General features: G+C 40.7%; 2 protein-coding genes across 5 annotated transcripts; both read right to left on the bottom strand.

Moving 5' to 3' along the window:
- Positions 1-34,443: 34,443 nt before the first annotated feature.
- LOC136316283 (calcium homeostasis modulator protein 6-like) lies at positions 34,444-36,554 on the bottom strand. The gene is made up of 2 exons (XM_066248250.1): positions 35,952-36,554; positions 34,444-34,986 (listed from the first exon to the last, which is right to left on the bottom strand). The coding sequence occupies exons 1-2, from the start codon at positions 36,477-36,479 to the stop codon at positions 34,564-34,566; spliced, it is 951 nt and encodes a 316-aa protein (XP_066104347.1). The 5' UTR covers positions 36,480-36,554; the 3' UTR covers positions 34,444-34,563.
- A 27,492-nt stretch (positions 36,555-64,046) lies between these two features.
- Positions 64,047-131,833, bottom strand: DSE (dermatan sulfate epimerase). 4 transcript variants are annotated; one of them, XM_066248098.1, is made up of 7 exons: positions 130,554-130,690; positions 109,601-109,690; positions 102,328-102,796; positions 75,656-75,909; positions 71,868-72,107; positions 69,584-69,791; positions 64,048-67,263 (listed from the first exon to the last, which is right to left on the bottom strand). In XM_066248098.1, the coding sequence occupies exons 3-7, from the start codon at positions 102,741-102,743 to the stop codon at positions 65,502-65,504; spliced, it is 2,880 nt and encodes a 959-aa protein (XP_066104195.1). In that variant the 5' UTR covers positions 102,744-102,796; positions 109,601-109,690; positions 130,554-130,690; the 3' UTR covers positions 64,048-65,501. The 4 variants fall into 4 exon arrangements, with proteins under 4 accessions (XP_066104196.1, XP_066104199.1, XP_066104200.1 ...); XM_066248099.1 differs by lacking the exons at positions 109,601-109,690; positions 130,554-130,690 and adding an exon at positions 131,741-131,833 and having other exon boundaries at positions 64,047-67,263; XM_066248102.1 differs by lacking the exon at positions 109,601-109,690 and having other exon boundaries at positions 64,047-67,263; positions 130,554-130,845.
- Between the last annotated feature and the right edge of the window lie 12,346 nt (positions 131,834-144,179).

Here is a 144,179-nt window from a genome sequence, read left to right as displayed (position 1 = left end):
CTCTCTCCCTGCCTTCAAGCCAAATTCACCAGAATTATTTCTACTTCTAAAAGATAGTTACCAGGCATATCATTGAGAATTAGTTCAGTTACAATTAACTTAAAGAACAAATCTTTCCCAAGAGACAACAGGCTGGTCCCTGCATAGAAATATTAATCATGTTAATCAACTACTGGCCTGAAAGAGATGTTGAATTCTTGGCAAAGAGTTGCCTCTTGAGTGATCTAAACTCAAGATCTACTTTTAGGACTCCTTTCCCTCCATGCATTCATTTTTGTTTGACATCCCCATGAGGGGCTCCACCCACCAGGTGTTCAGAAAAGTTTAAAGGGCGATTTTTCACCTCTCAGGAGGGATGAAGCATACCCTGGTTAGACCTGGATCTCTTCCAGACTGTGTGAAATGTCCTAGGAAGCCAAAGATACTCACAGGTAACAGGTTTTAGGGACTGCTGACAGCGAGGCAGGAATTTTTCTCTTTCGGTCAGTTTCTAAGTGTCTCTACAGAAATAAAAATGATGTCTGTGAACATGTTTACAGACTGGGGACACCTTTTGTGCTGCTTTTCCTGGGGTAGTTTTCCAACAGTAGCATTCACCAGCTTTTCACAGGATTCTGTGAACTCTTGAAAAACCTTGCCCAATGGCAAGCAATGCCATTTCTTTTATATTTTGGGGAAAATCTCTTTACACATCTTGGAAATCCATTTCCTCAGTGGTCATTTCTATTTGTATCCCAGGAGCAGCTTCCGGATGCAGAAGTAGCTAGGGCTACATGGTAGCCACAAACTTGCTCCATGCATGGAAGAGCTCCACAGGACCTGCAACCAAATCTCCCTATCTTCCTTGGAGACAGATGAAGTCCTCCTTATGTCTGTGGTCTCAGGTAAGTGCTCCGAGTCAGGATATCATCCTGCTTGTGTTGGCTTGTTGAAGCACAGGGAAACTGAAGGTGATCTGTATTTTCTCTCCAGGCCTATTTGTGTTCAATAGGCTGAGATCTTTTCTACTTTCGGGGGAGCTGGTAGACAGTGTGAGGAGTGGCCCACAGCGGAAGGATCTCATCCACCTTCTGCCCACCACCTTGAATCTTGCTTCACAGGGAAGATTGAGCCAACAGTCATGAGCTCTAGCAAGGTCTTCCCTAAACCTTTAATCCCATTTCCATCTGTGCCACTCTCCACTTCATGTTTCTTGTTTTAGGAGAATGGGAAATCTTGATGCAGTTTGGAGACAACTCTTTCTCTTCTGATCTGGATCCTCACACCCACCTCCTCACAACCTTGCTTTATCAGTCATTCTGTCTCTCCTGTACAGTGGTGCCTTGAGATACGAGTTTAATTCATTCTGTAACCAAGCTCGTAAGTCAGTCAACTCGTATATCAAACAAATTTCTCCCATTTAAAATAACTGAAATAGATTTAATCCATTCCAGCCCTGTGAAACATCCCCAAACCATCCTAAAATATGAAAAAGACATGTTTTTAACTAAGAAACACACATGTATACTTTACCAATGCATAACAAAATATATGAAATAAAAGAAAAAAGTGTTATTTAGTACTGTATTCTTACCTTGGAGACAGATGAGTGTGGCTAACAGAGGTGAATGGCGGAGGAGGAGGGAGGGAGGAAGGGATGCAGGCACTGTAGACACGTAAATTAAAACTGCACTTTCTTAACACTAAATGTAAACTAAAACTATATTTCTTTACTTTAAACAAAACTAAAACTGCACTTTATTTAAAATGAAACCATAAAAACTTAATTGTAAAAAAAAATGCACTTTCTTAACTTTAAACTTAACCTAAGCTTAACATTACGTATTTTTCATTTAATCATCACCTGTTTTTGCCTTTTTGGCTGCACTTTCTGCACTTTCACTTGCAGGACTTTTGAATAAAAATCTATCCAAAGAGGTTTGCTTTTGCCTGCCTTTTAAAATGTTATGGAAATGTGACAAACAAATGTCATTAAAAAGTGCTGAAGATGACCAGTTGAAACTTTTTCTGGGTGTTTCTTTTCAATGAAACTTGAAAGCTTCTCCCACATTGCCAGCATGTCTTTAATTTCACTTGTAAAAATCATTTCCTCCGACTCTACCTCCTCCTCACTACTAATTTCTTGCAGAAGTTCCGTATGTTGCATCACCTGTAGTTGCTTCAACTACTCAGTTGAGAGTTCCTCCTCATGTTTCTTGACGAACTCGTTTACGTCACCTCATCTACCTCCAGACCCATCGACTTTTGAGGGACACAATCTCCTCTAATGCTTCTACCTTGGTTTCAGTCTCTGGTTCAGATCCTTCAAAGTCCCTGTCTGCAACAACATCAGGCCATAACTTTTTCCATGCTGAGTTCAAGGTTCTTCTTGTAACCTCTTGCCATGCCAAGTCCATAATGCGTAAACATATCATGATGTTGTAGTGATCTTTCCAAAACTCTCAAAGGGTTAGAATTGTATTCTCAGTCGACTCAAAGCAGCGGCGAAACAAGCGCTTTGTGTAAAGCTTTTTAAAGTTGGAAATGACCTGCTGATCCATAGGTTGCAAGATTGAAGTCATGTTGGGTGGGAAGTAGAAGACTTTCAGGAATTTGAACTCATTGAGAATGTCATCTTCAAGACCAGGTGGGTGGGCTGGAGCATTATCAAGGATTAGTAATGCTTTCATTGGGAGTTTATTTTCTTGAAGATATTTCTTCACTGCAGGACCAAAGATGAGATTTACCCATTCAATAAAAAACTGCCACGTAACCCATGCCCTAGCATTGGCATGCCACATAACCTGCAGTTTTTCTTTAAGAATCTTGTGAGTCTTAAAGGCTCAAGGATTTTCAGAATGATACACTAGCAGTGGCTTTACTTTACAGTCACCGCATTTGCACACAATGCAAAGGTCAGATGGTCCTCCCTGGGTTTATGGCCTGGCAGCTTCTTCTCCTCTATGGTGATGAAAGTCCTCCGGGGCATTTTTTTCCAAAACAATCCTGTTTCATCACAGTGAACACTTGTTGGGGGATGTAGTCTTTTTTTGTGATTAGCGCAGCAAAACATGCGATGTACTCTTCAGCTGCCTTAACATCAGCACTCGCAGCTTCACCATGCCTCACCATCGAGTGGATGCCAGATCTCTTCTTGAAATTTTCAAGCCAGCTGTGACTTGCCTTAAACGTATCTTCTGCTGCCTCTTTTGAGGTTGATGGTTCCTTCTTCAAGTTGCCATAAATAATACGTGCCTTTTCACATATTACACTCTCCATCACTGTATCTCCTGCAAGCTCTTTCTCTTTCACCCACACCAGCAGAAACTTCTCCATTTCTTCATGGATATTTGTCCTTAATTGGGACAGAATTGTAGTTCCTTTCACTGGATTTGTGCTTTTGATGGCATCCTTTTGTTTAATGATGGTACAAATTGTAGATGTATTGCGGTCGTACAGCCTTGCCAGTTCAATCACTTGTACACCACGCTCATGTTTTTCTATTATTTCTTGCTTTACTTCTATCGACATCATTCTCTTCTTCTCACCACTTTCCTTTACACTCACTTTCTTCGGCCCCATGATAGCACACAAAAAAAGCTAGTAAAAAGTGCAAAAATGATGCAAGAACAAGTACAGTGCACCAGATTCGATTTGATTCTGTGGGTAACACGTGAGAAAGAATGGGATAATGGTGTTGTGCTGCCAATACTGGACCTGTGCGCCAACGTGCCAACTAGCGGCAGCTTCCTGAATCATGTCTCATATCTCAGAATTTTGCTTGGATCTCGAACAAAAAAAAAAGACAGAGTTGCAGCATGTATCTTAAAAAAATCATATGTTGGTCTGCTCGTATCTCAAGGTACCACTGTATTTTCAAATGCCTGCGTTCTTAAAAAGTAAACAGAGTAGGGAGTCTAACTTTGCACTGAGTATCTTAAGTCTGTTTCTTTTTATAGTCAAGTTCCAAAATTCATCTATACACAGAATCACTTCCTGTTGACACTTCAGTCCACCACAGTGAGGCCCCTGCCTCCCTTTTACCCTGAAATTGCTCTGGAGCAAAGACTTCCTGATCAAGTGACACATCCTCTTCTTGGCTTTTCTGTGTCTTGAACACCCCCAACCACTCTATTCTTTTGAAGCTCTCTTGGCTTCAGTGTCAGCAGTTTCTCCTGTCTGTGTCTTTAACTGCAAGTTTAGCTTTACTTGTGCTCTTCTTTCTTTGCTGCCTTTTCAATGGTAAGTTTTTTTCTAGATTCTATTGTTTGCTACTTATATTTTCTCAAGTCTATTCTCCTCCCAGGTGTTGCCATCTACATCTACTGCCTTTACTATTAGCCACATACTGATGACCTCTTTTCTGAGCTCCTGGTGCTGTTTAGATGTTTCAAAGCCACCTCAGTCCCCAAATATTCCAAACTTAGTAGCCTCTTTACTGGCTCTGTTTCCTGGGGGCCCTCACCTCACCCCTCAAGCTGGACACTCAGGGACCACTGCCAGTTCCCTTGATCACTGGCCCCCCTCATAATGCACTTAAAGCACTAGCAATTTAGCTCCTTTGTAATTTCCCATTCTAATGCCTCTTTCTTTGTTATCTAGTGCCTCACAGGTTGTAGTGAAAACTAAGTGACATACCACAAAATTAATGTGCCTAGTACCTGGTAAAAAAATCTTAATTGAATTCAAAACCAAGAAAGCAGCATATCTAGGTGCTTATATTGTTCAGAGTGTATAGAACATTGGGAATTAGAATTTCTTCTTTTAGGTTATTGAAGTCTAGTGACTCACACATGACACCAAAATAGCAAGTTAATAAATACATTCTGCTGGCTGGGAAGATTCAGGCCACTGGGAGGCTCTAGAAATCAGAAGATTGCTTTGACTTTGGAACCCTCAAGTGATCTTTCTTTTTCTCAAGTGACTCTTAATGTAGTTTAAGTTCTGTTGGAAATAGTTGAAGCAAGAACCTGAAATGCAGGAAGTTCTTTTTGTTGTTTTTTGTTTGTTTTTATCGCCCTTCTAGTACACTGATATAACATGCCTTCTCACTACGTTATCTCCCTTTTCTGGGACTTGTGTGTAGAGTAGATGCAAACTATAACTGCAACTTCCATTTCCTCCCTTCTGTAAACTTTTCCTCTCTGCAAGAAAAGGAGCCCCTCTAAACCCAACTTTTATTTTGTTGACTATAAAACTAGGTGAAAGTGTAATAATGAAAGTTCTCTTTGGTACTCTCCGATATGCTGCAAAATTATCTATGACATATTTGTAACACAATGAACTTTGTTGCATTACTCTAACAGAAACCCAACTCTACTCTCTCAAAGACTACAGTAAATGTATTGGTTCATGTAACAGGCAGGCCTTTCTTCTCTTTGGTCCAGTCGTTTTTGTCCTCCCCATCCCCATGTCAGCAGCAATGATTGTGGTCTGGGGAATGCCATGACCTCACTGGCTTATATCTGGATGCCCAGGGGGTAGTTTTAACCTGGAAATGAGCTACTGTGCCCAGGTGATGACTTCCCCTGAAGCAGAGAGTTGCTAAATAAAATGGTGGGCACCTGAACAGAAAAGTCATTCTATCAGAAGGCAAAAGATATAGAAGGCCAACAAATATCCATTACACGACCCTGCCAGGTTGGTTCAGTGGTATAGTGTTGGCCTGGTGTGTGCATGTCCCTGGTGTGATTCCCAGTCAGGACACACAAGAGAAGTGACCATTTGCTTTCCTATCTCTCCCCTTTCTCTTTCTCTTTCTCTCTCTCCCTTCCTCAGTGGCTTGATTGGTTTAAGTGCATCCTTGGGAGCTGAGGATTGCTCAGTGGAGCCTGGGCCTCAGTTGCAAAAAATAGCTCTGTTGCGAGCATTGGCCGCAGACCAGGGTTGCCAGGTGAATCCTGCCCAGGGTGCATGAGGGAGTCTGACTCTCTGTTTCCCCTCCTTTGACTTAGAAAATAAGGGGGGGAAATCTGTTAAAAAAGCATAATTGTCGGGGACCAAAAAGTCAACAGGGTTTATAGAGTTTGGATTTCTGGGGCACAGAGGTGTGGGGAACTGGCTTAAGCTGACAGTCTGTCCAACCCTCCATCTCACTTGCAAAAAGGTAGGCCCTTCCCCACACCTCCATGTTGGCTATGATGCTCGTCTTGGCCCCCCATGTTCGCTAGAAAGACTGGCTTCTTTGTGTATGTTTATGTATTTGTGGAGGTTTTTGCACTTGGTAGAATTTTTGAGTTGCCTTGGAAATTGTTATCAGAAAAGTCATTGATTTACTAATGTCCTACTTTGCTCTATACAATAAAGGAAGATGTGGTTTTGTGGGCATGGCCTGTGGCCATGTTTTTTCTGCTAGGGCGGACTGTTTTCTGCTAGCAGTAACTGCACAGCCCTCTCGACCCCATATTTTATTCTTTAATTCTTTAAGTGTATTTTTCTTAATTCTGCACCGTTCTCGCTCGGGACCTGAAGATACTGGTTGCACAGGTTCACAACACATAATTAAAATAAAAGACGTGGAAGCAGGAATAGAGAAGGAAGAAAAAGAGTTGCAGAAAGACACTTGGTCCTTTATAAACAGGGAGAAGAGGGAACTTTCCAATTATTCATAATAGTCCATTCCAACTGCTAATAAGATCCAGCCTTCTAATAACTAATAGATGAACCAGGAGATCTGAGAAGACAATCAATAAGTGTACAGGCTGCAAAAGGAAGGATTTGTGACTCCTGGTAACATTCCCTCGGTAAAAGGCAGGCCTCCTCAGTGAACAGCTTGGGCAACAATCTGGTGATGCCACTGGAAAGCACTACACCGTCTCTCTACCCTAAACCTTTCCTTCTCTTGAGCTTTTCTAAGATAACAAAGATCTCTGCATCGATGAGGTTTCCAGAGTTTACCCCTGGTCTTCTGTGGAACTGGATTGAAGGTCCTCCCATTGATGTCATAGCAGCCCCAGTGACCCTATTTGGTCCTTAATATCTACTTCAACATCTCTCTGAAGAGACAGCTTCCTGGGCATGGAACAAAAAATTTACCCATAATTTTCCAAAACCCAAAAATGTGGAATTTCAGTGATTACTCATGTCATTTATTCCTTGACATAATTTAGATTTTTATCATGTCCTATCCTCTCAACCAGAAAGAGAGACAGAGGGGGGTGGAGAGATTATTTACCTTAACCAAAATCAGCCACTAGTCAGACCAGCTGAAGCCTCTAGAAGCAGAACTAGGCCTTATCTTCAGGCTCCTGAGTCCAGATCACAGGAGGCAGATTTAACAGTAGGTGCACTGGGTGTGCACCCTGGGCCCTGACTTCTGAAGCACCCTGCAAAACCCTAACTTTACACTTTTTTCTAATGGCACCAAGTTTGTTTCATATGTGCCTTTTTAACATTAATAGCACATAATTTTTTTTTTTTACTTAAAAATATGGCCTGACCAGGCGGTGGTGCAGTGGATAGAGTGTCAGACTGGGATGCGGAGGACCCAGGTTCGAGACCTCGAGGTCACCAGCTTGAACACAGGCTCATCTGGTTTGAGCAAAGTTCACCAGCTTGGACTCAAGGTCGCTGGCTCGAGCAAGGGGTTATTTGGTCTGCTGAAGGCCCACAGTCAAGGCACATATGAGAAAGCAATCAGTGAACAACTAAGGTGTCGCAATGCTCAATGAAAAACTAATGATTGGTGCTTCTCATCTCTCCATTCCTGTTGATAGATATGTGTATTCCAAACTGCCCTCTTGATGTTCTGCTTATCTGTCAGACCTCACCCTTACTGGACTATCGCCCCTGAGACAGAGGAATTTCAAAAAACTGACAAGCCGCCCCAAAAAGGGGCTCTGGACATACCAGGACTTTTGATTCAACACCACATGCTCGAAGCCCCCCAAGGAGGAGCATTCCAGACATACCAGGACTTTTGCCTCAGTATCCCCTCAGGCTCTCCCAAACACTATATAACTCACCCCTAGTCTGTAACTGGCGCTCTTCTCCCCTGAGAAGTGCCCGGCAGGGTTCCTTTCTTCCTTTCAATAAAGCCTGTTACTCTGGTCTTTCGGACTCCCATGGATGCCAACATTTGGTGCCGAAACCCGGGACAGGGTCGACTGGCCGGCAGTCTAACCCTGTCCTGAATCCTTGCTGGACCAGAAAGATAAGGAGTTTCTCCCTTCTCCTTCCCTGGTTGGCCTCCAAATTTCTCTCCAAAACACCCCTTCCTGGAAAGACAGTTTTGATTTCGGACTCCATATCTACGAGTGGTCTGCCTCTACTCCTTTATGGACTTCTACGAAAGTCTAGGCACGCCTAGCCAGGCCACTCTCCTATGTCCCGGAATCTCAGCCTTGGGGTGATGACCTCTTGTCTGAGACTCTCTTTCTAAGGAGATTTCCTCCTCTCAGAACTGTGACTGAAGGCAGGGACGCCCCCTTCTCTCACCAGTCTCCTCTACTGTGGGCTCCTCTCTGTCCAAACCGTCCAGCCAGGCTCCCCTCGGAACATGGGCTCCTCCCAATCTCAGGCCTCAGAGACCATTCCTCTACTCCTTCGGGACTCCTCTACTCCTTTGGGATGCTCACTCTACTCTCTGAGGTTCACAGTTTGGGAGGTTTCTACTCTGAATGGCTAGCTTCTACAGACTTCTTCGAAAGTCTAGGCACCTAGCCAGATTGCCTTCTACTACCATTACAATATCCTAAGAGATCTTGACAATTTCTGCCGCCGGACAGGGAGGGCATCAGAAATTCCTTATGTGCAGGCTTTTCTTCTCCCTTCTCTCCTGTCCTCAATTTCTGTACTGCTTGTTCTACATGCAGGCCATTTTTGGCCAGGGAAACCTCATCTAAAACCTCCGCTCCTAATCTCTCCTTCTTCACGGACTCCCAACTCTCTCCTTCCTGCCTGACACCCAAGGACACCCCTCTCTCGAGACCCCTCTCTGGTCCCTCTGAAAATCTTTTCCACTCGAGTCTCTTCCCTCCAAGAGCCCCCTCCTTTCTCCACTGTGTTTTTTATCCCCTCCCCCCTACTTAGAAGCTGTGGCTCTGGCTGCGGTGCCTGTCTCTTCTCTGATTCCTCCTCCCTCCTTACAAACTGCAGTTCTGTCTGTCTCTTTTCTGACCACTCCTCCCTCCTTACAAACTGTGACCGTGCCTCTTTCCTCCTCGCCTCCTCTCCTTTCCTCAAAGCTCTAAATCTTTTTTGACTCCTGACCATGTGGCGCCACACCAATACTTTAACCTTCTCCTCCTCCTCCTGCAGATTCTGAACCTCCTTCTTTCCATCCAGTTACTCACACTGTCCATCCATCTGCTTTCTCTCTTACTCCCCTCTATGCTGGCAACTCCCTGTCATCTTGAAAAACTTAAAAAAAGTAGAATTGTACATTAAGCTATGTGAGTAAGTAATCTGTCTTGTCTCTTTATTTTTCAGAAAATATCTCTAGTATAATTTTAATTGAAACAAGTAAAGCACGCTCATTTAAATTTCTTAATTCATAATATGTGAAGTCTTTGTTTAATGTGTAACTGTGTCTGTTTCTAAGGCCTTAAACCAATAATTACCCACCTCTTAAACCAGGCTTACACATCCCCATGGACTCTCCCTGCAATACCCCCATCCTTCCTGTTCAAAAACCTTCAGGGGCTTATCGCCTCGTAAAAGTTTTACATCTAATCAATACAGCGATAGTTCCCCTCCATCCAGTAGTCCCTAATCTCTACAGGTCCTAGACCTCAAGAATGTCTTCTTTACCATTCTTTTACACCCTTACTTTTACTTTCTGTTTACCTTTATCCGGACACTAATGCAGCCCAGCAATTTATGTGGACTGTCTTACCCCAGGGGATCAAAAACAGCCCACACCTGTTTGGACAGGCACTAGCTCAGGATTTAGCAGCATGCAATCTCAAAACTAGTACTCTCATACAATATGTAAATAATCTACTCCTCTGCAGCCCCCCCCCCCGCCTGCCTCAAGGAAACACACCGCTGCCTTTCTTAACTTCCTCACTATGAAGTGATATCGTGTCTTCTCTTCTAAGGCTCAAATTTATTCTCAGTCCCTAGTCTATCTAGGCATCGCCTTAACCCCCACCACCTGAAGTCTCACCCTAGATCAAAGTCAGACCCTCCACAGTCTCCAACCACCTACCACCACAAACCAAATCCTTTCTCTCCTCAGTCTAATAGGCTTTTTTAAACACTGGATTCCCAATTTTGCTCTCTTAGTCAAGCCCCTCAGTGAGATCTTCTGAGCTTGGCTTTTAAGGTCTATAATGGCCAAGGAAGTAACATAAAAGGCAAATAAGGCCCAAAAGAAGTCAGGAAATACCAGCTTTTGGTTCCAGCGCCCTAAAGGGCTTCATAGAATTCCATCAGGGCCCTGCTCCAGAGTGGAAAGAAAGGTCATTGAACTGAAGCCTGCCAGGCTTCCCAGCCCCAACAAGGGACACACCTCTGCTGTGGAAAGAGGGACATGAGAAGGTAAGCTGCCCCCTTGCTCCATGGAGGGAGGGTTCAGTCTCTTCTAACCCTGCTCCAGCTACCTGACCTTGCCCAGCATGCTGGGAATTGCCACTGAAGGCCCAAGAACATTGTTCACGAGCCTAAGGTATTTCTTCCAAGTAGAAGATAAACTGATCTCATTTCTTATAAACACAAGGGCCATCTATTATGCCTTGCCTAAATATTTGAATTTTATTTATCCCTCAAAGATCTTTACTGTGGGTATTGACGGTCTGATTTTGTTACTTAATTTTATGTATAGTATCTCCTTTATTCCTCTTATCTCAATGCCCCGTGCCTATTGTAGGTTAGGACATGCTGCTAATTCCAGCTAGCAGCAGTGGTCACTAGGACTTAAACTCTAGCTGCAAAGTATAGAAATGTAATCACCCTTTCCCTAAGTACTTGCAGGATTTACATGTTACTCAGCAAACTATTCAAAGACTGTCCAAGAGGTGCTTCCAGCATTACATCATCCAAAGACTGACTTTCACACGGACAGGTCCACACACCGTAATCCTAACAACTCACTCCCACTGCACCTCTCAACCTACCTCACCCAATCAGGGACTTTCTACTCATATGGGACCAACACCTATATGTGTCTCCTTACTAATTGTACAGAAACCTGTACCCTAACCTATCTCACCCCAAGTATCAACCTAATCCCACCCCATGAGCCTTTTTCAATTCCTAGTACACTACCCGTCAATCTAAGGACCAAACAAGCTATACAGGTAATTTCTCTTCTTGTTGCTTTAGGAAGCCTAGCTTTGTATACATGGACTCAGTGGTTTCACACAAACTGGGCATCTTGACTATTGCCTTTCATTAGTCCACTCACTCTCCTATTTATTTTTCTAACTTTTGGACCCTGCCTCTTACGTCTGTTCACTAGATTTTTACAGAACCATATGCAGACCTTCACCAATCAGAAAATTGTAAAAATTTACCTAACCCTTCACACCAACCCTGAAACCTGCCCTTGTGAAACAGAAAAATCTGAAACCCTATATCAACAAACCTACTGAATCTTATCTTTCAATCCCTATAGAGCCCCTAACCCTAAAGCTCTCCTATATCCCTGAAGAACTAGGAGAATGAATAGCATTCACCTCTAAACGCTTCTCAGTCTTTTTACCCTTCACATAGTAAGGGGACAAGATTGCTGGGTCTTCTTGGCTGAAGAAGAGCCTACAAATGGACATGAAACATTTCTTTTAGCTCAAGCTAACTGCTCTCTCCAGGGCTGCCAGGAAATAATATCTCTAACTTTACCATGGAAGAACTTTCACCCTCTGCTATACAACCCTCCTTACTCTGTATTTCTAATCTTTAAATACTTGCCCCCTTCTTTATCAAGTTCCTACAGGCCCGGATGAGAGAAATCTCTAGGATTACCTGCAGTCAAATGCTCCTACACGCCTATTCCCCAATACCCCAAGGAGAACTTCATGAGGGAAATATCAAATAGGTAGGGATGACAGCAGAAAAAAGCCGCCCCTCAGCCCAAGAAGTTCCTTCCTGAATGTTCTCCAAACCCCCTTCCTTTTAACCACACATATTCAGTCCTTCTAAAAACTTACACCAACATGTTTCCTGTCTCTAAAAATCTCCACATGTCCTCCCCTTCGAGAGGAACCAGACCAGTACATCTCATGAGGCTCATCCAGGAGACCATGTATATCACCATGTCACCCTGTCCACTTGGCACTCACAGCAAGCAACTAACAATTATTACCTTGCAAAATTTTTTACTTCCTCACTCAGGTTTTCGGAGACATCACCTGCTTCAGATCTTACAGCATGGAAATTGATGACCTCCTTAACTGGATGAGGGACTTGGCTTGGCAAGGTTCTTTTCTTGAGTTCTCTCCAGAAGAAGCAATAATTTTCCAATTTTTTTCTCCTTTTTCTCATCACCCCTCACCATATATTATAAAATTAATAACTGCCTTTCTTTTATATGTAACCACAGAGTTGAGAAATGATAGATATGTGTATTTCAAGCTGCCTTCTTGATGTTCCGCTTATCTGTCAGACCTCACCCTTACTGGACTATCGCCCCTGAGACAGAGGAATTCCAAAAAGCTGATAAGCCGCCCCAAGGAGGGGCTCTGGACATACCAGGACTTTTGATTCAACACCCACATGCTTGAAGCCCCCCAAGGAGGAGCATTCTGGACATACCAGGACTTGTGACTCAGTATCCCCTCAGGCTCTCCCAAACACTATATAACTCACCCCTAGTCTGTAACCGGTGCTCTTCTCCCCCAAGAAGTGCCCAGCAGGGTTCCTTTCTTCCTTTCAATAAAGCCTGTTACTCTGGTCTTTCGGACTCCCATGGATTCCAACACCTGTCTGTCTGTCCCTGTCTATCCCTCTCTCTGACTCTCTTATCTCTGTAAAAAAAAAAAAATATATATATATATATATATATGATTAACATGTATTTTTATTTTTCCTGTCTCTCTCTTTTTTAAGAGGCCCAATAAATATATTGTTCTGCACTGGGGACCTCAACCAACTTTTTTTTTTTAAGATTTTATTTATTCACTTTAGAGAAGGGAGGAGAGAGAAGAGGGGAAGGAGCAGGAAGCATCAACTCCCATATATGCCTTCACTGAGCAAGCCTAGGGTTTCAAACCAGTGACCTCAGCATTCCAGGTCGATGCTTTATCCACTGTGCCACCACAAGTCAGGCGGGCCTCAACCAACTTTAATCCGCCTCTGTGAGAGCACTCACAGATTTAACTGATGGTGCCACACTAATTGTAACTTTTACATATAATTTGACTTCTCTGCAAATCCAGTAGATTCTGGACTGCTTTTTATGTTGATGGTCTAGTGAAGATTATTGTTAATTTAATCCAGTACCTATTGAATTTTAAATCCATTCTGATCACAGACAAAATACACTTTATAAGGTTTGTAGAGGATGAAAATGATAGTAAAAATTCTAACTGAACAAGATCTGAGGTTAGAAAGTATTCTCAAAAAAATATCATTTATCTCTCATTGTAGTGACTTCCTGGCCTAATATTTCATGAGAAAAGGAAAGAATTTGGTGAATGCCAGCTATCTGAAAATTAAATAACTTAAATGCTATTTTTAAATGTCTCAGAATTAGCATCAAAATAATTAGCTTTGCCTTGTTAATTATAAATCAAGAGTAGTTTCAGGAGCCTGAAAATATAAGACAAATCAATATATGAGACAAAAATTACAGCCACAGTTTTTTTAAAATATGAAAATTGCTGCAAACAGAAATGCTTCTGTAGAGAATGCAATGTACAGTGTCTAGAAACAATACATAGTGAACTCTATATTGTATTGTTTTGTTTTGTTTTTTCCAATGAGAAGAGATAAATATACTAGCTGTATTGGTGACAGAGTTTTTTGTTTTTTTTTCTGTTACCATTAATAAATGAAATATATAGACGTTTTAGGCTGGACTATGTAATATGTGCAGTCCATTTTCTGTCTTATAGAAGCTATTCATATATAAAATCTTGACATAAGATCTAAAATGTGTGATTTATAAGCAAAAGAAAAAAAAAGCCCTATATCCTACTGTACTGCATTTCAAATTTCTGGCTGATTGATAATCCTTTTAAAGCTCATGCTAGAAAGTGATTCAAAATTTCAGTGGCTGTTTATGTTTAGCTAATATTAATTCCTCAACTGGTCAGCCTGTGGCATTTTGCCTACTAGTCTTCATTTTTTCCATCTGTAGTTTTTCTCATCAAGCTTTTTCAGGAATGTTATTCCTATTTCTGTTATACTGTCCTCTTTAAGTCTGTCTTGCAAGAATGTAACATCAGCAGCCACATGAATCTAGGAGAGGAAAAAAAAGGCCTAAATCATTAAGGTTGAAAAGAAAAAACAACATTTTTCTGTCTCTTTTTACAGCTTTTTTTTTTAAATCCCATAAAGACATGACTTTCCTTATAGAATGACAAAAAAGAGCTTGCTCTGGGGACAAAGGGTCCCTTACTGTGTGTGTCCTTCAGAGATGGTCTAGTGGTGTGTAAGCTCTGGAGTGTGTTTTCAAAGAGATGGGCGGTCCAGGCTAGCCCAACTTGGATGACTCTGAGGCAAGCCCAGAGACATGGACCCAAGCCTAGTTTGGCTCACAGAGGTGAATTATGAATCCATCTCAAGAGGAACACAGATTTTTAACTCAAAGATAGCCTTGACTCAATGTGTCTAGCAAGCAGAACTTCCAAGGAAAAATGAAGTCATAAACCATTCCTCTTCAACCGACTTGCCATTCTGTCCTTGCTAAATAGCATAATCACCTATTCTAACAATACTTAGCAATCACGTATGGTTTTGAGAGTTTTGAAAAAAATATATAGACTAAATAAGTTATTAATATAAAATTAAAGATTGAAATGACAGGCATGAATATTTGATACAGAAGTCTTCCATTCCTCTCTAAATCATAGATTTCCCAGACATTGAAGTAAGCCTTAAGGGCTAACTTTTCTATTCATTAAAACATACTCACTTAAGAGCAGCATGGTATTGCTGACCTACCCTCAATAGAATACCATTCAGCTATTTTAAGTCATTGGGGTAAAGAAAACAAGTAAGTGAAATTGCCTAATAAAAGCAAATAATAAGGGGAAAAGCCAAGGCTTATATTAATTATAACCTTACCTGATTCATCCCTCTCCCACTAAGAATGCTTTGGCCAACCAGCCTGGACTCGTTAAATCATAGACCTTGGTATCTCAAGTTATTTGGCTCACAGAGGGTGCAAAAACCACCCACCTCCCAAAAGAAGGATATAAACTGCATTTTGACATACAGAAGATAAATTCACCTTCACTTTTTTCTTTATAAGATCTTTCCTGTCTTTGTAAAAATTTAACAGAAAATCAAATCAAATAAAAAGGAAAATACACTGAGGCTATTTGGATATTTAGGCCACATGTGGTCTGATGCTCCATGAAGGATGGAGACTTCTTTATCCTATTTCCAACGTTGTTTTATGGTTCATCCCATAAACTCCCAGAACTCGTCCTTTTCCATTTCTTGATTTTCTGTTCTTTGATTGTAGGGCAAGCTTTTAAAATGGTAGGGTAGAAGTGTGGAAGATCCGTGGGACTTCCACGGATCTCTACTGTTTTACTCTTCTGGGTTACATGCCATTATGTCTTTCCTCTAATTATCACAAATAATTAAAAATTATATGCATGCTTCATTACTGGGTAGGTCAGCACATGCCTTGCCTTGGGCTACTGTCTGTTCTCATTATTCTAAATAGCTAAGCTTCTGCAAATATAAGACTGTTGCTTATTACCTCTGCTTAAGTTGCCCTTGGCTCATCAGCCTCTGACAAATTGTCTTCTTCTCCCTCCACTTTCCCAAAGCAGCTTTTACCAAAGCCCTTCCTGACCTTTTGGTCCCTGAATGCTGTGACTATTTTTCAGGTCTTGTTTTTCTTAGCCTCTCCTGTACTTGGTCTTGCTAATCGCTCCTTTTCCTGAAATATACTCTTCCTTTGGTTGCTCCCTCTTGGTATCTTTTACAGCCTTTGGTATTCTCTGTTTAACTTACTTGTTATGGTTTGTTGTTTCTTAGGGTTCCATCTGTGACCCATTTTTTTAATTCTTTGCTCCCTCTACACACTGCTTGAGAGTCCCAGTGCCTATTTGGTCATCTTGCTGTGACTTCCAGAGAGGTATAACAACTGCTTAGTGATATCACTTGTATGTATATAGACACCTCAATCCCAGCAGCTGCATTAGTAACCCCCTCCCTTTTCTCTCCCACCCCCAAATGTACATCTCCTGCTTTTGCTCTCTTGGTTAATAGCACAACTATCCCTATAGGTTTCTCACAAACCTAAAAATAATTCCTGAGTCTTTTTCTAAACTTTGTCCCTTTAGTCAACTGATTACCTAATCTTCAATCTGTTCTACCTCGGTAACGTTGTTGAAATTGGTCTTCTCTGCACTCCTATCATCAGGGCTTACCTGGTTTTTCTTGAGGCTACCTCGATCAACTTCCTAACTACTCTGCCCTCCCTCCAACATGGTCCTCGCCTATACACTTCCAGTTTGTTGACAAAGGAATGAAATTCCTAAAACACCAATTTCAAACTCTCATCCCTCTGTTTATAAACTTGTAATGGGTCTCTGCTTTTTTCAGTACATAAATCATGTTTTCAACTTGTCATATGAATCCCTTTTCTAAAATCAGGCCTCTCCTAATTTAAATAAAAAATTTAAATCTCTTGTCTCATGATAATCTCTCTTTTGATCTACATGTCAGTCATAGTAAATGAATTAAATTCCTTCTTCCTTGAACAAAACATTCTTTTTGTGCCTTAGGACATGCTGTTTCTCCCACTTGGAGCACTACTTCCCCTCCCCTCCTCCTCAAGGCCTTCACCTCCTCTAGTTGCTGTTTATTCTGCAAATGCCAGATCCAAGTTGTCTAGGAAGTCTTCCCTGACCTTCCATCCACCCCAACCCAGGTCCTCCCATAGGCTCTAGTCACACATCTTCACATACCTGATTTCTCTACAGGGCAGAAGATTCTTGAAAGGCAGCAAATGTTACATGGACCTATTATATTAGTGAGTCAGTGCCTGACTCTTAGCAGATGCAAGTAATTGTTTTAGTTAAATCACTAAATAATTCAGATGTAGAAACCAGCCTCCCAAATGGCCTGCAATCATCCCTGCCTCCTGCTACTCACACCCTCAGGTAGTAAGTCCCTTCCCACTTTGCACAGGGTTGGCAGCACCTGTTGTAATTAGATCTACAGAGCAGTCTATTTGGCCAGGAACTTCGTGAAGCCTCTAGCCAACGGCCAGCAAGGCACTGAGGCCATGGGCGCGGGCTTCAGGGCAAAGTCTCTAGCCGCAGTCAAGGCTTCAGACACCATCGCCTTGACCAATAGCTTGACTGCAGCTGCAGTAAGCTGTGGAAGCTCTGAGCCACACACACCCTGCTAAACTGCTCCCAGACTTCTGACCTTAGAAACCGTGTAAGATGATAAACATTATTATTTTCAGCTGCTATGTTCTGGCGTAATTTGTTACCCAGCCCTAGATAACAAATGTGCCTGGAAAAAATGAAGTACAAGCTTTATCATTTCCAGGGCACCTCTGATAATGCCGCAGAGTAAATTGCAGTAGCACAGGGACAACCGCCCCGCAGGGAGCTCCTCCACAAACTCCACCAGAGGATTCTTGTCCAGAATCAGGGAGAATTCATTTCTGCTTGAATTGTTACAGGTCACACTTGGTGTAATTCCTGAGTACATCTTGAAGGCAGCCTAACAAAGAAGGGAAAAGTTACTAAACCTTGGTCTAGGACAAATGTTCATGAATAAGACAGCCAAATGCCCTGTCCAGGAGGGCTGGGGAATGGTGAAGCACGTGGAGTTTGCAGTCAGGAAGTCTGGGCTCACACTTAGCTTTGAAATGTACCGACCCTGCGACTAGTGCAAGCCCAGATCCTTTTGTTTTAGGGGAACATCTTAAGGAACTAGATCTCTGTGGAAACAACATGACTTTATGAAAGAGTTAAGCATTATTTCCTATTTTTTTCTTCAAAAATAAACATCCTTGCCCTGAATGGACAGCTCCTTTGGTTAGAGCATCCTTCCGATGTGCAGAGGTTGTGGGTTCCGTCCCCGGTCAGGGCACATACAGAAGCAGAAGGAGTTTTCTGTTTCTCTCACTTCCTTCCTCTCTTTCTAAAACCAAGAAATAATTTTGTAAAAATAAAAGGTAAATATTTTTTAGGAAGGTGCATAATTAAAATATGACTAATCACCAACATACCAGTGTGATAATTGTCACACTCAGCCTAGTGGAAGACAAGATCTTGGACTGGAAGGAGCACATCTGCCATCCCGGGAATGTGACGGAGCAAAGGACGCTACAAGAAGATTAGATTCAACGGTATGTTTTGGGCCTGACCTCTGGTGGCACAGTGCATAAAGCATCAGCCTAGATTGTTGAGGTTGCTCAATAAATAATATCTTTAAAAAAAAATTTTTTTTAAGGGAGTGCGTTCACAAAAACGGATCATATCACTAAGGATGACCATCTCTGACAAGAAGCAAAGAAAGGCATGTAAATGAGTCATAAAGTCATTTCTCACAAAAGCCTCCTGTTTTTCAAGATTTAAACATTTCTACACAATAGCAATGGAGAAGAACATGAAGATGATTTCTGTCTCATGTCTACTTTCACCATGACTGAACGAGACTCAGAGAAGTGAAGTGCTGTGGCCAGAGGCAGACTAAGGTCAGTTGAGCCCTTGGCTTCAGAAGAACTTACTGGGCCTCTTAAAAAAGAGAGAAAGAGAGAGAGAAAGAAAGAGAGAGAGAAAGAGAGAGAATAAAAATACATGTTAACCATATTTTTAAATAAATAAAAGATACTATGCACTATTAATGTTAAAATTGCACATATGAAACCAAACTTAGTGTCATGAGAAAATAGTGTAAACTTGGGGTTTTGCGGGGCCCTTCAAATGTCAGGGCATGCTTCCAGTGTGCCTGCTGTTAAATCCTACTCCGGTGGTAACCCCAGGAATTGGTGTTGGGAGACACAAGCTGACAGGATAATGGGTAAGGATGCAGCTCTAGCTTTAATGAGCTTCAGGAGCAGGACTATAATCTACGTATTCTGTTCCATAAAAACCCTAAACTGAACCTCAACCTGCAGCTCTGCCTTCATGATGTACCACCTTCCTTCTCAACCTCAATACTCCCATCTCTATGCTTTCTTTCCAACCACAGATTGCCAAGCTCTTGGTATCCCAGAGCCCTAATCATTCAGATTTCTGCTTAAGCACACCTTCCTCCTAGAGGCTTTCTCAGGACACTCTACCACATGATTCTATTCTAATTATCTGCATAAGCTTGAGGACTTTCCCATCATTATCTACATCCTCTCCACTACAATGAGTTATATAAACCCAATGAAAGCAAGCTTTTTTCTTGTTCTTGTTGTATCCAATAATCCCAGTCACTGAGCAGCAAGGGAGGGATATTTTTTTTGTTTTTGTTTTTGGAAATGTAGGATTACAGAGATGATGGGACAGAGGTGATCTGCTACAAACCCTCAATTTTGATGCAAGTGTTCAGGAATCCTGGCAGTATGTGTTCTAATCTCAGAGAAGAGAGCCCCAACTATTCTGCATGACAATGAGAACCCTGATCTGGGGACAGCTTCTGAAGACACCAGAGAGCATAGTTTTTCATCAAAATGCTATGGAATGGAAGACAAGATGGCACTGGAGTAGGCGGACGTACCAACATCTACCTCCCAGAACCAAAGTGGATTACAAAATAATTTTAAGAACTATCATCTGGAAAAACCAACTTTGGACTAAACTGAGATCTCTTCAACCAAGGAACACTGAAGAGGCCACACCAAGACTGGTAGGAAAAGCAAAAATGTGGAGAGGGCTGCCCAGCTCCCTGGAGCGAACGATAGCCGGGAGAGACTCGCATGGTGGGAAGTGAGTTTAGCAGAGAGGGGAGGGTCCTGAGTCCCAGGAACAAAGCCCCAGCCTGCAGCCCCAGAGCCCAGAAGAGGCATAAGGACAGTATTTAGCTGGAAACAAGTCAGGATACTGTTTGTGAGAAAGAGACTGATTTCTCAGACCCAGGATCCTTCTTAAAGGGACCGCGCAGAAAACCTCTCTCACAACAACTCACCCGGGACTCCAGGGGATGGGGAGAGAGGAGAATACCAGAGTAGCAGGAAGAGAGTATAATCTAAGAGGCACAGGGAGAAACATTTTGGGAGACAGCCACCCTAACCCCTGGGATGAGTCACTCCCCAAATCTGAAGTGAATATTTCCCCCAGAAACAGCAATACCAGCAAAGGGAAGCAGTAGAGCAGCCAAACAAGCTCTCCTGCGGCACTCAGAGCAGAGTTGCTTAGAAGGAGGGAGCTTTCGGGGCTACAGTAGTGAGTGTTAGGGTCTGAGCTGCAGTGCCCGCACCCACATGGCTGAGGGCTCGCCGGAGGGCGAGTGGCGGCAGGATGTGGAGGCGCGGTTCTGTCGGCAGGGGCGGAAGCCTGCTGGCTGCCACTGGGCTCACGTGTGAGCTCAGTTGTGCCCAGCTGGGGAGGAGTAGGAGGGCAAAAGTGGTCAAGCCCAGCTGCCGGCAGCCTGTAATCCAGCCTGCGGGAGAAAGGCGGGAACCCCAGAAGGGGTGGAAACCAGCCCTTGAGCAAGGGTGCAGGAGCACATCCTTGGTCCTACTGTGGAACCAAGGCTTGTGGCCTGACTTGGGAGCCAGCTCCTCCCACGGGGGTGGAGCCAAAAGCCCAGAACAGGCAGAGTCCCGCTACTGAGCATGGGCATGCAGTCTCACCTGGCCTGTGGAGCCAGGGCTTGCAGCCATCCCAAGAGCAGGCTCCTCCTGCAAGGGCGGGGCAGAAGCCTCGAAACAGACAGAGACCCACAGCTGAACAAAGGTGCTGCCACTGACCTAAGGGCCAAGCATAATGCCACACATGGGGCGGGGGCAAAGGCCAAGGCCACCAAGGCTTGTGCACTCGAGCACATGATCACAGTCACTCCTGTGAAGGAGAGGTGGAAACCACAGCAACAGCCCCAGTGGGCAGCCACCAGCAATGCCTAAGTCCAAAAGCCCTAGGCAGCAACAGAAGAGGGGGTGGTGGGCCTGCAGACAGACCATACCTAAGGAACAGAGGCTATACCCAGTGGACTCCAGTCACCAAAACCTTCTTTTACACAGAGAAAATGTGAAGGCAAAAAAATGCAACACAAATGAACCAAGAGAAATCCCCAGAAAAGGACCTAAATGAATCAGATATAACCAAATTACCAGATGCAGAGTTTAAAATAACGATTGTTAGGATGCTCAAAGATATTAGAACAACAATAGATGGTCATTACAAACACCTAAATAAAGAGATGGCAAATATAAAAAAGGACATTGAAATAATAAAAAAGAATTAGTCAGAAATGACAAATACAATATCTGAAATAAATAACACAATGGAAAGAATGAAAAGCAGGATGGATCGAACAGTGAGTTAGAGGACACAATAAATAAAGGCACGGAAGCAGAGCAGAAAAAAGAAAAGAGACTCAAAAAGTCTGAGGAAACTCTAAGAGAGCTCTGTGACAACATGAAGAGAAATAACATCCGCATCATAGGGGTTCCTGAAGAAGAAGAGAAAGAACAAGGGATAGAGACTTTGTTCAAGCATATCATAGCTGAAAACTTCCCTCAATTAAGGCAGAAAAACATCTCACATGTTCAGGAAGCACAGAGAACTCCATTAAGGAGAAACCCAAAGAAATGAACACCAAGACACATCATAATTAAAATACCAAAGCTAAGTGATAAAGAGAAAATATTAAAAGCTGCTAGAGAAAAAAAGACTATCATCTACAAAGGAGCCCCCATAAGGATGACTTCTGACTTCTCAACAGAAACACTTGAGGCCAGAAGGGAATGGCAAGAAATATTCAAAGTAATGCAGAACAAGAACCTACAACCAAGACTACTTTATCCAGCAAGGCTATCATTTAAAATTGAAGGAGAAATAAAAAGCTTTACATACAAAAAAACTCAAGGAATTCACTACAACCAAACCAAGGCTGCAAGAAATGCTAAAGGACCTGTTGTAAACAGATCAAAGGAGAAAAAGAATATAGCAAAAGAGGAATACAGTTTTAAAGAATAAAATGGCAACAAACAATTACATATCAATAATAACCTTAAATGTAAATGGATTAAATGATCTGATCAAAAGACATAGGGTAGCTGTGTGGATAAGAAAATAGGACGCATACATATGCTGTCTACAAGAGACACACCCTAAATCAAAAGATGCACATAGACTGAAGATAAAAGGATGGAAAAAAAATATTTCAAGCAAATGGAAATGAAAAAAAAGCTGGGGTAGCAATACTTATATCAGACAAAATGGACTTTAAAACAAAGACTATAGTTAGAGATAAAGAAGGTCACTACATAATGATAAAGGGAGCAATCCAACAGGAAGATATAACCGTTATAAATATCTATGCACCTAATATAGGAGCACATAAATATATAAAGCAGACTTTGATTGATTTAAAGGGCGAGATCAACAGCAATACTATAATAGTAGGGGATTTCAATACCCCATTAACATCATTAGATAGATCCTCAAGAAAAAAAATTAACAAAGAAACAGCCAAGTTAAAGTACATATTAGATCAACTCGATTTAATAGATATCTTTAGAACCTTTCACCCTAAAACAGCAGAATATACATTCTTTTCAAGCGCTCATGGTATATTCTCTAGAATAGATCACATGTTAGGGCACAAAAGCAGTCTCAACAAATTTACGAAGATTGAAATCATATCAAGCACTTTCTCTGATCACAATGGCATGAAACTAGAAATCAACCACAGCAGAAAAACTGAAAAATACTCAAACACTTGGAAACTAAATAGCATGTTATTAAATAACAAATGGGTAAACAATGAGATCAAAGAAGAATTTTAAAATTCCTAGAAACAAACGGTAATGAGCATACATCAACTCAAAATTTATGGGACACAGCAAGAGCAGTCCTGGGAAGGAAGTTTATAGCATTACAGGCATACCTCAAGAAGCTAGAAAAATCTCGTAGAGCGTCGGCCTGGCATGCAGAATTCCCGGGTTTGATTCCCAGCCAGGGCACACAGGAGAAGCACCCATCTGCTTCTCCACCCATCCCCCTCTCCTTCCTCTCTGTCTCTCTCTTCCCCTCCCACAGCCAAGGCTCCATAGGACCAAAGATGGCCTGGGCGCTGGGGATGGCTCCATGGCCTCTGCCTCAGGTGCTAGAATGGCTCTGGTCGCGACAGAGCGATGCCCCAGATGGGCAGAGCATTGCCCTCTGCTGGGCAGAGCATTGCCCCCTGGTGGGCATGCCGGGTGGATCCCAGTCGGGCGCATGCGGGAGTCTGTCTGACTGTCTCCCCGTTTCCAGCTTCAGAAAAGTACAAAAAAAAAAAAAAGAAGCTAGAAAAAGCTCAAATAAACAACTTGACCCTACATCTAAAAGAACTAGAAAAAGAACAGCAAGTAAAGCCCAGAGCTAGTATAAGGAAGGAAATAATAAAGATCAGAGCAGAAATAAATGACATAGAGGCTAAAGAAACAATACAGAGGATCAATGAAACCAGGAGCTGGTTCTTTGAAAAGGTAAACAAGATCAATGAACCTTTAACCAAACTCACCAAGAAAAAAAGAGAGAGGACTCAAATAAATAAAATTAGAAACGAGAGTGGAGAAATAACAACTGACACAACAGAAATACAAAATATTGTAAGAAAATACTATGAAGAACTGTACGCCAAAAAACTAGACAACCTAGATGAAGTGGACAAATTCCTTGAATCATATAATCTTCCAAAAATTAATCTGGAAGAATCAGAAAACCTAAACAGGCCAATTACAACAAATGAGATTGAAACAGTTATCAAAAAATTCCCAAAAAAGAAAAGTCCTGTCCTGATGGCTTCACAAGTGAATTCTACCAAATATTCAAAGAAGAACTAACTCCTATCCTTCTCAAGCTATTTCAAAAAATTCAAGAGGAAGGAAGACTTCCAAGCTCCTTTTATGAGGCGAGCATAATTCTGATTCCAAAACCAGGCAAAGACAACACAAAAAAAGAAAATTATAGGCCAATATCCCTGATGAACTTAGATGCAAAAATCCTCAACAAAATATTAGCAAACCGGATCCAGCAATATATGAAAAAAATCATACGCCATGATCAGGTGGGATTTATTCTCGGGAGGCAAGGCTGGTACAATATTCGCAAATCAATCAATGTGATTCATCACATAAACAAAAGGAAGGAGAAAAACCACATGGTAATTTCAATAGATGCAGAAAAAGCATTTGATAAAATGCAGAAGCCATTCATGATAAAAAAAAAAAAAACTCTCAGCAAAGTGGGAATACAGGGAACATACCTCAACATGATAAAAGCCATCTATGAGAAACCCACAGCCAATATCATACTCAATGGGCAAAAATTAAAAGCAATCCCAATAAGATCAGGAACAAAGCAGGAGTGCCCCCTTTCACCACTCTTATTCAACATAGTTCTGGAAGTCCTAGCCACAGAAATCAGACAAGAAATAAAAGGCATCCAAATTGGAAAAGAAGAAGTAAAACTATCATTATTTGCAGATGATATGATATTGTATATAGAAAACCCTAAAGTCGCAGTAAAAAAACTACTAGACCTGATAAATGAATTCAGTAAGGTGGCAGGATATAAAATCAATACTCAGAAATTAGAGGCATTTTATACACTAACAATGAACTGTCAGAAAGAGAAATTAAGGAATCAATCCCCTTTACCATTGCAACCAAAAAATAAAGTACCTAGGAATAAATTTAACCAGAGAGATTAAAGACTTGTACTCAGAAAATTATAAAACATTGATAAAAGAAATCAGGGAAGATACAAACAAGTGGAGGCATATACCGTGCTCATGGTTAGGAAGAATAAATGTCATTAAAAGGTCTAAATTACCCAAAACAATTTATAAATTCAATGCAATACCGATTAAAATACCAATGACTTACTTCAAAGATATAGAACACATATTCCAAAAATTTATATGGAAGCAAAAAAGAACACGAATAGCCTCAGCAATCTTGAAAAGGAAGAATAAAGCGGGATGTATCACACTTCCGAATATCAAGTTATATTATAAGACCATTGTACTCAAAACAGCCTGGTACTGGCATAAGAACAGGCATATAGATCAATGGAACAGAACTGAGAACCCAGAAATAAACCCACACTTTTATGAACAACTGATATTTGACAAAGGAGGTAAGAGCATACATTGGAATAAAGACTGCCTCTTCAACAAATGGTGTTGGGAAAATTGGACAGCTACCTGCAAAAAAATAAAACTAGACCACCAACTTACACCATTCACAAAAATAAACTCAAAATGGATAAAAGACTTAATGTAAGCCGTAAAACCATAAGCATCTTAGAAGAAAACATAGGCAGTAAGCTTTCTGACATCTCTTGCAGCAATATATTTGCCGATTTGTCTCCACAGGGAAGTGAAATAAAACACAGGATAAACAAATGGGACTATATCAAACTAAAAAACTTCTGCACAGCTAAAGACAATAAGAACAGAATAAAAAGACAAACTACACAATGGGAGAATATATTTGACAATGCGTCTGATAAGGGGTTAATAACCAAAATTTATAAAGAACTTGTAAAACTTAATACCAGTAAGACAAACAATCCAATCCAAAAATGGGCAAAAGAAATGAATAGACACTTCTCCAAAGAGGACATACAGATGGCCAATAGGCATATGAAAAAATGCTCAACATCACTAATATTTAGAGAAATGCAAATTAAAACCACAATGAGATATCACCTCACACCAGTCAGAATGGCGCTCATCAATAAAACAACACAGAATAAGTGCTGGTGAGGAAGTGGAGAAAAGGGAACCCTCCTGCACTGCTGGTGGGAATGCAGACTGGTGCAGCCACTGTGGAAAACAGTATGGAGATTCCTCAAGAAATTAAAAATCTAACTGCCTTTTGACCCAGCTATACTACTGTTAGGAATATACCCCAAGAACACTATAGCACTTTTTGAAAAGAAGAAATGCACCCCCATGTTTATGGCAGCATTGTTCACAATAGCAAAGATCTGAAAACAGCCCAAGTGTCCGTCAGAGGACGAGTGGATTAAAAAGCTTTGGTACATATATACTATGGAATACTACTCAGCCATAAGAAATGATGACATCGTATCTTTTACAACAACATGGATGGACCTTGATAACATTATACTGAATGAAATAAGTAAATCAGAAAAAACTAAGAACTATATGAATCCATACATAGGTGGGACATAAAAATGAGACTCAGAGACATGGACAACAGTATTGGGGTTACAGGGTGGGGGGAGGAGAGGGAGGAGGTTTGGGGGGAGGGGCACAAAGAAAACCAGTTAGAAGGTGACAAAAGACAATTTTATCAATGTCACCCCATCAAAATTAATCAAAAAAAAAAAAAAGAATATGTCTCATGGCTAATTCAGGCAGTTAGAAGAATAGTATAAGGATGCTAATTCTGCTTCTCAGGCCATATCCTGCAAAAGAGGCCCCAAGCAAATTGGTGTTTTGGCTCCTCTGATTTTTCCAATTGGATTAAAAAAAAATAGGTTAAGAACGCCCTGAAATAGAACTAACAATACCTGAGCATAAATTTAAAGGACTTTTAGATACTGGAACTGATGTATCTGTTATTGCAAGGTATAGAGCAGAGTAAATCCCCTCAACAAAGTTCTAGTTTTCTACATTGGGAAGATTAAGAAGGTCATTCTGGATTCTTTTAAGCCTATGTGCTCCCTGGATGGCCAATTAATTTGTGAGGTAGAAATGTTTTAAAAAATATGGGAGTGTTGCTTGTCAGTCCTAATGGTTTAATCAGTGCTCAGATGCTTGATCGGGGATTTTTGCCCACCAAGGGACTAGGGAAAGAATAGCGAGGAATTCTCACCCCAATAGAAGTGGCACCCAATACCAGAAGGTGTGGGTTAGGATAACAAAATTTAGCATAGGGGCCTTGCTAGCTCCTGCCACCTCAATAATGCATTGTGCAGACCCAATTACTTGGAAATCAGATAATCCTGTATGGGTAGACCAATGGCCCCTTTCTCAGGAGAAACTTAGTGCAGCTGCTCAATGGGTACAAGAGCAGCTACAGCTGGGGCACATTGAACCATCTAATAGCCCATGGAATACACTTCCATATTTTGATCTTGTTGCCTCCTGGATTATCAAGGGGCATAGGTGACCTCTACAGCTTATTATAGGTTTTGAGCCTCAAAATTATTGTTGTTCTTTTTTTCAAAGGATCAATAACAACGGCTCTGGGAAACTTCCACTAAATGGCAAATCGCTCTTGCAAATCAATGGACAACGTTATACTAAAACTGTCAACTTAAAATCAGCTCAAATCTAGAATTATATGCCATTATCATGGCTTTTCAGCATTTGCCATATTCCCCCTTTAATCTATAAACAGACAGCAAATATTTACTTATGGTGCTTCCACTATAAAGACTGCTGTCTTAAGGACAAATGCTGATGAACTATTTCAGCAGTTCCTCCTTCTTCAAAGACTTGTATGTCAACATAGAGCTCCATGTTTTATAGGACATACTCGAGCTCACTCCATGCTCCCTGGAGCTTTAGCACAAGGGAATGGTCTCTTTTTTCTTTTTTCTTTTATTTATTTATTTATTTATTTATTTATTTATTTATTTTTTCCTGAAGTTGGAAATGGGGAGGCAGTCAGACAGACTCCTGCATGCACCTGACTGGGATCCACCCGCACGCCTACCGGGGGGGATGCTCTGCCCATCTGGGGGGTTGCTCTGTTGCAACCAGAGCCATTCTAGTGCCTGAGGCAGAGGCCACAGAGCCATCCTCAGTGCCCGGGCCAACTTTGCTCCAATGGAGCCTTGTCTGTGGGAGGGGAAGAGAGAGACAGAGAGGAAGGAGAAGGGGAGGGGTGGAGAAGCAGATGGGCGCTTCTCCTGTATGCCCTGGCTGGGAATTGAACCCGGGATCCCAGCACGCCAGGCCAATGCTCTACCACTGAGCCAACCAGCCAGGACCTAGGAATGCCCTTGTTGATCAAGCTACCCAAAAGAAAGTTATTTGGAGCAACCATGACAGATCGAACAATTCAGTCTCATACTATTCATCACCAGAACGCTGCAGCCCTGTGTAAACAGTTTCAACTTTCTCCAAGCAGCATGGCAGATTGGGAAATCCTGTCCAAGGGGTCCTATACTACAATCTGTCCCTTCATTTGGAGTTAACCCTCAAGGACCCCTACCAGGACAACTTTGGCAAATGGATGTTACTCATATACCTTCATTTGGCAAACAGTCCTATGTCCACGTTACAGTGGATACATATTCTGAATTTATAGTAACCTCTGTCAGAACAGGAGAGGCTGCTAAGCATGTTATAGCTCATTGTCTGTATGTATATATTGTTCTATTATTGGTTTTCTTAAACTGGTTAAACTGACAATGCTTCTGCATATGGAGCAAAAGCATTTACTGTATTTTGTCAAACCTTTTGAATTATGTGTATTTCTTACAATCTTTAAAGTCAAGGTATTATTAAAGTGTACCCAGCAAATATTTTAAGGTCAATTTAAAAAAAATTTAAAAGTGGGGAGTCATATCCTGGAACTCCTATGGGTCTACCATATCATGCTTTTTACCTAAAAAAAAAAAATTTAAATTTCTTTTGAATGCTGATGAACAAATATTTTTCTCCTGCAAACTACTATGTTCTTAGTTGATCCAGCTAATAACACTGTTTTGTCTTTTTCCAAATAGCTCCAGATATATGGAAAAGATTTATATAGGCGGATGGGGATCCTCAAACCCCTCAGTGAGATCTTCTGAGCATGGCCTTTAAGATACCAAGAGGCAGAAAAAGCCCAATAGAGATCTGGGGAACTACCAGCTTTTAGGATACACCCTTAAAGGCTCCAATGCCCCAAAGGGGTCTCATAGGATGCCATCTGGGTCCTGCTTCAATAGTGGAAAGGAAGGTCATTGAGCTAAAGCCTGCCAGACTTACATGCCTCTGCTGTAAGGAAACAGGGACACTGGAAGGTAGGTTTCCCCCTCGCTCCTCTAAGGGAGGGTTTAGTCTCTTCCAGCCCTGCTCCAGCCACCTATGACTTAACCTTGTCCAGAATGCTGGTGTTTGCCACTGAAGGCTGAAGATGCTCAGGGCCGTCGGCCCCATCTATAACACTGTGAATGAGCCTACGGTATTTCTTCCAAGAAGCAGGTAAACTGATCTCATTTGCACAAGGGCCACTTAACTATGTCTTGCCTGAATAGTCAGGTTTTTTATTCTTCCCTCAAAGATCTGTTATGGATGTTGATAGTCCTATTTTCTGCTGCTTTGTTTAACATATAGTGTTTCCTTTATTCCTCCTACCTCAATGCCCCACTCATATTTCAGGCTGGGACCTACTCCTAATTTAGAGCTCTCTTTCCCCCCTTTGCCAACTTCTATTATGAATCTACCTTTGCCACCCACCTTAGTGTATCCCAACATTCTCTTTACCAAGCCACAGTCACAGAGCTCCAGGGAAAAGCAACCTGGTCTCATCCTCCAGGCAGAGGAGAACAGAAGCTCTATCTCCACACATGCTGCAGATGGCTTTTCCAGTCTATCTGAATCATTACCAGCTAGAAGCAGCAGTCATTGGGACTTGGACATGAGCTGCAAAGTATAGAATAGTGACAACAATTCCAGTGCCATGCAGACTTTTCCTGGAAGTGGACTTGTCCTGGACTCCTGCTCCTTGTGACAGCTCCTAACAGACTGAACTGGGGTTGTGTTGCATTTTTCAGGGATTTGGTATGGTGTTGGGGCCAACTTGGACTTGGTGAACATGTTAAGGACACTACTCTTTTATGGATTCTTGCTGTATTGCAAGGGGAGTGGGAGGAGGGAAGGAGGGAGAGGGGGAGGGGGAAGGGGAGGGGCACAAAGAAAACTAGATAGAAGGTGATGGAGGACAATCTGACTTTGGGTGATGGGTATGCAACAGAATTGAATGACAAGATAACCTGGACATGTTTTTTTTGAATATATGTACCCTGATTTATTGATGTCATCTTATTAAAATTAATAAAAATTTATTTATAAAAAAAATGCTATAGAATGGTGTGCTTGTGCCAGGCACTGGTGGTAAGAAGTAACTAAGAAGGTATCAAGATGGCCTAAGAAAAGAATAATATATTTCTTGCCCCTTTTCTAAAAATTCACTCAGTTCTGTAGGTTACTTAATCTTCTCAGATAAATAAAGCAAACCTATCTAATGAGTGCAAACAGGAATGGGTTCATTGTGACCTGCCCACCCAGATTCCATATCCAGACACCCTCCTTGTAGTGAGGTGGACAGCAGAGGGCACACCAATTCTCTTAAGGTAGTAGAGAGTTGTTGAGTCATGGAATATAATCCTTGGTCTAAAACTCAGCATTCATTCAAATTCTTAAATTGAGTATAAAAGTTATTTGTTGTCCAATCTTAAAGTTGCAATGTATGAGATAATCTCTCACACTGAGTATTCATTTGATAGGCACATACTATTTTTAAAAGTACTTTACATGTGGTACTCAATTTACTCAGCTCAACAGTCTTATTTGGGGGGGGTGGACAAGGACAGAGAGAGGGACAGATAGAAATAGACAGGCAGGAAGGAAGAGAGATGAGAAGCATCAATTCTTCATTGTGGCTCCTTAGTCTCCTTAGTTATTCATTGATTGCTTTCTTATATGTGCCTTGATGGGGGGGGGCTACAACAAAGTGAGCAACCATGGGGTCATGTGTATGATCCCACGTTCAAGCCAGAGACCCCATGCTGCAGCTGGTGAGCTCCCACTCAAGCAAGGTGATCCCTCTCTCAAGCCGACGACCTCGGGTTTTCAAACCTGGGTCTTCCATGTCCCAGTTCGATACTCTATCCACTTTGCCACCACCTGGTCAGGCTCAGTTCAACAGTTTTGAAAAGTGAGCACTATTATCTTGATTTTACAGACAGAAATGCTGAGTTTCAGAGGTGTTAACTTATTACACACACACACACACACACACACACACACACACACACACACACACACTGCACCTAACTTCAAAGGCCATGTTCTTTCAAGTACCTAACCTTGCTTTGCAGCCACACAAAGTGAGGCTTAGTTTCACAGAAGTGATTAGTTTGTGTCAGAGCAATGGTGCTTTGAGAAAACTAAAGGTGGAGGAAACAACATGTTAATTAGATGTAGCTGCAGTTGAAAATGTTTTTTTCATTCAAGTAGTATTTTTGAACAACCTTGTATCCCTCCGTCCCCACTGTTAAACTTGGGGTCAATGAGTAAGAATTGGACACTATTCCAAGTACCAACAGTATAAGGACATACCTGAAAGAGAAAAAGCAGAATCAATATAATGCATTCAGCTGAATGTCCTTTATGTCCCATAGGAGATCAGGCAGAGGAGAGAATAATCAGGTGCCGTGAACCAGTACAGCTAGTAATTCTGGGTCCTGAGGGAGAACGGTGTGGAATTAAGAAAATAGATTCACCGAGAAAAGAGGATGGGATCGGGAGGCCTCTTCAATGCTGATGGCAATATCTGAGTCCCATAGCCCCCAGTTTGCTTTATTATATAGCCATATGCAAATAAGGAAGTCTTTGATACAAAGTCACACGTCTGAGGCAAAAACAGGAATTCTCTTAAGGCATAAACAGGAATCCCCCCACCATGTATAAGTGAAGTCAACCAACATCTGAACAAGCAAAGGATGAGAGGAAGGGCATGTAAATTGGTTCCAGCAACTTAAGCAAGCAAGTAAAATGGGGCTATGAGATGAGTGCAAATACTCAGCTTCATAGCCAATATGGAGGTGGGAGGGGGAGAACTTAGCCTTTTGCTAAGCCTCAATTTACAAAGGCTTTTTGCCACTTGCAGTCTACCACAGTCAGGGTGAATGAAGCTGGGGGTTCTGTTCAGAAAGGGGGACAGAAAGGGCACAGATATCAGAGCACTGGAGCTGGGCTTTGTTGTGAATTAGCTTATGATAAAGAAACAAATATTGACCTTTGAATAATGTTTCCCATAAATGATCAGGTTTTTTGGTAACTGGTCTGCCTGGGACTCGGCTCAGGAAAAGGGAGGCTGTGATAGAGGAATTCACTTTTTTTCTCATTTTGCCCAAGTAGGAAGCATTGTTTGCATTGGACAGCTGCATTGGGGATGGAAGGGTGAGGAAAGTCCCTGGTTTGTTGTCAGATGCATGGACACAATGGTTCCAGTAGAATGGAGTCAATGCTCATTCAGAGCTCATGAATTGGAAGAGAATGCTCATCATGCAGCAGCCCTGGGAAAGGAAGTCAACGGTGTGCGTGGTTGGGTTGGGTTCTCAGCAAGGGCTGGTTGGTTTTCTTGAAATAAGAAAGCAAAGTTCACAAGGCCAGAGAAGCCTTCTTCCCCTTTCTTGAAGTTGCTTCTTAGCAAAGTAGAAAGCTCCAGACCAGAGCTTACAGAAACCATTTGGAGAGTGCGTCAGCCAAGAGGCAGAAGCACCCAAATCCTGTCCACTGGGCTCTGGGAAGGGAGACAATGGAGAAGCTCCCTATGGTCGTGGACCTGACCATCAAGCACCAGCACGCACTGGGATATGGTCTCGTTACTCTGCTGACTACGCGCGGAAAGCGCACGTCTTCTCCACCGTGGTTTTCGAGTGCCTCTGCAGCCAGAGCCGGACTTAACGGTGGGCGCACCTGGCAAGCATGTGCCCTAGGCCTCGACATTTGAAGGGTCCTGCAAAACCCCAACTTTACACTATTTCCTCATGTCACTTAGTTTGGTTTCATATGTGCAGTTTTAACATTAATAGTATATAATATTTTTTATTTATTTAAAAATATGGGTAACATGATTTTTATTGTTATTGTTCTCTCTCTTTTAAGGGGCTCAATATTTTCTTCTGCATGGGGCCTCAACTGACCTTAATCCACCTCTGGTTATCACCACTGTGCTCCCCAATCATGGATCCCACAGATACTGGTCATTCCACCAATGTGACATGTTTCCATAGCCCTGAGAGTCTGGTGGTCCACATTTCCTCCCGGCACCTGCAGTTGAGTCTAACACCCTGGCATCCACCCCCAGCACCTCTGGAGCAATAGGTGGTTCTAGTTCTGGGTCTATTGAAGATTACCAAGTCTTTTATACTCAACTCTGTTCTAAGAAAACATTGGTCAGTTAATTAGCCCTTAGTGGAGATAAAATAAAATATTAGTAGTTTAGAAAGGATTCAAGAATTTTCTCTAAAGGAGATAAAATAATATTTGAAAGACCTTTACACTTTTGAAAATCCACAGTTTAATGCCAATTTACTTTAGTTTTTAAGAAATGAGAGCCTGACCAGGTGGTGGTGCAGTGGATAGAGCGTCGGACTAGGATGCGGAAGGACCCAGGTTCGAGACCCCGAGGTCGCCAGCTTGAGCGCCGGCTCATCTGGCTTGAGCAAAGAGCTCACCAGCTTGGACCCAAGGTCGCTGACTCCAGCAGGGGGTTACTCGGTCTGCTGAAGGCCCGCGGTCAAGGCACATGTGAGAAAGCAATCAATGAACAACTAAGAAGTCGCAACGCGCAACTAATGATTGATGCTTCTCATCTCTCTCCGTTCCTGTCTGTCTATCCCTGTCTATCTCTGCCTCTGTAAAAAAAAAAATATATATATATTAAAAAATAAAAAAAAAGAAATGAGAGATTCTAAGTACATTAGAAAACCAATGGTTAAGGGTTTTGTTTTATGTTTTTACTGTGTTACTTTTTATCTCAACACTATCATTATCAGTGGTTTCAGAACCCACAAGACATTTCTCAGTAAAGAAAGCAAGATAAAAAAAATTTTTTTAACGTGTCAACATGCACACACACACATGAGAGAGAGAGGGGAGACAGACTGACAGGAAGGGAGAGAGATGAGAATCATCAACTCGTAGTTGTGTTACTTTAGATGTTCATTGCTTTCCATATGTTCCTTGACTGGGAGGGCTCCAGCTGAGCCAGTGACCCCTTGCTCAATCCAGTCACCTTAGGGTTCAAGCCAGCAACTACGGGGTCATGTCTATGATCCTATGCTAAAGCTAGAACTCAGTGAGCCCATGCTCAAGCCAGTGACCTCGGGGTTTCAAACCTGGGTCCTCAGTGCCCCAGGTCGATGCTCTATCCACTGTGCCATCACCTGGTCAGGTTAACCTTTCTTTTTAAATAATTAATATAATAAAGAAGTAAAATTCTAAATATTTATTTCAGATCTAAAATTCCATGTTGTCATAATTTGGAAGACAAAAAAAAAAAAAAAAAGAAGAAGAAGAATAGGCCACCATAAACAATCCTAATGTTTATCTTTTAAAGAAGCAATAATTCAAAAGAACCCCTTTTCCTATTCATTCATGAGGTCATAACCCAGAAGTGGTGTCTATACCAGGAGTATCTACAAACTGAAGAACAGGATCCACTATATCTCCTTCAGAAGATTTGCTACTGTGACTCCTCCCTTTTCTGTTAACGTATTTGTGCAACAGGCTGTAGTACTGGTTCTTCACATTGAAAGTATATAGTGATGAAATCTGTTTCCAGTCTTTCCTGCTTGGAGTAAAGCATTCCTTTGGATCTGCATTCTTAAAGAAACATTTAACATTCTCTTTTGCCAATTCGGTTGCATGTTCTATGGCTTCACTTTTGAAAATCTTCTGCTCCTGTTCCATATAGATTTTCCAAAATTTCAGCTGCATATAACTTACTGGAGATCGGCATCGGGTGATGGATGTAATAATCAGAAATAAAATGATAACAGCAGCTATCAGGATCCAGCCTATTATCTACGAAAACAAAGAAAATACTAGGAAAACAGCAAAATATTTATACTAATTTAGTACATAAAGTCCTCAGGTAAAGTTTGAACTACTCAGCAGTTATGATGATGAACAAGCAACTGTTTCAGGTCTCAATCTCTTAAGAGAAAAGAATGGCAGTGGCCTCCGGAGCCCTCAGTACAACTGCTTGCTCTGCAAGTCAGTCATATTCCAAGTCACCTCGAGGGCCCAGGGAGATGCGCATATGTCACTCCCCTAGGACTCAAAACGAGGAATATTGGCACATCCAATGAAGCAAACATTCATTTTCAGGAACCTCTGAGTTTTATATTCCATAGAAAAGTGTGGGGTGGTGGCTTTAGAGCCAGGCAGACCCCTTTAATTGTAACAATTGAATTGCTACAATTGAAGGCAGGATATAAGGGTGGGAGCACAGGGCGAGTGCCCTAGGCCCCGACTTCTGAAGGGCCCGCAAAACCCCAACTGTACACTTTTTTCTAATGAACCGTTTGGTTTCATATGTGCAATTTTAACATTAATAGTACATAAGATTTTTTATTTATTAAAATATGGTTAACATGTATTTTTATTTTCCATGTGTCTCTCTCTATTTTTTAAGGGGCCCAATATTTCCTTCTGTGCCCAGAGCCTCAACCGACCTTAAAACGCCTCTGAGCAATTCTGCCTACGTATGGCTGCACAAACCTGACCTAGACGCATTGTGTTCGCTATAAAGAAGCAGGATACCAATATATAATATAAGGACCTAGTGCGGTATCTGGCACTGAGTAGGTGCCTGCAGCGAAATAAAGTGCCTTTCCTCCATTTGCTTGTTAGCTCATTAGAAGCAAGAAAGCATTCCAGTTTGTCAGGTGTCTGAGAAAAGGGCATTTCTACTTAACCCGGTGCGCCCTCATTCCCCCATCGCCTTTCTCCGTTCCTCCCAATCGCGTCCGTCGACGCCGCCTGACCTGCGACTGGGCCCTGAGTTCCATCTGGAGGTCCTGCATTGCGGGCTTTGGGGCTTTCTTGCAGGGCACCAGCGGCAGCTGGTCCATACAGTCGAAGTCCCGACCCTGACAGAGGAACCGCGCCATGACGCCGCTCCCGCTGGCGCCGCACTCGTAGAAGGCGCCCCCGAGCAGCGCCACGGCCACCCAGGTGAGGGGCGCGAGCGCAGCCGCCCCGATGAGCTGCGCGCACACTAGGAGCCCGCGCGGCCCTCGGCTGCAGCCGGTGCGGGCGCCCGGCTCACAGCAGCCGGTCAGCAGACGCCACGTGCGACCTCTAATAACGTAGCCCAGAAGGAAGAGCAGCAGCGCGGGGACCAGCAGGAACACCAGGCCGTAGGGCAGGTTCCAGGTGGCGCTGCAAGGGCACTCGAACACCACCGTGGAGAAGACGCGCTCCCCAGCAGCAGTCAGCAGAGTCACCAGACCATAGCCCAGCGCGTGCTGGTGCTTGGTGGTCAGGTCTACGACCGTCTGTAACCTCTCCATGGTCTCCCTTCCTATAGCCAGTGAACAGGCCTAGGTGCTTGCAACTCTTGGCTGGCCCGCTCCTCAATGGGTTCGGTGGGCTCTGGTCTGGGGCTTTCTACTTTGCTAAGAAGCAACTTCAAGAAAGGGGAAGAGGGCTTCTCTAGCCTTGTGAACTTTCGCTTTCTTATTCAAGAAAACCAACCAGCCCTTGCTGAGAACCCAACCCAACCATGCACACCATTGACTTCCTTTCCCAGGGCTGCCGTATGATGAGCATGAGCATTCTCTTCCAATACATGAGCTCTGAATGAGCACTGACTCCATTCTACTGGAACAATTGTGTCCATGCATCTGACAACAAACCAGGGCACTTTCCTCACCCTTCCTTCCCCAATGCAGCTGTTCAATGCAAACAATACTCCCTACTTGGGCAAAATGAGAAAAACCATAAACTCCTCTTATTGCAGCCTCCTTTTTCCTGAGCCGAGTCACAGACAGACCAGTTACCAAAAACACCTGATCATTTACGGGAAACATTCAAAGGCAGATTTTTTTTTCTTTATCATAAGCTCATTAACACCAAACCCAGCTCCAGTGCTGATATCATTGATGTCTGTGTCCATTCTATCTCCCCTCTGAATAGAACCCTCAGCTTCATTCACCCTGACTACTCTCTCCTCTGCCTGATCTCTCACAAGACATAAAGGACATTCGACTGAATATATTTTTTTGATTATGACTTTTCTCTTTCTTTCAGGTATGTTCTTACAGTGTTGGTTTCTGAAGGAGTGTTAAATTCTTACTCAGTGACCACCAAGTTTATCAATGGGGGTTGGGGTATACTCGGTTGTTCAAAAATACTACTTGAACAAAAAGACACTTTAACTGCAGCAACATCTAATTAACATGTTATTTCCAGCATTTTTATTTTTCTCAAAGCACCATTGCTCTGCTACAAACCAACCACTTCTGTGAAACTGAGCCTCAGTTTGTGCAGCTTCACAGCAGGGTGACATATGTAAAGGAACATGGCCTTTGAAGTTAGGTGCAGTGTGTGTGTGTAATAAGTTAACACCTCTGAAACTCAGTATTCCCATCTGTAAAGTCAAGATAATAGTGCTCACTTTTCAAGACTGTTGAGTCTAGTAAATTGAGTAGCATATGTAAAACATAATTACAAACAGGATGTGCCTATTAAATTAATACTCAATGTGAAAGATTACCTCTTACATTGCAACTTTAGGATTAGACAACAAATATCTGTTGTACACAATTTAAGAATTCGAATGAATGCTGAGTTTTAGACCAAGGATTGTATTCGGTGACTCAGCAACCCTCTACTACCTTAAGAGAATTGGTGTGCCCTCTGCTGTCCACCTCACTCCAAGGAGGGTGTCTGGATATGGAGTCTGTGTGGGCAGGTCCCAATGAACCCGTTCCTGTTGGCTCCCTTCAGATAGGTTTGCTTTATTTATCTGGGAAGAATAAGTAGCCTACAGAACTGAGTGAATTTTTAGAGAAGGGGCAAGTAATGTATTATTCTTTTTTTTAGGCCATCTATATACCTTCTTAGTTACCTCTTACCACCAGTGCCTGGCACAAGCCCAGCATTCCATAGCATTTTGATGAATAGCTTTGCTCTCTGGTGTCTACAGAAGCTGTCCCCAGATCAAGTTCCTCATTGTCATGCAGAACAGTTGGGGCTCTCTTTTTAGAGATTAAACCAGGTACTGCCAGGCTCCCTGAAAACTTGCAGCAAAATTGAATTTTAAAGCAAATCACCTCTGTCCCATCATCTCTGTAATCCTACATTTCCAAAAACAAAACCAAAAATATCCTTCCCTTGCTCCTCAGTGACTGGGATTATTGGATACCACAAGAACAAGACAGAAAGCTTGCTTTTATTGAGTGTATATATCTCATTGAGTTACAACTCACTGTAGTGGAGAGAATGTAGATAATGATGGGAAAGTTCTCAAGCTTATGCAGATAATTAGAATAGAATCATGTGGTAGAGTGTCCTGAGAAAGCCTCCAGGGAAAGGGGCATTTAAGCAGAAATCTGAATGACCAGGGCTCTGGGGTGCCAGGAGCTTGGCAATCTGAGGTTGGAAAGAGAACATAGAGATAGATGGGAGTACTGAGGGTGAGAAGAAAGTGATCCATCATGAGGGCAGAGCTGCAGGTTAAAGTCAGCTTTAGGAATTTTGTGGATTAGAATATGAGATTACAGTCCTGCCCCTGAAATTCATTACAGACAGAACAACATCCTGAGCTATTATCCTGTCAGCTTGTGTCTCCCAACACCAACTCCTGGGGTTACCACCACTGTGCTACCCATAATGGATCCCATGAATACTGATGATCATTCCACCCCTGTGACATGTTTCCATAGCCCTGAGAGTCTGGGTCCTGCCTGATGGTCCACATTTCCTCCCGGCACCTGCAGTTGAGTCTAACACTCTGGCATCCACCCCCAGCACCTCTGGAGCAATAGGTGGTTCTAGTTCTGGGTCTATTGAAGATTACCAAGCTTTTTATGCCCAACTCTATTCTGAGAAAACTTTGCACAGATGTTTAGCCCTTAGTGGAGATTGAATAAAATAGTAGTAGTATAGAAAGGATTCAAGAATTTTTTCTAAGAGACAAATAACATTTGAAATACCTTTACACTTTTTTTTATATGTGCCACATATTCGTTATCTAGTCTTCTATTTTTTTTTTTTACAGTGATTAAAGCCTTTAAGCAAGCTCACTCTTGGCCAATACAGCAAGAATCCATAAAAGAGTAGTGTCCTTAACATGTTCACCAAGTCCAAGCCTTTACACTTTTGAAAATCTACAATTTAATGCCAATTTACTTTGGTTTTTAAGAAATTAGAGATTCTCTGTTTAAACACATTAGAAAATCTATGGTTATGGGTTTTGTTGTATTAAGTTTTTACTGTATTAATTTGTTTCTCAACACTATCATTATCAGTGGTTTCTGAAACCACAGGACATTTCTCAGTAAGGATAGCAAGGTAAACCCATTCTTTCTTCCTCTTTTTTAGCACATGCGAGGGAGAGTTAGACAAGAGAGATAGACAGGAAGGGAAATGAGAAGCATCAACGTGTAGTTTCAGTACTTTAGTTGTTCACTGATTGCTTTCTCATATGTGCCTGAAGTAGGAATGGTCCAACCAAACCAGTGACACCTTGCTCTAGCCAGCAACCTTGGGCTATAGAAAATGACCATAGCATCATGTCTATGATCCTGGACTCAAGCTGGCAACCTCAGGGTTTCAAATCAGGGTCTTCAGAGTCCCCGGTTGATGTTCTCCCCACTGTACCACAACGTGGTCAGTCTCCAGGAGTCCCCAAACCTTTTACACAGGGGCCAATTCACTGTCTCTCAGACCACTGGAGGTCCGCCACATACTGCTCCTCTCACTGACCCCCAATGAAAGAGTTGTCCCTTCCGGAAGTGCAGCGGGGGGTGGGGAGCGGATAAATGGCCTCAGGGGGTCTGCATGCAGCCTGAGGGCCATAGTTTGGGGACTTCTGGAAACTCTTGAAAGAATATACACATTCACATAGTTTCTTGCAGTCATCTTGAAGGGAGACAGTTGTCAAATAGCATTCTCTGTAGCTCTCATAAGAGCTCAGACTAATGGTCTGGCACAGTTTGGAATACAACTGCCAGATTCTAGCAGAGTGTCAATCTTGTCCCCTGGCATCACCTAGAAGAGTAAAATCGAATGAAGGTTTGTATCTTTTAAGTATCTACGATGTGCAAGATGGAGCATTAGGTGCCAAATTTAACAAATAAATTTAGAAAGTGTGACACTTTTGATCTTATGGAATACTGTTCTGTGTGTTATGATTTGTAGATATATTCTTTAAGCTAAGTACAGGGGGGCCTCGGGTTACAACACAGTTCTGTTCCTATGAGAGTGACATAACCCAGTTTTGCTGTAAGTAGAAACACACCTTAGCCTATATCACCTACTTATCCTAACACAGTTGTAATATCATAATCCAGAAATAAAAAACTTAGTCATAGAAAAAAAAGGATATAAATATACTGGACTGTACACTAGACTATCGTAACAGAGAAAATGACAAAAAATGAATGTAAACAATTTTTTTACCTTTATTTCTCTGATTGGCTTGCCCACTGGAAGGGGCCAACTCTTTCACTCATATGCCATGTTACTGTGTATTATTCCACCACGCACAACTAACTACTTCACTAACATAGTCTGTTAAGCACGATCTTAATGGTGTAAGCTGAAACACTCATGTCTCAATTTTTTTAAGTTTTTATGGGAGTGAGCATTGTAAACTTGAAACATTTGTCAAGACTGTCCTAACAATAAATACTCAAAAAGTATTGTCCATTATCATCATTCTTTCCTCCCATGACTTTGACAACCACTGTGTGTCACCATTTCCAAATCTTCATCTCTAGCTCTTCCCTGTGCTAAGTTCTATAGACATTTCTGATAGCCTAGTCACTATTTCCGCTTGTGTGTCCAGCAGTGACTTCAAACCCTAAATAGAATTCATTGCCCCTTACAATGTATTTCTGCTCCAGAATTTTTAAGTCAGTTAAGGATCTCAGTCTTTTAAACTAGAAAACTCAGGGTCACCTGTCTCAGACTGTCTTCCAGATGGGACCTTTCTCCCTACCCTCACTAAAAGTGGCCAGAACCAGTGGTGGGAGTTAGCTGGTTTGCACCATTTCAGCAGAACAGACACTTAATTTTTTGTTGAGTTCAGTGAACTGGTTGTTAAAACCGCACATGTAATCAGGGTTCTCTCTAAGGTGGGCTCTTGTACAGCCACCCAATGTGGAAATTACACAGCTGATGATGCTCAGACAACAGTGAAGAAAATTGCAAATGAGGATACCAATCAAGAAGCAATATGGAAATATCTTAAATAACAGTTTTACTGGGTTTTTTGTCAGGTAATATTTAATATTTTTATTATTATTTTAAAACTCTTGTAACATAATCTTATTTAAGTAATAAATGCATGAAATAATAAACTACCTTTTGATACATCTTTTTTTTATACTTAAAATGGTCATTAGTGCAGAGAACCAGTTGTTAAATTATTTGAATCCAACCTTTGACCGGAGCTAGTACTTCACCCCTCTCTAGGCTATGCCACACAGTCTTATCACATTCAACTTCCAGAAAAAGGAGTCTGGATGTGTTCTACAAAATTGTTAGGCATGTGTGAACAGGATACAGGGTACAAAAGTTCATAGCAATATTGTTTGCACTAGGCAAGAACTGATTTTTTTTTAAATCATAAAACAAATATCCAAGAACAGCAGACAAAATAAACTGTGAAATATTCAAACTACAGAATACAATATAAAATAGAAATAAATAAATGCTGCTACAGCAATAAACAATAACAAGGATGAGTCTTAAAAAGAAGGTGTAATGATAGAAATCAAACACAGAATATATACAGTATGATTCTATTTGTAAGGTCAGAAATTGTCTAAACTTTTTTTTCTGAGGATGTATACCTAAGTAATAAAACCACAAAGGAAAACAAAACAGTGATTAAGAATCACAAAGAAGGCCCTGGCCAGTTGGCTCAGTGGTAGAGCGTCGGCCTGGTGTGCAGGAGTCCTGGGTTCGATTCCCGGCCAGGGCACACAGGAGAAGTGCCTATCTGCTTCTCCATCCCTCCCCCTCTCCTTCCACTCTGTCTCTCTCTTCCCCTACCGCAGCCAAGGCTCCATTGGAGCAAGGTTGGCCGTGGCGCTGGGAGTGGCTCTATGGCCTCTGCCTCAAGCACTAGAATGGCTCTGGTTGCAACAGAGCAACACCCCAGATGGGCAGAGCATCGCCCCCTAGTGGGCATGCTGGGTGGATCCTGGTCGGGCACATGTGGGAGTCTGTCTGACTGCCTCCCCGTTTCCAACTTCAGAAAAATACAAAAAAAAAAAAAAAAAAAAAAAAGAATCACAAAGATGGTGGGCTTGAACAGGATTATGATTGGGGTGGGGGGGAGTAAGGGCTTGGTCATTTTTACACAAGGGTAAGGGTAAGACTTATAACTATGCTTTGTATAGTATATTTGCTTTTGTAGTTTTCTGGCTATAGGTTATATTTCTCAACTTAAAAGTCCAGAAGACAAAAATATCTAATTACATTATTTTCCACCTGGAAATACTCAAGGCTCCCAATTGTCAAGAGGACAAGTTCCATACTCCCTTTGTTGACACAGAAGCTTTATCTATTCTTGTTCCATTCATTTATCCCAGTTCCCAACATTGCTGACCCCCTTAACAGTACCTGAACTTACATATCACAATCTTCCTCACTTCTATGCCTTCTCACTCACTCTTATCACTCACTGTCTTGAATGACATTTCTCTGTTCTTCACCTGGAAAGCTACTCTCTTCCTTTAATTTTTAAACATAGCTTTTTTTTTTTTTTTTTTTTTTTTTTGACAGAGACAGAGAGAGAGTCAGAGAGAGGAATAGACAGGGACAGACAGACAGGAACGGAAAAAGATGAGAAATATCAATCATCAGCTTTTGTTGCAACACCTTAGTTGTTCATTGATTGCTTTTTCAAATGTGCCTTGACCATGGGCTTTCAGCAAACTGAGTAACCCCTTGCTCAAGCCAGCGACCTTGGGTTCAAGCTCGTGAGCTTTGCTCAAACCAGATGGGCCCGCACTCAAGCTGTCGACCTCAGAGTCTGGAACCTTGGTCCCTGCATCCCATTCCGACACTCTGTCCACTGCACCACTGCCTGGTCAGGCTCTTCCTTTAATTTTTAGTTCTATGTCATCTCTTCATTGAAGCCACCTTCAAAACCTCCAGGTGTAGTTAGCGGTTCTGTTTTGTTGTTCCCCTACCATTAAACAAATAATAATGCTGCAGTAAGTTTTTAAGGTGCTTATTGCAACATTCCTCTTCAGAATTCCGCTAATCTGAGAGCTCCCAAAGAGCCAGGACTTCTTATCAGTCCATTCTTCAATAAAGTCAGTCTCTCCCTATCCACAACTCTCTTCTCACACCTGAAGTAGTCCTCACCACATCGCATATGACTTTATCTCCTTACAAAACTGTTTCAGGCCCTGGCTGTTTGACTCTGCAGTAGAGCATCAGTCTAACATGTGGAAGTCCTGGGTTCTATTTAGTGACCATTGGCTTCTCCACCCCTTCCCCCCTTTTCTCCTCCTCCCACAGCCAGGCGCTAATGGTTTGAGCGAGTTGGGCCCGGCCACTGAGGATGGTTCTGTGGCCTCACCTCAGGTGCTAAAATAGCTTGTTTGCTGAGTAATGGAGCAGTAGGCACAGATGGGCAGAGCATTGCCCCAAAGGGGACTTGCCTGGTGGGTCCCTGTTGGAGTGCATGTAGGAGGCACTCTGTCTTCCTGCATCTCACCTAAATAAGAAAACAAACATCAAACAAATAAACAAAAAACCCTGTTTCAACAGATATTATACAATTTTTGTGAGAATTAATGTGAGATAGTATAAAGAACCCAGCACAGTGTTTAGAACATTTTAATTTCAGTTATGTTCTGTATTTATTTAAACAGTGGTGACTCAGACATGTGCTAGAGGGCGCTAATTCTCCACCACACTAGGCTATTGTGTTCTGTGAGCTGTTACCCCTTGACTTGCTCACTCATCCAACCAGGAACGAAAGACTCCCAGATGCTTAATAAGCAGAACTATTCATCCACTTTTGTTCAATGCAATAATATTATTCAGACATTTATATCTATGCCTTACTCAAAAATATTTTGTTAAACAACAATCCAGCAGTCAGGTTGATGGCATCATGAACTTATTGTCAACCCTGTTTGTTTATTCCCCAACCTAGGGCTGGTCCAACTAGAAGTGGAAAAGTCAAACAAAGCAGGCCATGTTGATTTAGGTGATACCCTCTCCTGCCCTAAAGTGAAGAAATGCCAAGCAAGGTGTTTCCTGAACTGTAAACGGGAGGGGTGCAGCAGATCATCTTCGGGATCCCTCTCAACATCTATTATATACAAGCCTGGTTCTAGAAAAATACAGGCATGGTCTCAAAAAATACCGACACTCAAAAAAAAAGTGACAAAATTCAGTCAGAAGTGAAAAACAAAGAATTCTTTAAATCTTCCAAAATGGGGGGGGGGGACTGAAAATCCATTTTTACCTTTCCTGTAATGCTGGGGTTTAAAAAAGCACTGGGATTGAGAAGTGATGCTCTGAAAGACACATTGTGAAGTATTTTCTAGCTTCTTCTATATCTCCACGCCTGTTAATAATTATTGCAGCCAAATGTTTGTCTTCTTTAGGAGAAGGTGACTTAGTAGGCTTATTGTATATAAAGTATTAGCCAGCTAATTGAAAGCATTATGATTTCACAATGACTTTATTCATTTCAACTACCTGAGAAACCACAAACACTTATGACTAAGGGCTAAGTCCGGAGAACAACACTTAATTAAAAGAGGGATATGAAGAAATTAGTAAATAATTTGTTTTTATGCTTTTGAAGCTCTTTCACAATGAAAGAATCAAAATTTTGGGGCAAGGTGAGGCTAGAGACAAAGCACAAGTCGTCTTTTGCACTGATAGTGTGTACCTTATACTTTCTAAAAGCCATGCTGCAGAGTTCTAAACTGACGAATAGTTGTAGTCATTCCTAAAATATGTCCTTTATCTCATTTTAAAAATCTACTCTGACAAAAAAAAATTATTTTCGTAAGATTAAAGGTAGAACATTGTAGAGAGATTAATAATTTCTATATAATTTTGCTCATTACTTAATGGTTTAAATGATTATAGTGTGGCATATTGAAAATTCCAAATAATTAAAAACAAATTCTAAAACATCCTTTTAGCCTGACCAGGTGGTGACGCAGTGGACAGAGCATCAGACTGGGATGCAGAGGACTCAGGTTCGAAACCCTGAGGTTGCCGGCTTGAGTGTGGACTCATCTAGCTTGAGCACAGGGTCGCTGCCTTGAGCGTGGGATCATAGACATTACCCCATGGTCACTGGCTTGAACCCAAGGTCACTGGCTTAAGCTAGGAGTCACATGCTCTGCTGTAGTTCATCCCCCTAGCCCTCCCTCCCATCAAGGCACATATGTAAAAGCAATCTATAAACAGCTAAGGAGACTAAGGAGCTGCAACGAAGAATTGATGCTTCTCATCTCTCTCCCTTCCTATCTGTCTGTCCCTATCTGTCCTTCTCTCCATCTTTTTCTCTGTCTCTATCACACACACATACAAAAATTTCTTTCATTCTGAGCTTTAAACAATAGCCCAAATAATTGCTGGCTGTGTGATTTTGGTCACATTTCTTAACCTCTCTGACCCTAGCTTCCTAATTTATAAGAAGAGGATGTAGATAGTATCTTCTCTACAGAATGGGTATAACAGATGTGTGCAAAGTTCTTAAAATCTATAAGCCTTAGTAAGATGACTATTATTATCTTTGCTGTCCATAAGCTTTAATATAATAATGCTGTAAATATGGACAGAGCAACATTTTCATGAACTTTAGCACATTTTATGAAATAAGACTAGTATATGGACTCTCTATATCCTATTTTTAAAACAAAAATTATTTTATAGAATTATCGAATATTCTTTCATCCCCTACTTCTTCCTCTGGCATCCTAATACTTTTTTGAATAAAAAATGACTTCTCACAGTGAATTCACAAAGGTTCTCTCATCATCTCTAAGGTTCTTAACACATCCACTAATTAAGCAACACAGAAACCCTATTTAGACTGCAGAAAACATACAGTAATTTGTATGAGATAGTCCTCTTGCCAGAGCTTTTTCCAGGAAGTCTGGCGTCCTCCGAGGTGTGACTCCCCACGTGAGCAGGTGTCACTACAAAGGCAGCCGAACAACCAACCCTCCCAGCCGTACACCCCCCCATCCCACATCCCCGCGCCCATACCACACTGTCCTACGTTCTCTAGGAAGTCAGCTGTGCTGGTGAGGATTGCACAATGTTGTCAACTCAAAAGGTATTCTCATGGGCAATTGTTGAAGCTTAGCAACAATCTACTTATGTTGTGGTTTACAACATCGCACACAAATGGCGTGTTATTTTAAGTTGTGCTTTGGCATCTGGGCTTTCTATCCCACTTGGGACCACCACGTGTAGAACAGCCATATAACTGCAGGTTTGCCTTGTTGAAATCTGCCTTCCTGATGTACCCTGTCTCGGAGGTTGAATTTTAGGGCCACCGCAGCCCAGAGGTGACAATGTTGAAACAGTTCCTGCATCCAGCTGGGGCATGACTCAGGGTCAAAGCTTACAGCTCCATGGGAGGTTAGTGATGTGAGATCCTGTAAGGGCTGCAGCTTCATAATTAAGGTGCTTTGGGACCACAGTCTTCCATGCTTTATTTATTTATGGCCAGTTGTCAAGTACTTTTTGAATAACACATTTGTGCCAGGCACTGTGTAAGAACAAAGTACAGGTAATAAGCAGGAGACACAATCCCTGCCCTGGAGAGCATGGCCCACGGGGGCGGGCTGACGGAGCATGGATTTTTATGATCTCTTCATGTCGCCTAAGTGTGAGCCGCCCCAGCACAGTGTTTAGTAATGGCGCTGTTTTTTCTTATTATTTATTTATTTTTAAAGTCAGGCAGAAACTTTATTCTTTGGTCAAGGAAGGAAGAAGGATGAACCAGGGCTCCAAAGGCACCTTCTCAAGAGTGATGTAATATGTAATTGCAATTTATATTTCAACTTTGGTTTTTAAAAAAGAGTTTTGTAAACTCTTTTCAAAAGAATCACATTTTTCTTTCTTCAGCCCTTTTTGTGTCTGGAACAGATACAGTCTACGCAGTGCTCCAAGAAACGATGCAGACCTGTCCTCCTGCCAGTAAAGAAATTCCTTAGCGAGCAGGGTGAAGTAGCTAAGAAATCAAGGTTCTCTGTCCAGGAAGTCAATAAATGGGATTTCTTTTACTTTCCTGGCTATCTCTTATCGTGGACAAACTATGAAGAAAAAAAAAAGCCTGGTAAACAACAAAGCCTGGAAAGTGGAAAGCAGGGAAAACTGACCAGATGTCCCCCTCACACAGCATGGTAGCTTTTCATTACTCTTTCTTTGAAAGAAAAGGAAGATGACTAAATCACTGAAAACTTGTTCAAAACTAATTCCTAAATATATCCTAAAATCACTTTTCATTGTTTAATTTGGAAAGTTCTGGTTGACTATAATGTTTGAGAAGCTGCCACTTAAGGAAATTCCGCTTTAAACCAGAGCCCCAAAGGCCCATCCCGAATCATGAGAGTTTCCTTTGGGACTCACCACTAACACCATAGGGTCCTTCCATGACAGAGACTTCCCAATAGCTCATTTTTAGAGACATGCAGAAAGAGTGGCAGTTTTACTTCATCCGTTTAGAAGTTACTCCAGCTGCCCGGGTTAATCAAAATGCTCAATTGGCACTTTTTCTTTTATATAAAAATTAAATGGGGTCAGAGAAATGGTGCTGTAGAGATACTCCTTATCTCTCCCCTTGAAATTTCAACAAATTCTACAACTATATGCAGAGAAAAACCCCAGATGAACCTGAAATATACACACCCTGGATAGACAAAGGTATGATCGTGCAAGAAGGCGGGCCAAAGCACAGAAGAAAAAATAATACCACAGGACTGAGTCTATCTCCTTCTTCACAGACCTGAGGTAAGGAGGCACTGTTTGCCCAGGCTTTGTCTCAGACCCGGAGGAGCCGGATGGAAGAAGGAGCAGAGCAAGAGGCCACAACAAAGAATGGGGAGCAGGGACACTTCCCAGTGTTTGCTGCACCCGTGATTGCAGGGCTCAGCTATTACAGGAACGGAGTGCACACAAAGCCAGTGTCAAGCTCCCAAGAACTGCAGGTGAATAGCTTGTGGAGATCAGCCCACAGGACACTAGGGCACGCTTGATCTGCCCACCGACTGGCACAATTTAGCCTTCTGGTGCCAGACACACTTGATCTGGGATATGGGATCTGTGCGCCACTGGCTCTGAAGCTCAGACACCAGCTTGCTGGAGGTAGTTTAGCTTTAGCGTGTGGGGACAGGAAGCCTCTGATCTGCGATCTCTGCCATAGCTGCTCCTGAAACTCAGGGACACTGGCTTGTGGCACACACCCCCAGCCTGGCCCAGGGTTGTGCTTGGAGAGCTTAGAGTGATATCAGAGGAGGGACTGGACTCTGTCACCTCAGCCTCCTGGTTCCTCATTGCTCCCCTTGCTATGAAACTAGCAGTGGTGGCAGACCCCCCTCCACTAGGTATCCAGACTGCTCTCTCCTGTGAGAGGCACGAGCACCCAGAGACTAGATCCCCTGCTCTAGTCCCCGATGGGGACATCGGGGGGGAGGGCCCTGGAGAACTCCTGGTCAGCCAGTGCTGGTATCATAAAGTTGCAAAGCCCTAGCAATAAGCTCCTCCTACCAATGTGACAACTTTGCCTTTGCCATTACAAAGGTGACAGCTAGGCCTTAAAAAATCACCCAAGAATTTTGCAGAGGCAAATCTTGTAGTGCAGCACCTCCAGCCATAAAAAGGAATAATTATCTCTTATTGGGGTTATTAACAATATCACCCGCAAATGCCATCAAGGAAAAAAAATCAAATATGGATATATAAGACAGAGACGTAGCTCAGATAGATGATGAAAAATCCCCAGGAAAAAATCTCAATTACATGGAAACCTTGGAGCTTAATGACAGAGAATTCAAAATTGGAGCTCTAAAAGTACTCAATAAGATACAAGAAAACACTGAAAGGCAATTTAGTGACCTCAAAAACCAACTTAATAAACAAAAAGAGTACTTCAGGAATATTGAAACTATAAAAAAGAACCAAACAGAGATGAAAAACTCAATACATGAACTGAAAAATGAGGTAACAAGCTTAGCCAATAGAACAAGCCAGATAGAAGAGAGAATCAGTGACATTGAAGACAGACAACTAGAGATACTACAGAAGAAGAAGAGAGAGACTCACAAATTTAAAAAAAATCAGAAAGCCTTACAAGAATTGTCTGACTCCACCAGGAAGAGCAATATAAGAATAATGGGTATATTAGAAGAGGAAGAGAGAGAAAAGAAGATGGAGAATATGTTGAAACAAATAACCAATGAGAACTTTCTAAGCCTGTGGAAAGAGTTAGAGCCTTGAATCCAAGAAGCAAACAGAACGCTGAGTTACCTCAACCCAAACAAACCTACTCCAAGGCACATTGTAATGAGATTATCACAAATCAATGACAAAGAAAGAATCCTCAAGACAGCTAGGGAGAAGAAGGATATAACATATAAAGAAGTGGTAGTCAACCTGGTCCCTACCACCCACTAGTGGGCGTTCCAGCTTTCATGGTGGGTGGTAATGGAGCAACCAAAGTATAAATAAAAAGGTAGATTTAACTATAGTAAGTTGTTTTAAAGATTTACTCTGCCAAACTTAGCAAAATTCAACATAAAGTACTTGGTAAGTAATTATTATTATATGTTTTAACTTGCTGTAACTCTGCTTTATAAATTTTATAAAGTTACTTCCCTACTTTATAAATCACCATTACTGTGGAACCGGTGGGCGGTTAGAAAATTTTACTACTAACAGAGATACAAAAGTGGGCAGTAGGTATAAAAAGGTTGACTAACCCTGATATTAAAAAAGGGCCCATTAGGCTATCATCAGATTTCTCAGCAGAAACTCTAAAATCCAGAAGAGAGTGGATTCCAACATTTAAAGTACTGAAAGAGAGGAACTACCAACCAAGAATACTATATCCATCAAAGTTATCCTTCAGCATCGGACTGGGATGCGGAAGACCCAGGTTCAAGACCCCAAGGTCGCCAGCTTGAGTGCAGGCTCATCTGGTTTGAGCAAAAACTCACCAGCTTGAGCCCAAGGTCGGTGGCTCGAGCAAGGGGTTACTCAGTCTGCTGAAGGCCTGCGGTCAAGGCACATATGAAAAAGCAATCAATGAACAACTAAGGTGTTGCAACACACAGCGAAAAACTAATGATTGATGTTTCTCATCTCTCCGTTCCTGTCTGTCTGTCCCTGTCTATCCCTCTCTCTGACTCTCTCTCTCTCTCTCTATCTCTGTAAAAAAAAAAAAAGTTATCCTTCAAATATGAAGGGAAAATGAAAACATTTACAGATATACAGAAGCTGAGCGAATTTTCACCAGAAAACCCCCACTACAGGAAATACTAAAGGGGGTTATCCAACCAGATACAAAGAACAAAACAAGACAAAATTACAAGGAAAAACATTTTAACAAAATCACAATAAAAACAAGGATAATCTGTGACAACAATAACACAAAAGGGGTGAGGATAAAGATCAGCAGTAAAAAAGGAAGATGGAATGCAGAAGCACTCATGAGATAATGGACTCTAATAAATATAACTTTTTTTCTAATAACCTAATGGTAACCACCCTTGAAAATGCCACTACTGAAACACATAGCTTAAAAAAAAGAAGAAACAGAAGGTAGAATTATGGAACACCACCACACAAAAACAAATGACAGAAAAACAAAAAAGAAGAACCAAACAAAACACAAAGCTATCAGAAAGCAGTATATATAAAATGGCAATAAGAAATCCTCAAGTGTCCATAATTATAATAAATGTAAATGGATTGAACTCATCAATAAAGAGGCACAGAGTAGCAGATTGGATCAAGAAGCAAAACCCAACAGTATGCTGCTTTCAAGAGACACATCTAAGCTACAAGGATAAAAATAGATTCAAAGTGAAAGGTTGGAAAATGATTCTCCAAGCAAATAATACCAAAGAAAAGCAGGAGTAACTATACTCATATCTGACAATGCTGACTACAAGCCAACAGAGGTAACCAGAGACAAGGTTGTACATTTTATAATGATAAAGGGGGCAATGAATCAAGAAGACATAACACTCCTTAATATATATGCACCAAACCAAGGAGTTCCAAAATATATAAGACAGCTACTAACTGATCTAAAAGTGCAAAATGAAAAAAATATAATCATACTTGGAGACCTCAATACACCATTGATGGCTATAGATCATTCATCCAAACAGAAAATCAATAAAGAAATATCGGCCTTAAATGAAACACTAGAACAAATGGACATAATAGATATCTACAGGACCTTTCATCAGAAAACGTCAGAGTACACACTTTTCTTCAGTGTACATGGAATACTCTCAAGAATAGACCATATGCTGGGCCACAAAACCAACACCAACAAATTCAGAAAGATTGAAATTATACCAAGCATATTCTCTGACCATAAGGCTTTGAAACTAGAATTCAACTGTAAAAAAGAAGTAAACACATCCACAAAAATGTGGAAATTAAACAACATACTTCTAAGAAATGATTGGGTCAAAGATGAAATTAAAAAGAGAGATCAAAAGATATATACAGACAAATGAAAATGAAATGACAACACAACATATCAGAATCTCTGGGATGCAGCAAAAGCAGTAATAAGAGGAAAGTTCATATCATTACATGCTTATATGAAAAAGCAAGAGAGAGCCCAAGTAAACAACCTAACATCACATCTTAAGTAACTAGAAAAAGAAGAACAAAGGCAAACCAAAACCAGAAGAAAGAAAATAATAAAAATTAGAGCCAAAATAAATGAAATAGAGAACAGAAAAACTATAGAAAGAATTAATACAACAAAGAGCTGGTTCTTTGAAAAGATCAATAAAATTGACAAACCCCTGGCAAGACTCACTAAGGAAAAAAGAGAAAAGACTCATATAAACAAAATCCAAAATGAAAAAGGAGAAATTACCACAGATATCATAGATATACAAAAGATTATTGCAGAATACTATGAAAAATTATATGCCACCAAATTCAACAATCTAGAAGAAATGGATAAACTCCTAGAACAATACAATCTTCCTAGACTGAATCACGAAGTAGAAAGCCTAAATAGACTGATAAGCAGGAAGGAAATAGAAACAACTATCAAAAACCTTCCCAGGGCCCTGGCTGGTTGGCTCAGTGGTAGAGCGTCGGCCTAGCGTGCGGAGGACCCGGGTTCGATTCTGGCCAGGGCACACAGGAGAAGCGCCCATTTGCTTCTCCACCCCTCTGCCGCACTTTCCCTCTCTGTCTCTCTCTTCCCCTCCCGCAGCCGAGGCTCCGTTGGAGCAAAGATGGCCCGGGCGCTGGGGATGGCTCTGTGGCCTCTGCCCCAGGCGCTAGAGTGGCTCTGGTCGCAACATGGCGACGCCCAGGATGGGCAGAGCATCGCCCCCTGGTGGGCAGAGCGTTGCCCCTGGTGGGCGTGCCGGGTGGATCCCGGTCGGGCGCATGCGGGAGTCTGTCTGGCTGTCTCTCCCTGTTTCCAGCTTCAGAAAAATGAAAAAAAAAAAAAAAAAAAAAAAAAAAAAAAACCTTCCCAAAAATAAAAGTCCAGGGCAAGATGTATATACTAGTGAATTTTACCAAACATTCAAAGAAGAATTGGTTCCTACCCTTCTCAAAGTCTTTCAAAAAAATGAAGAAGAAGCAATACTCCCAAACACATTTTATGAGGCCAAATTAAACTCATACCAAAACTTGGCAAGGACAACACAAAAAAAGAAAACTACAGACCAATATCTCTAATGAATACAGATGCAAAAATCCTAAACAAAATACTAGCAAATTGAATACAACAACACATCAAAAAAATAATTCATCATGATCAAGTGGGATTCATCCCAGAAACACAAGGATGGTTCAACATATATAACACGATTAACATAATACACCATATCAACATAACAGAACAAAAACCATATGATCATATCAATAGATGCAGAAAAGGCATTTGATAAAGTACAACATTCTTTTATATTTAAAACACTCAACAAAATGGGTATAGAAGGAAAATGCCTCAACATAATAAAGGCTATTACAACAAACCATCAGCTAACATCATCCTAAATGGTAAAAAACTGAAAACTTTTCCTCTAAAATCAGGAACAAGACAAGGTTGCCCACTCCTATTCAACATAGTGCTGGAAGTTCTAGCCAGAGCAATCAGAGAAGAGAAAGAAATAAAAGGCATTCATATTGGAAAAGAAGAAGTAAAGGTTTTACTTTTTGCAGATGACATGGTCCTGTATATAGAAAACCCCAAAGTCTCCATAGAAAAGCTATTAGAAACAATAAACCAATACAAGTAAGGTTGCAAGATACAAAATTAATATACAGAAGTCTATTGCTTTCTTATATGCTAACAATGAAACCTCAGAAAAAGAACTAAAAAAAAAATCCCTTTTACAGTAGCAACAACAACAAAAATTCCTAGGAATAAACATAATAAAGAATGTAAAGGACCTATATACTGAAAACTACAAAGCATTATTAAAGAAAAATGAAAAAGACACATTGAAATAAAAAAATATTTCTTGTTCATGGATAGGAAGAATATAGTTAAAATGGTCATACTACCCAAAGAAATATACAAATTTAATGCAACTCCCATTAAAATTCCAATGTCATTTTTTAAATAAATGGAACAAAAAATTATCAGGCTTAAATGGAACCATAAAAACCTCAAATAACCAAAGTAATCCTAAGGGGTTTGGAACGAAGCTGGAGGCATTACAATACCTGACTTCAAACTATACTACAGAGCCACAATAATCAAAACAGCATGGTACTGGCAGAAAAATAGACACACAGACCAATGGAACAGAATAGAGAGCCCAGAAATAAAACCACATATATATGGTCAAGTCATCTTTGATAAAGGAATCAAAAACATACAATGAAGAAAAGAAAGCCTCTTCCATAAATGGTGCTGGGAAAATTGGAAAGCCACATACAAAAGAATGAAACTTGACTATAGTTTATCTCCTTGCACAAAAATTAATTCAAAATGGATCAAAGAACTAAATATAAGATCTGAAACAATAAATTATATAGAAGAAAACATAGTTACTAAACTCATGGACCTTTGCCATAAAGAACATTTTATGAATTTGATTCCAAAGGCAAGGGAAGTAAAGGCAAAGATAAATGAATGGGACTACATCAGACTAAGAAGCTTCTGCACAGCAAAAGAAACTGTCAACAAGAAAAATAGGCAACCAACTAAATGGGAGATGATATTTTCAAACAACAGCTCAGATAAGGGACTAATATCCAAAATATATAAAGAACTCACAAAACTTAGCAACAAACAAACAATCCAATAAAAAATGGGCCTGACCAGGTGGTGGCGCAGTGGATAGAGCATCAGACTGGGATGTGGAGGACCCAGGTTCGAGACCCCAAGGTCACCAGCTTGAGCACGGGCTCATCTGGTTTGAGCAAAGCTCACCAGCTTGTACCCAAAGTCGCTGGCTTGAGCAAGGGGTTACTAGGTCTGCTGACGGCCCACGGTCAAGGCACATATGAGAAAGCAATCAATGAACAAGTAGGTGTCACAACAAAAAACTGATGATTGATGCTTCTCATCTCTCTCTGTTCCTGTCTGTCTGTCCCTATCTATCCCTCTCTCTAACTCTCTCTCTGTCTCTGTATATAAAAAAAAAAAAAAATGGGAAGAGGACATGAACAGACACTTCTCTCAAAAAGAAATACAAATGGTCAACAGATATATGAAAAAATGCTCATCATCACTAACTATTCAAGAAATGCAAATCAAAACTACAATGAGATACCCCTCACACCTGTTAGATTGGCTATTATCAATAAAACAGGTAATTCTTTAACAAGTGCTGGAGAGGCTGTGGAGAAAAAGGAACCCTCATTTACTACTGGTGGGAATGTAAGTTAGTGCAACCATTATGGAAGAAAGTATGGTGGTTCCTCAAAAAATTAAGAATAGAACTACCATATGACCCAGTAATACCTCTACTGGGTATATACCCACAAAACTTGAAAACATGGGTACGTAAAGACACTTGCATCCCCATGTTCATAGCAGCATTGTTCACGGTGGCCAAGACATGGAAACAGCCAAAATGCCCTTCAATAGAAGACTGGATAAAGATGTGGTACATATACACTATGGAATACTACTCAGCCATGAGAAATGATGACATCGGATCATTTACAACAACATGGATGGACCTTGATAATACTATACTGAGTGAAATAAGTAAATCAGAGAAAGCTAAGAACTGTATGATTCCATACATACATGGGGCACAAAATTGAGACTCATGGACATAGACAGGGGTGCAGTGGTTATTAGGAGAGGGAAAGGGAGGAGAGGGTAGGGATAGAAGGAGAGGGGCTTAAAGGGAAACAAAATGTAGGGTGAAAGAAGATGATCTGACTTTGGGTGATGGGTATACAATATAATCGATTGTCCAAATGATATGGAGATGTTTTCTCTAAATCTATATACTCTGATTGACTAATGTCACCCTGTTAAATTTAATTGTCTAAATAATTTAAAAAGAATTAAATGGAGGGTATGAGGAAGGACATTCCCTCCAATGCCCTGTCCACCTCTCCAGGCTTGTTTTCCACCACCGCCATCACACACCGTACCTCGTGCCACACCAGTGTAGGTGAAGTCCAGTGGAAACAGACAGACTGAAAATAAAAATGATAGGAAGGTTGGTACAATCTCTTAAATTTATTAAGGTAAATTCAGGGTAATTGGGGCAGAGCCATGGAACACAGCATGTTCTTCCACAGTAAATGGGACTCAGAGACACATACATCCTGAGATTCCTTAGGTTTATAATCTTTTGACCAATATTCCCACAAAATATACAATCCTTTGGTCACATGTTTTACCTATGAGCTAGGCCTTAGATATTCCCTCTCTAGACTTGGTTAAGAAGCTGGTTATCTCTTACTTAGATTATGAAAATGGCTTCCTAATCTCTTTTCCATTGTGTCCACCCTCCATGTTGAAACTAAAGCTGTCTTTCTAAAATGCAAATGTAAATATTTTCAAAGAAAATCCTGTCAGAGAGGGTTTGAGAGGGCTGGGAGAAAAAGGTAAAGGAATTAGGCAAAGAACAACAAAAACAGAAACACAGACACAGACACAGACATAGACAACGGTGTGGTGAAGACCAGTGGGAAAGGAGGGGGAAGGTAGAAGAGGGAAAAGGGGTGGGAACACACAATACAATATAAAGATGATGTATTAGAGAATTGTACACCTGAAACCTATACAATTTTATTAACCAATTTTTACCACAATAAAGTCAATAAAAAAAGTGAAAGAAAAATGAAAATTCTTCAATGGCTCCACACTGCTTATAGTGATTTCCAACTAGAATGAATGTACAGAAAATGGGCATATCAGAACCACCTCAATGATTTTTCAAAACCACACACACAGATGTGTGATATCATCACCTCCCTTCACCCTGGTCACTGTGACTCCCACCTACATAAGCCACCTCGTGAAAATTGCCGCTATGCTGGTTCAGCAATGGGTGTGTGTTGTACCCCTCAGTTATGCTGAGGCACACACACAAAAAAAGGTTGATTCCTCACTGAAGAATAAAGTCCAAAATTTTTAATATGCCATACAAAGTCCTGCACAATGTCCTCCTTGTATTCCCTTTCAGTTTCATCTTCAACCATTTTGCATTACACACCAGCACACTAATTTGGGTGAATTCTTTAATGAGACTTGGTTGGGGATTTTTATGCTATTCCATTTACCCACAATGCATTTCTTTTCTTACACAGCTAGTGCTTTTCCGTTTAACCTTTAAGAAGACACCACCAATTATATTTTCTGCCAGACTCTCTCATGGAGTCCACGCTTATACATCCCCTTGGATGTTTAGAGAATGTACCAGTTCCGGGACTCACCTCCACAAACTTGTTCCTCCTACACTCACAGCATCTTTGTTAACTATGATCCATTCTCTCAGCAGACTTCCCAAATAAAAATCCAAGTCGTTGCTACAACCTGTGAGGACTTGTACAACCAAATTTTGCTTCCCACCATTCTCTTGCCCATCTGCACCAGCCACAATGGCCTCCTATTCCTGAAACACATATTGATTTCAAGGCTTTTGCAATTACTGTTCTCTCTGCCTGGAACACTCTCCTTTTCCTAGATACCCCTATGGATTCATGCCCTCATTTATTCCAAGTGCCTGTTCATTTATTATCAAATCTGAAAGCACTGTTTATAGGATAGTATCAGCTCAATAGCACTTTACATACCCCTTCCTTGTTTTTTTCTACATACCTATTCACTACTTGGCATAATATATTTTTGTTGTTACTTGCCCCCCCTCCCAACATCAGAACATAAACATGAGGACCAGGCCTTATTTTGTTCTTGTTTCCTACCAAATCTTCAGTTCCTAGAACAGTATGTGGCACATAGTAGGTGTTCAGTAAATAGGTGTTATTGTCATTCTTTTAATTTGTCAACTCACCTGATAAGTGATGTGGGGCTTCCAGTTAAATATAAGATCTGGTATAGAAATTTTATTTGTTCTCCCCTAAAACCCCATATAGGCACCCCTATGTTCACTGCACCATTATTTACAATAGCCAAGATCTAGAAACAGCCCAAGTGTCCATCAGTGGACGAGTAGATAAAAGAGCTGTGGTACATCTACACAATGGAATAGGAGGTGGCTGTGAAAAAGAAGGAAATCTTACGTTTTGCAATACCATGGATGGACCTGGAGATTATTATGCTAAATCAGAGGAAGACTAGTACCATATGATATCACTCACATGTGGAATCTAACGAACAAAATTGACGAACAATATAGAAACAGAAGCATGGACATATGGAACACAATACAATATAAAGATGATGTATTAGAGAATTCTACACCTGAGACCTATATAATTTTATTAACCAATTTTTACCACAATAAAGTCAATAAAAAAGTGAAAGAAAGGCCCTGGCCGGTTGGCTCAGCGGTAGAGCGTCGGCCTGGCGTGCGGGGGACCCGGGTTCGATTCCCGGCCAGGGCACATAGGAGAAGCGCCCATTTGCTTCTCCCCCCCCCTTCCTCTCTGTCTCTCTCTTCCTCTCCCACAGCCAAGGTTCCATTGGAGCAAAGATGGCCCGGGCACTGGGGATGGCTCCTTGGCCTCTACCCCAGGCGCTAGAGTGGCTCTGGTCGCGGCAGAGCGACGCTCCGGAGGGGCAGAGCATCACCCCCTGGTGGGCAGAGCATCGCCCCTGGTGGGCGTGCCGGGTGGATCCCGGTTGGGCGCATGCGGGAGTCTGTCTGACTGTCTCTCCCCATTTCCAGCTTCAGAAAAATACAAAAAAAAAAGTGAAAGAAAAATAAAAATTCTTCAATGGCTCCACACTGCTGTCAGAACAGAGGGGGTTGGGGGACTGCACAAAAGAAGGTGAAGGGACTAGCCCCAAAACATCTACACATAACACATAGACACAGACAACCATGTGTTGATCGTCAGTGGGAAAGGGGGAAGAGAGCAGGTAAAGGTAGGCAAAGAGGGGGGAAATGGGGATGAAAAAAGACTCTGCTTGGGGCAATGGGCACCCGATGCATTGTGCAGATGATGTTTTATTTGAGTTGTACAATTGAAACCTGTATGGTTTCCAAATTAGTGTCACCCCAATAAATTCAATTTTAAAAATTGACATTAAAACGATGTCAAAAACAAAAACGAGAATGGGAGCGGAGACGTTAACAGAGCCTACCTTAAATACCCTATTTAATATTATACCCTCCCCTCTCAGTCTCCTTATCCTGCTCTTCCTACCATAGCACCTATTATCATTTAATAGATTATATCATTTACTTATAAATTATGCTAATTTGTCAGTCCCATCCCTGCATATCAGCACCAAGAAGGTAGATTCTTAATTTTATTTGCTAATGTAGGATTCCAAGCACCAGAACAGTGCCTAGTCCTTACTGGGTGCTCACAAATTATTTGTGGAATGAATGGAAAGAGAATAGAACAAGACTATAGAAACTGAGAGAAGATGGATCAATGGCAACTAAGCAGGAGCTGAAATCCAAGCCAGCAAGAGAAGGGGGATGGAGTTGAAAGAAACAAACCTGTTCGCTCAGCAGGTACCTCTGAAAGCGGGAAGGCACCTGAGGGCAAGATGGAAACACAGCAGGCAGAGTGCTCTCGGACTCAAGCAGATGAGGCTATAACTCCTTGGAGACAGAGAGGAGGGATTCTGGTTTAAAGACACCACACAGCTGAGTGGAGGCGCTCTACTTAATCAGAGGATGTGTCCACTCACCAAGCAGAGATCTCTAGCCCCTCTCTCCACTTGACCTTGAGAACACAAACATTTAGGCCTATCAACCAACTCCTTCTTCTGGTATCCTTCTACCAAACTAACTAAGGAGGAGATTGGAGTTTCCCTCTGGTTAAAAGTGCTTTGTCTGAGAGAAAACTCAATAACAGACTTCTGAATGCCACCTTCACAAACTGGAAAATCATGGAGCATTATTTACACAAATCTGAGTAAAAGTTATTTCCAACCAAGAATTGTTGGCTAAGTGACCAATCAGGTGAAGAAGAGAAGACTAAAGGTATTTTCAGAAATGAAAGGACAAAATATTGACTTCCCATGGAAGTTCGTGGATATCCATGGGGAGGGCATGCTCCCCCAGTGAGGCACTGATGAAGAAAGAGGAAAGCGTGGCATTTGGAAAACATCTCTACACAGGAGAGGCATGGAGACCCCTCAGAACGACTGAGGGAGGAGATCTGGGGACAGCCAACATGCAAGGAGGGCCAGCCCCAAGAGCAAAAAAAACCATCAGATTACACAGGCGTGGCTGAACAGAGTGAGAAAGTTTAAGAAAAAAATGAGATGCTATGACCACTAAGCAAATGAAAAGAGAAATAATCACTAACTCTGAAGAAGTTAAGGTTGTACAAGAAAGGAGGTAGGCTAGGATTCTACATGGCTAACCTGTGGAGTCATATGTACATAGTTACAACATAAATACTGAATACTGACTTGACGAAAAATTATGATAGCTCTGTTAGAAGGTTGGGGGTGAATAAAACAGGTATGAAGAGGTATGAATGTATAAAAAAGCTAACCCTCTTCTTCGTAGGTAGCAAGCTTTAGACCTTATCATAAACATAGACATGAATGTAACCACTAAGATAATCAGAAATGGGTTGCTTCTGGGAAGCGCCAGTCAGGAGTAAAACAGTGTTACTGGAATAAAGGGGTCTGTTTGTCTGTGTGCATCAAAGCCCAATAAGACATGAACTGGGGTTTGTAGCCAAAAACGTAAGGATTAAGAAAGTAAGGAGATGGCGCTATGCCTGGTCACAGGTTGCTCACCATTAAAGACCTGGCTTTCTGACAGCTTCCAGGGGATGGATTATTAAGGGAAAATACCTTTAGTCATGGTGACTAATAGAGTTAGGGTCATGGTCTCTACTGGTTGCTTGGTTCTAGGGTAGGGGGTAACAGATTATTGCATCTGGTTCTGATGTCAGCCATGGAGTTGTTCTGTCCAATTTCACAAAGATTTGCTCTGTGGGATCATTCCACTTTCCTGAGTAGGAGCTAAAACACAACTAAAGCCAAGATATTATGTTTAACTGTCTCAGTAGTCAACAGACCCAGGACCTTATCCCTAAGACTACTGGATGTTGACCAGAACCTCATTGTCTTGAGGGCTTAATGCTTAAGCAAGGGAGAGTGGGGTGGGTAAGTCCGGGCTCTAGGTGAGGCCAGTTTGAGTAAAGGAAAGAAAAAATAAAAGGCCAGGTTAAAGAAAATAAGGTTTCTACGTGGTTACAAAGAGAGCAGGCAGATTTATTTATTTTTTATTTATTTATTTATTTATTTATTTATTTTATTTTTGTATTTTTCTGAAGCTGGAAACGGGGAGAGACAGTCAGACAGACTCCCGCATGCGCCCCACCGGGATCCACCCGGCACACCCACCAGGGGGCGACGCTCTGCCCACCAGGGGGCGATGCTCTGCCCCTCCGGGGCATCGGAGAGCAGGCAGATTTTAAAAATACAAGCCTGCTAGTATGATTTATCAATCATGTATGTTTATAACATAAAAAAAATTTAAAAATACCAGCCTGACCTGTGGTGGCACAGTGGGTAGAGTCAACCTGGAACACTGAGGTTGCCAGTTCAAAACCCTGGGCTTGCCTGGTCAAGACACATAGGACAAGCAGCAAGCAAGCAATGAACAAATAAAATAAAGCAACTATGAGTTGAGACTTCTCGCTTCCCTTCCTCTCTCTCCTCTCTCTGTTAAATCAAAAAGTAAAATCTTATCAAAACAAAAACAGAAAACTCCTCCAAAACAGAGAGGGAAACTACAGAGCTAAGAAAATAACGGGAAAAAGATATAATGCGAATTTGACTTCTACTCTTCACTTTGTGATGACATGTCTTGTTTAACCTATTAAAAGACCCAAAATTAAATATTTAGGTCATGTAGTGGAACACATAATTTCTCTGTCATTTCCTGAAAACTTACTTGTATTTTATTGATATTATGTAGCATAAAGCAAACAGCTAGCTGAAATATAGCTGGTAAATATGACATCTTTGCCAGTTCGCTGCATGCACTGCAGAAACTGATCACTTCTGAACATGAATGTAAAGAGGAGAGGAGAGAATCAAATTAATGGGCTTTGCCAAAGAAATGAAATAAGCACAGGGATTAACACAGGGTGGGGGGGCAGTAGAGCCCCTTTGTTCAAGCCTCAGTTTCCTCACCTACAGATTTTGGAGGCTCGATCAGAACACCTCAAGTTATTGTTAGCACTCAACTTCAAGTTAGACATTCACACACCTACCAAACCCTGTTTATTTCCTGAATTAATCTGACATATATGACTGTATACCAGGGGTCCCCAAACCTTTTACACAGGGAGCCAGTTCAGTCCCTCAGACCGTTGGAGGGCCGGACTATAAAAAAAAACTATGAACAAATCCCTATGCACATTGCACATATCTTATTTTAAAGTAAAAAAAACAAAACAGGAACAAATACAATATTTAAAATAAAGAACAAGTAAATTTAAATCAACAAACTGACCAGTATTTCAATGGGAACTATGCTCCTCTCACTGACCACCAATGAAAGAGATGCCCCTTCCGGAAGTGCTGTGAGGGCCGGATAAATGGCCTCAGGGGGCCGCATGTGGCCCGCGGGCCGTAGTTTGGGGACCCCTGCTATATACTCTAGTTTTCCTAGGACAGTCTTAGTTTATAACTGTTCTTTGTAACTCTTGTATTATTTATTTAATTACTGTATTATTTATTATTCCTTACCTACTTTTGCTCACCCCCATACATTTCATAACTCAAATTCTCTTAAAAATTTGGAGAAATTTATCATTCCTATGTGGGTGGTTTGTGACCTATGAAGTTTTAAAAAGTGATAATCTAAACTTTTCTTTTTAAAACATAATATTATGTTAAAACTATTTTCTAAAAACCTTAGAACATCGTGTGGTTTTTTAAAAATTATGACAAACGTTATGGAAGAATTAATATTCTAGACAATACAGTCGATTCTCATTATTAAAAGTCACAGAATAAGGTCTTCCCACTGACTTTCTTATCAGTTATGGACAGTGCTCTCAAGAGAATGTTCTCTCAGAGATAATGGGTCCCACCCATATGGCATCATGACTGTTTATTAGCTCATCAGTTACCAAAAGGGGAATGTGTCCCTTCCACTGCGCAGCCAAGCTCTGTATGCTAATGATTCCTAAATCTTCTTTATGGGTAGGACTAAAAGTCCTGACAGTTTCCTGAACAACAGCTCACATTTTTATCCCTTTAAACTTGAAACACTCCTTTCATAGTGAGCAGCATCAAAACAGATTCCAGAATTGATTACTCAGCTAACAAGGGACATTGAACATTGCCTGGTTTTCTGGAAGATAACAAAGAGATCCTCAGTTTTAATCAAATAGCCACCAGCCCTGATACAAAACATGTCTCTGTATGAAGAGCAGTGATTTGTTTCAGCATTATTTTTTCACTTAATCACTCAAGTCACTGCCTGTGAAAATTTCTTTTTAAGGGAAATAGTCCATTAGACAGGGAAGGAGATGGAAGCCCATTTAATTAAATTTGTTTTAAAGATACATAACTACCATATTTTTAAAAATTACTTTTAAGATAATTTATCATCTGCCCCCCAACTAATGGAATGCAAAGGAAAGCCGGATTTGGCCCTGTGTGCACTTGTCATCTCCATGAGAAAGAAGCCTGCGTGCTTGGACCCGAGATCAGGTTTGCTTGGTAGACTCAAAGGGCTATTCCCTCCCCCCCCCCCGCTTTTTTTTTCAAAATTTGCTTTTGATCATTTCAGGCAATTCATCCTTTTGAATGAGGAAAAGTAGAAGAGAGGAATGTCAAATGGGGTTAAGTAAACGGAGAATCTGTCACATAAAGCAAGTTTAAATCACAGTAACAGCATCCATGCAGGACAAACGGAAGCATTCTTCTTTTGAAAACATTATTCTTTTAAACCGTGTGTAATGACATCCTCCCTAGAGACATTTTCCATGAAAGAAAAAAAAAAATACTTCCCCAGAAGTCATGTTCTAGATTCCAAGAATAATGAGTAAAGCACAGTTAAAAATCAAACTCGTGTTTTATTTATGTAAGAAGATTCAAAATTAGAACTGCCAAAAGGTGCTGATGAAAGTTTCTCTACGTTCTTGCTTTGTTGCACACTGGTATTTCCACGAACCAAAAGGAGAAGTAAAAGAAAAAGATCGTCTTTATGACTTCAGACCTGCAAATCGTGAATGTGTCCTTACTGTAAAATTTGAGCCAAACATATTTTCAAGAAGACTAAAATATGCTGAATGCAAGATAATTTACTCTTTACTTCCTTTTACGTGTATTTTCTTATGCTGTAGTATAAACAATGGAATGTTTCCAGTACTCTGTGCTGCTAACCTCCCAAGAACTTGATTGCAAATAAATAAGAAAATTTTATGTTTTTAAAAGTATGGCAGTATTCAAATATTAGACATTGGCGTTGTTTAAAATGTTTAAACAACAAAAAGGGTAAATAAGTACAGAAATTACTTCTTTCAATTCAAACACTACTTTATATGTTTAATTAATGCATGCCCCCAAAAACATTTCTCTTCAAAGATTTCAAAATTGCTGCATACATGTTGAATGTAATGGGACAAAGAAAGACACTAGTGAAAATCACAATTATGATATTTATTTAACAAAATAAATTTAAAAATTTTTTTCTATTAAAAAACATGAGTTATATCGAAATTTTAGCTGACACATCTTCTTTGGTATTGAAATGAACGTCTGGGATATAAAATATTTTATTTTGAAGTTTAGTCATTGGGTCTACAATAGTTTTCCATATAAAGAAAATAGAAAATCGAGTTATCTATAATTGTCTTATTTGTTGAATAACCAATGGATGCATAAAAGCAATCAGTTATGTGTGTGCAGAGACTGATATCACAAAGCAAACAGTCATTCATTGATACATGTATTCTACTGGAAATATATTTAAAGCTTTTCATGATCTTCTGCCATCATTTTACTACGTTATGTGAATAGTAATCCAATATGCAGGTGCTGTTTTTCACTTAACTAACGAACTACTCTCCCAGGAATTTGATAGCACCATAGGAGGACTTTGAAACATTTACTTTTCAACATGACTACAGCATTTTTTTTAAAGTCTGTATGTCTCAGAATTGTGTGTTTCAGTCTTCTTATAAAACAATATCCAAGATTGCTAATAGCATTAAATTAATATTAATAAATTCCAGTTCTAAGTCTTTTTTGTCTCTTAAATATCACTTAAAACCAGATTTTTTTGTTTCTTCTCCTATATGGACTGCTAAATTGGTCAAGCCAAACACTTTCAGAAATGTCATGGGACAACCAAGCTACTTTTAACCTTTTGACAAATTCTTTGCCTGTTCCAATTCTGATTTCTCCGTGTCCCTGCCTTCTTCTGTGAAGGTATCTTTCTCTTAATTTGTTAAAATAAATCTGAGAAAAAAATCCAATAACCAACTAGAGCAATATATATATATATATTTTGCATAGATTTGTGACCACAAATGATCAAGCAATTGACAGTTCAGTGCTAACACTGTGATTGGGAACAAGAAGAATACAACCATAATAAAATACAGCTATCTATCAGAAGAACTGCATAAAGACATCTTTGGCCATGAAGGCTCTGGGCCCTCTGGAAATAAGTCAGTTGCATTGCCAACATGACAAAGAAAATAGCAATGTTCAGAATCAGGAACAGCCTGGTGTAAGAAGCAGACAGTGAGGGAGCTTTGCTGTGAGTAGTTGTCACCATCCGCGCCTGTCCAAACCGGCCTTTCATCAAGCCATTATTTTTGTGTTTCTCGTATGTTACATCTGCAAAATCTAAAAGATCTTTCATTTCTTCATCTTCGTCTATGGGCTGTTCTTTCTGTGCCAAAATCTGAGCTTTCTGCCGAATCTTTTTTTCATTGACTTCAATCTGTGCAAAAATATCTGGGACAGCATCCACAAATTTATAGTGTTTGCCAGCCCTTCGGGATTTCTTTGACTTGCTTTGCTGCTGCTGCTGTTGCTGTGATATGGCAAAAATCCTGTCGATGGCCTCCTCCGTCTGCCTCTTGTCTGAAAACCTCAGCAGGCGCTCGGCAGTCTTCCGGAAGCTGGCTGTGTTCCGGACACGGGACAGGATCTGCTTCTCCAGAAGCTGGAACACAGGCTTAAAACGCTGCAGGTTGTGCTCCACAATGGCAGCGTAGTCCTTCACCTCAGGGATGGCAGCGCTCCTGATGGCTGAACTCCGGTCAAACAGAATTTTCTGGCGATCTGCAATGACCTGTGCGAAGGCAGACTGTCCCATGGTCTCAGCTGTCCAAAGGTAAATGGCATAGGCGTGCTCTCTGGTGGCTATGAACACATCCAGTTGCTGAAGGTCTCCGTGGATGTTGAAGCTCTGAACATCCACAGATGGCCCTATGAAGAGGTAAGCTGCCCTGGTGATGGGACTTCGGAGGTGCATGGTGACATTCACATAGTTTGTCCCATTGTAGGGATAGCCCCGAGGGTATGTGACTGAAGCAAAAGTTGCTTTCTCACTGTAGCCAGTATCATCCATCCAGTACATTTTATAGAGGCCATCTCGCTGCCTGATGAAAGCCCCATGGACCCCGTCTACCACTGTCTCCTCAAAAGGGAAGTCCACATTGTGGAAGAAGCTTGTCACCGTCTCCAGGGGGCTCTCCTCTGCGAGGTGTATTTCATCCACAAGCAGGAGCAGCTGCGGATGCAAGAGGAACAGAGTCCTCTGAACATTCTTCAGATTGAGCCGGGGGTTATAGGCTCCCACACCTTCTCCTCGAATGAAAACCACCCCGTTTTTCTCCACTGCTGCGACCACTCTTCCTTGACAGCTAGCTGCCAGGTCATGCTTATATTTCGACCATTTGGATGAGCAGTCTTCTGTGACCTGACCCTCCCAGGGGGAAAAGCAGCTCTTTGACACAGCTGGGGAAAACATCAAGACGTTGTTGAAAAAGGTATACTTTGGCCCATAGAGAGCCTCAGTAATGAAAGGGACACCATTGGGAGCAAAAGTAAATGAGTTTTGATCAGGATGTTCATGCCCTGCATTAAAATTTCTCCATCCTTTGATCCAATCCTTGTATTTGTTTCTGTGGACAATGTCATATATTGCACGCCCCCCAAGTTTTCCTGACTTGAAGGAAAGAAAAGATCTATTGATCTCCGCAGGCAGAGCACTTCCATAGGTCACAACACCCCAGTCTTCAAAATAATGCAACGTAGGGGTGCCAAAATCTGGAGGAGGCACAGACTTCAAGCTGGCATCATACCTGAAAGAATCAATTTTTAAAAATTTAATTGGTTTTTCTGGCGGAAGTGGAAATAACACATCCGAAGCGGGATGCCACATGGTAATGCGGCTGGAGGGGCAGGCATACAGAGGCCGCCCAGAGCCCTGGCAGTGCAGACTGTAGTGGGGACGCGTCTAAGAACACTCATGGAGGATCAGACTGCACAGGGAACTAACACCCTTGGTGACAAGGACTGAAGAAAATCTTTACAAAGTGTGATCCTTGGATTTAAGCCTCAAATGATTACTGCTGCTAATCACCCTATGATTACAGATCAATCACGTAACAATGTCAGTGCTGCCATCCAAATGACTGGGGCTCACAGATCACAGAATTAAGCACTTCATCCACACTCCTAGTTTGAGGGGCTCCTATTCTAGGGAGTTGCAATGAAATATTGGTCTACAATAAATGGTATTACAAAAGTATCGCAGAGTACTTCTTACACTCTAAAATTTAATTTAAATCGTTAAACTTTATACATTGGATAAAATGGACGCTAAAAACCACATCTAAGAATATAAATGGATGAAACTCAGGAAACTATTAGAACTGCAGGATTTCTAATTGTGGCTACCACTGCCTACCCCAGATCTAAAGGTTGTTTTAATCTGCAGATGATCTCATGCATTAGGACAATAAATGATCTCTTATTTTTATTTAGGATAAATTTTTATTATCAAAGTAATAAAAATTAATATTAAACTGCCTAGTGACTAAGAACAAAGATTTTTTATTCAGATAGGCCACACAAATAATAATAAACATAATTGTTTGTTTTTGATGATTTGAAATAACAGCCTTGACAGGTTCATATATTCTTCTGCTCAAGAGAAGAAAGGCAGATTTGCATTGTTAGCTCTTTTTCCTAAAGTGACTCAATCACCTATAGGAGAGTTACTGTATTTTTCGCTCCATAAGACACACTTTTTTTCCCCAAAAGTGGAGGAGAAAATGCCCGTGCGTCTTATGGAGTGAATGTTCTTTTTTTTTTTTTTAGCTGTTGCGGGTCCCCGAACAACTAGAAGAAGAATATTTGTACACTAAAGTCTCTTCTCATTTGTTAATAACAGTGCTAATGGTTGTTAACACTGCTGTTGAGTTTATATTGCTGAAATATCATTGTGGTATATTTTATTAAATATTTTAACACACCATTTGGTTCAGAATATTTTTTTTATTTTCCTCCTTAAAACGCTCGGTGCATCTTATGGTCAGGTGCATCTTATGGAGCGAAAAATACAGTAATCTTATTAGTGTTTGACTGGCTGTTTCATTTGTTCTCTTTGGAACACCAGAAGATGTGTCTCTACATAGGTCTCTACCATAATAATGTTGGCTTCATTTTGTGCTTTGACAAATCCAAATACAAGCTAAATTTCCCATCCTTCTCTTGATTTTTGGTTAGTTTGCATATTCCTATAAGAAATTTACATCAAGTTAGACTTAGCATTAATCTGACTCCTATAGTCAGTTTTATAGAGCACTCTTAGTTGCTTACTTATGGGTTAGTAAAAACACAAATAACCACTTTATATCCCTAACAGGTGTCAAGAATGGTTGCGTATTAAATTTACCTAACCTGTGAATAGTTTTTTTTTAGATGCTGGTTAAACTCTAGACAGTTACCTCTTTTCAAGTGTTACTGTCTTCTTAACTGTTTAAATTTCAAAAAATAATGACAAGAAATAATCAAACCATAAAAGCTTATTTTGAAGTTGAAAAGACAACAGGGATTAATTATTAACAAGTTCCTTGTAATTTTTATTTTAACTTATTGGATGCCAACAATATATTTGGCAATACTTTAAAAAGGGAGGCACTGGCTTCTCTTTCTGGGCTTAAAAGATTAAGGCAAAAAAATTCATGGTTCTTTTATTATCAAAGTGAAACTGTCAAATACTGTCAAACACGTTTAAATAGTTTTGAAACTTTAGTAACAGCTTTGCTATTAGAAGATTATCATGCTTCATTTACCAAAACAAAACAAAATATTTTACTACCTTTTTTGTTTTTGGTGTGGCTATCAGAAAAACCCAGTCTAAAGTTTGTGGTTTTCCCTTTATACAATTTCAAAAATGAAGTAAATCAAAACATGCATGAAAAAAAATCTATAAAATAGTGTTAGCCTAGGGCATCTCTAATATAAGAAATATTCCTAATGGAGTGTCAAACACCATGATATGAATTGAAGTTGAAAGTACTTGGCATAATAGATTAGTTGTTCTTTAAGGCAAAAAGCTAGCACACTGTACCCCTGAGTATAATTTCTTTTCAAAGCCAGCACAGCGTGTCATACCAGAGAAATTCCGTGTGAAGAGTGCACCAGCGCTGCCCTTTGGATGGTGTTCCGGGGCCGTCCATCACCCGGTTCTTTCGGATTTGGTCAGCCAGCCAGTTACCACTGCCGTTACGCATGACAAATTTATCCAGGAACACTAATTGGCTTTCTGGACCATAAAACCAATTGTAATTTGAGTCTGCAATGGCCACAGTTCTTTGAAACCCTGGGGAAAGAAGTTTGACAGAACTAAGTTTAAAACTGCATACTCCCCAAAAGGTCTGAACAATGATTTTCAATCCTGCCTGCAACTGGTGTCTTGGATAAAAATAACAAAACCACACAGTGCCCATACTCCACCACAGACCAATTAATCAGAATCCCTATGAAGGTCTTCCAGAAATCTTGTGTGCAAATTTGTATTTGTTATGTGGCAACTTGTCACTGGTGATGAAAATGCCACATGCAGGGATGGACACCGCCACCTTTCCCGTTTTCCAGTGTCCGTGCCGTGGGCAATCGCATCTACCCAGACGCATGTGCTGTACTCTTGTGTGGTGAGCTCCTAAACCTCAAATGAACATGAACATTCCTACCAATTCATCCCACATCCTATGCCAAGATAATGACATAAGATGCTTCAATTTGGCCTCCAATAAAGTGGGAGTTACAAGGTTTAGAGTTTCGACGGGATGAAAACAATTCCTACAGAAGATCCTGCCAGTATGTACTGCTGGAAGCTAAAAAGAAAGAGGAAAAATGCAAAGGTAATACTGAAATCGATCAGAAAAATAAAAGCAGGTAAGACAGGATATGGTCCCGGCATTCTTGAAAAAGAATGAAAGGAAACTCTGGGTCAGAGAGGACTAATCACTACTAGAATAGCCACTGTAGAGAAAAAAGACAGAAATGTTGTTGAAACAGATTGATTTAATACAAAATCCCTTCTAAATTTACCATGACTATATTTCCATAATTTACAGCTAATGCTTTTGCTTCTAGCAGTCTAGTAAGTGCTCTTCTAAATAAAATCTTATTATAAAATGTGATTTTTTTGAATCTTCTACTAATCTGTGAGTTCCTTGTGAGCAGATGGTACGTTTCATTCCTCTCTGAATCCCTGGCCCGACACCCAAGTATTCAAGAAAGGTTTGCTGAATTAATTGACACAAATATTTGAATCCTCTTCTTAGAGGTGTTCATCATAATGTCATTTCCAGCTTAAGAAGTAACCACATACACAGCTCACAGCAGACCCCAGCGCTGCTGTGGTTGACTGCTAGATCTCAGCTCAAATAACAAAACACTGAGAACATCAAAGGTCCCTTACTATTGATGTCCTTTGGTTATCAAGATAAACTACAAAAAAGGTCTCTCCTGCATATCTAAGAACAAACAATAAAACAGAGTATTGAATGAAAGTCTAAACTAAATCTTAATGTGGTTCTTTTGCTCTGTAGTAGTTTTTGCAAAACTAATCCAATAATGGAGATTATATCCAATCCATCTGTATACGGCCACAGCAAAATGATGTAACTACTGAATCCTTTGCTGTACGTCTAGAATCATCATTTAAAGACTGCATTTCACAGGGAGAAGGACTCATCCTGATGAGTCTTAAGCTTTGTCTAACATCTTCAGTCCTATTTAGAAATAAAGAGAGTTGCAAAGCTCTCCCAGAAATTAAGTTGTTAAATCACACATAACCTTTTTCTCAAGCCAGTTCTCTAAGACTAAGCTACACAGCAACAAGAGATTAGCTTTCTAGAAATTCCTTTTTTTCTTTATATTCCTATATTTTATACTATTTATTTCAATAAAATATTTAAAGAAAATACTAAAGCTCCAACTTAAATATGTAGGTATAAGCTTTCATTTTTACTCATATCTCTATAGTTTGGAAGAAAATAATTATAAACTAAAAACCAAAACAGGATCGGTCAAGGATCATACATAAAGGAAAATTAACATGTAATCTTAAATGCTCATATTTTGTTTAGGTTCATGAAAATTAATTTGTAAACATATGAAAGATTTATATATACAACAATAAAAGTTCTGTGGAGGCTACAAATTATATTTGATCTGTTATGTTCCAAGCTTTTCAATATCTAAACCACAGGTCCTCATGTTAATGCCCAAGAAATTCTGGCTCTACCTCTTACAGAATTCTACTTTTATTTTCTTTAAAAAGTCTCCTAAATTGCAATATGGCTTGAACCCCACATTTCTCTAGCCCATTTTCATAATCAGGAAAAATTACAATTGTTCACATTGACCCACTTGTGATTCCTCACTATACCTGGCAGGATGGTTCTATACATAAATGCAAAGTGTTGCTTAAGCCACGGATGGCCAAAGTGGTTGATGTCAAAGTGCCTCTGAACAAGAAACATATATTGGAAGAGTGATCTAGTGGTGTAGCTGCCGTATGCAACCCCTTCATAGAGGGAGCCGTCCGTCACCTCTCTGAGCAAGACCAGAGACTTCTCCATGATGGTCAGAACTTGTTTGGTCCATAAGTAGGCTTCTTGAAGATACCCTGAAGGATAAAAACATGTGGAAATAATCACTAAGGCTATAATAAAATATAAACAAAAATATAGCCAAATAAAACTCTCTGGGTTATCTGACTAGTTTACATTACAAACTGCATTTTGCAAAACTCTCACTTATGAACATTATAAATAATATCCTGCTAATCCATTTTTGTGACGGGTACATGATGTAAGTCAAGAAGTTCTTGAACACAGGTCATTTATTAATTCAATGGAGATAAATCTTTAAATGAAATGAGTATCAGTCATTTTTCTAATTTTTAATTAACTGAAACGACATTACATCTAAAATCACAAAATGCACATAACATTATGTTGGCAGGAAAAGAAAGACCTGTATATTGAGACTTTTAATTCAATTTTCTTAAAAACTACTCCTTGAAAATATTTTTGAAGTTTTATCACTTTACAAAACTTTCACCATTATTTTACAGCATTTGTATAAGCTGCAAATACTATAAAAGCTAGCCTTCAATTTGTTCTCACATTAGAGAACAATTCCTTATTTATTTATTTATTTATTTATTTATTTATTTATTTAGTGCTTTTAGATTCCTCAGGATCTGAACAGGCAGCACAGTGGGGTGAAGAGACCACTGGAGTGGTAACTTAAGGGCAAAAAAAAAAAAAAACCCCAGCTGAGAGTCGAGTCAGCCAAAAATGTGCTACATAATTTTGTTTAAGCAGTTCTCCAACCTGTCACATCCTTCAACCTCTCCAACTGCAAATTAAAAGTCTAGAAACTTTTAAAAAATCTTTACAACTCGGAAATGCTAGCTTTCCATAATGCTTATGAGACTAGCATTTAAGTAGCAATAACAACTCCTCACATTTTTATAACATTTGTAATTTATACAGCATTGAACATAATCTTACTTAATCCTTTTAACAACCCAATTATGCATTATTACTCAAAAATTGCAGAAATGCTGACTTGTTTGAGACTGCTGGCACATGACTAAAAATGAACAGAACTTTGATCTGAACCCAGGTCTTGAGATTTAAGGTTTGTTTTTGTTTTCTTGTATTTAAAACACAAAACCCCTGAGGACAAAATTAAGCCCATTGCCTCCTAACGTTGGTGGAGTCCTGTTGCTTCACTTCCGCAGCCGTGTGTGCTAAACATGGGCCAGGTCTAATAGGAATACTGGGGGTGGGGGCTTCCAGAGGCCCAGCTACCTCAGTCCCCAGCCCAAACCCAGGTCCCAGGCGAAGTTCCCACTCCCATCTAATGTGGGAACACTATTCTCAGGCTTGGCTTGTACCCTGGACCTGTCTCCCATCCAGCTCCACACCTGACATGCCAGGCTTCTGGATACTTTTCAATTTCCATTCTCTAATTGCTCGGGTTTAAAATTCCAACCGTTTTCATCTTTTCCCGCTGTGCCCTCCCCATCTGCAACTAGGCACCAATGTGACTGATGCCTGCAATCAGGCCTGTTACTCACTGCTCCCTGGATATCATGTTACTCGATTTTCCTTATTTTTTTCTAGTAACAACTCTGTTCAGGAGATATGAGGCAATGTCCACTAACATACTCTGTAAACTTCAAATCAGTCAAATGACATACTTGTGTTGTTTATTGATATTTTTCCACCACTCTTATTTAGAATGTTCTTTATTATCTTTTTTTAATTTTTTTTTTTTTTTTTTTTTTTTTTTTTAGTGAGAGAGAGGGACAGACAGGGACAGACAGGCTGGAAGGAAGAGATGAGAAGCATCAATTCTTCATTGTGGCATCTTATTTGCTTATTGATTGGTTTCTCATATGTGCCTTGACAGGGGGGCTACAGTAGAGCGAGTGACCCCTTGCTCAAGCCAGCAACCTTGGACTCAAGCCAGTGACCTTGGGCTTCAAGCCAGTGACCTTTGGGCCCAAGCCAGCGACTATGGGGTCATGTCTATGATCCCCTGCTCAAGCTGGTGAGGACTCAAGCTGGATGAGCCTATGCTTAAGCTAGTGACTTAAGGGTTTCAAACCTGGGTCCTCGGCATCCCAGGTTGATGCTCTATCCACTGTACCACAACCTGGTCAGGCTGTTCTTCATTATTTTCACTTACCATATCCTGTGCATCCTTCAAAGTTCCACGAACTTTCTCAAACTCACCCAAAAAGCAATGTTCTTTTGAATTCAAACTTAATACACTCAACTGCTATGTAACCATAGCTTCATAACACCTCCTTTCATTCCCTGGTGCTACTGTTAACTACTGGCTAATCATTTCACATCTCTTTTTTCCAACTGATTTATAAACTCCTCACAAGTGATCCTGTGGTCTCTGTGCACCAAGCCTTAGACAGGTTAGCAGAACAAACAGAAAATTCTAATTCTCCCACTTTTGAGATTTTTATGGGAGTCAAGTGACTACAGGTGTGCTCTAAGCTACTCAGTCAGTACCTACCTCCAAGGCTGGTCTGGAGAACATAAGCTACTAAAACCGCCTGGCCAAAGCTGGTCCTAAAGTTGGAGTGAGCACGCCAAGAAAGTAAGGACTACACACCCAAGTATCAATTGAGAGGTGCAGAGCCAGAGATCTCACCTCATTTTTCTCCCCAATCTTCTTATAAATGTAAACTGTTTATGTATGTAAACAGCCCCTGTTATATTAGGGGTCCGGAAAAGTGTACCCCAGAGAAACTTCTCACTTTAATCAGAAAATAATATTCATATGACAACTCCTGCCAGAGGAGAGGTACAAATTTTGCTCTAATCTGAACCAGGCAAACACCTTGGGATTAAACTTTGTTTTTGTGAGAGTAGTGGGCAAAGGGAGCTAGGATGAAACTCACCCTCTTAATTAGCCTTTTCTTATTAGCATACATTACATTTCTATTCCAAGAGCAGCAACAAAATACAGTGAAAAGAGACTGAACTCTGACTTTGACCAGAAATGGGTCCAAATTCCAGCTACCTTATAGGGTTGATGTGAGAATATTAATGTTACTTTTTCTCTAAGATCCAATTAAAAGTGATGGTTGGCTGATGTAACAAGAGAGAAAGCCACACTTGAGAAAATATGATGCTACAATATCGACAAAATGCTTATTTATTCTGATGGGGAATATGATCAAGAGTTAAATTAATTTAGATTTGCCAGCTCCAAGTATATATTTAATATCTTAATAATTCACTGTAATCTTGGAGCTGCTTCTTATTCAGTCATTCACAGACTTCCACAGGAGTTGTAATTAAGTCAGAATTAAAAGAATTGAGAAAATGTAATATTAGCCATATTATACATTAAGGCAGTGGTCCCCAACCCCCGGAGCCACGGACTATATATCCTGTGCTATAAGAATATGGCTTAAGACCATCAAAAAGTCATAACTAAATAAGCTTCATGCTAATGTATCAACAGAAATGAAGAAAGAGATGTCTCTCAAATCTCTAAGAGATGCTCTAAGTATTACTTCATCTCATAGGCTTTGTTAGGACCAAGTACGAACATGTACTAAGACTAATTTTAAAAATGCTTTGCTCACAACATGACTCATGTCAGCCGGGCACCCCTCATTGTGCCCACATGTACCTTGGTTCATCAGAACTAGGCTTCCTGTGAGCAACGCCATGCAGTTGGTGGGCTGATGGTTGTGCAGGTACTGAAATCCCCAGCCTCTCCTGTACGAGGTTTCATACATGTATCCCGAGGCATTGGCAATCACTTCAAGGAACTTCTCCTGCTGTGACTTGCTCAGGTAGTTGTACAAGAAGTCATAGGCAGTGGCAAAACCCACCAGGGAGTGAGCAAGTGGGACTTCATCCCAGGGAGCGTCTTTCACCAGCCTGTGAAGGAAAAGACACCAAAATGAGTGCCACCAGGCTCATGCTTCTGCCACGCTTTTTAAGTGTCTATTACTCAGAACTTAAGGACACAACTGGAAGTACAATCCAAGAGGTTTAAGGACACAGAATCAATGACCCTCTCCATTACACACAAGCGTAATGTTTAATGTGAAAATTATGAAGGAACACTTTTCTCTCTCAGGCTTCTGGTAACATCAAGATGTTAGGAATTTTTATCTTCAATGTTTCCTCTTGATGAGAGGTAGTAGAATACATCCGAAGAGATTGGAAGCACATATCATATGATAACCAGGCCAAGCTCTCTGGCATACCCATTTAACTAGTGCTCACCCTCCCCTTTCTACCTGCATGAGAGGTTCTGCTCGCACAGTCGCCTTGCTAAAACAGCCTGGGTAAGGCGAAGGTAGCATGGTCTATGGCAGGGGTCCCCAAACTTTTTACACAGGGGGCCAGTTCACTGTCCCTCAGACCGTTGGAGGGCCGGACTATAAGAAAAAACTATGAACAAATCCCTATGCACACTGCACATATCTTATTTTAAAGTAAAAAAACAAAACGGGAACAAATACAATATTTAAAATGAAGAACAAGTAAATTTAAATCAACAAACTGACCAGTATTTCAATGGGAACTATGGGCCGGCTTTTGGCTAATGAGATGGTCAATGTGCTCCTTTCACTGACCACCAATGAAAGAGGTGCCCCTTCTGGAAGTGCGGCGGGGGGCCGGATAAATGGCCTCAGGGGGCCGCATGTGGCCCGCGGGCCGTAGTTTGGGGACCCCTGGTCTATGGTTTATGACCTCTCAATCTGGACAGGCCCACTTGGTCAACACCATGATGGAGAGAGTAGCTAAAAAGCTGATGCAAATGAATGGAATGAACTGACTCTAACTATTGCTCCACCTCAATCTTCCCATAAAATGAACTGCACTGCCTTTACGGTCCTTTGACTACCTTTTGGAGAAGTCCCAAAGCTGACCTGTTCAGTTGTACACTGTCATTTTCCTGGGAAGCCAACTTTCTGCTTGACTTGCTACATTAATTATTTAATGCAATTATCTGGCAAGTATTTTAACAGTGTGTGGCCTGAGTTAAAATAGGAAGCCAAGGCCCTGGCCAGCTAGCTCAGCAGTAGACTGTTGGCCAGCATGTAGAAGTCCCAGGTTCGATTCCGGTCAGTCAGGGCACACAGGAGAAGCACCCATTTGCTTCTCCACCCTTCCCCCTCTACTTTCTCCCTGTCTCTCTTTTCTCCTCCCACAGCCAAGGCTCCATTAGAGCAAAAGTTGGCCTGGGAGCTGAGGATGGGTCCATGGCCTCTGCCTCAGGTGCTAGGATGGCTCCGGTTGCAATGGAGCAATGCCCTGGATGGGCAGAACATCGCCCCCTAGTGGGCATGCTGAGTGGATCCCAGTCAGGCGCATGCAGGAGTCTGTCTCTATGCCTTCCTGCTTCTCACTTCATAAAAATACAAAATAATAATAAAAATAGTTCATGGTACCACTGGGTTCATCACTACTAAATCATTATGACATCTGGCCTGTAATAGCTATATTTCTAAAAGGTTATCTAAATCCTTTCCCAATAAAATCTTACTTGGGCTTAGACACAAAGTGTTACAATGGAAGGAAAAAGGGTGTACTGTACCATCATGGAAACCAAAGGAAACCTGCTTCTAGCTCCTGCATGGCAGCAAATAAACTATTTTATATAGAATGATTTTGACCAGAGGTTAAACAATTGACTGGAAAGGCTGGTTAAGTGGGGAATTAAAAAAAAATTAGAAAAGTATTAATTTGTTAACTTTATTTTTGCTTAAAATACATACATGTACACACATTCACCAGTATTTTAGGTGAGCTAAATGTCTTTCTTTAAATATGGGTCTACACTGCAGTTTCATTGTTTCTTCTTGCACGAAACACATCATCACAATTTCTAGTTTGTTTTCTCTATAATGTAGGATGAAATTACAGATATTTGTGAAAGACTGTAGAATTCTTCCAGATTATTTTGTTTTCTTCTAAACCTTTACAAATCTCATCCACACTAAGTTTCTTCTAAACCTTTACAAATCTCATCCACACAATACTTTGCAGTCAGTCATTCTAAAGCAGTGGTCCCCAATCCCCGGTCCATGGACCGGTACCAGTCCGTGGGCCATTTGGTACCGGTCTGCAGAGAAAGAATAAATAACTTCCATTATTTCCATTTTATTTATATTTAAGTCTGAACGATGTTTTATTTTTTAAAAATGATCAGATTCCCTCTGTTACATCCGTCTAAGACTCACTCTTTTTTTTGTTTGTTTTTGTATTTTTCTGAAGCTGGAAACGGGGAGAGACAGTCAGACAGACTCCCGCATGCGCCCGACCGGGATCCACCCGGCACACCCACCAGGGGGCGACGCTCTGCCCACCAGGGGGCGATGCTCTGCCCCTCCGGGGCGTCGCTCTGTTGCAACCAGAGCCACTCTAGCGCCTGGGGCAGAGGCCAAGGAGCCATCCCCAGCACCCGGGCCATCTTTGCTCCAATGGAGCCTCGCTGCGGGCGGGAAGAGAGAGACAGAGAGGAAGGAGAGGGGGAGGGGTGGAGAAGCAGATGGGCGCTTCTCCTGTGTGCCCTGGCCGGGAATCGAACCCGGAACTTCTGCACGCCAGGCCGATGCTCTACCACTGAGCCAACCGGCCAGGGCCTAAGCCTCACTCTTGATGCTTGTCTCGGTCACATGATACATTTATCTGTCCCACCCTAAAGGCCGGTCCGTGAAAATATTTTCTGACATTAAACAGGTCCATGGCCAAAAAAGGTTGGAGACCACTGTTCTAAAGCACTGAAGTTGGTTTTTAAAACATTATTTTGCCTGACCTGCAGTGGCACTGTGGATAAAGTGTCCACTTGGAAACGCTGAAGTCGCCACTTCGAAACTCTGGGCTGGCCTGGCCAAGGCACATATGGGAATTGATATTTCCTGCTCTTCATCCTTCTCTCTCTCTCTCTCTCCTCTATAGAATGAATAAATATCTACAAAAATCGATTCTTTTTATTTTTATATTCACACTTAATAATATTTATATAATAGTATTAACATCATGTAATTACAGATAATAATGAAACTGGCATTAACTGGTTTGAGAACAAATACAACTGATATTTGCTAAGCACTTAACTCTACTGGCAGGAACAGAAAAGAGTGGGCATAGAAGAGAATGGCCAACCAGCCTTGGTCTCTCAGTGAGAGTTGCTGCTAGGTTACATGAGGAATGGAGGTTAATATTACTGGCAAGTCAGTTAATAGGAGATGAGTTAGAAAAACTTTTACTATATTCCTTTTAATAAGCTAATACTTTGTCCTTTTAGAGACATGTTCTTATAACGTCCATGGACCCCTAAGGTCTCCAAGACTCTTTTAGGGGGCCCAAGTAAAAAAATTTTTTTAATAATAGATGTTATATATTGATATTTACACTGATGGTGCAAAAGCACTAATGGCTACAAATGTGAGCTCTTTAGCAAGAAGCCAGGCGGGGCACCAAACTGCTCTAGTAATCCTTACATGATTCATTGCTGCTGCCAGGCACTCTAAGTTGTTTTTTGTTATTTTTAAACAACAATTTCACTTAAGAATATCCTTGATAAAGTGGTATAATAATTAATTTTTTAAAATCTCAACTCTTTGAGTATATATATATTTTCAATATTCTATATGATAAAATGGGAATACATAAAAAACATAATGAATATCGAAGTCCAATGAACTGTGACAAGGAAGAGAAATTGTGCATTGAGGTAAGAGCTGAACTAGCAGCTTTTTTTCATGAACCATCATTTTTACATGATAAAAATGACCAATTGACACAGTTATCTAGACTTACGTATTTAAGTGGAAGTGTTTTTTCAAAATTAACAAGGAAGCTTTCCAGATCAAGGAAATCTTAAAATCTTGGTTGCCAACGACAAAATTTGAGTTTCCAAGCAAAAATAAGAATTTGCAAAACTTATATCCACCACGAGCTTAAGAACTTACCAATATAGTATACAGTTAAATAAAAACTTACCAATATATTATATAGTTCTATAAAAATACCAATACATTATATAGTTATCTATATAACTCATGGGTTAAAGAAGAAACCATAAGCAAAATGATAAATTATTGCAAATAATAATGAAAACACAATATGTCTGAATTTGTGGGATATAGCTAGTCTGCAGTCCTTAGAGGAAATATATGGCACTAAGTCATATCAGAAAATAAAAAGGTATAAAATTAATGATCTAAGCTGCCATCTTAAGAAGGTAAAAAAGGAAAAGCAAAATAAATCAAGCAATAATAGTAGAAAACAATACAGATAGGACAAAAATATATGAAATATAAAACAGATAATAATTGGTTCTTTGAAAATATAAATAATGATCAAATTCAGGAACTGAGCCTGACCAGGCGGTGGCGCAGTGGATAGAGTGTCAGACTGGGATGCGGAGGACCCAGGTTCAAGACCCCTGAGGTTGCCAGCTTGAGCACGGGCTCATCTGGTTTAAGCAAAATTCCACCAGCTTGAGCCCAAGGTCACTGGCTCCGGCAAGGGGTTGCTCGGTCTGCTGTAGCCCCATGGTCAAGGCACATATGAGAAAGCAATCAATGAACAACTAAGGTGTTGCAACGCGCAATGAAAAACTAATGATTGATGCTTCTTATCTCTTCGTTCCTGTCTGTCTGTCCCTGTCTATCCCTCTCTCTGACTCACTCTCTGTCTCTGTAAAAAATAAAAAATTAAAATTAAAAAAAATTCAAATTCAGGAATTGAGTATGTGAGTAAATACCAACTACATAATCTTTAATTTCTATGTATTTGAAATTTTTCAAATTAAAAAGTTCAAGAAAAGACTTTATAAATGCTGGCTATGACAGTAAATGATCAGTTATAATATTTCTGTGTAATTTTATATATTTATGTTCTAAAATTCAATATACATTTTATAACATGCAACATTAAAAACATGCCAACTATTTCTAACATAACATGACATATAAAGAGTAAGTAACTACTCTAGGACCGAGAACAAAGATCTAAAATATTTGACATCAAGGTTTCCCAAGGAAAAAAATTGTAACCAACCTTACAGTGCACTGAAACCTCCTATCCCCCCAAACCGCACACAAAGACTGGATAATCAGCTGTTTAGAACCTGTGGAAGGCAGAACAATAGCCCTCTCAAAGATGTCTTTATTTTAATTCCCAGAATCTATGAATATACTGCCTCTATAGCAAAAGGGACTTTGCAGAGGTGATAACTGAAGACCTGTGGTGGGAAATTGTCCTAGATTATCTGGGCAAACCCAATCTAATCACATGAGTCCTTAAAAGCAAAGAATCTTTCCTGGCTGTGCCAGAAAGGAACATAACCACAGTGGGAAAATCCAAGATGCAATGTTGCTGGCTTTGAAGATGGAGGAAAGGAGGTAAGAGCAAAGGAATTTCTGTGGTCTCTGGAAGTTAGAAGAAGTCAAGGAATAAACTCTGCTCTAGACTCTCCAGAAAGAAATGCAGTTCTACTAACACTTTAATTTTGGTCCAGTGAGACCCACATTAGACTATTGTTTTTTAATTGTTACTTATTGATTAGAGAGAGAAAGAGAAAAAGTAACATCGATTTGCTGATCCACTTATTTATGTATTATTCATTGGTTGATTCTCGTATGTGCCCTGACTGGGGCTCAAACCTGCAACCTTGGTGTATTGGGACAATGCTCTACCCAACCTAGCTATCCAGCCAGAGCCCCACATCAGACATTTAAATTACAGGAATGTAAGACAAATCCGTGTTAAGTCACTACACTAAGTTTATGGTCACTTGTTACAGCAACAATAGAAAACATATAAGCCTGACCAGGTTGTGGCTCAGTGGATAGAGTGTTGGACTGGGATGCCGAGGACCCAGGTTCGAGACCACAAGGTTGCCAACTTGAGCGTGGGCTCATCTGGCTTGAGCAAAATAAAAAATGCTCACCAGCTTAGACCCAAGGTCGCTGGCTCAAGCAAGGGGTTACTCGGTCTGCTGAAGGCCCGCAGTCAAGGCACATATGAGAAAGCAATCAATGAACAACTAAGGTGTCGCAACAAAAAACTGATGATTGATGTTTCTCATCTTTCTCCGTTTCTGTCTGTCTGTCCCTATCTATCCCTCTCTCTCTGTCTCTGTAAAGAAAAAAAAGAAAAAGAAAGAAAACATACAAAACCCCGTTCATGAATAGGTAGTCAGTGACTACCAGAGATTTAAGGAAATCCCATCATAGAAAGGAAGCAGTCCAAATGAACAAAATGATAAATGCATCTAATTAACAAAATGATAAAAATGAAACTATGCAGGTAGAAAAAATTTCAAAACACTAAGGAGCTCTTAAAAATAAAAAAAAACAGGCCTGGGCCCTGGCCGGTTGGCTCAGCGGTAGAGCGTAGGTCTGGCGTGCGGGGGACCCGGGTTCAATTCCCAGCCAGGGCACACAGGAGAAGCGCCCATTTGCTTCTCCACCCCCTCCCCCCCTCCTTCCTCTCTGTCTCTCTCTTCCCCTCCCGCAGCCAAGGCTCCATTGGAGCAAAAGATGGCCCGGGCGCTGGGGATGGCTCCTTGGCCTCTGCCTCAGGCGCTAGAGTGGCTCTGGTCGCGGCAGAGCTATGACCCGGAGGGGCAGAGCATCGCCCCCTGGTGGGTAGAGCGTCGCCCCTGGTGGGCGTGCCGGGTGGATCCCGGTCGGGCACATGCAGGAGTCTGTCTGACTGTCTCTCCCCGTTTCCAGCTTCAGAAAAATACAAACAAATAAATAAATTAATAAATTAAATTAAATTAAAAAAAAAAAAAAAAACAGGCCTGACCAGGTGGTGGTGCAGTGAACAGAGCATCGGACTGGGATGAGGAAGGACTCAGATTCAAGACCCCGCAGTCACCAGCTTGAGCACGGATTCATCTGGCTTGAGCAAAAAGCTCATCAGCTTGGTCGCTGGCTCAAGCAAGGGGTTACTCGGTCTGCTGAAGGCCCGTGGTCAAAGCACATATGAGAAAGCAATCAATGAACAACTAAGGTGTCACAACAAAAAACAGATGACTGATGCTTCTCATCTCTCTCCATTCCTGTCTGTCTGTCCCTATCTATCTTTCTCTCTGGCTCTCTCTCTGTCCCTGTAAAAAAAATTAAAAATAAATAATAAATAAATAAATAATAAAATTAAAAAAATAAAAAACAGGCCCTGGCCAGTTGCTCGGTCGGTTAGATCATGATCTGCTCTAGAAACAACAAGGTTGCAGGTTTGACCCCTGGTCAGGGCACACATGGGAAGCAAACCAATGAATACTTAACTGAGTGAAACAACAAATGAATACTTCCCTCATCCCTCCCCTGTCTTTCCCTTCCTCTCTCTGTCTCTCTGAAAATCCATCAATAACTAGCTCGCTTGATTGGAGTGTCATTCCGAAATGCAGAGGTTGCCAGTTCAATTCCTGGTCAGGGCACATACAGGAACAGCTCAATGTTCCTGTCTCTCTGTCTCTCTCTCCCTGTCTCTCTCTAAAACAACAACAACAAAAACAAAAAATAAACAAAATAACAGAGAGACAAACTCAATATAAGGGCTAAAGTCAAGTTGAAGAAATAACAAGAGAGCAGGAAAAGGAAAGAAGAAAGAAAGAAAACAAAACGAGAGGTTGAATGTCTGGATAAGAAGAGAACCAAAAAAGAAAACAAAGGGAAGGAAATCAACTATCAAGAAAATTTCCAATAACTATAGGGCATAGGTTTCCAGACTGAAATAGTTCATTAAGTCCATAGGCAATAACTGAATACAGACCCCTCCCAAACCATGGCACATGGTTCCACAACTTCACAGCACTGGGGACATAGAAAAAGACCCTAAAAGTTTCAGAGAGAAAAATCAGCATTCACTCAAAGCACTAAGAATCGGAGTGGGATCACACATCTCAACAGCACACTAGAAGCTACAAGACAACAAAAGAATGCCTCCAAAACTCGGAGACAATTTCCAGACTACGATTCCATACCCAGACAAGCTTCCATTTAAGCACCGGGGCAGAATAAACACGCAGGCGTCCAAGGTTGCAACATTTATTTCTCTTGAACAATTCCTCTGGAAACCAGTGGAGAATTTTTCCACTCAATTTAGAATATATGCTAAAAAAAAAAAAAAAAAAGCCAAGATTCATGGTGGGGGGGGGGGGTGTCCAAACACCAGAGAGAGGAGAGTAAGTCAGTAGCCGTACAGAAGATCTAGATCAGAGCAAGTCAAATGGGCCTGGCAGTTACTTCTGTAAGATAAATTGTTATGAATAATGTCTTACTAAGATTGTCTTGTCTTTCTCTGACTGCCTTATTTCACTTAGCATAATGCTCTCCAGACCCATTCAATCATAAGTACCATATGATTTCACTCATAAGTGGAATCTAATGAACAAAATAAAATAACAAGCAAAACAGAGAAAGACTCATAGATAAAGAGCAGGCTGATAGTTGTCAGGGCTGGGGGGCTGGGTGATGGGGATGGAGCAATTGAGCAAAAAAAGGGGGGGGATAAAAAACTCATGGACACATGCAAGAGTGTGGTGATTGATATGAGAGGGGGTTGAGGGGGTAAAGAAAGGTATAGGGGATAAACGGTGATGGACAAAGACTTGACTTGGGGCAGTGAACACACAATACAGTGTGAGGTGATGTGCTAGAATTGTGCACCTGGAACCTGTATAGTTTTGTTACCCCAATAATTTCAATAAAAATGTCACCCCAATAATTTCAATAAAATATGAAAAGGAAAAGAATGTCTTGTATGAATAGATTGAGAGAAGATTTACATAACTGAGCAAGAGTCTGACTGGTAATTAGTAATAAATGTATAGGAAACCAAGCAAATAAAAACAAGAAAGCTGTTAACAATTCTAGAGAAAACAAAAAGTGGTATTAAAATTGAAAAGTGATCATTAAATAGATGATATGGTTCAGCTGTGAATACCTTTGGCCTTGTTAAAACATGCAAACAATATACTCATCCAGTTAAAATTACAACATATCTATACTGAAAGAATGGAGGGACAAGAAGATGTATGTGTTGGTGGCAGATGGTATGTATGAGAGACAGACAAGTGATGCATCTATAAGCCAAGGAATGCCTGGGGTTGCCTATAATCAAAGTTAAGAAAGGAGCACGGGACTGTCATGGGACAGTTTCTCCTCAGAGCGTCCAGAAAGAATCAATCCTGCTAGACTTTGATTTTAGACTCCCAGCCTCCAGAACTGGGAGAGAATCGATTTGTTTTAAGCCACCCAGTACTTAGTTACGGCTGTCCTAGCCATGAATGCATGGACCTTAAAGAACCAGCCATCACTACAACTTGTGCCCTCCATCTTCCTGTGCTGCCTGAACAAACACTCCCACTTATTTTAAAGAGCAATCCTCTATTATTCCCACAACACATGAAAAAGGGCAAAGAATTGACTGTAATATGAAGTTTAAAAAGTGAGACACACTTTAACAATGGCAAGAACTGTATTCAAATTGCTAAATCTTGGCACTCTGATAGTAGGAAAATAACAAAACCAAAATGAGGCGAATCTTTGAAATGATATTTCAATCTCTCTAATGGTCCCCTCAGTAAGATTAGTATTTACCCAAAATGCCCACTTTCTAATGCTTTATCAAAAATTTTTTTTCTTTTACAATATGATTTTTAAAAGTTTTGTTGAAGTTGCCTTTTTAAAACAGTGAATAAACTGTGGCTGATTTTATTCTGGGCACCAGTAGGAAATACATACTGAAGAATTTATTCCACTCAGCCCTGGAAACCTGAAATGCAGTCATTAATCACAGACTTGCACTGTTCCCTAATGAAAAAAAAGATGCTTCCTACTATATTTTAGGAACAAGCACTCTAAACACTAGAAATATGGAATAAAGATGCCACCTCCCAAAAGCAGTCTCCTCTCTGGAGATACTCAAGAACAGGGATATATGAGTGGGGTTCTCTGAAAAGGAATCAGGTGTTCATCAGAATGGTAGACATAGTTGTCAAGTTATAAATTATAAGCTACTAATAGATTGTGGAATGAGCACAATGGGCTATGACCAGCCTAGTTTTAGTGTAGTTTAATGAAATGGTATAGAATAGAAAATAGTAAAGTACAAAGCATGATTTAAGTGCAAGGGCTGATTTGAGCAATTTTCTACTTATACATTTACATGTGTAGAGTTAAAGCTATGTGTCAATCAGGTTGTGATGTCAACTTTAGATTTTTATTGTGGGTCACAGTGACAAAAGGTTTGAAAACCACTGTCTCAGAGGATAAAGGTGACACCAGACAAGCAGCCCCTCAGACGCATCCTGCAGGCAGAGAGGACCTGGGCCCAGGTTCAGGCGTGGAGATGGGTTGAGTCCCGGACCTCCCAGAGGGAAAATCCCCCTGTGACATCATCAGGAAGGAACCCAGAATACCAGAGCAGTCCAAAATGTTCCAAGCAGAGGGCAGGAGGTGTTGGGTAATAAAGGCAGATATGAAACACCAAATGGGCCTACGCAGTCAATGCAGGAACAAAAGAATAATTTATCACTGTGAAAAAACAGCAATAAAACATCTCTTGTCCATCAAAACAATTCTGTTGGGCTTTGAAGCCTCTTATATTCCAGAGGGATAATGAATACCTACGAACAACAGCACCTGCGCCACTAATGTTTATTTTATTTCATGTCTTGGGGACACAGTTTCAAGGAGTAATTCTTAAAAAGTAATTGGCAATAAAGTAGAACAAAGTCAGTTTAAGATTTTTCTTTGTAAATCTTAAAAGATTTGGAAATGCGTTGTGTCAAAATGTTGCCACAAAGAGAATTAATGAATAAAATAAATTATGAGTCAAGCTTGTGGGCTATCTTCAACATGCCATAGACATTAAACAATTTCCCAGATTTTAGACAAGTTATTTTTCATATTGAAAATACAAGTTGACCTCCATCCCAAAGGCTGAAAGTAATCACACTCTGTCCACGCTCTCTGCACAAGTGACAGGCCATGATAGAAATGCAAAGGACAAAAGACTCAAACGGAAAAAAACAACAAAAATGATTCAAACTGGCTTCATTAGTAATACTTTAAAGTCTTTCCCAAGTCAACAAGTTCTCCAAAGAAGGGAAAATAGTAAGCTCCATTTGGTTTTTCAAAATTATGGTTAAAAGTTTAGGGCAAGAAGGTATTAATGTTTTAGCAATGCATGTGAATTTATTCTCATCTCTTCCTTCCCCAGGTTTTTTTCTTGCCACAGTGAGTTTACTGTAAAGGAATCACCGAAACAAACTAAAACTTGCTCACTAAATCGTGACAAGCCCAAATCACTGTCCGTACTTCATCAAGAACCTTTTTTCTTTGTTTAACTCCAGAAGAAGGCCCTGGCCTGACCTGTGGTGGTGCAGTGGATAAAGTATTGACCCGGAACACTGAGGATGGCAGTTCAAAACCCTAGGTTTGCCCAGTCAAGGCACTTATCAGAGTTAATGCTTCCTGCTCTGCCTCCCCATCCCTTTCTAAAAATGAATAAATAAAGTCTTAAAAAAAAATAAAAAGAAGGCCCTGGTCTGTTGGCTCAGTGGTAGAGAGTTGGTCCAGCATGTGGATGTCCTGGGTTTGATTCCCAATTAGGTCACACAGGAGAAGCACCCATCTGCTTCTCCACCTCTCCCCCTCTTGCTTCTCTCTCTCTCTCTCTTTTTCTGTTCCCCTTTAGCAGCCATAGCTCAACTGGAGTGACTTGGCCCTGGGCACTGAGGATAGCTCCATGGCCTTTACCTCAAGTGCTAAGAAGAGCTCAGTTGCTGAACAACGGAGCAATGACCCCTGATGGGCAGAGCTTCGCCCCCTAGTGGGCTTGCCAGTGGATCCCAGTCAGGGCACATGCAGAAGTCTCTCTGTCTCCCGTCCTCTCACTAAAAATAATAATAATAATAATTAAAAATAAATAATTTCAGAAGAAACAGCATGATTCTCTCAAGGTGATGCTTTCCTCTAGAAGTGCCACCTGTGCTATGTTTCATTTTGGCTTCGGCACCACAAAATGATTTGGGGACACCCATGTGGCTGGAATGCTGTTAGCACCATACCTTTTCATTCTTTTGGTTGTTATTCATTTATTCATTGTGGGAGGACCCTTTAATTAAATCTGGTTTAATTACATTTTCCTTTCATTGAATGAGACTACCTATGTTGTACTACTTGAAAGCATATTTTATATTGAATAAAATCTTTTTCTTTTCCGGTGAAAATATATATATTTTTTAAGTCACAATACACTACTGGCAAACAGGAAGTAACTTAATGCTTGAGAGATGTGAACTTGATAGGTCCTCTTTGGTCCACAGTCACTTCAAAATCAATATATCTAAAAACAGATGCTTCCCCAATAGCTCCAAGTTTTACAATATCACCGAAAGTTCCCACCATCCTCTCAGCTTCCCATAAAGATATTTGTCCTCTTTGTCCTTAAATACAATTGTCAAGTCTTATACACGCTAACTCCAAACCTTTCTGGACACCATCATTTCTTTTCACTCTCAGAGCCCCTATTCCAGGCTCTCATCTGGATAAACACAAACAGACAGACTGGCCTTCCTGGTCTGACCTCTGCTGCAATCTACTCTCTACATGTGGTCAGAGTCTTCCTTCCTAAAACACTAATCTGTCACATAGAGAAACCAGCAGCCATTTTATGTCTCCTGATGGGAGCACAGCCACCACCCCTGCCTGTGTCAAAGTGATCAAAACTGATTTAGGACAAGCCTCCGCATCCAGCGGTCGGTGGGCAGGAAATACCAAGGGCAGAGGAACTCACCAGCTACACCATGGCTGTACAATCAGCAACATCCAGGCTGCGGGAAGTTGCGCAAGTCAAAGGTCCTTCCGTAGAATAGATAATTATAACAGCAAAAAAATGAATGGAGAGAAAACTTATAAAGAAAAAAGACTTTTTAAAAGACATTTTAAAAAATGAGCAAGACTAAACTTGTGCCGAGGGAAGCACACTTGACCTATGAAGAAACCCAGGGACTGCGCGTAGAGGTCAGGGTAGTCTTTGTGGGGACAGAGGAGCTGTGATTGAAATGGGTCCGTAAAGGGGTTTCTCTGGGTGGCTAGCAAGTGGTGTTTTTTGATCTGTGGTGTAGTTACCAGGGTACTTGCTTTAGTTGATTTATTAAGGTACACCTGTCTGTACAGCATTCTGTTTTATTTTATAATGAAAAGGTTATAAAAAAAACAAAACAAAAAAAACCTCCTACACACAAATCTGATCAAGTCACTCCCCTGTTAAGACCCTATGTGACCTCACGGTGCTTGTAAGGAAAAGTTCAAGCTCCTTCACATGGTGGACAGGGCTTTCCAGCATCTGGTTCTCTACTCAAAGGCTTGCTAGTCTCCTCCCTACATTAAACTTTCGTTCCTCAAAAGCACTCTGCTTTCTTATGTCACGGTCTCTGAACATCAGTCACTTCTGCTCGAAACAGTCAAACATGATGAAGTCTTCCCATTACACACAGTACGTTCCCCTATCACAACATTTATCATCTGCACTCATGTTGTCTGTTAGTTTATATCTTCCAGGGGTCAACAACTTAAGGCCAGATGTACAACTTGTCCTCAAATTTCTCTATCTCCCATACCTAACACAATGCCTAGAACAGAATAAGTTCATAAGTTCACACAATACACTTACATAAAATGAATATGTGTATACATTTATTATAAATTAAAATTGCCTCTGTTGGCATCAATTTATAAGAACATAATAGATAAATATCTCATTTAATTCTCTAAAGAACACTATGAGGTAAGTGTTGAATTTATCACCAATATACAGGTGAGGAAAGTGAACCATGGAGAAGCCACATAACATACTCCAAGTCACACGGCTCCTAGTTGTGATTAGAAGACAGACTGTCTGGCTCTACAGTCCTTGTCCTTAATTCCAATGAAGAATCACCTCCCACCACCTAAGGTCACTACCATTCATTTCAAAGATTGAAGCAGGTGACTTTAAAGTAAAAAATCAAACAAACAAACAAACAAACAAAAAACCCCAAAATTTTATGGTGGTTATCTGATAGGAAACAGTAGTGAATATCATATATATTTAGATGATGGATGCCAAAATTCAAAGGAAAGGGAAGAGAACAATACCACGTTCAGAAGGAGCGCTTCAAAGAGCAAGTAATCTAAGACTCTGGTGAACTAGGTAGCAAGATGTCAAATCCTGACATACCTACCAGGCTCCAAGTAGGCCAAACATATAATGCCTCTGTGATTACAGGCTGACAACAGGCAGGTCTTCAGAGTGAGAGTGAAGCCAGACAAATATAAGGACCCACAGTATACAAGGCACCAGATCAGATCAAAAGTTGTATACAGATCCAAGACTTCTGCTCTCGGTAAGCTGAGATTCTCAATCAAAATAAGATCATTTATTCATTTATTTACTGTATCTTATTAGTATCTTTGTGGCCAGTATAACTTCTATGGCTCTCAAGACTCAATGGCAAAATGTGATAATGGGGTTATCCTCAATAAGCTACATGTCAGTGGAGGAAGCAATATAAATAAATAGACAAACAAACAAAGAATCCTAGTACAGGAGAAGTGCCCACGAGAGTCTTGCATGGATTCCTTGGTGTACCTGAATCACAGTGGCCAAGGTATGAGTGTCACCACAAGCTAGACTTCAGGAGGTCCCTAGAAAGAAGTTTCTTTGGGACTGCATCTTGAAGACATGTACTCCCAATGAGAGAACAATGTTAGTAACCCAGTTAGTACTGCAAACCAACGTGTCAGTCACACAAAAAAGAGTAACTATGGGAACTGAGAGAGGTAGAAGGTAGAGAAAATGTTATGGAGGAAGGAGAGGTTAAGTGGTTCTTGAAGTTTGGGTGCGGTTGGAGGGACAGGATGAAGAAAAGGAATAGATAAATCTCGGATCCTTGCAGGCAGAAAGCCCAGCTCAGGGCTGGTCTGTACACGTATTGTCACCAGACACAGGGCAGGGTTGAAAATGTCAGTACCCGTGGTCCCACTGGACCACTGTGAGGGTGGACATCGATGCCTGTCTCTGAAAAGCCTAAAACACGAAAATCATAAAATTCTAGGAAAAAAAAAAGGACTCTAACAATCTGTGTGTTCTGACTGGGGGCATGTTTTAAGTGATGTTGATGATTTTACCACCTAAAGATACTTTTTCCTGAAGAGCTCATCCACATTCCGTAAGGACACAAACAATAATAACAAGTGCATTCACAGAACAGCAAAAGGGACGAACAGAATTTAGGGGATGGAGGAAAAAGAGGGTGAATAAAGATGAGAGTAATTAAAAAAAGGCATATAAAAAAGTGAATTATCTTTTGTCTCCCACAAACCCACTCTCTCCTCTCTCGTCTGTGGCATCACGGTGCAGTCATTCACCCAAGACAAAAAACAAGTCCCATTGTTTACACCTCCCTTTCCTTTGCCACGTGAATTTAGTGTGCCACAGAATCACATGGGGGACTTGTTACGAGGGCAGGCTCTTTGGTCTACTCCAAGACATCATTTATTGAATCGGGGTAGGCACAGGAAACTGTCTTTTTAAGATGAACTACATAACTCTGATGAAAGAATATTACTTTGTGAAAAACTGTCCCATATCCAATCAATCTCTGTGTAGATTCTCTGTCCTAAATGTCTCTTAAGTTCATCCCACCTTCTGGTCACCCTACTGTCTTAATTGCAGTTTTCATCTCCTTCCCAGACTAATACTATAAGCTTCTACCGAGTTCTCTTTCTCCTGATGCCTCACCTCCAAGCCATTCCACACACAAGGCTTCTGAACCACAGGCTTACTTGGGATAAGCTATGATCTGGCCCTGACTATCTCCGCTTGCTGTCCTATGCCAGTATGTTGACACTGGAAAGGAAAAGAAAAGATGGATGAAAAGCTGTGTTAAGCACGGCTAAACCACTTTCCCTTAATGGGTATGGCAGAGGAGATGAACAGTGAAAGCCATTGTGAAGATTACTAGGGCAAAATGACCCACCCAGCTTGATGAGACTCCATGGCATACTCTTGTCACTATTACTCTCTAGGAGTTATAAATATCTATATAGCATTAGTAAGAACCTAATGTCAGCAAGACTATTTTCTTAATTACAGTTTATATTCGATATTATTTTGTATTAGTTTCAGGTATACAGCATAGTGGTGAGACAATCACATACTTTAAAAAGTGATTTCTAGTACTCACCTGGCACATACATAGTTATTACAATATTATTGACTACATTCCCTATGCTGTAATTTATATCCCTGTGACTATTTTGTATCTACAAATCTATTCTTCTTAATCCCTTCACCTTTTAACCAAGCCTACCAATCCCCCTCACTCTGGCAACTATCAGTCTGTTCTCTGTGTCTATGAGTCCGTTTTATTGATCAATGTCACCCTGTTAAATTTAATCTTCTAAATAAAATTTTTAAAACTATACAAATAAAAAATAAATAATGATGATAAAGCATCATTTCAGTAGAAACAGAATATAGATACAGACATAGCACTTGCCAACTAACATTTTCCCTCAACATATGTGGCAAGGAATGCACAAAATTTAAATAAACATGTTTAGCAAGTTTATTATTATTATTATTAGTGAGAGAAACAGACAGTCAGGAAGAGAGATGAGAAGCATCAGCTTGTAGTTACAGTACTTTAGTTGTTCACTGATTGCTTCTCATTCGTGCCTTAGGGGTGGAGCTCCAGCTGAGCCAGTGACCTCTTGCTCAAGCCAGTGACCTTGAGGCTCAAGCCAGTGACCTTGAGGCTCAAGTCAGTGACCATGGGGTCATGTCTATGATCAAGCTAGGGACCCCGATCAAGCCAGATGATCCCACGCTCAAACCAGTGACTTTTGGGTTTCAAACTGGGTCCTCAGCATCTCAGGTCAATACTCTATCCACTGGTCAGGCATGAATGGCAAGTTTTTAATAAGAAAAACTTAAGAGCCAAATTGTAAAGATTATGTTAAACTTAATACATTCATGTGTTTGGATATATGGGGTGAAGGGCACTGACTTAGAACTCCACCAAAAGAAGGAGGAAATTTCCTCTAGCTTTAAGCACAGCTCTCTTTGGCAACTCGGAAAGCTCATGTTGTATTTTAAAGGCGACAAATGACACTAAAAGAGCAAGAGGTAGGAGAGAGTGAGTCACTCATCATAGAGAAGTGTAGAAGGTCAGACCCACACTGACTCTTAATTTCAAACAACAGGTCCTACAAAGAAAATTAACTTGGATTTCTTTTCAAGTGTGTACTATTATCATATTTGTACAGTATCTTCTATTAGGTATTAGAAAGAAGCATTACTAAAACTACTTTACTCTCACCTGCATTTGAAATAGGTGCAGCACAGTTTGCATGATATATACTGAACAACCACACTGAGATGCTCAGCTCATCTGTGCAGCTGACTTCACATCTCCCTTAGCAACGTTTCACGTGCTTCCTCCTACCACAGGTCACCTGGCCTCGCTCCTTGCCCCATGTCTTCACTTGGAATGATGATGGCAACAACCTGCTTATTAAATGGTTTTCAAGAAGGGAACACATATACAATGGAATCCTACTCCAGTCAGAAGAAAGGATGAAATATTTCCATTTGTGACAGCATGGATGGACCTTATGAAAGGAGAATATTATGCTAAGCAAAATAAGTCAGTCAGAAAAAGTTAAGAACTATATGATTTCACTCATTTGTGGGATATAAAACTGAGACTCATAGACAGTTGGAAGGTGGTGCGGGGTGGCAGGGGGTCAAAAGGGGCCAAATATACGATAACAGAAGATGGTTTGACTTTGGGTGATGGGCACATAATGCAATATACAGATCATGTATCATAGAGACATACGCCTGAAACCTACATGATCCGAGTAATCAATGTCACTCTATTAAATTTACTAATAAAAGGAAAAAGAAAAGAAAAGAAAAAAATAAGAGCATTCCCAATGGCCGGGTTCCTAAAACATGTGTTTCTACCAATTTTAAAGAGTCTGATTGTCATTTAAAAGCCTTGTAGCCATTTGTTTTACCCTTTAATTTCCAAGGACCTGGAGCATAGTAAAATGGGGTAACTTTTTTTGGATCACAGAAGGAAAGGAAGAGAGGAAAAGAAAGGCAGAAAGAGAGAGAGGAGGAAGAGTAAATGGAAGGAAAAATGAATGCGAACAGGCCCCAGGAGTTGGAACTGGGTGTTCTGAGAGCCCAGAATTTATTTCCGAAAGTCCACTAGATTTGCTGCCTTGAATGCAGTGGATTCCAGATGCATTCTGGGATAAGCCTCCCAGTCTTCCCCACTGTAAGGCCAGGAGAGGAAACCCTGATCTTTTTACTCATGGTGCTGTAGCTCCACAGGTTAGGGTCCAGTTACATCCTCCCCCACTTTGATTCCCAGCCTTAACACATAAATTAGAAGAGTAGAAAACCCGCAAAAACCGTTGTAGGGAACTGCATCCGGAGCCCAGCAAGGCATGCTGAGAAAGGCACAACCTTCATTTTGGAATGTGCAGGAATGAAACTGATGGCTTCATTCAGTATGCCAGAAGCTGTTCTTTGCTTTTTTGCTCTTTATTTTATTTTGCAAATACATCCTCAGACATCCCTTTTCAGAAATTTGCAATTCACAGGTAAGGATTTAATATGCGGTCGGTTATGAATAGAAATATAATTACTTCTCTGTCCGAAAGTTCAGCTTTCTTTGTTTCCCTCACCAGTTCTGATTTCCTGTAGCTGACTGGCTCCGGTGCAAGAGTGAAGTAATTTCTTTCCTCTGTGATTTATTTTCTGACGATAAGTAAGCAAAAATGCCATAAAGAAAGGGGAAAAGAATGATTCACAACAAATACTTCTCAAAAACACACTCACTGCGTATCAAGAAACTCAGCAAGAATAAAGCTGCATATTCATATGTATTTCTGTGTAATAACAGTAAACTGTTTAGTAAAACTATGTGTCAGGCATATAATGCTCAGAGCTTTACACACAGTATCTTACTTAATCCTTGGAACAACCTTACATGGGAAGAATTATCCATATATATATATATATATTTTTTTTTGTATCCATATTTTATAGATGAAGGAACTGAGGTTTACAGAAGTTAAGGAACCTGCCAAAGGACACTGGCTAATTAAATGGCAGAGTCAAGATGCAAGTGCACGTCTGCCCACTATGCTGGGCCCGTTCCCCATGGTTTACAATGCTCACACACAAGTCCCCAAAGCCTGCGGGCTGGAAGTGCACACCAGACAACTATACACTATCAACTAGAACTTGAACAGCAAATCCCTGTTATTACAATGCTATCTGAAATCTCTTTTAAATGCATTCATCTCTTCAAATTATTAAGTAAAATATGGTCAATTTAACAGCACTTTTCTTAAGTGATTTGGGATTTTTAGTGTTTTCCAATGATCACTTGAGTGAGTTTTTTGTTTGCTTTCAGCTGTAGATCACTGTAAGAACTGCTCCACCAAAACTGTAATGTCAAGCTCACCACAACTCATCTATTGAGAACTAGGCTGAATACGCAACATATAGGAAAGCTGCCTGACAGATATGCAGTCATTTCATTTTTCTACATATACAAATTTCTACTGAAGAATTAGGCTAGACTGGGGGTTGGGAGGATAGTGGTCTGTGGCTTAACCATATGCACATCCCTCCACCTCTACCCCGGTTTTAGAATACTTTACTTCAGAGATTCCCCCATCCAGGGATGTTACACAGCATTCATTCATTCATTCATTAGACAGAAATATACTTCATGTGGGTGATTCACACATGAACAAAACAGACATGGTCCTGCCCTCAGTCTAGTCTGGTGTAAAAAGCCCTGGACAGCTCATCACATGTGCAATGTAAAGGTGTTCCTGAGACAGCTGTGAAGGTTCTCCATGAAACCCAGGAGAAATTTCTGTCTGATCCTTACGTCCAAAGCAGCACTTCTACAGAGTGACTGACCTGTTTTTAACCCCATGGGTACTGTATACTGAAAACTAACTGAGCCTACTCTCTCTGCTGCTAAAATGCCACCGGGACCACTTGTGGCCCACTCATGGCACGGAAGGTGCATTTCAGCAATGGTGCGTTCTTGGCTCAGGCGATGTCCCTAATCCTTTTCTCCCCTCTCCTCTTTCCCAGCTACTGCTAATTTGAATCTTGTATTTTATGTCTCCTTAATCTTCTGTAGGAAATGCATAGTAGAAATAAGTATAAATAAGTAAATAAAAATATACACAAATGTTATAAGAAGTTTAGGAAAGCAGAGTCATATGTGCTGACTCCAAAAACCCATCCTGGAAAATGACTTTACGGCCATCCTTTTTAAATCTCTACTAAGAACTGCTTCTATTATTTTTCCTATCTTAATATGTAAGCTCTTGTGGGGAAAAAAATAAAAAGATAAAAAATGTTTAGTTATCTGGAGTTCAGTTGTGCTCTTTTTCTTAACTATGTCCTCACTGAATGCACAAAGCAACTGCTTATAAATGAGAAGACCCCCATGTGCCAGTTGGCATACACAGAACTTGATCCAGTGACTAGGTGATAGTATATAAAAAATAAATTCATTTTAGATACAATAAAATACATTTTCTATTGTTACCAGCCCTGGATTTATGATCTCAGCTCATTAAGCATATTTAAAGTGGTTGCATATTGCCTGACCAGGCAGTGGCGCAGTGGATAGAGTGTAAGACTGGGATGCAGAAGACCCAGGTTCAAGACCCCGAGGTCGCCAGCTTGAGCACGGGCTCATCTGGTTTGAGCGAAAGCCTACCAGCTTGAACCCAAGGTCGCTAGGTCCAACAAGGGGTTACTCGGTCTGCTGAAGGCCCGCAGTCAAGGCATGTATGAGAAAGCAATCAATGAACAAAGGTGTTGCAACGCACAATAAAAAACTAATGATTGATGATTCTCATCTCTCTCCGTTCCTCTCTGTCGTCTGTCCCTGTCTATCCCTCTCTCTGACTCACTCTCTGTCTCTGTAAAAAATAAATAAATAAAGACTTAAAAAATAAATAAAGTGGTTGCATATTAAATTCTAGCCATGTTTTTACATAACACAGAGCCAACTGCAACCCAAATCCCGCTCCCATTTGGAAGATGAGCTCTATAGCGGGGGAGGGGACTTTATTCAAAATTCAAAGGCATTATTCACCCTGCAAAAAATAATGTGCTATTTTACATGTATTGGTTAAAATACATTTTAAAATTTGTTTTTTAGAAGTAAGTTAAGAGCAAGCTAAATTACTGTCACTTTTATTGTTAGGAAGAATGTGTGACCTTAACAGAAGGGGAACAAAGGAGAGAGAGCTTCTGCAACAGGATGTGGGCATCTCTGCAAAGGAGGACAGCACACAGGCAGCCTCGTCTTCCTGTGGTGCCAATCACGACTGCTATCGCTATCGTCATCAGCCTCTCAGATTCCCTGTCAACTTTGTAGTACATCATTTCAGACGGACACAGGCCACAATCAGTAGAATTGGACAGCATTTTCCATTTAACTTTTCTTTTACAATGGCCCAAGATTCATAAATAAGTGGCTCTATAGATGTGATCTTTCAGATCTTTATTTACAAAATACTCCAATGAAATGAACCACATTAATAAATCTGTATTGACACTTATCTCAGATACAGTTCTTTCTAATGCCAGACAAAAGACACATCACCATTACTTTCCCCTAAGCCTTCTTCACTGGCATTACCAACAGACTCTTAGATGCATAAAGAAGGGGTCCAGGAGAATAGCGCTGAAAGTTTTCATGGAACAAAGCCAAAAGGCAAATTTTATGAGTTAAAGAGACGTTCTTGTTTTGAAAGCAATCTGAACAAAAATGAGTAAAATCTCCAAATAAGTCCCAAACAAATACTGTTCCCTTAGAGCCTATATATAGGCTCTTATACCTTATACCAAGTTATAAACCAAACAATGTCAGAACTGTCATATTCTTATTTATTGGAAGCTTACTATGTGACAGAAACTGCGCTAAGTACTTTACATTATCTCATTTAATCCGAGCAACCCTGTAAGGTAGATACTGCTGTTATAGTCACGTTACACATCAGAATGCTAGGGCTCACACAAATGAAGTAGACTGATCCGAAGTAACACAGCGGAAGAGTGGGGAGCTGCGATTCCAGTGCAGGCAGTGGGATCCGGAGCCACCGCTTTTCTTCGGCACCGACGGCAGCATGATGCAAACCTTTAACAGCATGCACGGACATTCAGTTCTGAGAAGAGGCTACATGCAGCCCCAGCTTAGGTTTCAAAACCCAGTGTTTGCACCCCTTACCCTAAGTGTAAATTATCAAGTTATTGAGCTAGTTTGTATCTTAATCCTCAGCACCTAGGAATCTATGACATACAACAGATGCTCAATGAACGTTTGTTGATCAAGTGAATGAACCCAATTTAGTTCTTGGTTTTCAAACCAGTAGAAATGTTCTTCAAGGAAAATGACAAATGTACTCTCAGTGTGATGAGCCACTGTAAAAAGCTTTGTTTTTTTTTAATTCTAAAATATGAATTGTTGATTACTGATCTTTTGTAAATAAGACCTAGTCTTTTTTTCCCCCTCTAAAACCAAATATACATGAACAATGACTATACCCACAATATACTTCTTTGTGCATAGTGGGGATGTATAGTTTAGTTTAGTTGACCTAAACAGAGATAGTTGAGCTATAAAAACATTTACCGGCCCTGGCCGGTCGGCTCGGTGGTAGAGCGTCGGCCTGGTGTGCGGAAGTCCAGGGTTCGATTCCCGGCCAGGGCACACAGGAGAGGCGCCCATCTGCTTCTCCACCCCTCCCCCTCTCCTTCCTCTCTGTCTCTCTCTTCCCCTCCTGCAGCCGAGGCTCCATTGGAGCAAAAGATGGCCCGGGCGCTAGGGATGGTTCCGTGGCCTCTGCCCCAGGCGCTAGAGTGACTCTGGTCGTGACAGAGAGACACCCCGGAAGCGCAGAGCATCGCCCCCTGGTGGGTGTGCCGGGTGAATCCCGGTCGGGCGCATGCGGGAGTCTGTCTGACTGCCTCCTCGTTTCCAGCTTAAGAAAAATACAAAAAAAAAAAAAAAAAAAAAAAACCCCAAAACCATTTACCAGTGTTTTAAGTTGTCAAAAAGTGATTATGTTCAACTACATATTTAAATGACCATGTAAGAGTTAAGGGACCAGGTGTGACAGCTTTTAGAAAGTTACTGCTATAAAATCATTAAAAAGCACAGCCTAGTAAGAGTTCTTGTAAAACAAAACATTCCAGTAGCTCAAAATTTTATGCTAGGATCATTTCTGGAGCCAGAAACTAGATATAATGGTAAATTCTCAATTTCTGACCTTTAGTTTCTAGGAAGTCAAGCAAAAGAAGTCAATTGTTCAGCCCTATTAAGTTTATGTAATTTTAAAAGGATATGTCAAATATGGATTGGTTTTGGGGCTACTGGATAACAGCATAGAGTTATATGTATTTTTAGCAATACTGCCCTGAATAAAGTACTAGTCCTCTAGTAAATTTCTACACATCTCCAATAGCCAGTAAAACTGCACTAGTTGTACAATTCTCTTAATGTTATTATATCTGGGCTAAAAAAAAAAAAAAAATCTGCATTACATAAATGGTACATCACAGTCAGCTACTCTTTAATGAGGTCAAAGAGATGGCTTTTTGTTTTTTGGGTTTTTTTTTTTGTGTGTGTGTGTGTGTTTTCTGAAGCTGGAAACGGGGAGAGACAGTCAGACAGACTCCCGCATGCGCCTGACCGGGATCCACCCGGCACGCCCACCAGGGGCGATGCTCTGCCCACCAGGGGCGTCGCTCTGCCGCGACCAGAGCCACTGCCACTCTAGCGCCTGGGGCAGAGGCCAAGGAGCCATCCCCAGCGCCTGGGCCATCTATGCTCCAATGGAGCCTCGGCTGCGGGAGGGGAAGAGAGAGACAGAGAGGAAGGAGAAGGGGAGGGGTGGAGAAGCAGATGGGCGCTTCTCCTGTGTGCCCTGGCCGGGAATCGAACCCGGGACTTCCGCACGCCAGGCCGACGCTCTACCACTGAGCCAACCGGCCAGGGTCAAAGAGATGGCTTTTTACAGTAACCACCGGTATCTCTCTGAAACATTTTCACCAGTACTTTAATTTGTTAAATTTCACTGTGTATCAAAAAAAGGAGAAGGAGGCTTTAAAAGAAAAAGTACCCTTATAAGACAGCAAAGGTATTTTTCTAAGTAAATCTGCTTGCCATTTTTAACTAATTACAAAATGTCAAGTAATTATCATTGACAATATAATCTTGTAGCTCAAATATCAAATAAATTTTCATATCTTTTATTCTTTTTCCTGGTGTCAATAGAATAACGTCAGTTAATTAGCGCCAAAGTCAGAAACCAGTGCATACATGGCTCAGCTATGAAACAAAATCTTTGAAAAGGTTCTTTTCAATCTAAACCTTATAAAAGCTTCAAAATGATTCTACATACCTAACCAATAAGCCATAAAAACAGCTCTGACATTGATTTAATGCCAACTGTCCCATAATCTTTTTCATTAAAAAATTATAGAAAATCCTTCAAACTCTGTAAGCAAAGAACAGTCTTTAACCACAGAAATTTAGGAAGAATTAAATTTTTTTTTTACCCTATTGGCAAAATTCAGGAAGCCTGCAAACTACCTTTCCTCACCCAATGAAATGTAAGGTGTAACTCATGGGAGGTGTAATTCATCACAGCATGAAATACATTCACTGATTTTTCTGAACATTTAACAATGAGCTCTCTCCAGCTCTGTGACAAGTAGCAGTTTATGTAATTTTAAAAGGATATGTCAAATAGTTTGTAATTTTTTTAGTGCAACTGAAACAGGACTATGTATTAAACCATAGTTTAACCCAGGGGTAGTCAACCTTTTTATATCTACCATCCACTTTTGTATCTCTGTTAGTAGTAAAATTTTCTAACTACCCACCGGTTCCACAGTAATGATGATTTTTAAAGTAGGGAAGTAACTTTACTTTATAAAATTTATAAAGCAGAGTTACAGCAAGTTAAAGCACATAATAATAATTACTTACCAAGTACTTTATGTTGGATTTTCGCTAAGTTTGGCAGAATAAATCTTTTTAAAACAACTTACAATAGTTAAATCTATCTTTTTATTTATACTTTGGTTGCTCCGCTACCACCCACCATGAAAGCTGGAATGCCCACTACTGGGAGGTAGGGACCAGGTCAACGGCCACCAGTTTAACCCTTTGAGTAGTACGAAAGTTCATGTACGTCCTTGTGCCTCCTGACCATCCAGAGTACGATCGATCGTACAAAAATTTTCATTTTAAAATGTGTACGGCAACATTTAAAAAAGGCAAATGCATGTTCTTCTTGTTTCCATACATTGGTTATCAAACAAACATGATTTTAAGTTAATAAAATTATAACTGTAACTAATTTCATTTTTTGAAAAAAAACTCTTGGGGTCAGAGAGCATGAAAAAAATTCACTACTCAAACGGTTAAATAAGAATACCTGCTGAATCTAATGTAATCAATTCAGCAATATATTTTTGGAAGCAGATAGGCACATTAATTATAAATAAAATAAAGTTAAACTAATCAAAAAGACACAGGGAGTTTATCCTAAAATCCTGAACTAGAAGTAAATTATTACATAATAAGAATTCCTAAAAAAAAAAAAAAAAAAAAGAATTCCTCACACAATTATATTACAACACTGGTTTTCTAACAGATTTGAATCCTTTCCTGATAACTGAAAAAGATCTTGTTTATAAACTACAAGTTAATCCTATCACATTTACTTTTTAGCTCTTAATTATCATAAAAGTACATTTTATCATGCAAATAAATTTTATCGTGCAAATAAATTTTAACTGGCTGAAATTTCTTGCTGACTAAAGGTTTTAACCACCTGTGTGGGGGAGGGTGTCAATCAGAACCTAAGATCAGATGACAGTAATGTATACGTTTTAAACATGGTGAAAAAACACTCTCAACAATCAAAATAGTCTTGTTTTCTCAATCCAACAAATTATTTTTTCTTTGGTTAGGTTATATCTAAACATTGTCCTTCTAACTTTAAACATGGAAGTTACTAGGTCTTTTGATGGACCTCTGATAAGTCACTGGCAACACAAATAACAAGTAACTCCTCCCTTCACTCACACACTTACACACACACACACACACACAAAACACAAGTATGTGAGATTCCATCTGAGTCTGAATTCTTTCAATTGCAGAGTTAATACAGTAAAAAGAAAAAGACAAAAATCTACCAACTAGGCTGCGCTGCCATCCTCTCCATGTAGTCCTTGGCCATGTCCCGGGCTTCAATGTTCTCAGGGTACAGCACACAAAACATCGCCAAGGCACCCAAGTTGTTGCCGTAAATCTCATTCCAGCGGGCACTGTAGTCCTTGGGGTCCCAGGGCGGCAGGTACTCCAAGGGGCTGGACAGCATGGTGTGCACGGCCTCGGTGAGCCGGGCAGCGATGTGCTCGTGCGAGCCGGTGGCCCTGAGCTGCAGCTCCGCCACCTCCGCCCTGGAAAAGTACAGCATCGGGTGGCTGTCATAGTTGGCATTGGTGAAGGGAATCATGACTTCCGGGTTCTCGTCAGTGATGTAGGCTGACACAAAGCAAAATAAAGATATGAAAAACACACTGGGAGCCCCCCGTGTGTGAGTCCTCATTGTGGCATCAGATCTCCAAATCTCCAAGGCAGCCAAACCATCTTTGAAAGATACTACAGGAAGAAAAAGAGAAAAGAAGGTTATGTTAACCAAGGAAACACTGCTTTGTATAAATATTTTTTAAAATACAACAAAATCTGACCTAGTAAGAAACTTACAGAAACTCAATAATTTAAAGTTAATTACTTAATTACTTAATTAGGCATGATACATCAGGCATGTATTCATTGTGGAAAACAGAACTGTGAACTCGGAGAAACAGTACAAGATTTGCGTAACTAGGCATTCTTCTCATATTTCATCACGCAGAAAGTTTAGGGTTTCTGGTTATTTTTTATCTACTAATATGAAAACCACAGTAACCAAAAGCTGGTAGTGAAATGCCATCTGGGGATTTGAATGGACATTAGAAAAAAATAAAAACAGAAAATCTGTCTTTCTTAACATAGCCTCCTTCACTCTAACTTCTCTCTGCTTCCTAATATTCTATATTTTGAACCAGGGACTAGAATCAATATGTATATAAAAATGTTAGCAGACGATATATTGTGAGTAAGGCTAAATATCTCCTTTTGTGACAGCAGAAGGGGGGGGGCAGAAAACAAAAGCAGAGCAAACATCTGCTGGGCCATGCATTCCCTGGCTGACATCAGCAAGCATGCAGCCAAACACCAGACTCGGGCCTGCTGGGACTAGCAACTGACACGCCTTCATTCAGAAAATAAAATCGTAGAACCAAAGGGCTAAAATAACACATGTGCATTTTCCCTTTATTATTTGAAACTACTGTGTACTTTTTCATTTTGCATATGGGATTTTGGTGTCATTCCGTAAGTCAGACATTTAAACCAAGCTCACATATTTTCACAACTACTTAACTTTCTTTAAGTCCTTTTCCCCCCAGTGGCAGCTTTGCTCACAGGTTAAAAGAACGTCTTTCAAATATAGGAACATTTAAAAAAAAAAAAAGAATTCCGCCTAGTCCCAGTCTATGTCTCACATCTGGGATAAAGCACGCATAAAATCCCCTAGAGGAAAGTCAGGGAATTCTTAAAATTCTTCTGAGGGGAAAGGTTATAGAAAGCAGAGCAGAAAAAGACAGTTTTATGTAAATAATGAACAGTAGTTTTCAATTATTAAAGGGAAAAACTGATGGGGGAAAAAAATCAACCCCCCCTGCTGAATACAAACTATTTTTCCAAGGAAAAACCGCCTCATCACATTCAGAAGAAGGAAAACTAAGGACTCAACACATATTGGATCTCAATCCAGACTCTCAACTTGCTGAACCTCTGAGCGAAAGGCAACATGGCATCACGTGGGGATGCGGCCATAACTGCGGGTATTCTTCATATTTCTGACTGTGTTTTAGGCCATACAGACAGTGTATGTGAAATCAATGGCAGTGATTTTGTAAAGCAATTTAGATTTACTTCAAGAGTAGAATCTGTAGTGAATAAAAGAAATCAGTACAGCCATGCCCATATTATGTCTAGCACCCAGAGCTTCAAGATTGCTGGCTGGATCTTTCAAGGTCAAAGACCTGGCCAAAAGAAATCATCTTTTGTGGTTGTGTCTGAGAAGGCAACACAGAGATGTGGCTAGGTCTGAAGTAATGGTCAGTCCCTACTGCTCCCCCAATCCCAGGTTTATTTCCTGCCTTTTTTCAGAGAATAATTGTACTAACAATTTAAAACAAAAGCCTGTATACAGAATGGGCCAAAAGTAGGTTTAAAATTGTGTGTATATGAAACACAGAGTTTATTCTTGTATTACTTCTCCTTTAATTGACCCCTACATGCATAGAATTGAAGATCTTTCCAGCTCTGGTTGGTTGGCTCAGTGGTAGAACATCAAACCAGCATGTGGATGTCCCGGGTTCAATTCCTGGTGGGTTCAATTCCCAGTCAGGGCATACAGGAGAAGCGACCATCTGCTTCTCCACCCTTCCCCCTCCTCTATCTCTTCCCCTCCTGCAGCCATGGTTTGATTGGTTTGAGTACATCAGCCCCAGGTGCTGAGGATGGCTCCAGGGAGCCCTCACCTCTCAGGTGCTAAAAATAGCTTGCTTGCAAGCATAGTTCCTGATGGGCACAGCATCAGCCCCAAATGGGGGCTTTGCTGGGTGCATCCTGCTCAGGGGTCATGTGGGAGTCTATCTCTCTATCTTCCCTCCTCTCACTTGGAAAAGAAGAAAGAAAGAAAGAAGAATGATCTTTCCACTACTGGTTTTTGGATGTGTAGCTCAAGTTCAGGGTGGGTACGAGGTGGCTTGGGTCATGGGGGGATGGGTAAGAAAGTATGTGGAGACTAGAAAACATTCCTTAAAGGTGCTGAGGGCTGATTTGTTTCATTCTTTTACTACTGCCTTATGCATGTCATCCTCTTCTCCAGGTCGAGTCAGAGACAGTCAGAGCTGCTCTAGAAAGCCCCTCACAATTTGGGTCTCAGACCATGAGCCTAGTCACTTCGGCCACATTGCTTCACGACAGGTAGGATGTGCCTGAGTATATTTAAACAAGAAGAGCTGCTCCTAAAGCACAGAACCTCATTAAGGTGTTGTTTTGGGAATGATGCCATCTCAATATGCCAACTGTTATTGAAGGTTCCCTAGTTATTACTTCAAATTCATGCGAGGGTGTCAGGGCAGCAGGGCTGTGAGTTACCGCACACGTAAAACATTAATTCTTGTTGGAATGCCATGTGGGCCCATGCAGAACCCACAGAAATTCTGCAGAGCGATCGTCAACAAAGACTGCCCAGGGAGAAAAAACCACAGCCTTCATGGCGGCACCAACCGTGTGCTGCCTCCCTTATACTGCAGTCCACGCGCCCAGCCCCCAGGGCGCTGCCAGCTATCAAGGACTTGGCTGGGCCAGCCAAAGGGTTCATTTCTCCTGTACCTGGCACGTCGCTGGCCTGCACTGGGCTGTTCTGGCTGTTTATATGCTGTGCTTCCCAGAAGGCGGACCGTAGCTTCCTCTCTGCATCGCAGGGCTTAGCACTGTGCCTGACACAGACAGGCAGCTCATAAACTCTGGCTGAACTGAACTAAGTCTTGGGCTTAGGAGCTGGCAGAGTCAATATCATCATTAAAATAAGCAAAGAGAAAACTTATTCCCTCTTATTTGAAGCCAATACAAGTTCAGAAGTTTTCAGAAGAGAGAGAGTCTGCTAGGAATCTAATGGGGGAGAAACACTCACAAGGCCTTGAAACTCCTGTAGCCTAAAGAGGATTTAGTAGTTTATCCAAAGAGAGAAAAAGAGAAATTAAACTTAACTGAAGTCTAACCCAAATTTGCTTTAGGCTAATAACCTACAGAAAAAACGAATTCCCATCTATCATCTTGTCTATCCAGAAAATTCCACCAAAAAGCCCCTACTTCCAATCTTTAGGTTTCTCCTTTATCTTCTACCCTGGCATTCAGTGGCCCCGCTTTATAAAGAGATGAGCTAAAATTCGATGAAAAGAGTATTTCTCAAAATAATTTTAGGTGAGCCACAAATGACCAGGTGTTATACTAATTTTACCTACTTATTTCAATAATATACATATTGAACAACTACAACTAGCACAACAAACCTGAGATTTCAACCAACATATCATGTTCCTGTTTCAAATACATTTAAGTTTTAAAGTTTTAAAAAAAAGTAAACAGATAAGGCAAAATTTGTCGAAGGTGGTGCCTCAATGACTAAACTTTGGGAGATGCTGAGAACACTGAGCGAAACAATGGCCATTAAAGGCTAATGAGCTCACTGGAATGGCTAACTCCCCTATGACAATACACACACACACACACACACACACACACACACACGGTCCTTCAACAAATCATTCTGTACTTTCAGATGTCTGTGGGTGATCTCTCAAGCCATTTCCCTCAGCATTCATTGTGCTGCAGACCCAGCAGAGCCAACTCACTTAAAGCTTTAAGTTGAACTCAGCGTAGTTCAAGAGCATGGCATTTTCAATATGGCAAAATCACAGGCTACCCTCCGCAGCGGACTCTAAGAACACAGTTTACCCATAAGTCAATTCTCAGGATGTTTCTGATTCTCATTTCTCCCAAGAGACTTTCCCCTTCTCCTCCACTATAATACATTAGCTTTCCTTTTTTAAAAAAAATTTATTCATTTGAGAGAGAGAGAGAGAGAGAGAGAGTAGATGGGGAGGAACAAGAAGTATCAACTCCTATATGTGCCTTAACTTGACCAGGGAAGCCCAGAGTTTCAAACCAGCGACCTCAGCATTCCAGGTCACCACTCTATCCACTGCACCAGCACAAGTCAGGCCTACACTAGCTTTCCTAATCCAGTTTTCTTTCCTATTCCTTTGTCTCATTCCACAGAGCTCTCAAGAGTAAAACATCCCCCAATTTAGACCTAATTAATACAATAAAGTTTTTAAAAAATTAACCTGTCACTACAAGATAATTCAGATAGCAATCTGATCATCTCTCTGCCAAAATAGCTTGGCATTTTGCTTAGGCCAAGCCAAAGGATACAAAAAGTATTTAATAAGATGTCCAAATTCTAATTATCTTAAGCAGGTCCTCACACAACAACAAGCCTAAAATTATTTTGTTTTGGTTCTGGTTCCAACTGTCCGCTGCAGCTATTGTGATTTCTGACACACAGAAAAATTTCGTGTGAAATGTTCTTCACATTTTTGATCCTGTACTTACAGTAAGTTAATGTGGCAAAACAGTATTAATAGTTACTGTATGCTGCTACTCTAACAATATCTTAAGAGTAGACTTCAGAAGCAGAGCTAGACTCTAAATTTTCTTAAATACTAAGCCAAGGTTCTTCCCTGTAACCGAATTTTTAACAATTCAACAACATTTCCACCATTCTTACAAAAGGAAAGCACAGGAAGAGTCTGAAAATGAAGGGAACTGAAAACCAGATTAGCACATCAAGTTTCCAAAATGAACTGGGCTTCCAAGTGCCTGGGATGGCTTAGAAATACAACTCGTGGTAGTACAGAAGTTCTCTCAAGTCCTCTGGCCTTAGGAAGTACAGACAGTACTAACACATAACTTAAACTTTTAAAAAATAATCAGATATATAAGAATAGAAGAGATTAATCACCCTGTAGAAACTAAAACATATCCCAAGTTAAGATGGATTGAAAGCTTCTGTAATAGGTGCCAGTCTAAGGAGCACGCTGTGATGATTAACACCATATATGGCAAGCCGGGCAGACACAAGCCTAATCCTAGCTATGCTGTCTACTAGTTTTGATCAACTGACTTCTGGTCTCAAAGCCTCTGTTCTCTCATTCATAAAATGGTCCCAAGCTCCTGGGGAGAGTAAATACTACGTAATGCACTTATTCATAGAATCTGATATGTAGTTAGTGCTCAATAAATATTGTAATTTTTTTTAGTGAGAGACAGACAGACAGAGACAGACAGGAAGAGAGAGAAAGATGAGAAGCATCAATTCTTCGCTGTGGCACCTTAGTTGTTCACTGATTGCTTTCTCATATGTGCCTTGACCCAGGGGCTCCAGCTGAGTCAGCGACCCCTTGCTCAAGCCAGCAACCTTTGGGTTCAAGCCAGCAATGATGGAATCATGTCTATGATCCCACACTCATGCCAGTGACCTCGCACTCACGCTGGTGAGCCTGTGTTCAAGCCAGATAAGCCCATTCTCAACTCAGCAACCTTGGGGTTTCGAACCTGGGTCCTTAGCATCCCAGGCCAATGCTCTCTCCATTGTGCCACTCCCTGGTCAGGCATATATTTGTAATTTTTAATGAAAGGGAAGAAGTTTTAGACATGTAAGATTATATTAACCTATCCATAAAGTATTTTATTTGAAAGAAAGTGAATATTATAAGCAAAAGATTAAGAACCAGAGATGTTAACTGACTAAGGCAAGGTCATAGCACTTGTAAGAGACAGCTGAAACTTGAACACATGCTCTTGACTCATCCATACATCATTCATAGTAAGCTTAACACACTCACTAGGAAGGAAAGCATATGATATGAACCTCAACATTCTTCAAGGATTTGTTGGGGGATTTGCCCCCAAAGAAAAGAACAACAACAAAATAAACTATTATCTGAGCTTGACTGCTTCCCAAGGCCAGTAATTCTTGGTATACAAAAGATGACTGCTTTTTACTGGATTCTTTCAAAAGAAAAGCCAAATGATATAATAGGGCAGGGGTCCCCAAACTTTTTACACAGGGGGCCAGTTCACTGTCCCTCAGACCGTTGGAGGGCCGGACTATAAAAAAAACAACTATGAACAAATCCCTATGCACACTGCACATATCTTATTTTAAAGTAAAAAAAACAAAACGGGAACAAATACAATATTTAAAATAAAGAACAAGTAAATTTAAATCAACTGACCAGTATTTCAATGGGAACTATGCTCCTCTCACTGACCACCAATGAAAGAGGTGCCCCTTCCGGAAGTGCGGTGGGGGCCGGATAAATGGCCTCAGGGGGCCACATGTGGCCCGCGGGCCGTAGTTTGGGGACCCCTGTAATAGGGGCTGGGAGATTCGACAATCTCTGGCTGGGGAGCTGTTTTTTAGTGACAAATTTATATTATGGGAAGGGTACATGAGCACCCAGGGATATCTGCTGCTGTTGTCGGAATTGATGTACTAGCCTCCGTCCAGGGTCTGGTTCTGGCTCAGTCAATGCCATCAGTCTGGTCAGCCCAGGAGGTGTGCTCCAATGTTAAGAAAGCTAAAACTCTCCTCCCCCAGCATAAATAAAACCAGAATGTCTGCATTCATTTATAAGAAATACAGTGATCAAGCAGATTGGGAAGTATTTCTGACTTTTTCAGAACACTACACAGGAAGTAAAATTATTAGGTAATTACCTAGTGAACGAGGAGTCAGAACAAAGGCAGTGGGAAGGGCCAGTCAAGATCACCGCCATAACTGCGCTGAGGAGGCTGTATTGTCCACATCTGGGATATCATTAAAAACAAGAAAATTTTTCATTGAATTGTAGTGACATTTAAGAAAGAGGATTACAATGTGCATGCCCCCACAGCTACTGCCGCCACTCCCACCAACCGCACCCAAGTGTAGCTGCTCCAGTTTGCCAGACCCAATGGATAGGCCCAGCAGTTAGTTAACATGATCAGGACGTTCAAATACTTCCCACTCTAAGTCTGGATATGGTCATATCCATAAAGGCCTGAATCAATCCAGCAGACGAGACAACTGAATGCCCCTGACGTCATACTTTCGCCCCTGGAAAATGTGTAGCCACCGCAGGAGTCTATGACTCTTCCTTGTATACATGCTTCCACTGAAACTCTAGGTCTCCAAATCTGGTTGTACGTAGACTCTGATGGCCCGAGAGCACAAGTATATCCTAACAGAGCTGCACATTTCCTTCTCTGACCTATTTTAGGATTTAACTCTCAGAGAAGCCCTATTTCCAAGATTTGACAAACATCTTGCCATGGTTTCATACATACTACCCTCATTGTTTCCATGTATTTTAACTAACGGAATGTATACATTTTAAAACTTCTCCTTCGTTTTCTATTTCAGTTTTATTGAATGTATACCCTGAATAATTTTTTGAAAAATAATTTTTCTTAATAGCAAAGTAAACCTTATGTGTTCTTGGTAAATTTTTGTAGTGAAATAAGTCTAACATTTTTCTTAAACACATCAAATCCTAAGAAAACATATGGTTTGGGTACTATACAATCCTTCCTTAAAATTATACTCCCTGATGTGTAAAGTTTGCAGACTCAGCCAAAAAAGAAAAATTTTAAAAACCAACAGCTCTTAATCAGAATGAAAGTTCCTTTTACTGAGGGCTTATTGTTTCCTTATTTAAGGGTGAAATGAAATATATCTCCCTGAAAAGTCATTTCCAAACAAAAATCCACAATATAAAATTATACCATATGGAACCCCCAAGAATTTACACACACTACTGAGGGAGTAATTACAACCCTGAACCCACACAGCAAAACCACACTGTGTATAATAATGGTGTTCACCAGCTCCACACTCAACACTGGAGAAACTTTAGGTTAGGTTTGGAAGTTGAGTGCAGCTCTGTGCAGTCAAAGAATATTTCCACATTGTCCCCAGGAAAGTTTTTATGAAGATACTACATTTTCTCATAATATATCTGAAGCTCAATTCTTTCCTACATCAACAATGATAGTTGTATAACCTCCCTTTATGAGAAGAATGATTTATCTAAATCATGTTTAACATGGCCATATATATTTTCTGCTGTCAGGTCTGAAGGTTTCATCTCCCATTCACCAGAGAATACTTGAATGAACAATTTAGCAGCTATCAAACTTAAGGCATTAATTTAGTAATAGAATTTCTGCCTGATGCACATTATTACAAAACTAAGAACCATTAAGATCCAGCTTTTGAGAGTGGCTAGCTTATAAAATGTAGAAAGGAAATTAAATTTGTATAATTTTCAGGGAGGCCAAGAGAGAGCAGGATAGAGGTGGTGGGGTCTGTCAAGTCACTGATATAACTACTAGAGTACTTAATTTTGCTTTAAAAAGGCTGAAAGAGAACATGAAGTGGTTAAACTAAGTTAAGCTATAAGTAAATTCTAGTTTATCTAGCAGTATAACAACTGGACATCTGACTGGTATTTCTTTTATTACACCTTTAATTGATTTTCTTAATGACAGTGTTGGAATACAATGTCCTATTTTCAGAAATTTTTATTCTGATATTTTCAGAATAATCTAATGTTGAGTATAACTAAGTGCATTTCTTTTTGGTATAGTGTTCTGAATCTTTTAAAAAGTAGTACTTTGGGCATATGTGATAAGTTTTCCGATGCACTGCTTTTCAGAATTGGAATATCAACTCCTTATCTATGTTGGAGATAAGAATTTCTTGTAAATCTATGTCGTAAGCAGCTGTTAAATCCAGGAACTGTGCAAGGCATGAGGATACAAAGTAAACATGATAAATTATGCTCTGCTCTAAATCACTTTGGATAAAAAAAATCTAAGAAACTGGTGTTTCTGAGAGGTTTTTTTGACCTGCATTATTTGTAATGTATTGTTTATCTTTCTGGCATTAAAGTTAAATAGGAATTTCTCCCTTAGTCCAAAGCAATTTATTTAACTTACTGTGCCTGGCCCCAAAAGAAAATTAGCAATCTTTGTTTTCAAATTTTTTCTAAACAGTAAGTAACCAAAGATTTTCTGGAAGGGTCTGAGAAATCACCTACAGCTTTCTCAGCCATGGCTTTAAGCATGCAAACACTCTTTTCTGGCACTACTGGCTAAAAAATAAAGCACAGGAAAGAAGTAGAATAGAGATAATGAAGCCAATAGCCAAATATCACATCCTAGAGTTTCAAATAACAGTTAAACTAAACCATGAAATGCAAACTAAAGTAAAATTTTTCTTTCTTCTATACAGCACAAGAGCAGCCCGGAGAGGTGGTGAAGAGGACCAACAGGGGTCACAGTGGTTTGTTTTTTACCACTTCAGGATTTCAGACAAGCTAACCATCTCAACCTAGACCCTCACTTCAAGTGAAGATAAAAAATGGTATTTGTCTCATGCACTGGTTGGGAGGGAGATTAAATGAGATAACTCCTATAAAAGAGTTACCACTTTCTGTTAAGTATTCCTCCCAAAACACCACTGAACCATCATTCCCCTCAGAGCATGATTAGTGGTTGAGGGCACAGGCTGGAGCCATACTTCCAGGGTTTGAATCCCAGCACCACCAGAACCTTAGTGATGTCCCCATTTTCTCCTTTGTGAAGCGGATGAAATAGTAATGCCTTCCTTACAGGGTTTCTGTGATCTTAACTTAGCTGGTACCCTTAAAAGGGTGCCTAGGATTTACAGAGTGTTCAATAAAAGCTGCAGAGACATCATCACCTTCTCAAGGAGAACACCAAGGTCGTTCCAACCCAACGGAAGTGTGCCGTGACAGCGGGAGGAAGTGCTCTTAAAAACGGGTACAGTGTATTGTGTATTCATAACCTTGCAGGCTCTCCAGAGACTAAAAATACCAAATATTTTGACAAATATAAAGTATTCGATGCCAAGAGGTTTCCCCTTCTTCCTGCTCAACTGCACATTTATAATTTTCAAGGTCCATATTCCATGTAACTGAACACTCCTGAGGAGAAAAGAAGTCTTCAAATCCAATACTATTTCTTCATCAACCAAATTTATATAGAGAGAGCTTACTGATACACCATACTGACATGTGTGTGTATATATATATATATGTTATATGATATAAATGCTTATATATAATATATATGCTTATATATATAATATTTGCAATATATATGTGCTTACACAAAAAAGACATTCTCTCTCTTCCACCCCCGCCCCACCCTGCCTGTCCCCCGCCCCCCTTCCCTGAGTCAGGACAGCGGTCTTCTCCTACCTTTGGATTGCAACCTACACCAGGGTTTCTCAGCCTCCAAAGTCACATAAGCCAATTCCTTTGCCTTAACATCAACTTTCAGGCTACCTTTCCTCTACTCCACGTCTTTCCTGATTCCAATATCACATATTTCCCTGTTCTTCTAGCTCAGTATCTGCAAACTTCTGTTTCTAGCCCAGTATCTGCAAACTTCATGACATCAAGTATAAATTTTGGGGTGAAGTTACCAGAAAACATATTAAACCTCTCATCTGTCATCTACTCTGGTTCACTCTTTTAGGAATTTAACTAAAACTGTATATATTTTGGGTATGTCCTGGTAGCATCTCCTCCAGGATCAGGTCCTACAACGATAACCTATAACGATAATGACTCTAAGAAGCACTAATACCATGTTGAAGGCCCTACCACGCTAAGTAGAGAACGGTTAACTCAGCAGGCCTATTGCTCAAACACTACACATTTCTAAGAAAGGCCCATCTTCAATACTGGCCCTTGTCTAGCTCAGGGGAGATGAGCTTGGAGCCCTTGTAATATTTCATCTGATAAAAGTTTTTTTTATGCCTAAGGCCTTGAGCCATGTGGTACCAGTTTGATCAGACAGTTTATACTAAATGTGGTTTGTGATAAACTGCTATCTTTGCACTGGTGGTGAGAGTCTGGATAGCTGAAGTCAGTCATGCAGGCGCTGCATGTCTACATGACTGAACCCCAATAAAAGCCCTGGACAGCAAGACTGGAGTGAGCTACCCTGGCTGGCAACACTCGGCACTGTCGCTGGGGGTGTGACTCCCAGGGAGTGGACACCTGGAGCCTGTGCTTGGCTTCTCCTGGACTTCACCCCGGCACTCTTCCCTTTGCTGGCTTCATCTGTATCCCTTGTCTGTTTAAGCCCTAATTATAACAACTCTTTGTGAGTCCTTCTAATGACTCACTGATCCCAAAGGTGGTATTGGGGACCCCAACCTTCATTTTTGGCCCAATCATCTAAATTCCGGTTGGAATTATGCGAGTCTCGCCATAACACTGTCCCATTACAATAGAAAATGTTATGATACTTTTCACCAAATCCTTCACTTCACTCAACTTTTGTTGTTGCTTTCTGACTTATACCCAGAAAAAAGATTCTCACCAAGGGTGTTACTATTAGAGCAAAGAACAGCAAATATACGGAACTTACAAATTGCTTAAGAGCTTTTAGCTTTAGATATTGTCTAAAACTGGAACATACAGATGTTAGGCAAAAGGCTTAAAAGAATTTCATGGGAATGTAATTTTCTGGCATTAAACCTATATTTCTAGTTCATTTGATTTGGAATATAAATATTACTTACTGGATAAGCACATGAGTGAATGCTGTTAACATTTTACACAAGGCCCTTCACTCCTTACTTATGTTCAGGCATTCTTCTATTTTTCAATTTTCAAATACTCACCAAAGATAAATTTATTTATTTTTGCTGCTTTTCACATACTCAAACATTTTTGTATATACTTTTTTGTAATTTTTTGTCTCACAGATCATAATTCTTAGCATCAAAATCCCTGAGTAATTTCCAAATGTCCTCTTATGAATCATAGTCAAAACTCTGACTACCAAAAAAAACCAAAAAACAAAAAACCTCTGACTACCACAGATTTGGTTTGCAGAACAATGATACACAGACATAATTAACCCAAAGATAGACACGTTGCGTTCTCAGACTTCCCCACTTCACTTACTGGCAACCCATCCTGCCAGCAATGCAAACTCAAACTCCGCCTCCTTCCCTTCCCCCTCTGTCTCCATATTCAAACCATCAGCAAATTTTGTTGACTCCATTCTCTAAATACAACCAGAATCCAGCCACTTTTGCCACCCCCATAATGGCCCTAAGCTACATGTGTCTTCCTGACTTACTGCAAGAGCCTCCAAACTAGCCTCTCTGCCTTCACCCTTACCTGCCACTGGTCATGCTCAACATCGGGATCAGCGCCATCCTGTTCAATCATAATTCAGATTATGTCACTGCTTTGTTTAAAACCCTCCAATGGCTGGCCCTGGACGGCTGGCTCAGTGGATAGAGCGTAGGCCCAGTGTATGGATGTTCTGTGTTCAATTCCTGGTCAGGGCACACAAGAGAAGCAACCATCTGTTTTTTTCCTCCTCTCTCTCATATCCTGATCTCTCTCTTCCCCTCCCACAGACAGTGGCTCCATTGGTTTGAGCACTGGCCCCAAGTGCTGAGGATAGCTCTGTTTGTCTGAGTGTCAGCCTCAAGCACTGAGGATAGCTTGGTTGATTTGGGCATCGGCCCCGGATGGGGGTTGCCAGGTGGACCCTGGTTGGGACGCATGTGGAAGTCTGTCTTACTATCTCCCCTGCTCTCACTTTAAATAAATATATAAATAAATACCCTCCGATAGCTTTCTATCTCATTCAGAATAAGAACCAAAGTGCTGACAACAGCTCTCAAGGCTTTACATGGTCTGGCCCTGTTACCTCTCTGCCTTTGCATCCTACAACACTCCGCCGACTCCTTCCCGTTCTCACCATGTGACCTCCTTGTTATTCCTGGACACATGAGGAGTCCTCCCATTCAGTACCTGTGTGCGTGTCTCCCCAGACATCATGTGGCATGCTCCTTACCCCTTTTAAGTATGTGGTCAAGTGACACTTTCTCAGTGAGGCTGGCCGTAATCACCATATTTAAATTACACCCATACCATGCACAACCACCACCAACCACTCCCTAATTCCCTCCTTGGTTTTTATCTTTACTTCAGAGAACTTACAACTTTCTAATTTATTATATAAATTTACTTATTTTTATGTGCCTGGCTCCCCCACCTAGAATGTAAGCTCTATGAGGGCATTTAGCTTTCTGCTATATCCCAATACCTAGAAGAGTTCTCCTTCACACTTAATAACACTCAGACTCTTTAGTAAGTAGATTAATTTATGTATCAAGATCTAAACCTTTAAAAACTCAGAGATAACTGTACATATAATTAAATAGCTGTATAAATATAACTACATAAATAGAAACAATAACAATCTTCGCATACCAAGGCAAACCACTTGAAAGTACAATGTACTACAGTGCTTGAACCCTTCAAGGTCACACAGAGATGATTACGAGTTTATTAAAAGCTGCCACCACACCCAGCACCTTCCCTACTCCCCCTTAGGCATAGTTCTCATATGTCCCCTCCAGGATGCCACTGGCATGTCCTTGTTAATGTGCATGGCTCACTTTGATCACAATCCACTCTCTGAGTGTTCTTTGTTGTTTCCCAACATACTATGGATGGTTTTCATGGTTTTTTTCCAGGTCTTTGTTTAAATGCCACAAGAAAACTTTCGGCCTATTCTGCATGGGATTAGATATCCCATAACTCTTCCCATCTACTCAGCCCAGGCTCGCCAGGCCTCCCTCTCCAGTGGGTGTGTTTTGGCATTAACATTTTTATTGAGGTTGTTCTGTTCTGAAATTTAAAGTGATTCACTTCATGTCCCCACTTTTAACTGTATTTCCAAGGTTTGTTATTATTATTTACTGGCTTGGTATAAGGGATTTTTTGGGTGCTATTATTTATAAATTAAAAATATAATCTTTCTGTACTGCTAACATTTCTTTTATCTAGAAAATTCAAAAGAATAAGAATACTTTAATAAATTATGATTTGTTTTATACCTATGCCATTCCTATTTTTTAAAAAATATTTTATTTAATTTATTGGGGTGACACTGGTTAATAAAATTATACAGGTGTACAATGATATAATATATCATCTGTACACTGCATTGTGTGTTCACGACCCCAAGTCAAGTCTCCCTCCATCATCATCTAAAGAAAAAAGAATTAAGATAATGTGGCTGGTTCGAAACCCTGGGCTTGCCTGGTCAAGGCACATATGGGAGCTGATGCTTCCTGCTCCCCCTTTCTCTCTCTCTCTCTCTCTCCCCTCTCCTCCCTCTAAAAATAAATAAATAAAATAGAAAAAAGATTCTAACCCACTGTTGTTCAGAACACTTAGTTTAATATTAAAAAAAAAGATGTGGTACATATATACTATGGAATACTACTCAGCCATAAGAAATGATGACATCGGATCATTTACAACAAAATGGATGGACCTTGATAACATTATACTGAGTGAAATAAGTAAATCAGAAAAAGCTAAGAACTATATGATTTCACACATAGGTGGGATATAAAACCAAGACTCATGGACATAGATAAAAATGAAGTGGTTACCAGAGGAAAGGGGTTATGGGTGAGGGGTGGAGAGAAGAGAGTAAAGAGGGACAAATACACAGTGATGGAAAATCACTTGACTTTGGGTGATGGGTACACAATATATATAATTAACAGTTCAAATACTATAGAAATGTTTACTTGAAACCTATGTACTCTTATTGACCAATGTCACCCTGTTAAATTTAATTTTCTATATAAAATTTTATAAAAAAAAAAGAATGAGGAGAGTTTAAAGGACCTTTGGGACAACATGAAGTGTAACAACATCCAAATCTTAGGGGTACCAGAAGGAGAAGTGAGAGAGCAAGTGATAGGGAACCTATTTAAAGAAATAATGACTGAAAACTTCCCTAGCCTAGTGAAGGAAAAAGGCACATAAGTCCAGGAAGCACAGAGGGTCCCAAGCAAAATGGACTCAAAGAGGCCCACACCAAGTCACATCATAATTAAAACACAAGGTTAAAGACAAAAAGAGAACCTTAAAAGTAGCAAGAGAAAAACAGTTACCCACAAGGGAGCTCCCAAAGACTGTCAGCTGATTTCTCAACAAAAACATTTCAGGTCAGAAGGAATTGGCATGAAATATTCAAAGTGATGAAAAGCAAGGACTTACAACCAGGACTATTTTATCAAGCAAGGCTATCATTTAAAATTGAAGGGGAAATAAAGAGCTTCCCAAACAAGAAAAAGCTAAAGGAGTTTGTTACCACCAAACCAGTATGACAAGAAATATTAAAGAGCCTGCCTTAAGAAGAAGAAGGAAAATAAAGAAAAATTAAAAAAAAAAAAGAGGAACAGTCTATTATTTTATGCTAAAAACTTTATTATGCTGAGTTTTTATAGTTTGTAAAGTATTACTAGTCAGGAAACAACTTCTGAGGAAAAGAAAAGCTTTACTAAAATGCTGGAGACTATGCACACCGTGCAGAATGAAAGCATACTCTCTGAACCACAGATCCACAGGACAAAAAGCAGGCACCTGCCAGAAACACTCCAACTCAGAGCCTGAAACAGAGCCAGATATTTAATGTTTGTGCCTGTGAGCATGCTCAAAGTTGCAAATGTTTAACTTGGGGTCTATAACCTTTCCCTGGTCTATGTTTCACTGTCTTTAGCATCCTACTCTGGGAGGGTTAGTTCCATTCACTGCATCTCCTAATCTAGACATAATCTCTCCCATATCCATCCAGCCATTTTACCCCATCTCTGCCGACAGGCAGATTCCATCTAGCTACTTCTTTTGGCCCAACCTGATGAAATTCTCTTCATCTACGCTTGAGAAAACTGCTTTTATACTAAGTTTAAATTTTTAAAACTTTCTTCTCATGTCTTTTCCTAAATGAATGCAGAGACCAGAGAGTCATGTGTCAGGTGATTCCTCAGTTAAATGGGGCAAGGGAGGGAATCAGATGCCACTGAAGATCCTTCCAGATTAAAGATTTTATGAAGTCATGTTGACTCTTTCCGTGACATCTTACCCTCTATTGTGCTGTCCCATAGAGACCAAACTTTATTCTCCCCAGGCCACCAGCAAGACGGAACCAGTCTCTTCATTTCCTGGGGCCATCTAAGTTCTCTTAGAAATGCAAGGAGTGACTCCTGGCACTTTCATCACTTAAAAATCACCACCTGTCTTTGTACTTTTTAAAATCTTCACAAATATTGTTTGGGGACATTTATATAACTTCCACGGTAATTCAGAAACCTCAATCATGTCTGCCCATTCCACCTCAATCCCTAATACATACTTGAGAGGCATCAACTCCTATTTTACCTCACAGATGCATACTCTCTATCCCAGCCAGAACTGTCAACGTCCGAGCACTTCAGTAGTATTTCGTCATTCTCGTGCAAACTTCCTCTTATTTTAGTGGTCTGTGTAACTAGATCATTTCTTCTGTCATCTTCAAAGATGATATAAGCACGTTTTGGGTGGCCCTCATCCCTGATTCCGAAAGCATACTGAGTAATGCACTTACTCATCATCTCCAATTGCCTGCTCAGTAAAATCCTTCCCGTTGATACTTTAGATGTTTCCCTCTTTCCAAAAGCATTCAATTCTTCCTTCATCCCCTATACTTTGGGAAAGTGATATATTCCATCCAAATTTAGAAAAGACTGAAATTTACCAGTGCAAGTATAATGTCCCTGAACTAATGTTAATATCTTTATCTCCAATACCAAACAGACAAAAGTCACAGGGTACCCGCTAAAAATAAGAAAGGCCAAAGATCCTTTCGGGAGACAGGGAGCACACAAACATCCCAGGGCCTGCTGTACCCGTCCATTGCTGTGGCTATTCGGGGAAGGGCTCCAGTCCAGGCAAAGAGGAGACTGGAGATAGAAGAGCCAAGGATAGCTCATTAACTGTTTCTATATAAACTTATAGATTCCTTCTCTTTTCTACCACCTTTTTCGCATACCACAGTCACACTGTGGTGTACTCAAAAGATCTGACTTTGAGTCTGTTATGGGTTGAATTATGTCCTGCAAAAATTCACATGTTGGAGCCCTAATTCCTAAAACCTCATAAAATGACATTTGGAAACAGGGTGATTGTAGATACAGTCAGTGAAGTAAAAGTCATTTAGAGAAGGATGGGTTCCTAAGACACTATGATTGGTGTCTTTATAAAAAGGGGAAATTTGAAGACACACACACACACACAGGAAGAATGTCATGTGAAGATGAAAGCAGAGATCAGCGTGAAGCATCTACAAATCCAAGAATACCAAAGATAGAAACCACCAGAAGCTAAAAGAGGCTTGGGAAAGATATTTTTTCATGGCCTTAGAAGGAACCAACCCTGCTGACCACTTGATTTCAGACTTCTAGCCTACAGAACTGTGAGACAATGAATTTCTGTTGTTTAGGAAACCCAGTTGGAGACATTTTGTTACAACAGCCCTGGCAAACTATACAGAGTCCTAGCTCTACAACTGCCTCATTTCCAAATCAGGGATTATAATTCTTATTATATCTACACCAAAGGCTGCTCTAAACAACAAATATATATAATGCTTACCAAATACCAGGAACTGTGCTAAGTAGTTTAACTCATTTAATCTTCACCATAGCCCCACAACATAGATACTAATATCATCTTTTTCTCAGCTGAGGAAACTGAGGCATAGACACACAGAGTTACCCAAGCTCACAGAGCCAGTGAAGGAGCCAAGATATAAACCTGGGCAGTGTGCCAATACTACCCACGAAATAAATAATGATCTTTGTAAACCATAGAGTTCCTCACAAAGTAAATAAATCACCATCATCATCACTTTCCTACTCAAGAGCCTGTATTTTCCACTGCAAAATGGACAACTTTCTCCGCCAAGAGTTTCCACAATCTAGTTCTGGCCTACCTTTTCAACATTATTCCTCATTTCTTCTCTACACAGACTCTCTCTTCACCCTCAGCTGCTTATCCTTGCTTGATCACCACTCACATTTCTGTCCTTCCTTTATTCCCCTTGTTACTCTCTTTCACTGGGTTCCCCCTAACTGCTCCACACCCAACCCCATATCTTTCTCAAAGAACACAGCATTCTTTATACGGCCTTCCCTGGCAACTCTATCCAATAGTGGCCTCCCCCTGTTGCTCCATATATGTGTTACTCAATATTTGGGGGGAAATCAGGGATGAGACCAGCCAAGAAGGTGTTTATATCATCTTACAAGATAACAGAAGAAATAATACATGTGCACAAACCACTAAAATAAAAGACAGTAAGTTTGCATGAGAATGACAAGATATTATTGAAATTTATGGACGTTAACACTTCTGGCTGGGCTAGAGAGGAAAGGATGCACTGAGAATGCGTGTCCCAACTGGGCTTTAAAAGGGGATCAATAAGAATAATTAGAGCTTTAACTGTCTCTACTAACTTATGCATTTAATTCTAGTTACAGGCAGACCAACTTATTTGAAAGTCCATGTTCTCTTCCTCCTCACATTTATTGTTTCAGTCCTTTCTGGACCCAAAAGGGAATTGAGGTAGAGCCCACCAACTCAGGCAGAAGCTGCCCGGGGGCAGGCGTCTTAGTCTTGTCTTTCCTCTAGTGTCAAGCACTACTGATTACATGCAATACAAGCCTTCAAAAAATATTTATTGAAAACAATGAAAGAATATACGAGGAAGAGAAGGAAGAAAGGAAAGAGAATGTATGTTATCAAAAGAAACAGGTGAATTTCCATGCTTTTTCTCAGCAGTTCTCCCTGACCTGGCAGCTACTCCATTTTGCTGCTCATTCCTCTTCCTGTGAATCTGCCCTCCTTGCGATGTTGTTCCCCTCCCTTTTTGTCATGAAATCCTCTGAGACCCAGTTCATGCTCTGCTCCTAGTTGAGTCCTCTCTGCCTGTGTAACCCTGACATATTCTTCCTGCCTGCAATTCTACTGCATGCTTTTTGTCTCCGTTCCGCACTTAACTGTTCTCACAAAGACTCACGCTCAGTTATTTCTCCAACCAAATTTTATAGCTCCCCAGGCTGGAAACTATGTCTATTTACTTTGCATGCCTCTCCTCTTCCCCCCAATCCACATATCCCCTCAAACACAGAAGTACCTGGCAAATACTTGCTGAATGACTAAATCCTTTCACTATTTCTATCACTGAAGTATTTCTACTGCTTTCATCTGACTCTCCAGGTTCAAAAGTACATTGGAAAAAGTTATATATCAAAGCATTCATATCTGAGCAACACAGATTTATCTTTTCTAAAACTTGCAATCACTGAACCAAACTTCAGTGGCTTCACCAACAAGAAAAAAAGGTGTAAGCACACAAAGAAGGATCTGTTATGTAACCACACTAATACTGCTAGCTCAATTCAACTTCTTGAAGCACAAAATTTATCATTTTATGGCTATTTAGTAGAATAAATATTGCCACACATTTCTTCCCCAAGAAAGAGATACTGGAAGTGGTCCAACTTAACCTAAAACTTGCAGGATGAAATTTAACAAGGAGAGGTGAAGTTGAATTTTAAAAGTTCCCAAGTTCCCACAGCAGATACTCAAATACCATTTGTTCATTTGAAATTTATATAGAATTCTATGCAAGTCACAAAAGCCTAAAAATTTTAACGGTGGAAATCTTAGAACTCTATCATAGCACATGGTTAACAGGATGAATAGAATCTGAACAGTGTTGTTTTTCTTAGAAAAAAAGGTGAATCTTAAAATTTTACACCAGGGTTTAGGAAAGTATAAATTGAACTACTGCACAAAAGTAATGGATCAATTTTTATTTTCCAGTTATCCTGGGTTCTCATGAGAAGTCACAGGGTCTAACCCGTAGATGGTGTACAATAAAGAAAGAACAGGAAAAGAAGAAATCAAGCAAGCTCACAATCAGGGGGCCAGCAAAAAGACACTTACCTAAGATAACTGCAGCCTTTCGGTGCTCTCAAGAATCAGATGAAAAAGGTAATTGTAAAAAGCATTTCAAAATTGCTTTACAACTATGGGCTGTAAAACTAAGGTGAAGCACTTAATTCTAACTGCCAAAGACATTGACTTTGCTGGGCTTAACTTTCTGGCATCCCCCAAGGCCCCTGACCCAATATTGGCTGAGAGTGCATTTTCAAACACCTTTTGCTTTTGCGAACCCTGTTTTAAGATAATTACATCTTAAGTACTGCCTATTTTAATATTGAGAAAAAAATAGAACCACTGGCCTGAAACCATAGAATCAGTTCTACTGGCAATCCTACCGTCCTAAACAAAAATCAAACACAGTTCACATTGTTTCTATAAATATCACTATGATTTTTAACCATAAATACTGCAACCAGAAGTTAGGTATAGGAGAGAAGTTTCCAGACTCTTTCTGACCTCGGCAACATGTATGACCACATGACTGGTGGATGCCCTGAACATTCGTGAGGTCACCTATGCCAGTCTAGTTCTACTACAAAAAATGGAGCAGAGATACGTAAAAAATACTACTGAAAGCCCAGATAGAACACCAATAGCTTTAAGGCTTTCAAGAATAAAAAAGAAATGTGAAGAAAAGTGGTTTGAGGTAAAAGCAGATTAAGCATAGAGGAGTTTTCAGCTACTGTTATGTGTACTTTTTTTTTTAAACGGAAAGTTAAAGATATTCTATATATGATCAATATTTAACCAGGTAGCCAATACTTTGTACTAATAAAAATTTAAGTAGAAACTATAAAGACAACTTGTATTTTAGACACTAATACTGACCATTTCTTCTATATTCTCAATACAGTTGACCCTTGAACAATGGACACCAAACCCCTACACAGTCGAAAATCTGCATATAACTTCTGACACTCCAAAAACTTAACTACTAACAGCCTATTGTTGACGGAAAGCCATACCGATAACATTAACATAGTTGATTAACACATTTTTGTATATGTATTATATGCTATAGTCTTAAAATAAAGTAAGCTAGAGGAGAAATCTTATTTAAAAATCATAAGGAGCCCTGGCCGGTTGGCTCAGGGGTAGAGCGTCGGCCTAGCGTGCGGAGGACCCGGGTTCGATTCCCGGCCAGGGCACATAGGAGAAGAGCCCATTTGCTTCTCCACCCCTCCGCTGCGCCTTCCTCTCTGTCTCTCTCTTCCCCTCCCGCAGCCAAGGCTCCATTGGAGCAAAGATGGCCCTGGCGCTGGGGATGGCTCTGTGGCCTCTGCCCCAGGCGCTAGAGTGGCTCTGGTCGCAACATGGCGACGCCCAGGTTGGGCAGAGCATCGCCCCCTGGTGGGCAGAGCTTCGCCCCTGGTGGGCGTGCCGGGTGGATCCCGGTCGGGCGAATGCGGGAGTCTGTCTGACTGTCTCTCCATGTTTCCAGCTTCAGAAAAATGCAAAAAAAAAAAAAAAAAAAAATCATAAGGAAAATATATTTATAGTTGCAAAAAAAAAATCTGCATATAAGCAGACCCTTACATTTTCAAACCTGTGTTGTTCAAATGTAATTGTAATTAAATAATTTTTAATTTCAAAGATTTCCAAATCCAGGTGATCAGAAGTCATAAAATTAGAACCCCAGAAGACAAATGCTAATCCCCTCAGAACAACCTCACTGACACCCTTCTACACAGAGAAGAACTCAAAGGCCTCCATCAAAAATCTCTTCTAAAGGTTAAAATATTCAGAAAAACTTCCCTGTATTTAGCATAAATCCCTCTTGATGCTGGCTGTAAGTAGACTTCCTCTCCTTCTTCAGGGAAGATGGAAAGCAGCTGTTCAACATCCCCTTTCGGGCTACTTTTCTTTCCTGTCAGGCCCATTCGCCCCCCCCTCCCCATGGGAGTAGCGTAAACACTGCAGGTGATTCCAAAACCCAGCTGGCCCATGTCTGATTATCTGATTATCCACGGGGTGGGTGAGCCTGGCCCCCGTCGTGCCTCCCGGAATGACATCACTGAACTGCAAAGGCCCCAAGTAAAGTTCTTTACCAGAATTTATGAAATCCTAGAAATCCACTGCTTACAATCCGTCCTCAGATATAGTCAAACAACAAAATTAGCACAGTTTCAAGAAGTCTGCAGTCAGAGCTGTGAAGAAGGTAAGGAGCCTTGTCCTGCAGCCAGGCCACCCCGGTCATCCCTACTGCTCTACTCCTCGTGTCCGGGTGTTGAGTGCACCTTGGCATGAAACATGTTTAAACTACTTAGTGATTTTTATCATACAATTCTTGAGTTTCTTGTCACTGACACAAACTTCTGGATGTAAGCTAGCTTTAGAAATGCAATAACTCTTTTAATATTGTAATCTAAGGGACTACTCTAAATGAAAGTTATCAATTTGTAATGTTATTTCTGTAAACAAATAATCCCTACTAGATTCACAACATCATCTGCAGATCACATTTTACACCAAAATATATATAAGCAACTTAATGTTGTGACCTCCCACTTCAGGAATTGCCAACAAATATCCTCATTTTTCTTGCAATCACCATTAGACTCCAACAGTAAAGTCAGTCTATTGCCTGCCTACTTCATCAATAAAAATATTATAGACCCACAAGCTTGGTGAGCCGATTTCCTTTACAAATCCCTTTTTAGAGTTATGAAATGCTGATTGAACTTTGTTGTGGTATAACATCTGCATGTATTAAATGCCTGTTGCTTAGTAGCGAGGTTTGTTACACATGAGAAAAATACAAAAGCCTTAATTTAATTGACAAATACACATTTACAACTCTATGGAATCTGTGTGTGCAATGAATATTTCAAATGAAAATATTTAAATGGCACCTTTTTTAACTGACTGTGAACCTATTCAATTTCTAGTAAAAGAGCCTGTATGTTAATTTAAACACACACAGGGAATTTTGCTATGATTGTCCAGTTATTTTTCACATTAAATGGGGAGAAAAGAGGCACTATTAATTCTATAAATAATACCAAAAAAAATTTTTTTTGCCATGCAGATACATACACTCAGTTGTAAACTCACTCTGACCCAGTCTAAGAAAAGCAGATGAACACAAATAACCTACCATGAATATGTCACATGTGTGTAATTGAGACTTAACTGCATCTATGTCTTTTGTTATATTTTTAAAAAGAGGGCCCCACTTACCCAATAGTTATAACTCTCCCAAATATGTATCCCAAATATGCAAGGCTAAAATAAGGCATGCTTATTATCATATGTTTATAGCTTCTAAATATTACTAAAGGCAAAATTCTGTTCTTTCAGGAATTGTTTACTAACATTTGATGACAGCACTTACCAAAATCATATTCATAGAATATCCCAAGAAAGCTGACACAAATAAAAATCCAGTGGTAATATCTATGCACATCAAAACTCATAGTGTTATTCTGAATTAAGAACTGAACTACTGCATTCAAGAAAAAACACATGGCCTCAACAATCTTCTCTTTACAAATTAAAAGCATTCCCTTTTCTTCTTCATGATCTCTAACCATCTCTCCGACCACTCTGCCTCCTGCGCCTCCTGCGGGTTTATACTCTTCTAGGCATTTGAAGGAGGGTCTGGAATCTAGTCTCCCAACAGGCTGGAGCTTGCCTAGATGAGCAGAGGAAAGCAACACAGTTGCTAAAGCACCCAGAGACCCGAGGCCTGCCAATGAGAGCTGAGTGGTGAACCTAGGGCTCTGCAGAAATAGCAGAGGCCCCACAATGGAATCCTTGTGTGTCGTCCTGAGAAGAGATACAGAGTGGAAGAGGAGGGAGCTGTGGGAAGGGGGTCTGTAAGTGCTGGTTTAGAGAAGCCTGAGGAGCCCAGGAGCATTCTAGGCAGCTGACAGTTCATGGATCCGAGTATTAAAAGGGATAATACAAAAAGCCATTAATGAAGGCATAAATAAGTAGAATAACAAATTGATGTTTCTCTCTCTATCTCTTCCCCCTCTAAAGTCAAGCAATAAAAATAAATTTAAGGGACAATAAACTAGATCTGTAGGAAAATAAAATGCAAGAGTCTTCAATAACATAAATTTGGAGTCATAAAGGGGAAGAGCAGAATTAAACAGTGCAATTTAGGTTAGTCACATATTTAAGATAGGCCACTAATTACTTGCAAGATGATAAACAAATTGCTTATTTTCACAGTATTTCTATTTCCCCACCTCTGAAAAGAGAAGACACCTGTTTTACATCACGCTCCATGGCTGAACTACGAAAATACTAGAATTATCTGAAAAATGAAAAAGAACTAGGCAATTTTAAAATGCGAGTATTCATATATGACCTATGGAAACTTTTCCTTTCCTTCAATTGTCTAAATATATAAATTTGTAAAGAACAGTTTATTAATTCTAAGGGCTCCTTTTTAAACCCACCCACAATACTTTGAATTTATCTTTCCAGTTTGATTCTTTTCTGCAACATTTCTCCAACATTAGTGGACACTAAATTTAGGTGGGTCAGAACTTGGGACTACATTTATTTACTAACATACATAGAAAGATTTTCTTTAAAAAGAAAAAAATATTTCAATTAAAATAGTATCCACTTAATGCAAAGTTTTTTTGTTTGGTTGGTTTTTGTGTGTGTGTGTTTTTTTTCTGAAGTGAGAAGCAGGGAGGCAGAGACACAGACACCCACATGGGCCCAACTGGGATCCACCCCGCAGGCCCACCAGGGGGCAATGCTCTGCCCATCTGGGGTCACTGCTTTGTTGCAACTGGAGCCATTCCAGCGCTTGAGGTGGAGGCCATGGAGCCATCCGCAGCGCCCGGGGCCAACTTTGCTCCAATGAAGCCTTGGCTGCGGGAGGAGGAGAGGGAAAGAGAGAAAGGAGAAGGGGAGGGGTGCAGAAGCAGATGGGCACTTCTCCTGTGTACCGTGCCCTGGCCAGGAATCGAACCCGGGACATCCAGATGCTGGGCCAACAATCTACCGCTGAGGCAACCAGCCAGGGCCACAAAGTTTAATTTTTAAAAGGGAATTCTCTAATAGAATTTGGCACTGGAGTTGGTAAGACTTTTTGAAATTCAACCTTTTCTAATTATTGCTATGGCCAAATGGATCCGTGCTCAGGAATCTGCAACTTCAATCTCTACTTCCCATTCTGCCACTAATTCACCATATGCATTTCATGGGAAGGTCACCTCTCTTTTTGCTACTCTGGGTTTATACACTTTCAGAAATCCCATGTTGGGCATTGAATCTAGGTTTAGAGAATTTTATTATGTCATCCAAACATCTGTTGGCAATTTGGTGACCTCTTTCCCAAAGAGTTTTATTCTACAGATCACTATCAGAGAAGATAATGTCATTCCAAGATGTGAAAACTGTAAGGCTTTAGTAATAAGAACTGTCCTGTCCTCTGAATGGTCACCTTCTTTCAGAAGGCTGCTGGTCATCGAATCCCGTCAGGTGCCTTTCCCCTCTTTCGTAACAGTCAAGAGCCAGCCTCTCTCAGAAAATGGAGTAATATCCACTATGATGCTGATGTTACCTCTACCACAGGTTCAGATCTCCTCAAAGGCCTGCCACACACATATCACAGGATAATAACAATATTACCCTTTTTATTGGGGTGGTGCAAATGATAAAACTATTTACTATATGTATTTAGGATTCAAACATGCCAATAGTTAAGTACGATTCAATTTATGCTGCAACTACAAGATGTTAGCCTTTTATTACTAATTTCTTTACTCCTTTTGGAAACAAAGATTACTGACATATTAAAACCCAAATTTGAATATTTTATCTTCCTTTATTCCTCTTCAATCACGTGTTGAAATCATAATGCTGAAAGCATTGGGGAAGGCTGGGAGCACCTGTGAAGTTAAGGACTTCACCTCACAGATAGCCACCAGGTCCTCTCAAGCATCACTGAGCCGGAAAGAAAACAAATCTCACTGGAAACCTGTATAAAATAAGTTGTAGACTAATTTATAAGTACAAAAATGAATGCACACAGAAATGTTAGTCATTATGATAACCTCATGTGGCCAACCCAGGGACTCCTTAGGGGGTGTTTTTCCACAGCCAGGCCCCTAACCTCAGAGGGTGGGACTTTCAAGTGTCTAATAATCCTAATAATCCCCTCAGTGGCAAATGCCTGTCTATGTGTTCTGTTGCAAATTTCTCTTTGTCCATGTCCTTTTATTTTCTTTTTTTTTTTTCCGATAATTTCTTTTACTTGGTGACTGCACTATCAATATTTTTGGAAAAGTGTAAAAAATGTACTTTGTAGGTCACTGTTTTTATTTAATTAACTACACCAATGAAATTGATCTGACATACACCAATTAATGAAAAATGACGCTCTCCAAGCTCAAACTCTCAAACTTGGGTTTTCTCCCTTCCTACATTGGCAGCTCCAGGAGAGCTACGGCAGTTTCTCATATACTTCTCAATGGGTCCTACAGGCCAGCACTGTCTTGTACTTTTTGCTGAACCTACACAGATGGGTGACTAAAAGGATGGAGGTAATAAACTCAATCCTTTCTCCATTTTAACTGGGATACATTTTTACCTACACACTTCATAAGGGGGCTTTTCTGGTGACTTTAAAAGAAAATAGCAGCACACAATAGGCAAATACTCCGATTGGTAATCCCGTATTTTATTTCTTCCATACACAACAAACATTTTTGTGATCTGACTTTAGTATTACGGTCTGAATAGTCTACAAAATATTAAACATCATATTTCATTTCACTGATTATCATTTACTGAGAAATCCAAAAAACTGAGGAAAAGGTATTTAATAGAAGATTAAATTTTAAAGAATACTAAAAAAATGTTTTGAAATTATTTCTAAGTGAGAACGTCCATTCTCAAATTTAACATAACATTAACTAAACCACGACTTTCTAAACCATGACCAACGAAAAAACTTAAGTAATTTTATTACACGAAGATCCCTAGAAATGTCATTTCCTGACTGAAGGAATTTCAGGTAAATGAGGTGCACTCCTTGCTTTTAAGCAACGGATTCGGTTTCAACCTTTCATGCCAGCCGGCCTAAGCAGAGGCTGCTGCCTCGATCAAATGAGCAATGAAAATGAGAAAGTTTCTCGGGTCACAAACTTAGCTCGGATTCCAGCCGCGACAGATCCTGAGCCCATGTGGCATTGCTTACAGAGCTTCCCAGCCTGTGGGTCCAGCGTCCCCCCACCCGACCCACCACCACCAGGGGCTGCCTGGAAGTGAGGTTTACCAACAATTTCTCCGAGTGTCGGCGGAGCCTAGCGGCGCTGGAATCCAGTGTCAGAGGGAAGCAGGGACGGGCTTCCCCGGATCCCGGCGGCAGCTCTGGGATCGGAACACGCGACCCCACCAACCCAATCTGCGGGGAGACACAGGGAAAGGAGGGCGCGAGGTTGTGCCACCCAACTAACTGGGCAGAAGGAAGTCAGAGCCCCGCGGGCCGTCCGGGGAATCGCGGCCCCGAAAACGACCTCCAGGTTCCTAACGGTGGCCGGGCTCGGCACCGGCGCTCAGGGGTGGGCAGGGACGGACGGCTGGCCCCGAGGCTGCCCCGCCGCCGAGGAAGCCCACGACTCACACAACACGCCCCGCGCACCCTCCAGGCACCCGGCCGAGCCGGGCCCGGGCGCGCAGCCCACCGCGCGTGGCTCTCGGCTGGGGACGTGGCTCTTCTCCTGCCGCCCGCCGCAGCCCGCGGGACACAGCTGCGCGGGCGAACGCTGCAAGCCCCTGCCCGTCCCCTCGCGCGCCCCTCCGCTCACCGCTCCCCGCTCCCCGCCGCGGCTCGGTCCTCTCGGGCGTCGCCTCGCCAGCCTCGGCCCTGGCTCCAGCGTCGCTTCTCGGCCCCCCTCCCTCCAGGGCGCCCGGCGCCCTCGGAGCCAAGTCCTCAGCGCGCCCGCCGCGCCATCGCTGCCGGTGGGCGCCGCGCCCCGGGATGCGCCGCTCCAGCCTCGGGTGGCGCTCCTTCGAGCCGGGCAGACGCGGGCGGGTGGGGTGTGGGCGAAGCCGGAGGAGGGCGGGCCGCGGCGGGCGCCGAGGCTCAGCCGGAGGGAGGAGGAAACCGCAACGTCACCAGAGCCCGCGGAGGCGAGGATGGGGAGGGGGAAACGTGGACCCCCTCCCCCTGCCGGACCCCGGCCCCGGTCCCGCCCGGCTTCCCCCTCCTTCCCTCCCGGGACTCGAGGCTCGCGATCTGCCTCGGCCTTCCGCTCCAGTCGGCCCCGACTCCACGCACCCCTGCCTTGCCAGGCCTCTTTGGCTCTAACTTGCTCTAGTAGTTTCTAGTGACCCATACGTTTCGGTTCGACTCTGGAATCGATCCCAACCGAAAGATACTTTTGGAGGCCCAGGGGGAGGAGCTGATGCTTCCAGACAGCCCGGGGGAAAAAATCAAGGAAAACGTGGAGAACCCTACTAGGGGGGCTGATGCCCACTCTCTACTCGCCTTCTCCAAAATAGTTGCTCCTCCTTTTCTCTCGCATTTGGTTTTATTTTCTTCTCAGAGAGAGGGCGGAAAGTCACCTATTTAGAAGCACTTCTTGCTTTAACTGTACTAACAACATCCACTAAATCTAAACCACTGAACCCTGCAAAATGAATGGATTTTAATCATCAAGGGTAAAGAGACCGTAACAGAGCATTCAATGTATGCAGCTCACAAGAGGAAATTCCATTTCTCTTATCTCCTGGCCTGGGTGGGTTGGAGAGTGGGGGGAAAGAAGGAGAGCCCTCATCCATCTGAGTTCCACAACCTCTGCAGTTACAACTCCCTTGCATAAGTTCCTTCAGTTCTCTTAAAAGCAGCCACTGCACCGACATGACTCCGGAACAGGCCATCACCTCAGGGCTAACGTTGCCTCTCTCGGTGTTAGCATGTAATTAACCTATCAGAGCCAGACAGTACAGGAGTGACATGTTTACCCGTTCCTTGGAATTGAAGATGTTTTACCTGAGAGTAGCGCTTCTTTCCATTTGCTTCAAAGTGCTTTGTGTTCTAAAGGGCCACCTCCATCCATTCCTCCGTCCTCAGAGGTTCTCCAGACCTACAGAGAAGTTTCCATTAGGCCACATTAGAAAAATTTGTGGGTGTCTACTTTTATGCTTCTCTTCTTACTCAGAAGTTGCATTTGAAGAGAGGTTCCTTACAAACAGGTCAAGAGGAAGTGGTTTTGGTAAATTTTTGTAATGTTTATTCAGGTAAACCACTGATCTGAATAAACTTCCAGATGTTTTAGAGGTGGCCTGTGGAAGAGAGGAGACGGGGCTCTAGAATTAAGAACTAGCCTTTAATTCTGGTTTAAATCTTTATTCTGCAATTTTTCTACTAGGGGGCTTAGAAAACTAACTTCAAAGCCTTAGTTTCCTTGGGTATAATACCTTCATAGAATAATCATAGAGAGGATGCAATAAAAATAGCTTATATTTGAGAGTTACTTCTGCCAGGCACTGTGAGAAAGGATTTACATGTATTCAAATATTAGAGATGATTCATGGTGAAAGTGCCTAGCTGTAGTGTGTAACCCACAAGTGTTCATTTCCATTTATACCAAATTTGGAAGAGACTTTAGAAAAAGCGTCTGTTTTGATTTATCTAACCTCTCAACACGTAGTCACCTAGCTCAGTGGTTCTTCAACCTAGAACATCAAATCAGCAGGGGAGCTTTGATAAAATACTTTTTAAGAGAGGCCCCACACCAGACCAATAAATCAGAATCTCTAGGGCTAGAGTTTAAGTATCAGCATTTTAAACACTCTTCCCAGATGATCATAATGTGCAACCAGTATGTTAACTCGTCAAAGGAGGCAGTAGTACCCACTGGCATTTGCTTCTCTATCCCCAGTTTTGCCTTTATTTGACCTGGAAATCAACTACTGAATAACATCTATCTCTTCTGAAGGGTCCCCCATATAGTAGGCCTCAAAGATCTGAAATTTTGCCCTCTGGAACCTTCCAGGATGCAACTTACCTTGATTCCACAGGGAAATGCTTCAATTTGCCTGGGTACATACCAACTCCATCAGCTTTTTCTCATTCGTTCTGAAAGCCCTTGAAGGTGGTTTACTTTGCCATCATCCCTCTGAAAATCTGATCCCAAGAATTGAATTCAGGGTTTTACCCAAATAACACACAGTAAAAAAGATGTTTAATGGCTTTGTTGTAATTATTGTATGTCTCCAAGTAAATCCTGAGAGCTATTATGGCAGTAATATTATGCTATTGACTGCTGTATTACAATTTACTAAAACTCTCAAGAAGTAAAGTCTTTTTTACAAGTGTTGCAAAACACACATTCTCAACCTACCCTTAGTACAATTTGTGTTTTTAGCACTTAACACGCTAATCTATTAAGTTCTATTGTGCTAAGTCAGGCCTCTTAGCTTGTGGGCAAGTTGGATATCGTTGATGTAACTGAGTAATTAATTCTACCTCCCAATTTCATGTCTTCCGTAAATTTGGTCTGTGTGCCAGGTCATAATTCAAGTTCTCGTTCGCAGGTGCTTTCCAGGCCAACTGAAACTGAATTAGGATACTGTTGATAATAATCTCATCAAATGAGGACCCACGTTTTATTGAGTCATATTGTCATTCCTTGTCTCCAAGCAGCATCTAATGTGCATGGCATCTTTGTGGAAATTAGAAGGTACACCATCCTTAGGCTGAGGGATTGACCTCCTCCCAGATAAAACCCTGAAGAGCAAATGTGCTTTGTCTATTCAATGAGTTTGTTTTGCTGTTGTTGCAACAATGTTAAAAAAAGGAAAAGACTACTTAGTGAATTCTCATTAACTTCTGAATTTCTTCTTCCCTTTCCAAATGCCTAGATATTACTTTATATAGATTTATTAATTTTGCTTGGGATCTGTGGAAAGCCCCCTGTCTTGGTTTGAGGAACCAAGTGCTCTTTTCTGAAATCTTATTTGTCTTTTAGTGTTCATTGCCTTCAGTGCTGATTCTAGATCAGGGGTCAGGAAACTTTTTGGCTGAGAGAGCCATAAACACCACATATTTTAAAATGTAATTCCGTGAGAGCCATACAATGACCCGTGTACATTATGAATGATCCAATAAAAATTTGGTGTTGTCCTGGAGGATAGCTGTGATTGGCTCCTGCCACCCTCAACCATGAACATGAGCGGTAGGAAATGAATGGATTCTTATACATGAGAATGTTTTATATTTTTAACATTATTTTTTTATTAAAGATTTGTCTGCGAGCCAGATGCAGCCATCAAAAGAGCCACATCTGGCTCGCGAGCCATAGGTTCCCGACCCCTGTTCTAGATGAAAGTCCCAAACACATAAACTCTCCTGAGATGTAATTTGTCTAGGCAAGAGAAGTTAAGCTTTAGGGAGCTAGGAATTTTCTTGCACATTCTTAGCTTAGTTTTCAATGAACTCTTGCAAAGTTTATTTTATTCTTTCAGTCAAATGATTTTTTTTTTCATGATAAAGAAGAGAAGATAGTTCTGTTGTCATCCACTAATCCCAAGTAGGGGCAACCTTTCTATGTTCTTCTTGCCTGAACAAAAAACAAAATAGTATATATATATATTTTTTGGTGTCCTTAGTTTATTCTTGGCTCTAGCCTAACAGACCCCAATATAACAGGGAGGTTACAAACACATGGTTTCTGTTCTCTTGTTTAGTTATATTTCATTAAATTAAACTCAAATTTGCCCTTTAGGTTTACTAACCAGCCAGCTGGTCCATGACAACTACCTTAGTCCTTGAAATGCTTTCTTTTCTCCCTCAGGCCAAATTAGTCTATTTGTAAAAAGTTGCCTTACCCTACACCTAAAAGGTTCATCTTTGAGTCACTGGAGAGGCATGGTCCCTTTGGTTTTCTCCAGGTCCCACTGCCCTATGCTTGTACTTACTTACACAGTGATAAGTGCTTCCAGCTTCCCCTTCCGTTTCTGGGCACTCAGCTCAGACCAAGGCTTCTCCAACCCCCTCACACAGCTGTTGCCTCCTGGACTTTTCCAGGTGCCAACCTGCTTGTCACCGTGACCTGGCTGTTCTGCTGCTACTGCTCCATCTCCAGATGACTCCAGCTTCCAGAACTTAATTTTCATCATTAAAACCAAGGGAGACAACAGAGTTGGAACTTGAGGGTGAAATAAAGCAGATGGAGAAAGACAAAACCATATGATTTCACTCATAAGTGGAATATAAAAACAGAAACAAAACAAACATAACAAAACAAAAACAAACTCAACAGCTTGGTGCTTACCAGACAGGAAGGGAGTGAGGAAAGAGCAAAATAGGCCTGACCAGGCGGTTGCGCAGTGGATAGAGTGTCGGACTGGGATACGGAAGGACCCAGGTTCGAGACCCCCAAGGTCGCCAGCTTGAGCGCGAGCTCATCTGGCTTGAGCAAAAAAAAGCTCACCAGCTTGGACCCAAGGTCACTGGCTCAAGCAAGGGGTTACTTGGTCTGCTGAAGGCCCACGGTCAAGGCACATATGAGAAAGCAATCAATGAACAACTAAGGTGTCGCAACGAAAAACTGATGATTGATGCTTCTCATCTTTCTCCGTTCCTGTCTGTCCCTATCTATCCCTCTCTCTGACTCTCTCTCTGTCCCTGTAAAAATCAAACAAACAAACAAAAAAAAGAGCGAAATAGGTAAAGGGGGCATTTGTACAGTGATGGATGGAAACTAGACCCTTGGTGGTAAGTACACTATAGTGTATACAGATGTTGAATTATTAAGTTGTACACCTGAAACTTATACAATATTATTAACTAATGTTACCTCAAACAAAATGAACAAACAAAAGGAAACATTTACCTACATTCTTTATCATAATTGAGCTGTCCTTTCTCCACTCCAGTCACCATTTAAGGCTTTTACATATAATTCTTCTTCAGGTATGTATGTCCTGGCTTCACAGTCTTCTAACATATCTTTAAGTGTGCTAGGCACTTCCAGGTGTTTCATGTCATCCTCAGAGGCACTGATGTCAGTATTACTATACTCACTTGACTCATGAGGAAACAGATTCAGAAAGTTGAAGGGAATTTCCCGAGATATAAGTGGCTCAGCCCCCATATGATTAAGTTTTCTGATACAAAATCCAGGCTCTTTCCACTCAACCATTCAGCCTGTACTAACTTCTCATTATTGAAAGCCCACTTGCAGTTTGAGTGTCCTGGTGAGAGTTATTCTCCATTCTTGATTAACTTTTGAATTGAATAGTTTTTATATCACCTCCTGGTTTATTTTTAACTACTCATGGTGTCCCATACGCCTACCAAATTACAGCACTATCCTCTGAAATTATAAAAATGATTATCAATATTTGCCACATGAATGAATGAAATTAGAAGGTTGTTCTTTTCCTCAGAGTTACAAAATGGACCAAAAGGAGTTTAAGCACTTAATATTTTTCTTTAAAATATTAACTAGCATTTTTCTTAAAAAATTAAACATTTAATATTTTCTTAAACATGGTTTTTGAGAATTGTAAAGAACTATAGGCATCACTAAGTTTAGAAAATGAGTGTTTATTGAGGCTTAATTTAATCTGGTGATTCCTTATATAGGTGCTTGGATAGTATTTAATCCTCTTTTTTTTTTCTTTTTCTTTCTTTTTTTTTTTTTTTTTTTTTTTTGTTTTTTTCTGAAGCTGGAAACAGGGAGAGATAGTCAGACAGACTCCCGCGTGTGCCTGACCGGGATTCACCCTGCACTCCCACCAGGGGGCAACGCTCTGCCCACCAGGGGGCGATGCTCTGCCCCTCCGGGGCGTCGCCCTGCCGCGACCAGAGCCACTCTAGCGCCTGGGGCAGAGGCCAAGGAGCCATCCCCAGCACCCGGGCCATCTTTTTCCAATGGAGCCTGGGCTGCAGGAGGGGAAGAGAGAGACAGAGAGGAAAGAGAGGGGGAGGGGTGGAGAAGCAGATGGGTGCTTCTCCTGTGTGCCCTGGCCGGGAATCGAACCCGGGACTTCTGCACGCCAGGCCGACGCTCTATCACTGAGCCAACCGGCCAGGGCCTTAATCCTCTTTTTACCAAACTCTGGCTTTTTCCAGAAAAGTACAATTAAAGAAATATGTGAAGAAGGTTCTGAGGATAAGTTCACATCCCAGGAATCTGACTCCACAATGCTTAAGTGCTCTATTAATTCTCTCTTCATGCACCCCACTCAAAACCATGCTGAAAGTAGAAATTACTCTAGGTTTACACTAGTTTAAAAGACAAGTTTTAATAGGATTTTATGCTAACGTATTCAGGAGGAGATGAGTTGCTCCAGCAATATTCTGTAGTGTTAATTCTAATCCCTGGTTGTACGTTAGCCTCATCTGGGAAGTATCAAAAACACACCAATGTCTCAGAAATTTTGATTTAATTTTTTCCAGGATGAGCTCCAAGCAACCAATATGCTTTTAGATAGCAGGTGGTTCCAGCATGCAGCCAGTCAGAACCAGTGTTCCACAGCAGTGGTTCCAAACTTGGCTGACTGTTAGTTCCACCTGACAGAGGTTTTAGAACTTTTGATGCACAGACTGTAGCCTATACAAGTCAGTAATGATTGAGGTGTATAAAGCCCTATGATTCCAATATACAGAAAGTTTTGGAACCACTGTTCTATAGGAGTGTTACTAAGCAGACACTTGAACCAAATGAAGCATTAGGTTCAAAAAATATGTTTACTTGCCACATTTGTACTGGTTTAATAATTATATAAGATATTGTGACGATTAGTTTTCATTTACACCAGTTCACTAGTATATTTATTTCTAAGCACTTTTGTCAGATACGCAGTTACGGGAAGTAACATCGGATTTCAGTACTGGCTGAACTGGTTAAGTTGCTTTCAGAATGTATCGTATAGTTAATATTTCACTTCATGTTTCTGCTGCCCAAATATGTGAATAATCAATTTCAATAAAATATTTAACAGCCAGTCTATTCAGACATTTTCTTCTTTGACAAAATTAACTATATCAAGCAAAGAAAATCTTGGTTGTTTTGCATTTATAGTATCCTTTAGATGAAGAATAATTAATAGTTTGTTCATATTAACCCTAAGGTTTTAATCCAATGACATTTTTCTATACCTTTTTAAAACCTAATTCCAAAGAATACAGACTGCTTTTTCTTCTGTTTTAATTTTTATTATTTTTAAAAATAGTGCCATTTTTAGATGGACAATTTTACTCTTCATGGCCAAATGGAAAACACAGGTAATTTTTTTAAATGCTAAAATAACAAAATTTAAAAGCCCAACTACAGTCTAACAGAAAACAGCATTCTTCAGAAGCACTTACCATCTATGCAAAAAAAGGAGAAGGAAACTTGGAATAATTATAAGGCAACCCTTTCATTTTACAAAGAAATCGCGGTTAACCTAGGTGGGGATTGTTACCAGTTCCTGCTGCTAAGCGCTGGTAGAGGTGGGAAGAGAAGTTGTCTTCTAGTTTCTAGCCAAACTTTATTTTTCCTACTTCTCCATCTGCATCATTGGCCAAGAAAGTGCAACTGACTTCTCCTTTTGAGATTCTCATGTCATTTTTCATGAACTGTGGCAATATATAGAAAAAATGTAAAGGTGCATTCTTTTCATTATGAAAATGTCCATGCATAAAGAGAAATAAGCTTTGTTTTGTGAGGAAATCAAATGCCTACTCAAAATGTGAATGAGATGGTACCTTTCACTTAGTATAGGGTTTAAACTTGATGGTGTATGTTACAGTTTTCTACTGGCATGTGGGCAAAGTGAGCTCAACACCACATACTTAGAGTTGCTTCCCAACCAAGTTCCTGTCCTTTAGGTGAGATCTTCAATAAACTTTACCCATCTTGAGTCATTTATCCTCATTTCATCTGGGATTTTTTTTTTTTTCTGAAGCTGGAAACGGGGAAAGACAGTCAGACAGACTCCCGCATGCGCCCGACCGGGATCCACCCGGCACACCCACCAGGGGCTACGCTCTGCCCACCAGGGGGCGATGCTCTGCCCCTCCGGGGCATCGCTCTGCCGCGACCAGAGCCACTCTAGCGCCTGGGGCAGAGGCCAAGGAGCCATCCTCAGCGCCTGGGCCATCTTTGCTCCAATGGAGCCTCGGCTGCGGGAGGGGAAGAGAGAGACAGAGAGGAAGGAGGGGGGGGGGTGGAGAAGCAAATGGGCGCTTCTCCTATGTGCCCTGGCCGGGAATCGAACCCGGGTCCCCCGCACGCCAGGCCGACGCCCTATCGCTGAGCCAACCGGCCAGGGCCTCATCTGGGATTTTTAAGGTATTTAAAAGTCTTAACAAATTTGCATCTTTTTATTGCATGAATCAATTTTATAAATTTCTTGCTGTTGCACAAGAAGGATAATGCTAGATGATAGTGTTTCTGTTCCTGGTGGGCAGATTAATATTAGATGTGAAGATCAGCCACATATATACACATATACAGATACATATATACATATATGTGTGTATATATGTGTATGGATACACACACATATATATAAAATCTCACTTTCAGATAAGTCATTATGCATATTACAACAAATATCAACTGTTATGAAGCAGACATAGAATGTAGAATACAATATTTTTGGGTTGTACTATAAAGAAAAGTTGGATTGTACAATAAAGAAAGTGAATCTGCCTGAATTAAACCAATTTAATGTTGTAGAGGAAAAACGAATGCGTTAAGACTGGAAATTGAGAGTGCTGTGTTCTAGGACTAAGCCTTTTTCACATACCAACAGTGTGAGCCCCCAGAATAATTTTTTTTTCTCCTATAAACTTGGAAATTCAGCAGTAGCATACATGGTACTTGGGCAATCACTTAACCTCTGAGTCTCAATGTCTTCAGCTACAAGTGGAAGAAAATGGCCTTGATCAGTGGCTCTCAATCTTGGTTATACCTTAGAATCGCTCAGAAAATGTTTGAAAATAATGATCCCCTGCACTACCCCGAGACAAACTAAAACAGAATTTCTGGGGGATGTAGCCAAGGCTAGTGGTATTCAAAATGTGGTCCATGGACCACCAGCGTCATCATTGCTTCGAATATTAGCTTGGGCTGTCACAACAAAACACTGTAGACTGGGTGGCTTAAACAACAAAAATGTATTTCTTACAGTTCTGGAAGCAAGATTGAGGTGCTGGCTGCTTCAGTTTCTAGTGAAAACTCTCTTTCTGCCTTCTTGCTCTGTCCACACATGTCCCTTCCTTGGTGCACACACATGTAGAGAGACAGAACTTTCTCTTCCTCTTCTTCTAAGGCCACCTGTCCTAGTGGATTTTGACCCCGCCCTTATGACCTCATATAACTTTACCACCAAAAAGCCCTACCTCCAAATACAGTCACATTGGAGGTTAGCACTTTAACCTCCAGTGAATTGGGGGTGAGAAGGAATAATTCAGACCAGGGCACCTGCGATTTTGAAAAATTTCAGATATAATCCCAGATCTATTGAATTAGATTCTCTGGGAGTGAGGACCAGGAATCCATGTTTTAATGAACTCTGTTGGTGATGCTCATGCATAGTCAAGCTGGAGGCTCACTGGCTTAGGCTGCTTGCTCTTACACTGGACTGCACATTGAGTCACCTAAGGAATTTTTAAGCCTTTGATGTCTAGGGCCCAGTTCCATAGATTTTGCTTTGTTACAGGATGCTCACTCTAAGCAAATTTTAAAGTGCTGCAGGTTAATCCAATCTGACAACCATTGGCGTAGAAGATCTCTATAGGTCTTTTCAAGTCTAAAATGGTATGAATTTTATATAATGATATATACATGTGATATAATATACATGATCTAGATAATGTACATCTAAAAAAGGTAATAAGATAGTTCTATTTTGTAGTTTCTAACATATTTGTTACTCTGTTTTCATTAATCACTTTATAAAATGCATTAAATGGGATTTTTTCATTAGAATTTCTATTTGGTAGTATTTATACATTTGCTAGATATATAGCCCTTTAGTCTTCAGAAAATCAAAAATTGATGTGAGTCTTCTTTTTTTTTAATTAATTCATTTATTTAGTTTTTACAGAGACAAAGAGTGAGTCAGAGAGAGGGATAGACAGGGACAGACAGACAGGAACGGAGAGAGATGAGAAGCATCAATCATTAGTTTTTCATTGCACCTTAGTTGTTCATTGATTGCTTTCTCATATGTGCCTTGACTACGGGCCTTCAGCAGACCGAGTAACCCCTTACTCGAGCCAGCGACCTTGGGTTCAAGCTGGTGGGCTTTTGCTCAAACCAGATGAGCCCACGCTCAAGCCGGCAACCTCAGGGTCTCGAACCTGGGTCCTCTGCATCCCAGTTCGACGCTCTATCCACTGCGCCACTGCCTGGTCAGGCTGATGGTCTGTCTGTGTCTTTACATTGTATAAGACAAGATGAGGGTTTGGATTGTAGCCAGATGCTTACATTTTTAAAGAAACTTACAAATTTAGAATCCAGGGAAAATTTTTTAAAAACAAATATAATGTATTATTTTATGTCTCAAAAAAAAATCATTGGCCCTGGCCGTTTGGCTCAGCAGTAGAGCGTCAGCCTGGTGTGCGGGGGACCCGGATTCGATTCCCGGCCAGGGCACAAAGGAGAAGCGCCCATTTGCTTCTCCACCTCCCCCTCCTTCCTCTCTGTCTCTCTCTTCCCCTCCCATAGCCAAGGCTCATTGGAGCAAAGATGGCCCGGGCGCTGGGGATGGTTCCTTGGCCTCTGCCCCAGGCGCTAGAGTGGCTCTGGTCGAGACAGAGCATTGCCCCCTGGTGGGCAAAGCGTCGCCCCTGGTGGGCGTGCCAGGTGGATCCCGGCCGGGCGCATGCGGGAGTCTGTCTGACTGTCTCTCCCCGTTTCCAGCTTCAGAAAAAATTAGAAAAAAAAAATGAAAAAAAAAATCATTTAACCACATAAATAAAGGAACTATGGGTACTTCTTTTCTATAAAAATTTACATTTGGATTTATATAATTTTAAAATCTCTTTGATACCAGGATATTTAATGTCTTTAGGATTTTAGATGCCATTTTCCCAAAAATGTACAATAATAGTTATAGGAAAATGACATTTTAAAATATGTCAAATCCCCAGAGCTCTGACCAGGGAATTTAATTGTAATATTGTCATCATAAAAGTTACCACATAAAAGTAAGAAAAAAACAGCCCTGGCCGACTGGCTCAGTGGTAGAGCATTGGCCCGGCGTGTGGAAGTCCTGGGTTCAATTCCCCGCCAGGGCACACAGGAAAAGCGCCCATCTGCTTCTCCATGCCTCCCCCTCTCCTTTCTCTCTATCTCTCTCTCTTCCCCTCCTGCAGCCAAGGCTCCATTGTAGCAAGGTTGGCTGGGGCACTGACGATGGCTCCATGGCCTCTGCCTCAGGCACTAGAATTGATCCGGCCAAAACCGAGGGACGCCCCAGATGGGCAGAGCATCGCCCCCTGCTGGGCATGCTGGGTGGATACCGGTCAGGCACATGCGGGAGTCTGTCTCTCTGCCTCCCTGCTTCTCACGTCAGAAAAATACAAAATAAAACAAAACAAAACAAAAGTAGGAAAAAACAATACCCTGATATTTTTTCTTTTCTCTCCCAGGCACAGGAAATGTTTAAAACTTCATTTTAAAACCTCATACTCATCAGAGCAGAACAAATAACTAATGGATCAAAACTAAAAATCTCAATAGTCCTGGGTTTTAATAAAATAGTTATTACAAATGGTATTTAAGCATATGGCTTAATTAAAATTCTGATTAGTTCTGATAAGGCCAAGGTAGCAAACATATGGACATATTAAATATCTATTCTAATGGTCACAAAGCAAATGGAGAATTAACAAGAAATTGGTATATCCACTCAAAAATCCATTGTCTATTAAAAGAGGATAATGGTATCTCCTTTGTTTACAAGTCATCAAAAACTAGCCTTCAAATATTTTCTTCAATTTCAACAGTCAACGTTACCAGGAAATTACAAATGAAATATTAGAATAAACATTAAGATGTGACCTTCTTTCTATATGCAGACACATGGCAATACTCCTTTTCTATAAGCAAGTTTATAAGTAAAAAATAATTTGTGGGGAACTGTTTGAAAATAATGCTGCATATGAATTTTGCTTTTATTGGATGTCACTAGCAATTTAACCTAAAAGATGTGGCCTCACAAGTCAATGTATATCATTATATTCGGAAAGTGAGTTACATCAACACTTGGAAACACAGATGAGCTGAGATTACCAAATGCTTGAAAAGAGAAGGAAGTATTATAAAATTCTGATTTGTAATAATATTGCAAAATTCACAGCTGTTTCCACTTAACCACGTAGGCTGTTATATATATACTGTATTGAAATAAAGTTCTTTATCACAAAGTTTCTATTTTGAGTGTAAAAGAAAAGTACTGACTTTGGTATGTCGTTAATCTGTAAAATGTCATTCTCTGAAAGCCAAGAAGCTTTTGAACTTCAGGAATGTTAAAACAGTATTTATATGTACACATATATTAAACAAGATATATGGCTATAGTCACTAGGCTACAATTATAAACAAGAGGAAAGATATATTTAAATTTGATCATGATGGTTGACAATGACTTCTCAAAGTCATAAAATTATGATAACAAGGGTTATTGTTAAGTTGATCTTATTACTAAGAAGCTGAGTAAAATATACTGTTCACTTTCAGTGAGAGAATTGTTAAAATACTATTCTAAAATTAAATTTTTTTGTTTTTATTGAAAGCATGGTCAAAACTTACATATTTCCTTAATTCAGAAAGCTTGCTTGTCAGTTTTACCAGGAAGTGACAGCAGAATTTATGTCTTCTTTCCTCAATAGGCAAAATAGTTCTAACAGAGGATAGATCAGAAAATAAAAATTATTTTTAGCCTCCATCTTTGTAGGGACTTTTGCTGCTTTGACACTGAGATGATAAATGATGGCTCAATTATTCTGGATTTTCAATTAAAGAAGTGCCACACTCTACATCTTGAGTGGGTGACTGAAGTATTAGTACTATATGGGGAAGCTATATTTCTCATGATACCTTTTCCTTTAGAAATTATGCTCTGCTTTATATATCATTATTAAGTTTTTGCTTTAAACTTTTGTTACTTGTTTTGTGTTCTTTTTTTTTTTAAGATTTTATTTATTCACTTTTCAGAGAGGAGAGAGAGAGAGAGAGAGAGAGAGAGAGAGAGAGAAAGGGGAGGAGCAGGAAGCATCAACTCCCATATGTGCCTTGACCAGGCGAGCCCAGGGTATCGAACAGGCGACCTCAGTGTTCCAGGTCGATGCTTTATCCCACTGCGCCACCACAGGTCAGGCGTATTCTTAGTGGTCGGAAGTATAAACAAGTTTAACTGGCTACTGACATCTAAGTGTATGCCTGACGTATATTAAGTGAGAGATAGTGTATGAACGGGTG

The sequence above is a fragment of the Saccopteryx bilineata genome, chromosome 12, assembly GCF_036850765.1.
Source record: "Saccopteryx bilineata isolate mSacBil1 chromosome 12, mSacBil1_pri_phased_curated, whole genome shotgun sequence".
Classification (NCBI taxonomy): domain Eukaryota; kingdom Metazoa; phylum Chordata; class Mammalia; order Chiroptera; family Emballonuridae; genus Saccopteryx; species Saccopteryx bilineata.
Note: the sequence above shows the minus strand (reverse complement) of the source record. Positions and strands in the feature narration are given on the sequence as shown.

Excerpts from the sequence above, each read along its gene's own strand:
- LOC136316283 (XM_066248250.1), bottom strand. The coding sequence starts at position 36,479 with ATGGAGAGGTTACAGACGGTCGTAGACCTGACCACCAAGCACCAGCAC. Across the intron at positions 34,987-35,951 it reads AACTCAGGGCCCAGTCGCAG|ATAATAGGCTGGATCCTGAT; the intron begins GTCAGGCGGCGT and ends TTGTTTTCGTAG.
- DSE (XM_066248099.1), bottom strand. The coding sequence starts at position 102,743 with ATGAGGACTCACACACGGGGGGCTCCCAGTGTGTTTTTCATATCTTTA. Across the intron at positions 75,910-102,327 it reads ATGGCAGCGCAGCCTAGTTG|GCTGGTGAAAGACGCTCCCT; the intron begins GTAGATTTTTGT and ends TTTCCTTCACAG. Across the intron at positions 69,792-71,867 it reads GTATAGAACCATCCTGCCAG|GGTTTCAAAGAACTGTGGCC; the intron begins GTATAGTGAGGA and ends TTCTTTCCCCAG.